This window comes from Cavia porcellus, unplaced genomic scaffold (genome assembly GCF_034190915.1).
Source record: "Cavia porcellus strain 051 isolate PalLab524CR breed Dunkin Hartley unplaced genomic scaffold, mCavPor4.1 scaffold_7, whole genome shotgun sequence".
In the NCBI taxonomy this organism is placed as follows: Eukaryota; Metazoa; Chordata; class Mammalia; order Rodentia; family Caviidae; genus Cavia; species Cavia porcellus.
This window is the reverse complement of record NW_026947490.1, coordinates 39451378-39594806: the sequence shown is the minus strand read 5'-3', so window position 1 is coordinate 39594806 and position 143429 is coordinate 39451378. Positions and strand designations below refer to the sequence as shown.

The 143429-nt window shown below is 42.2% G+C and overlaps 4 protein-coding genes, 1 long non-coding RNA gene, 1 other non-coding gene and 3 pseudogenes across 15 annotated transcripts; 7 read left to right on the top strand and 2 right to left on the bottom strand.

The window, feature by feature from the left end:
* The first annotated feature begins 660 nt into the window (after window positions 1-660).
* Window positions 661-7702, top strand: LOC111755850 (small ribosomal subunit protein uS2-like; annotated as a pseudogene).
* Window positions 7703-26687: 18985 nt separating this feature from the next.
* On the top strand, window positions 26688-26871 carry LOC111755867 (U2 spliceosomal RNA). The gene has a single exon (XR_002790421.1). It is a non-coding gene; the product is annotated as a U2 spliceosomal RNA (small nuclear RNA).
* A 9138-nt stretch (window positions 26872-36009) lies between these two features.
* LOC134476723 (uncharacterized) lies at window positions 36010-41182 on the bottom strand. Its single transcript, XR_010048526.1, has 3 exons — window positions 40631-41182; window positions 39924-40030; window positions 36010-36588 (listed from the first exon to the last, which is right to left on the bottom strand). It is a non-coding gene; the product is annotated as an uncharacterized LOC134476723 (long non-coding RNA).
* Window positions 41183-42674: 1492 nt separating this feature from the next.
* On the top strand, window positions 42675-48336 carry Pdcd5 (programmed cell death 5). 2 transcript variants are annotated; one of them, XM_063253397.1, is made up of 6 exons: window positions 42675-43076; window positions 44063-44100; window positions 46113-46174; window positions 46936-47027; window positions 47834-47905; window positions 48162-48336. In XM_063253397.1, the coding sequence occupies exons 1-6, from the start codon at window positions 42690-42692 to the stop codon at window positions 48207-48209; spliced, it is 699 nt and encodes a 232-aa protein (XP_063109467.1). In that variant the 5' UTR covers window positions 42675-42689; the 3' UTR covers window positions 48210-48336. The 2 variants fall into 2 exon arrangements, with proteins under 2 accessions (XP_063109467.1, XP_003466746.1); XM_003466698.5 differs by having other exon boundaries at window positions 42774-42966.
* Window positions 48337-51529: 3193 nt separating this feature from the next.
* Window positions 51530-101979, bottom strand: Ankrd27 (ankyrin repeat domain 27). 8 transcript variants are annotated; one of them, XR_002790397.2, is made up of 29 exons: window positions 101836-101979; window positions 91675-91806; window positions 83731-83841; window positions 82213-82369; window positions 81280-81434; window positions 80794-80853; window positions 80654-80707; window positions 80510-80575; window positions 80342-80418; window positions 79643-79764; window positions 78540-78618; window positions 77822-77954; window positions 73295-73387; window positions 72452-72579; window positions 71853-71935; window positions 70685-70800; window positions 69489-69581; window positions 67957-68154; window positions 66172-66231; window positions 65941-66060; window positions 64656-64700; window positions 61798-61920; window positions 57536-57733; window positions 56691-56810; window positions 55766-55927; window positions 54775-54886; window positions 53940-54018; window positions 52511-52980; window positions 51530-52407 (listed from the first exon to the last, which is right to left on the bottom strand). XR_002790397.2 is itself a non-coding variant. In XM_063253396.1 (29 exons), the coding sequence occupies exons 2-29, from the start codon at window positions 91774-91776 to the stop codon at window positions 52734-52736; spliced, it is 3174 nt and encodes a 1057-aa protein (XP_063109466.1). In that variant the 5' UTR covers window positions 91777-91806; window positions 101836-101979; the 3' UTR covers window positions 51530-52733. The 8 variants fall into 8 exon arrangements, 7 of the variants coding, with proteins under 7 accessions (XP_063109466.1, XP_063109465.1, XP_023419467.2 ...); XM_063253396.1 differs by adding an exon at window positions 53592-53672 and having other exon boundaries at window positions 51530-52980; XM_063253395.1 differs by adding an exon at window positions 98412-98523 and having other exon boundaries at window positions 51530-52980; window positions 101836-101955.
* A 763-nt stretch (window positions 101980-102742) lies between these two features.
* Window positions 102743-109207, top strand: Rgs9bp (regulator of G protein signaling 9 binding protein). Its single transcript, XM_013149138.3, has one exon. The coding sequence runs from the start codon at window positions 103137-103139 to the stop codon at window positions 103842-103844; it is 708 nt and encodes a 235-aa protein (XP_013004592.1). The 5' UTR covers window positions 102743-103136; the 3' UTR covers window positions 103845-109207.
* A 149-nt stretch (window positions 109208-109356) lies between these two features.
* LOC134476933 (RING1 and YY1-binding protein-like) lies at window positions 109357-119568 on the top strand (annotated as a pseudogene).
* A 14304-nt stretch (window positions 119569-133872) lies between these two features.
* Nudt19 (nudix hydrolase 19) lies at window positions 133873-143095 on the top strand. Of its 2 annotated transcripts, XM_063253394.1 has the most exons (4): window positions 133873-134941; window positions 135618-135674; window positions 139907-140114; window positions 141140-143095. In XM_063253394.1, the coding sequence occupies exons 1-4, from the start codon at window positions 134216-134218 to the stop codon at window positions 141343-141345; spliced, it is 1197 nt and encodes a 398-aa protein (XP_063109464.1). In that variant the 5' UTR covers window positions 133873-134215; the 3' UTR covers window positions 141346-143095. The 2 variants fall into 2 exon arrangements, with proteins under 2 accessions (XP_063109464.1, XP_003466744.2); XM_003466696.5 differs by lacking the exon at window positions 135618-135674 and having other exon boundaries at window positions 133882-134941.
* LOC111755864 (small nucleolar RNA U13) lies at window positions 135397-135487 on the top strand (annotated as a pseudogene).
* Window positions 143096-143429: the final 334 nt, after the last annotated feature.

Below are 143429 nucleotides of genomic sequence, written 5' to 3'. Positions count from 1 at the left end.
TCATCCATAAAGTATGGATAATAATATTACCAATGTCATAAGGCCTAGCTTTCAACTCCAAAGTCCAAAAAACCTTTGCAGCAGTGCTTGGAGCTGCTCAAATACTGGGACCTCAAACACTGGCATCTTAGTAAAAATACTTAAGGATTTAACCATGTCAATTATGCAGATGAAATAAATTTAACCCTGGAACTTCTAACCTAGGACATCTGTCACTCACGGGTTTCTAAAGTAAAAAATACAAAATTTAGCCCCAGTCACTCTTTGTGAACCTGGGTGCATCAGCCAATAGCAAGACACTCCAGCGAACTCAGTATTTATATGATAAAAAATATTCTCCTGCAGGTAACGTAAATGCTATTTTGGATTGTGTCTTTTGAATTAGTCTCTGGACAGATGAGGGAAAGCAGTTAAAAGGGGAAAATGTAAATGTTGTTACCTTGAATATATAGAGACAGGGGCACATGTGATAGAAGCTGGGAAATTAGGCAGAAGGAGAGGGGAAGGAAGTTAGATCACGTACCTTGCTCCCCCTGATGACAACTGAAAATTGATGGAACAATTGAAGGAACAGATGTTTAAGTGAGCTACAGTTAATTCCATGAAGGTAACCAATATGGCCAGCAGCGAAATGAAACTAAGGAGAGGAAAGGAGTTGGGATGAGCATACTGAACCGCACCTGTCACGCAGAGGAGTCGGACTGTAACATCTCTGGAGTAGAAATGCAGTATATTAATCACGGTGAGGGGTGTGAACACTAGAAAAACTTAGTGCAAAATGGCACAACATGACTGAGAGTGGAAGATCAAGAGGCAGCCATTATAAGCAATTCTCATTTAGAGAGTTGCTAAATTTAATAATTTAAATTCTTTCTGATATATGCTATAGTTTGAACTTTTATGGTTCCCCAAAGGTCCAGATACTAAAGGTTTGGATTGCATGTTGGAGCTATTTGGAGGAGGTGGAAACTTTAGGAGGTAGAGTCCAGGGCAAGATGTTTAGGTCATTGGTGGGGATGTACTCAAGTGAGACTGTCACTTCCTATTTTCTGTCTGCTCCCTGGTTTATGAGGTAAGCAATCTTGCTACACCATGCATTCCCACCAAGGTGTGCCTCTCTACACCCAAAGCAAAGGGGCTGTTTCAGTCATAGAGTGGAACCTCCAAAACTGTAACCCAAAATAAACCATTTCCCTTTGTAAACTGATGATCTCAGGTACTTCGTTATAGGGTCAGAAAGCTAACAATACAACATTTAATCATCTCCCTGATAATCTGCAACAGATGGCTTTGCCACTTTAAGAAAGACTTGATCATCATCAGGAAAATGGGGGTGACATACAGACTGACAAACTGGACAACATCTCAGGCAGTAAATATGTTTTTGATCTTATCTAGAAACTAATCGTAACAGACAAATTAAAAAGTGCTTACAGATGAGATAGTTCAAATTAAAGAATTGTAGGGAGTTGGGAGGCTACTGGGGATTGAACTTGGGGCCTTCATGCTGAGCTACACCTGAGTCCTTTTTATATTTTGTTTTTTGAGCCAGAATCACTAAGTACCACAGGCTGAGTTTAAACTTGTGACCCTCCTCCTCCCTTAGGCTCCCAGAGCACTAGGATTACAAGACTTGCCACAATGTCCAACTTGCAGGAATATTATGGTTTAAATATGAAGTGGCTCCAAAGATTCATAAATTGAAGTTCTTGATCCCCAAAGCAGCACAATTGGTAGCTCAAATGTGGGCCATAGAGAGGTAGCTGGATTACGAGGGCACTAACCTCACTGATGGAGTAATCCATGAATGAGTTCTAGCTGAACGCTCTGTTAGGAGGTGGAGCCTAGTTGAAGAGGTCACTGGGGTTATGCCTTTGGGGGGTATATCTTGTCCCTGGCCTCTTCTTGTATCTCTGGCTCTCACCCTCTCTGCTTCCCAGCAGCCTTATGGTGAGCATCTCTGCTCTATCACATCCTCTCTGCCGTAGTGCTTTGTCTCATCTTGGCTCCTAATGATGGAGCCAGCCAACCATGAGCTGAAACAGAGAAACTGTAAACCAAAATAAGCCTTTCCTCCTTCATGTTGTTTATGTCAAGTATTTATCACATCAGTGGAAAGCTAATACAAGGGAGAAAGGGATGTGCAAGATAATGGTGCTTACTATTCCTTATTTTGTAGAAATATAAACAGTAATATTTACAGATGAGATGATGTGATGTCTGGGATTGCCTCTAAATCATTCATAGGGATGGGGTGTGGATGAAAGCTAGTTGGCAGGAGATGTGGGACTTAATCATACTATTTTCTCAACTCATGTGTATGTCTGAAATCTCCTGTATTAAAGCTAGACACAAACTAGGGTTATACATTAAATGGCAATAATATATATATTTTACATCTTATTTTTTAAATTAAGTAAATGTTGTTCTGTTTTAACTTTTAATTTGGGAATATTATCTTCTTCTAAGGGATCTCAACATAAATTTCTGACCTGAAGTGTTGGAATGTAGGCCCTGTGGGAGACGCCCTAACCGTTGAGTGATGTGCAACCCTTGAGAGAAGCTGGTCACACACACAGCAGAACTATTCATGGTTCCCCCCAAAATTCTGAGAACCTCCTGAACCATTGTCTACACCAAAAACTTGTCTACACTTAGCTTGCTTGCTTGTGATGCCAGGCCCAGATTCCAATTTGGCTTGGGAGGGGGCCAAGATTTAGGATTGAGAACCAGACTGCCATCTGGAACCATGCATACAGTGGACATTTAATAAATACTTAACTGGAAAGAGTGAATCAAATCACAGGAACTGAAAAAAAGATAGTAATTTTTTCCCAGGGATCAAGGAAGAAGTCTGTTGATAAAGGCCATATTTTTTTTTTAAAAAGTCTATATGATTTCTACTATGGTCTGAATATCTGTATCTCTCGCCAAATCTCGTCCAGGGAAATAGTATCAGGAAACAGGGGCCCTGGGACAGCGATCAGATCGTGACAGTGGAACATTCAGGATTGGAATTAGGAGACACACAGCCTCTTCCACCGTGGGAAGGCATAGCCGGAAGCATCAGCTGTGAGTAAGCAGACCTCAGTCACACACCAAACCTTCCTGCATCTCCATCTTGGACTTCTCAGCCTCCAGAACTGTAAAAAACTTTTCTGTCATTTATGCATGCCAATTCATGGTATTCAAAGTGCTATAGCACTTTGAACAGACTAGGATGAAGTCCAGCCAAAAGCCAAGAATTTCCTAGCAAGAATGAGTTGCCCACAATCCAAATCTTCCAGTGCTTCTTTAATGGTTATTTTTGCTAAAAAAAAAAAAATGCCCAAGGATTTTCATTAATTCTTCTCTAAACTCAAACATTTACCTTTTTAGAGTTCCATATTATTTTTCTACTATGATTTGTTGATTTGCCTAGTGTGGCCACCACAGCCTATCCAGTGTTAAATATGTACAAAAGGCCACCATTATGCCAAGTCAAAAGAATTTAAGAAACAAAACATGTTTCAAAAATGTGACTCAAATATAAGTGGAGAAGGCTTTGCAGACATGGCAAGATTCCATATAAATTGCTTCAGCTGAATTTAGACACTCAATTAGGCACTTAATTATCTTGAAGCCTTATTGATGCCCTATTAGAAGTGGTCCCACCCCTTCTAATCAGAGAGACAGGTCAGCTCCCTGGAGGAGGCTGAATCAGGTCGCACGCAGCGAGGGTTTGGTAGCATCAATCAACAGTTCCCAGGCCTCCTCCTCTCCTGTTGTCCTGGTCACGCCACTCATTGCACAAGCATTTCCCCTGAGAGCTTCTGAAATCTGAATTTTAAATGTGGATTTTCATTCAGGACTTCAAGCAGACAATCGCTCTGCGTGGCCTCACTACAAGAATGTTAACCTTTAGTGACAGCCAATCGCTCTCAGACCATCAAAGGTCATCATCGGAGCCTTTCTGGTAAGCTGCTGAAGTCGGGCTCTGACTGATGGAGTCTCTTAATGGCCCATGCCTTCCCCCAGTCCATTAATAACTCACCTCCATGGCAGCAGCTCTGGTCCCTGCCCCTAGTATCACATTATATGATAATTATACTCACATTAGTTTTTTATACCCTTTAGACAAAGACATGCTAATTTGGATTCTTAGACATTAAAATCTTATAAAGTTCTCTAGTGACTTTAGGTCCAGTTTCTTAATTTGGGTGCTTTATTGGAAAGAAAAGACATAGCTTCCAGCTTCCCACCAAGAACTGCATCCTCAGTAATAGGTAAGAGACTAACAAGAAGCTTCTGTGCAGATGAGCATTGTGTCATGCTGAATTGAACACCTTACTTTAAAATGTACATCAAAAAAGACAAATACAGTCGTTCCCCTTATTATCCACATGGGACATAGTCAGGATCCCCCAGTGCCTGCCCAAAACTTCATTTCAGCAAACTCTATACAGAAACACTTCAATACCACAATAGATCTGATAACCAAGAAGCCTATTACATGACTAACAGGCCCAATAGTAAATGACCTTGCTTATGTGAAGAATCTAAAAATATTAAACTCATAGAAATTGAAGAAAAGAGGCTGAAGAATCAGAGGAAATGAGCAGATATGAGTGAAAGGTTACAAAGTCATGTATAAAAGGAATACATTCTGGATATCTAGTCTACGGTATAGTGACCGTAATAGTATATGGTATAGTATAATAATAACTTACACTTAAAATTTGCTAAGAGAGTAATTCTTAAGTGTTCACACACAAAATTGATAGCTGGGTGAGATGATAGATATATTAACTATCTTACTTCTCATTATGGCTTATATCTAAATGTCCCCTAAAGCCTTATAAGCTCCTAGGTGAGGTTTCTGAAAGGTGACTGGATCATGGGCATATGATACTGGATTAGTCTACTGATGCATTTATGGCCAGGTGTTATGTTGTTGGGAAGTGAAGCCTGGTGGGAAAGGGTGGCTCAATGTGAGGGTGGCCTGAACAGGTATATATCTCTCCTCCTCCCTTGATCTCTGTGCTGCTTCCTGCATGCCATACCATGGACTGTTTCTCCTCTGTGACACCCCTCTGCCATGTCACCCCACGTTGGAGACAGCCAACTATGAACTGAAACCTCTACAGACTGTGAACCAAAATAAACCTTTCCTCCTTTAACTTGTGGATATTGGGTATCTTGTCCTAGCAACAAGAAAGTAACTAAGACACTTGTAATAATCATTTCACATTATGTATGATATCAGGTCATCATATTCTTCATCTTAAATTTACACAGTTTCTTTTGTCAGTTACACCCCAACAAATCCAGGTCAGAAGGAGGGCCCATAATTAAAGCACTGACCATCCTAGCACTGGCTCCATGGTTCATATCTTCCCAACCTTAAATGCCCACAATACAGGTAGCAGTTGGAACTGATGAGCCTGCAGGCACTGGGTGAATCCTTCACTCCTCACTCATCAGCGTCAGACACAACAGAACTCTCAAGGTCCCAAAAGGACCTTGTAAAACACCAGTCGCGGTTCCCTGTCCAGAATAGCTGCTCCCAGCTCAGGATTCCAATTACCAGCAGCTCCGTTTCTTTGACTCCACTTCCTCATGCAAAATGGTACTTTGTAGGATTAAAATAGTGTCCAAAAGGCACAAAGCATTTTCCATACTGCCTAGGGAGTGCTCTGTATCACATTGTTCTTGATTTCCATTGTAACTTAAAGGGAAATGTTCATAATTTCCAAAGTGCTTGATGTCCTGCAAATGAAAGAGGAGGATGTCAGAGACACCACACCTTCCCATGAAGCAAGCTCCACCATGCTGATGGATAAGAGCCTCTGCCAGAAGAAAAACTGCACCTTTCTGTGAGCCAGCGAGTGTGTGGGCTAAAAAACTAGGAGAGTGTATAAGCTCAAAAACCCCAAATGTGCTATACTTATTATAACTTGTTCTCTTCCTTGTAAACCTTGTGTAATTGTCCGTTAAGTTGCAACTTTATAACCATAACTCCAAAAGGTGCTGTAATTGTTACTCAGTGTGGCCTTATAACTGGTTTCCGTTCTGTAACACACTGCCATGTAACCCCCGCCCTATTTCCTTGGTTCCTGTAACTGCTGGTCCCATTCCCCGATGTCCGCGAGACTTACGTATTCCGAGCAAAATTCAACAAGTTACCTTTTAGGGAACCAACCTGATCCTCAGACCCTGAGGCATCCCCTTGTGGCTTGTTTTACAGCTCCCTGCAGCCACTCACTTGGTGCAACACTTCCCCGGCAGCTTTTTTGGGATACTGCTGCCGCTGAGCTCAGCTAATAAAGCACTTCTTTTTAATTTTTGGAGTCCATCATTTTTCTGCCCATATCAGAGAGAACCTCACCACACTGGTTTGGAGGACTCAGGGTAAGCTGATAGCAACTGAGGAGAAGGGAATAGCTTGATGCTTGTGTTGTTTGGTTGACTCTGCAGGCCTGGGGCTGGTGGTGTGGGCATCTACTTGGAGGATGGCAGTACAGTGTGCATTGTGTTATCTGTGGGGGATATCCTCGTGTCTTGTTTTTAAAATTCAGTGTTTTGTTCCATTTTACTGTTTTATTTTATTCCTATATATGGTAACCTGAGCAACTATTTTGAAGATAACAGTATGCAGTATTGTTCTCTCTGTTTGTTTTGTTCCAATTTATTGTTTTGTTTTATTCAATGTCATGTTTTAATTGGTATTATTCTGTTTTGATTCTGCTGTGCCTGATGGTATAGACAGCTATTGTGAAGACAACAAGATACATTAGGTTAGCCATTGTTGATCTCCTATTATCCTGTTTTGAAGTTCTATGCCACTTTCACTGCTTTGTTTTGAGTGGCTTTATTCTGTTTTGTTTGGTTGGGTTCTATTCTCTCTAAAATCAAATTTTAAAAAGAGGAGGATTTCCTACAATTCCTTGCAACAAGAACCTACTTAGTGTCACCAACCTAGATATCCAGATGGAAAAGTCTATCTACAAAAGGAAAAGTGATGTAATTTACATCATAAATCTGAAGAGGACCTGGAGAAACTCCGGCAGGCAGCTCGAGCCACAGTTGGTTTTGGAAACCATGCTAATGTCAGTGTTATATCCTCCATCCAGCAGTCTGTGCTGAAGTTTACCACCACCACTGGAGCCACTCCTATCACTGGCCACTTCACTTCTGGCACCTTCGCTGACCAGATGCAGGCAGCTTTCTGAGAGCCATATCTTGTAGTGGTTACTGACCCAGGCCTGACTGCCAGCTCCTCATAGAGTGTCTTCTGTCAACCCGCTGACTGCTCTGTGTCACAGAGATTCTCCTCTGTGCTCTGTGGACACTGTCATCCCATCAACAATCAGGGAGCTTACTCGGTGGGTCTGATGTGGTGTACGCTGGCCAGGAAATTATCCACATGTGCAGCACCATCTTCTGTGACTGCTCAGGGGAGGCTGAAACGAAGAGCAGGCTGCTGCTGAAGAGGCTGTGACAAGGAGGAATTTCAGAGTGAATGGACTTCACCAGCTCCTGAGTTCACTGCTGCCCAGCCTGAAGTTGCAGATTAGCCTGAAAGCATGCAGGTGCTTTCTGTGCCCACTCAGCAGTTCCCTAGCAAAGACTGGGCTGCTCTGGGCTGTGGGGAGCCACAGAAGATTGGTCTGCAGCCCCCACTGCCCAGGCTGCTGAATGGGTAGGAACCACCACTGAGTGATCTTGAGCTGTTCTGCGACACCTAAGCAAATGGAAATGAGGTTGATGGAAAATAAATCATCAGGTTCTAAAAAAAAAAAAAAAAGAAAAGAAAAAAGCCTAAACCCTGGATCACAGAGCGTCCAGCAAATATCTCCTAGGAAGATTCTAATATATGTATGTTTGTGTGTGTATGTGTGTAATATATATACATATATGTGTGTGTATATATATATGAGTGTGTATTTAAATTTTTAAAATTGTGTTACAAATTCCCTGTCTGAATTCCCACTGATCACTGAACTCCAGGGATCTCTGAAACTGATCACCCAGTGGTATGTTCATATAGTGGATTAGCATGCAGAAAAGGAAAATGAAAATGTTCTTGTTGTTGTCCGGATTTACAAAGGAACAGATTTAATACAGGACACAAAGTTTATAGGATTATTTTATAATATTCACCCAAAAAGTCAAATGCAGAGGAGTGCAGGAAATCTGTCTACATGCTAGAGACCCAAAGAATCCAGCAATGTCTCATGCAAGTCTCTATCAAGGATCTGCGTTGGACCACAGTTCTTTACACATTTATATGAAAAGATGCTAGAGACACTGTTCAGTGAAAAGCAAAGGGGCAGATATATGCATAGAGTATGCATTTTGTATAGCAAAGAAAGAAAACTATGGTATTTATTTCATATTTATTTGTGTATATATAAATAATCTAGAAGAACACATAAGAAACCAATGATAGACTGGTACGGGGTGCACACCTGTAAATCTGTAACAGAAAATGCCCCCTCCCCAGCCGGTATATTTCAGTTACTTAGTTACTGAGCTAATACTTTCGGTTCCAGTTCTGGTTACTTCTGTCTCTTAGAAACAGCTAGTCACTGTGATGCACTGTATAAGCCAATCCCCAAAGAGAACAAGAGACATATGGTAGCCACTGTTGACTTCCTGTTGTCTTGTTTTGAAATTCTGTGTTGCTTGTATTGTTTTGTTATGATCTGCTTTGTTCTGTTTTGTTTTGTTTGTTTAAACTAAATATTTTGTTTTATTTCTTTAAAATAAATAAATAAATAATAAACCAATCCCCACTGTCAAGCCATGCTACTTCTATGCTTCTTACTTGCTCATTCTATATAAGCCCCAGACCACCAGAGATCAGGGCCTGATATTTTGGGAGCAATCCCATTCAGTGTAAACCCTGCATGTTCTTTTGGTGTTTCTGCCTGCCATTGCAATTTCAGCCCTCAGAGAAGCTGGGACTGAAGGATCACAAATTCAAGTCCTGTCTGGGAAATTTAGGGACTTAGACCTTGTCTTAAAAAAGGGTGGGATATGGCTTAGTGTGAAAGAATTCAATAGGAAAGAAGAAGGGCGAGAGAGACAGACAGAGACAGAGAGACAGAGACACAGATGGAAACAGACAGAAAGAGATAGAGACAGAGAGAGGAAAAAGGAGAGATAAGGGGAAGAGAAAGAATGGGAAAGAGAGAAGGGAGGGAGAAAAGAGAAGGAAGAAAAGAAAGAAAGAAGAGAAAAGGGACAGAAAAAAGATAGAAAAATATGGAAACAGTATGCAAATGGAAAGGGGACCAAGAGTTAGAAGGAACAGGGAGGGGTGAGGGGGTAGGGGACAAGAGGAGAATTAGGCTGTGTTGTGGACTATAACGCCCCATGATAAATGTAATCATTATGCACTGCAAACATGCACTAATAAATTTTTTAAATTTTACTTTTTAACTAATAAACAGCCTGTGTTTAAATTTTTCCCAGTATGTCCTTTATGCTTGTTTGTTTTATTTTGTTTTTCTGGCCCGAAGTCTAGTCCACAATCACACAGGTACATTAGTTTTTAGGTCTCTTTCATCTCTTTTAACCCAGAGCAATAAAAAATAAAGTAGTCTTTCCTTTTCACCTGCCTCTCTGCCGTTTCTCTGCCCCCTCCTTATTTTCTTTTCTCCTTTATTTGAGTATCAAGTCCTTGACAAAAATGTCGGGAATTCTGAAAACTAGAAACTGTGACCCCCTCCAGTATTCAAGGGAGACAGCCTCTTCATTTGTTTCACAGGCAATTTTCTCAAATTGAAATAGATTATAATTGTGTTATTTGAGGGATTATTTATGAAAGAAAGAGTCTCACATAGTCAACTTCCAGTCAGATTTTCTAGGGCTGGGAAAGAAGAGGAAGACTTTCATGTAATACAAATATCTATTGAATTTTCACAGTCTGTATCTAATTGTTACTCATGACTATAGTAAAAATTAATTTTATTCACTGTAATTGTATAGTTTGAATATGTAATCAAAATGCAAAGCTTGATGATGACTTTGATTTTTAATTTCCATAACTAATGTTTCTTGGTTCACTTAGTTTAGTGATTTCTAGGCAGGAACAACTTTTTCTAATTAGTGACTAAAATATATGCAGTAAGTAGTTCAAGATCTCCTGATGGTTTAGACTACTCCAGATAATGCATTATTTTATATAATGATAGTACTTGACCCCACACCCCACGGGAATGGTTCTTGAATGCTTTTTCTATTTTAAAAACAATCTTCTCAATGATTTGCTGCATTCTGTTTGCAAGTATTCTATTGAGAATTTTTGCATTTATGTTCACTGGGGAGATTGGCTTATACTTCTGTTTTTGGTTGGAACTTTCTCTGATTTGGTGCCAGAGTAATACTTGTCTCTAGGAATGTGTTAGGGACAATTGATTCCTTTTCAATTTCATTACAAAGTTTGAGAAGTATTGGCATTAAATCTTCTCTAAATTTCTTATAGAATCTTGTGAATCCATCAGGACCTGAGCTTTTCTTTGTTTGTTTTTAATTATGTTTTCAACTTCAGTAACTGATAGTGTTATTTAAAATTTTTATATCTCCTTGATTCAGCTTTAATAATTCATGTGTTTCTAGGAATCTATTTCTTCTGTGTCTTCCAGCCTATGTGAGTAAAGATTTTCCAAGTAGGTATTCATGATCTTCTGAATTTCCAAAGAATATGTAATAATTTCACACTTCTCATTCCTCATTTCATGAATTTGAGTTTTTTCCTTCCTTTTCTTGCTAAAGTTGGCTGGGGTTTATCGATTTTATTTATTCTTTCAAAGAACTAATTCGTCAATTCTTTGTATTGTTTTCTTAGTCTCAATTGCATTAATTTCTGCTCTGTTCTTTTTAATTCCCTCCCTTCTATGGGCTTTGTCCTTGACTTGCTCTTCTTTTTCTAGAAGCTTGAGCTACAGCATTACGTTGTTTATTTGTGCTTGTTCTATTTTCCTGATGTGAGAATTCACTTCTATATATATTTCCTTCTTAGGACTTCTTTCATTGTGCTCCACAGAATCCAGTATGTTGTATTTGCATTTTTACTTAACTGTAGATATTGTTTAATTTCTTCTTTATCTGTGACTCATTGGTTGTTCAGGAAGGTGTTATTTAATTTCCATGTGTTTATGTAGTTTTTGCAATCCTTTTTGCCATTAATTTCCAATTTCAGTTCACTATGGTAAGACAATATAGTGGGATAATTTCAGTTCCTTTGCATTTACTTAAGCATATTCTATGAGCTAATATATGGTCTATTTTAAAGAACATTGTATGTGCACCCGAGAAGAAGGTGTTTTTATGCTGTTGGGTGGAACACTCTGTAAATGTCTATTAAGCACATTTGTTCATAGATTTGATTCACTTCTGTTATTTCTTTACTGACTTTTTGTCTAGTTGATCTGTCACTTTGTGACAATGGAGGATTAAGCTCCCCCATTACAATTGTGTTATTGCATATTTGAATTTTCATGTCTGTTAGTATTTGTCTTATATAGTTGGGTGCTCCTGTATTTTGTGCATGTATATTTGATTGTTATCTCTTCCTCTTGAATTTTCCCCCTAACAAGTATATAAAAACCTTCTTTATCTCTTTTGATCATTTTTGATTTGAAGTTCACATTGTCTGCAATCAGAACAGCTATCTCTGCTTTTTTCTGTGTCCCTGTTACATGGAATACTATTTTCTTGACTTTCAGTCTATGAGTTTCTTTTTGAGTTAAATGTGTTTCTTGTATACAATATATTGTTGGACGTTGTTTCTTAATCCATTCCACCAATCTATTTCTTTTAAGTGGTGAACTGAGGCCATTTAGATTGATGCTTATAACTGATATGCATTGGATTATCTTTGTCATCTTATTTACCTTTTGCCGGTTCCCTGCTTTTCCCCTTTGTTTAACTGCTTGCCCTGCCTGCTGGTTTCTTTCTGTCACTCTGGGAATTGTATATCTTTCTAGAATATCTTTCAGCACTCTTTCTAGTATTGGTTTGGTAGACATGAATTTCTTCAGTTTCTCTTTGTCATGGAAGTATCTTATTTCTCCACTAATTTTGAAAGATAGTTTTGCAGGATACATCAATTTGGATTGGAAGTCTTTTCTTTCAGGGCTTCAAATACTTCACTGCAAACTCTTCTTGACTTGAGGGTTTGTGTTGAGAAGTCAGCCATGATTCTGATAGGCTTTCCTTGATAGATGATCTGTTTCTTTTCTCTAACAGCTTTAATATTCTGTTTTTGTGCTGAATTTCTGGGATCTTAATTATTATATGTCTGGGTAAAGATTTATTTGATTATGGATGTTTGGAGTTCTATATGCCTCACTTGTCTGCATGTCAGATTTTTTCCCATGACCGGGAAATTTTCTGCTATTACTTCTGCAAATGGTTTTTAAATGTAATTAGTATTGAATTTCCCCCCTAACAGGTATATAAAAACCTTCTTTATCTCTTTTGATCATTTTTGGTTTGAAGTTCACATTGTCTGCAATCAGAACAGCTATCTCTGCTTTTTTCTTGTCCCTGTTACATGGACATGTGTCCCCATGTTTTCACTGATATTTATCAAATTTACATTGTTTTCCCTTGCATCATCTTCGAGCTGTTGAATTGTTATTTCATGGCTCCTTGTCGTTTTAAGAGTTCTTTCCTTTTGTGATCACTAGTTGAGATTCCGTCTTCAAGATCTGAAACTATATCTTCAGTTTTGTCCAGTTTTGCCAGCTATCAGTACAATTTTTAATTTCCTGGATAGCTCTTTAAATTTATTTCATGCATTCTATTTCTTTCCTATATTGTCATTCAAGGTCTCTATGATTTTCTCATGCTCCTGTACTTTTTTTTTATCTATGTCTTCTCTAGCTACGCTGAGCAATTTCTTCACTAAGATTGTCATTTCTTTTTTTACCTGAGAGATTATTTCTGATCTGATTTCCTCGATAGCCTCATGATTTTTTTGCTCTATTTCACTTGCTATCTTTTCTTGGTTCTTGAATTCTTAAGAGTCCTCAGATTCACATCACCCTAGCAAGCAGAAGGCTCAAGTTCACCTCTCAATTCTAAAATATTTTACAAAGATACTAATGCAAATTCAAGTTTGCAACAACTGGAGCTGTGTTCTAGTGTATTAGTGAAAAAGTTCTTCACTCATAAGCAGAAGAGACTCAGAACACCAGAGTAGCATTCTCTTAGCTTTTTAAGATATAGGACAAAATTGTCCTGTGAAATCCAAATTCTGGCTACTCGGGGCTGGGGGTTTAGCTCAGTGGCATAAGCACCTGCCTTGCAAGCAGGCAGTCGTGAGTTCGATCCCCGGTACCGATAAAAATGAAAAAGACAAAAAAAAAAAAAAAAAAAGAAAGGACCAAATTCTGGCTACCCTAAACACTTTTCTGTTCAGGCTCAGTCTTTGTCATGGTGTAAATGTATTCGAAGTCTATCCACAGCCACCAAAAGCTCAAAGCCAAAAAGTCTCAATCAAAATCATATGCCTTCTGGGCGCTGAGGATTTAGAGCAGCGGCATAGTACTAAGGGTCCTGAGTTTTGAATCCTGGTACAAAAAAAAAGCAAGTACCTTCTGGTTCTTTGGGAAACTGTTAGGCACTTCAATCTAGTGATGTTCAGTTTACATAGTAATAATGATAAAGATATCTGAAAAATCAAAAAATAGTATGTGGATTTAGTTATGTAAAACAAACTCAAGGAGTCTTGTGTGGCTAAATAGCACACTTCACACTTATGAAAATGATCTGTGTTTTTCTTTTTTTGGTAAATAATCTTTTGCTATTATCATGATCACAAGCAGGGAGATATTATCAGAAAAAAATGTTCATGACTTGGATTACTTCGAATTTCCTGACTAGTAACAATTTGGTTTATCTGCACTCTTTCTTGCCTTTGAATTTTTTTATAACTTCGTTAATTGTTGAAAGCTGGTAGTAATGCACATAATTATTTTCCATAGAACTGCAAATGAATTTGGTTTGGTGGGAGGTCATTGATTATTGCCCTGTGGACTCATCAATTTGCACTTATTTCAGCCTTCTTTGGAAGAGAAAAAGGCACTCACTGTGAGCACTGGAAGGGCATCCCTTTCCCTCAGGCCAAAGAGTAGCAATGGGGTTTCAAAAAGCTCTGCAAGTCCTAATCCCTAGCTCAGCCCAGAGGATTCCCCTCCTGAAGCCCACTCAGAGCTCTCTTCTGTATCACTGTCTTCAGTGAGAGCCTTTTAAGTTTCCTCATTTTTCCTTATGTTTTGCTATGCTGCTTTTGTCTCCCCAAGTCATCTATGAAAGTCATCCACCAACAAATAAGCTCTTCATACTGTCTTCAGTATTCCTAAGTCATGCTTTGAAAAGTGAACATTCTTCCTGTGATTGTTAAAAACAAAACTACAGAAAGCAGTTGAGTGTGAAGGCACACACTTTTAATCCCAGAATTTAGGAGAATGAGGCAGGAGGATCACCATGAGTTCAAGGCCAGCCTGGGCTGCACACTGAGACCCTGTCTCAAAAAAATCAACTGAAAATAGCAGTGTATGTTCCGGTTTTTCATATACCTCTCATGTCTTCCAGTTATTTTTCTCCCTCTGAGGTTTACTGTGCTCATTCTGTAAGACCATAATTTCTTGATTTATTTCAACTCCTCTTCATACACCCCACAAAATGACCTCTAGTCTGACTGCCAGTAAGATCCTGTAGCAAAGCACCTAAGCTGAACTCCAAGATGCTCCAAATCCAAAAATTTTTGAGTGCCAACATGATAGCAAAAGGTGGAAAATTCCACACCCAACTTCAGATGACACACCATCATCAAAATGCAAACACACTAAAAATGTATAAAATTACCTTCAAGCTACATGTATAAGGTATATGTAAGACATAAATTAACGTTGTGTCAAGACTTGAGTCCAGAAAAAGACCAAGAGATGGAAGGAAGTGAGAGAGAGGGAATGAAAAAAAGGGTGAAAAAAGGGATGAAGGTGCATTCCCCATGGTGGACGATGAAAACACAGACTCATAAACATAAAACTTAGCAAAGAAGATTTGGGTCCCCTTCCTAAGAAATCTCATTATGTACATTCAACTATTCCAAAATAAAAATAAATTTAAAAATCCAGAACACTTCTGGTCCCTAACATTTCAAATAAAAGATTTTCAATCTGAACACTGGAGAAGCAATAATAGGTGTTGATATAAAATATCTGAATAATAAAAGGTAACACAACCATTAATTTCTGTACATTTTAAACAGAACAAAACACAATCCTTTTCAATATCCATAGCATATTACAAGTAATCATCTACTAAGCTACAAAAATGATACATTGGTTTTCAAAATAACAACTCATAACACTTAACAGCATGAAAAAAACAGTAAAATAATTCATTAAGTAAAAAAGACCCAGTGAGTCACAAACTGAGCATCCATAATTCACTAGCTACAAATAAATGACAGTATAGCAAAACTTGTCAGATGGGATCAAAGCTATATTTAGAAGAGTTATCTCTAATTAAAAAAACAAGGCCACACAATGTACTGTAGCTCTACCCATTAAAGAATACCTTGTTCCTCTGCCCTTGGACCTGAACTATCCCCTCACCAGTTTTGCCCAACAGAATGTGAGGGGAGACATTGCACAGGCTTCTGACCCCAACAGTTCATTTTGTGCCCAGCAGTTTGCTGTTGCTTGACTATTGTCCCTTGAAGCAGGACCAGCCCACGGAGGATAAGAGAATCCCACGAGGAGATTAAAAGGACCAATGCTAATGCTTGACATGCAAATGAGGTGTCTCATATCTTCTAGCCCAGGCCGATCTATCAACTGAGTCCAGTTCCTGACCCAAGAGAAATTAACAGAAGAACCAGACAGCCAACTTTCAAAATCGTCAGAAACAGGTGTGGTAGCACATGCTGCAATCCCCTCACTCTGGGAGACCAAGGCAGGAGGATCACAAATTCAATCCAGTCTTGGTATTTAGCAATTTGAAGAGAACTTGTCTGAAAGTTAAAAAGTAAAAGAGAGCTGGGGATGTAGCTCAGTATGAAGGCCCTGGGTTCAACCCAGCATTCATCGGATAGGCACACTCAAGTTGTTGGGTTCCCCACACCTGACCAGGGACCTGGGCTCCATTCCTCTTCCAGGGCTTGTCAAGGCCCTCAGGGTTTCAAAGACGTCACCCATGTGTGATGGGCAGAGTCATGGGGACACCGAGAGGACACCTTCCAAGCCGGTGCAGGACACAGTAACACTTAGGGATGCCCAGGGGTCCTTGTTACAAATATCCCCAGCTGGGTCCTCAGTCCGGCACACTCTGGGCAGGTTTCTCTCTCTCCACTACCCAGCAACATGGGCTAAGGATCTGAGATTCTTTGTGGCTCCCAGTTCTGTGCCTGAAGAGGACAGGAAGTGAAGGAGAACAAGAGAGGGTGTCTTCAGGCAGAGAGAAAGACTTGAAGACCTACACCTAGGGCCCTGAAGAAAACAGCATGGAGGACCCACATCAGAGGTGAGTGACTGTTAGACCAAGCACACAGGCACCCTGAGTAAGTCCCACTCCAAACCAATATACTTTGTTTTGTTTTTTGGTTTTGTGGCATTGAGGATCAAACCCAGGGCCTTGTGCCCAGAAGACAAGAGCTCTGTCTATGAGCCACATCCTCAGCAAAATTGATATACTTTGGACTTCAAATAAAAATTTTAAAATACAAAAATCATTCTATGCCTTTTTCCAAACTGCCTAACTCCTTCAAGGGGTCACTGTGGTGGTTAATATGTAGGTCATCGATTATTCATTCGATCCCAGTGAAGCAGGCTCAGGAGGCAGCAGAGCCCCAGCTGAGCTGTGACAGGCATGCCCCGGCTGCTCTGTGCAGAAGTGGCTGCACTGCGCTGCTCTCCCTGAATGTCAAGGACTCGCCTTAGATCAGCCCATGAACAGAGGGCTTTGGGTTTCTATTCCTGCCTCTGCCTACCTCTGCAGGGCAGAACTGTAAGGTAAGCACTTTCCTGAGGTAGTGACAGCCTCCCACTCCACTTCCAGACAGCTTATCCTGAGGTGACAGAACAGAGAGGCTCACAGACCAAACAAGATCCTGGAAGAGACAGTTTGGAAAACAGAGCAGACAGCAGGGAAAAGATGTATCAGGTCTGTCAGAGAAGGCAGGAGGTAGGAAAGGGATCAGGTTTCCTGAATCCCTGCATGTGCTGCACTGTTACGTCCTGTCTTAGGCTCAGGAACATCAACCTTCTGTGCTATTAGGGAGCAAAGTGACCATGAGCATGCAGGGAGGCAGCAGGTACTTGGAGATTGCCCACATCTGCTGGCAGAGAGCTTCAAGTCTGGTGATGCTTAGCCTGAAGCATGATTAGTCACCAATCTCCTGAGCAGCTCAGGTCATGAACAGAGGACTTGTATGGCCAGAATGAGACCCAAAGTAAGGGGTAAAAGTAGATGAGCCCAATTTTAGCAACACCACATTGCTAAATAAAGAACCATCCTTCAACACAAAACACAGAAGATCACTGTACACATGTTGACACAAAAGGGGAGCTTTGGCATGAAAATAAGACTAGAGTCAATGCAAAAGAGACACGATGTCTCAGACTACGTGGTCTCAAATCTGGAGATGACAACATGAATCTTGCTGTAGGATTGACTGGACCCAGGTTTTGGATATTATTTAAAGATGCCACTGCCCAGTTGTGAACTGTAATCATAATGATTTAGTGTTCCAGACAGTCTTAAACTTACCATGAAACTGTTAGAGGTCAGAAAAGTGAAGACTAGAGGTGGAATGGAATGGGGTTAATGTAATTATTGGAAATATTGATGCATAGAGCAAGAAAAACAAACCGCAGAGCAGGAGAAAAATCCATAAAATGTGTTAGGAGCAGAGGGCGAGTAGCACCTGTGAGAGATGTTAAAGGAATAAAGGAACCCAAATACAGAGAAAGAATGGGACAGATCATACCATTACTTCGCATAAAGAAGGAGGGAAGGCGTACACATAACCCCAGCATTCTCTGAGAATGGACAGGGAGATTGCAAATTCAGGCCTACTCTAGGCAACATAGAATTTGTCCCACAGCAAAAAAGAGAAAGGGCAGAGATGTGCATAGTTCAGTGAAAAGGTCCTGGGTTTAGTCGCCAGTACCACATAACAAAGTAAGGCATTAATCAATTCATGACCTAATTACTTCCCAAATGCCCCTCCTCCTGATACTTGAAGAATTGTTTTAAACCTTAGCTTTTAGAGAAAACAAACCATATTAAAGCTATAGCATTGACTCATTCACAATGCATAGATAAGTCTGCTCTACCTTGATGCCTGTTATTTTTACCTCATTCCCTCACTGGTGACAATTTTGGTTCCATGAGTTCCCCATGTGAACATACAGGTAAAAGTCACAGCTGCTCAGCAGAACACTTGTGAGCCAGAGTCATGGCCATGCCTCTATCTTCTCCAACTGAACAAGTCCATGCTGATCTTAGTCACCTCTCATTCACTGCCTTTCTATTTTCTCTTGTCTTTCATTGTATTTAAAAGGGTTCAATAAAATGGACCTATCAAGTTTCCCAATTTTGCCGTAGAGGCTTTAATCACCAGCAGGGTGTCCCAGCCAGTAGTGGAATGGGAGGCTACATTGGCACCAGGTAAATTTCCACCACTTCAGGAGCAAGGTGCATGTTGCCAGTTATGAGTAGAGTGTAGCACCTTGAGTTAAGAGGCCACCATGTTTCTGATGGATCTCAGTGATATCTATCTTAGCATCCCTTCTAATATCTCAGCTAGTCATAACCCAGCATGCCTTTCCCCAGCATCTTCCAGATAGGCTTGCTGAGATCATTGGCACAGCACCACCTGACGGAAACTGTACAAAGGGTAGGTGCATTTTGTGTCTCTAACATTAGCAGACCCAAACGCCTTGCAGGTAATGGCTGTGACACACCTGTCCCGGCAGATTTTACCAGATAGGGAGAATTCTGAAACAAGACGCTGAGCTTGTCAGAAAAATATGAGACAAAGACAGAAAAGTCTGCATATTCTCAGTCCTGGTTTATCTGAGACTACCCTGGTTTTTCATTATGCTGTTCATTTTGCCCAGAAACAAATAAAGAGACAAAAGAGTTGAAAGCTTGGTGTAGTGACACACGCCTGTAATCCCAGCACTCAGGGAAGCAGAGACGAGAGGATTGCAAGTTCAAGCCCAGTCTAGGCAACTTAGCCAGAACCCGTGTCAAAAAAGACAAGGAAAGAGAAAAAAATAAAGATAGACAGAGAGAGAGAGAGAGAAAGAGAGAGAGAGAGAGAGAGAGAGAGAGACAGAGAGAGACAGAGACAGAGAGAGACAGAGAGACAGAAAGACAGAAGTGCAAAGGCTCACAACAACAAAAAAGATTTCTTTCAAGAAAGAGTGGACTGAAAAGGGAGGAGAACCATTTTGCTGGAAAATCAGTTCTTACAAAAAATCTTTGAAACTCATGAAAAGCTTAGCAGAATGCTTTACAAACATTATTGCCATAGATGAAGATACTGTGCTAGTGATACTACATGAAGATGAATACTACTGTTTTCTTTCTATAGCCAATGTCTCATTCTAAAAACTAGCAATAAATAATTATAAAACAAATAACAAATACTTTTAAATAACATTTAAAGTATCAAAGAGATCCTATAAGGATAGAAACCAGACTTTAAAAAACATGAAATATTTGGGAACATATTTAATTAAATAAGTGCCAGACATCTATACTGAAAGCTACAACTTTACTGAGAGAAAATAAGGAAGTCAGTGGATGGAGAAATACACAATGTCAGCGGACTAAAACCTTCACCTTTGTCACAATGTCCATTCTGTCCAGATGAATGGTCAATACAAACTGCATCAAAGTATCATCAGGCATTTCTGTAGAAACTGCTGAGCAGATTCTAAAGTTTACTAGGAATTTCAAAAGATTTAGAATGGTCAAAATACTTTGGAAGGAAAACAATTGGAAGACTAACAATCCTGATTTGAAGATTTACTATGAGCTATAGTGTTGACATTAAGGCTGGTCTATAAATAGAACATAATAGAAACCCAGGAATAGACTTCCTCACATATGAGTCATTGATTTTTCTACAAAAGCACAAAAATAATTCAAAGAAAGAATAAATAATCTTTTCAACAAACGATGCTGGAACAACTGAATCTCTGTATGCAGAAAAATGTACCGCGATGCTTATCTCACACTGTACATACACAAAAATCAAACTGAAATGCAAAGACCTAAAAGTCAAAGATGAAACATAAAATTCCTAGAAGAAAATGTAGGCGAATTCTTCGTAAGCCTGGGGCAGGGGAAGAAGTTTTATTAAACTTTTTTAAAGCACTAAATATTTTTTAAAATTGACAGACTGGACTTCATCAAAATTAAATGTTTATCCTTTTCAAAAATCACTGACAAATTACTCATAACCAGAACACCTAAAGAATTTTCACAAATCAATAGTTAAAAAGTTCATACCCATTTTAACAGCTTTACTTAGATATAATTCTCATGCTATACAATCGGCCCACTTAAAATATTCATCATGATAAACTTCAGGACTTTTTATTACTCAAAAGAAACCCTGAATTCCCCTCTCCTCTGGCTATCACCCCTAGGCAATCATGAATCTATTTCCTGTATCTAAATATTTGCCTACCCTGGAACTTTTACATAAATGGAACCATAAATACAAGATCTTTTATGCCTACCTTCTTTCACTTAACAAAATATTTCCAAGCTTCACCCATTTTATAGCATGTTGTAGTATTTCATTCCTTTTACTCCAAGATAATATTCCATTGCATGGCTATCCCACAACTTGTTATCCATCTATCAGATGATATATATAGCATTTGGGTTGTTTGTAGAATCCCCTTTTGAAGAATGTACTAGACAGTTGGACAGACACTTCACAAACAAAATTCACAAGTGGCCACTATAGAGATCCCTTCCCAGATCTCATCACTATCTGGGAAGTTTATATTTGTAATCCCATGGAAAAGTTTTTGAAATTCCAATAAGTTAATTCCAATCTACCACTTCCAGTGCAACCCACAGTGAGAAGAAAGAGACTAAGACATATTTATAGTTGTAGCGATTGATTGATTGTGTTAATTTGAGACATTTAAAAGCTTAACTAAATGATCTTAGCAGCTCTACACCCTAGGGTATAGAAGAGCCACCCTAGAGTGGACAGTATAAAAGGGAAGGAAGAAGAATGAATGGATTCCATTCTTTGAAAGAGCGCCAGTCTTCGCCTTTGGTTTGGACATTGTCTCCTGGCTTCCAGTGTAGATTTTCTTAGCTTTTCAGCATAGACACTTCAGCCTTCCAGCAGAGACCTTTGACCTTCTGTCAGAGACCTATCAGCCTGGTGGTGTGGACTTGCATGAGACAGTGGGATGAACTCCAGACCTTGGGTTGACTCTTTGACCTCCCATGTACAGACACCCTCTGCATGTTTCCTCATCTGACTCTGTGGCCAACCATCATAAACCAATCTTGTAATTTCTTATACATTTGTATATCTCATGTTATATCTGTTTTCTCTAGTAAAAGCCTGATTAATACCAGTGGAGTTGGGTCCTTGCTGTGACTGTACCTGACCATGCGGTTCAAGAGCCTTTTGGAATGGCTTGTGGGAAGAGTTTGGAAATGTTTGAAGAAGTCACCTGAAATAGTGGTGCTGGAACAGCTTAGGCTGTTCTGCATGGGAAATTCTGGTCAGAGCTCAGAAGACCAAAAGGCTGATAGAAAGCCTGCCAATAAAGACCAGGTTTGAGAGGCTTCTGCTGGGCAGAAGGACAGCATTGGTTGTTGGACTCCACATGATGTGTGTTATGGCTTGGCAGAAGGGTTGTCTGCATTCTGTTTATCCCCAGAGACTTTGCCTGAGATGAAAATTAAAGGCAGTGGACTAATTAATCTGGCAAAAGAAATGTCAAGGCAATCAAATGTTGAGTGTGGCATGGCTATTGTTGGGGGTTTTTATCCAGGTTTATGTTGAGAATCAAGAACAAAGAGCCTAACAAGGTGATTTAAAACATAAGTTTGGCCAGAAAGCTGTGAATGTAAAGATAGAGTTGGGATCTCAATTGCTGAGAAAGAATAGGAAAATAAGATAGATAGTTGGGGTCATCCCAGGAGGCAGCTGGTCCCCCATACTTTGCAGCCTCAGAACTGCGAAAGTGAAAGGCTTTGCTTAGAGGAAAAAGCTACAGAGCCCCATGTTCCAGAGTGGTGATGGAGGCCACAAGACGTCTCAGAATGGCGGTGGCCAGACCAGGTTTTAGAATGGTGGTGACATAGAGAAGCTGTTCCTCACAAACAGGTTTAGAGTGCTCAGCAATCCAGGCACTTGGCCACTGCAGCCAAGAGAGAAGAAAGTCTGGCTCCTGCTCCAGTTGGTAGCAGATCTCGGCAGCATCCACATGGTAGTGGTTTTAGGTGTATAGAAAATGCACACATTCTAAGATTAAAAAGTCTTGCACCCTATTTCAGAAAAAGATCTGAGAGATCAGGCAGTGTGCCTCTGACAGGGCAGTGTGTAAAGCTGTGAGTGTGAAGCCCAACGTGCAAACTCAGAAGTCTGGAAAAGCCAGGAGCATGGATCATCTAAGGAAAGCTACAAAAATTGAGCAGAATGGACCTAAGAGAGATGCCTTGGGAGCTAAAAAACATTGGAAGTGCCATGATAGGGGAGTCATTTAAGTCTTTTGGAGCTCACAACCAGGTTGCTTCAAATGCTGAGTGTGGAACTCCAGAATTTAATGTTTGCCTTGCTGGATTTTGGACTTCCTTTGGCCCCATTCCTTTGTATCCCCATGTTTGTACCTCTTGGAATAGTAATATTCATCTTGTGACTAATTGCCATTCTACGTTGGAAGCAATTAACTTTGTCTTCACTTGTACAGGGGCTTGAAGCTAAGAGTTTGCCATAGATCTCAGAGGAGACATGGGACTTGGACTTTTCAGCAGTGCTGAAACTGTTAGGACTTTGGCAACTCTTGGAGATGCACTAACTGTCTTTTGCATAAAAGATGTACATGAGTCTTTGGGGGATCAGAGGTGGAATATTATGGCTTGTGTCTAGGTGACCCCCTCATGCAGTCATAGAGTTAGCCAAATCTAGCATTTGTGATTGTTTTGTTGTCCAGTGCTGAGATTGGCAGTGTCAGTGCTGCACCTGCCCAGGGACAGAGCCAGCATACAATTTAAGCTAGAGAAGAAGGCATGTTTTTCCTTCCTTTAGCCCTTTCGCTGTTGCCATTTGCAGCTGCCGTGAATGGTTGCCCCTCAGCCATGCAATCCTGCCTTGGAGAGAGCTGAATACAGACTGAGATACCCCCAAAACTGTAAGCTAAATAAACCTTCCCTTCCCTAATTTTGGGTGTCAGGTATTTTATCTCAACAAGAAAGAAGTAACCAAGACAATAGTTATGGGAAGCCAAGGGGTTCCTAAATCCAGCTAAGATGGTGGATCACTGGAACAAAGGCCTTGACCCAGGGCCCAACCCAGATTTTATTAATTCATGAAGTGAGAAGTAGCTTGAGGATGAATGACTGTGAGAATGGCAGGAAATATGTGAGTACTGTGAACTGGGCTAGGTAGGAGGCCTGAAAGCACCTCTGCAATATGCAGAGAGAAGAATATGCAGAAAGACCAACTTATATAACACAACTGATGGACTGTCTGTTTTGGGGTCGGTGCTTCATCTCTGATGTGTAAACTTTTCTGCCCTGCGAAGTCATAGCCCCAAGGATCAATCCCAGGTAACAGCATGCAGTGATGGTTCTTCAGCCCACATTTTCGGGGAGTCATAGGGTGACTAATTGCCTAGCTTTAAAGACTATGCAGCAGCACCTCAGATAGTCTTATTTACATAGCTTAAAGCCAATTGAAGGGTAAAGAAATGGCCTAGCCTACTCTGTACATATATCACTACATGGAACTAGGGCCAGGTTTAGCCAAAATTGAGATAATTTCTCTTTATTCAAGGAGTCATCTGGGTGGTCCCTCATAGTCCACAGCACATTAAAGGGGTTCAACTGTATTAATCATTAGGCTCTGTGATGAATGTGATCATTAAGTCTATCTAAAATGTACCAGTAAACTCTAATGTAAAAAATCTTTAAGGAAATGCACAATGAGATACATACAGGGTTAGAATTGTTTAAAGGTGGAAAATTGAAAGCCCTGATGAGGATATCAACCAACAAGAACTCTTAACTGCTGGTGGGAAATTTAATGAGTGGTGCAATCACTTGGGAAGATAAGTTAGTGATTTCTTAGAAAGTTAAAAATGGGGGCTGGGGATTTAGCTCAGCGGCATAAGCGCCTGCCTTGTAAGCAGGCAGTTGTGAGTTCAATCCCTGGTACCAATAAAAAGGAAAAAGACTCCCCTCCCAAAAAAAGAAAAAGAAAGTTTAAAATGTGCTTATAAAATGACCCACAATTTTATTTCTGAGTATTTAGCAAAGAGGCATAAAAACATATCTATACAAAAACTTGTCATAATTGGTTCATTACATCTTTGCCTGAAATAGCCAAGTCTGGAAATATTCCAGATACCCATCAACAGAAAAATAGATCAATATGCTTTGGCTATCCATACAATGGAATTCTTTACAGCAATAAAATAAAAAGATACTGATTAAAATTATGCAAAGCAAAATGATTCAATGATCAAAGAATTCATATTGTATGGTTCTATTTATATAAAGTTCAAGAACTGACAGTAGTCATCAGTAGTGATCAAAATCAGACCAGTGGTCATCTGGAGCTAGGCGAGGAGGCGAGGGGAGGGGAGATTGGAAAGGGGCCTAAACAGTGGCCCTGTAGCCAGTGCCAAAGGCTCAGGTGAGAGTTGAGAAATTTGGTAAGTCAGTTATTGAATATAAGCATTATTAAAAATTAAACTTAAGTCAACAGTATTAAAACAAACATAACAAAAACTTCAATATTCTCTTCCCAGTCATTTGGCTATGCTTTACTATTCCCTCTGCTCTTGAAGTTATTTACAGCCACTGTATCTGTATGGTGGACACACTATTCACTGTACACTATTCACTATGCACTTCTCTTTCCAACTCCATGTCAGGTTCAATCACATTATTTTTTTAAATTTTATTTTGAAAGTAGTAAAAATGCTACAGCACAAGGCAGAACAAAGCCAGTTGAGACAATGCAGTGAAATTGGCACAGGATTTCACAGTAGGATACTGGGTAATAAGTACTATGGTATATCTCCTTAATTTCACAATAGTTGTCCAGTCAATTAGGTATATCAAAATCAAACCAAAAATAGAACATTATAAAACCAATTGAGAATAATCAATAGAGCAAAAGAAACATAACAAAACAAGACAGTGAAAACAATCTTTGCCTTCAATCAGAAGATAGAAAGAAATCCCTCATATTTGCTATACTGCACACGGTCATCCTCCCAAGAGATGCTGAGACATCTATCCCCAGGAGCTATGGGGGGGGTGGTGCTTGATTTTCAGCCCATATGGCAGTAGGCTCACAGGTAATGGTTTGCTCCAGGCCCACTCCGCAGGTGCTTACCAAGAGGGCAGGTGAATAAGCTGCCTGTGTCCCACCATGGGCGGATCTCGGGAGTTCTAGGTTCAATCATATTATGTCTTGAAATTGTCCAGTGTAGGAGTAGCGGAAATTGGTAAATACTATAAGTCAGATCTTGATTTATTATTCTTTATTGTTCAGATCTAAAGTAGTTAAAAATGTTTATCATGCCCACTAAACTTAAACATGAGTAAATTTTATAGTTGTTAAATTGTGACTAACTAACCAAAAAAACCAATAAAATATTCTTGTGCTATTAAAAATCATTTCCTAATTCAGCAAATGACAATGCAATGTCATTGATAAGCAAGTGATGTTCCAACATGTCCTGTTGTTTTTTTTTTCTTACCCCATAAATGGAAATAGTAGTCAACGTATATGTCAGAACTTCACTTAATTGCAACCATTGGCTTCCTATAGATAAAAGACTGTGGCAAAAATCAATGGCTATGCAGAATTTACAATCAAGAATCCCATTTGTTTTATTGTTATTTATAAATTATGTAAATTTTGTAAATTATATTTATATATTTAAATTATATTTGTAAATTATATAAAAATATATAATTTATAAATTATGTAAAAATATATAATTTATAAATTATGTAAATTATGTAAATAGTAAAATTTTTACTATTTTAATATGAGAAGTCATTAATATGTTAAATATACAAATGGTAAATATACAATATTTTCCCTAAGAGCCTGCTAGTAAATATTCACTGGATACAAGAGACATTTTGGGTGATGACCATGATTTTTTTTTTTTTTTTTTTTGGTGGCACTGTGGATGAAACCACTGCCAGGAGAGGAAACCAAAAAACCAGGATAGGAGGAAACATTCACAAATCTCTATGGTCTGCCCTAGTGAAGCTTCATAGTCATTGTTTGGGAAGCAGCCAGGCCAAATTGTTTTGGTCCATTAAAACTTTTCGCCTCTTCATCCACACAGTTCACAATCCCATAATCCCCTATCACATATATAATATAAACAAGATTTTTATGAGAAATGAAAGATCTTGTTTTTATTATCATCTAAAATATACTTGCAATTACTTCGTGGCCTTTGGCTAAGATCAAGTGTGTTGTCTGTTCTTATCAGTTTAAAATATACTTGCACATTGAAGGCTTTTTTTCCCTCACTACTGGAGGTACTGAGGATTGAACTCAAGATCTATTCATTATATTTTTATTTTTATTTTGTAATGCAGTCTCACTAAATTGCTAAATTGCCTGTGCTGGGTTTGAATTTGTTACCTTTCTGCCTCAGCCTTCTAGAGTGCTAGGATTACAAGCATGTACCTGTTTGGTGGCATGCTTATATAGAAAAGTCACTGTATGTAATAATTAAACAATAAGCAATCATAATATAAGTAAAAGGTTAAATGATATGTGAAAAGACTTATGAGTAGAAATAAGTCTCTTAATTAGAAAATAAAGTAAAAATCATTACACATTAAGAAGTTTCTAATTTTGCAAACATTTTGATACAAATGTTTTTTAACTACTGTTTCATAAAGTTTTTATGGAAAATCCATGAGTTTAGAAACATGCCATTCAAGTGATCTTATGCAGATCACATTGGCTTGTTAACATAAATTGTAATCCCTACAAATCCAGTGGTACTGCCTCTTAAAATTTAAATGTATAGCCTTGGGGCTGGGGATTTAGCTCAGCGGCAAAAGCCCCTGCCTTGCAAGCAGGCAGTCGTGAGTTCGATCCCTGGTACCGATAAAAACGAAAAAGACCAAAAAAAAAAAAAATGTATAGCCTTATGATATTCAAATTCCACAACTTACATTTATTTTGATTTCTTTAGAAATAAGTTCTAAATTTAGAACTATATAAAATGTATTTAACAAAGGCTGGTATTGGTCTAAATTTCATTGTATAGATAAAAGAAAATTACAAATTGGCACAAGAACACTTTTCACAAGTTTTATCTGTGCCCTCATTCACAATTAACACAACTGTGTCACCTAAGAGTATGTGCTTATGAATGTGTATACACATGTAAAAGCTTCTATTTCAAGATAAATGCTTGTTGCAAAAGAAAAATTATTTTCACCTATTATTTTTGTGAGTTAAAATCATACTCCAAGTTTTGTCTTAAGCGCCCTAACCCAAATGACTTGGAGTTCAGTATTTTTTTTAGTTCACTACCAATGATCAATCAATAGACATTTATGGAATAGTGACCCCATATTCTTTTTTTTTGGTACTGGGGATCAAACTCACAACCATGCACTTACAAGGCAGGAGCATAAGCATATGCTGCTGAGCTAAATCCCCAGCCAGCGACCACATATTCACAGCACCTTCCTGCAAAGACTGCCATTCATTGCTTTGTGTTTCTTTACCCACTCTGGGTAATCCCATTTCAGTTTCCATTATATTCTTGCTGACCAGCAGAGGAAGAGTGACACTGTCACTCTATTGCTATTAATAGGGACTGGTCAGGACTGTTTCGTTTAACACTTCTGCATTACCACTTAACCTTGGATTTTCACCCTCAGATGACTTGACCACCCAGAAAGTCTTTAAATTAATAGATTAATAAATTTCTTATTAGTGATGAATTTGGATGATTCTACAATGCTAGCTAATAATTGGCAATGCATTATTATTTAAGGAATAGGGGACACATTTCTCACGAATCATAGTATCTCAACACAAGCTCTGGAGGAAATAGACCTGAGTAAGTTTCAGGGAAAGTCACTGAGCTTTAGAAGTTAGCCTGCTCAGCCCCATCACAAGGAGAGGAGAGGAGAGAAGCGGACTCTCCACCTGAGATTTTGCTCTCCTTGTTGTCTAAAACTAGCTCTGGGCTGGGTGTTGTGGTGCACGCCTGTTATCCCAACATCCTGGGAGGCTAAGTAGGAGGACTGCATGTTCAAACCCAGCCTACGCAACTCAGCAATTTAGCAAGAACTTGTCTGAATTTTTTTTTAAAAAAGAAATAGGGTTGGGTGTGTAGTTCAGTGAGAAGGCCCTGAGCTCAGTCCCAAGTACTGAAAAAAAACCTTAATTCATTAGTTAATTAAAAATAAATTCTTAAAAATCAAGCCACCTCTAGTCACATTGCCCCATATGCTTCCTGAGCCAAAGAAGTCAGTTGGGCACTTGAGGATATTGTAGCCCAAGAACCTAGCCCATGACCACTGCACACCACTGTGCACCAGGGGAGCCTGTCTAGAGAAAGTCAGGAGGATACCTAGTCAAGGCATGGAGATGATACTTTAGGGTTATCTGGGGTTTAAGGAGTAGCAATAGGGCCTCACAGTACAGCAGAACTGTTTTATGCTCACACACACCCACTGGAAGACTCCGATTGGTTCGTGTATTTACTCATAGCCCACTGTGTCTCACAGAACAGGGTTATTTACTCACCACGTTCACCACTTTTGTTCTATTACATACAATCTTCTTCCACAGAGAGGAGTTTTACCCTCGCTGTGTGCTGGAGCCAGCTCCCACGGGCTTGAAAACTCAAATGCTAAATCTCCTGAAAATGTGCAATTATTTTTGAAATGTAGTCATTATTTAAATTATGTGAGCTTGCAGTTAAATAAACTGTATTAAAATACAAAGGTATAAATATTCTGAATGTGATTGTCAATTATTTCACTTTTTTTTAATTGTCATGTTTTTCCTTGAAGTTATTTAGGTCCAACAGTGAGAATACAATATAGCAATGGATATAGATAACCCAATCTGAACTCATCTGCATCTTCAGTGGCCTCATATGGATAGCCTGAAGTTGGCCACAGCAGAAGTATTTATACTATAGGAAGTAGCAAACACAACAAACCAGAGGTTTTTTTGTTTTATCTTGTTTGTTTCAAGAGGCATTGTTATACTTTTATCAGCCCACTGCTGGATATAGGCATACCTCTTATGAGACTGGAATGAGTTGAATAGTAACAGGTTGGTAAATAGCTGAAGACACTCTCAGAAAAGTGGATAGACTGCATTGATATTTGGATGCCTATTAGTCAGCTTTCCATCACTATAATGAAATACCTGAGACAATTAATGTATAAAGAGAAAAGGTTTATTTTGCCTCTTGGTCCTGGAAGTTCTAAAATCAAATGGTTCCATACTTTGGGCCTCTGGAATTGCAGCACATCATAGCAAGTACATATGGTGGAGCAAACTGCTTACCCCATGTTATGGACTAAAAACTGGTAGTCAAGTTAACTCCAGCTAAACTAAATCAGCATAGTGCTGAGTGTAGATGGCCAACCTGAGGAAAGTTGCTGGCATAAAAGGAGACATGGAGCAAAAGAGTATGATGTTGTGGGTTCTCCTGTGTTGTTGTTATTTGAAGCCATTGGTTCTCCTGGAGGAGCTTGTCATGCTGGATTTCCTGATATAAATTTGGCCATTCTCATCAGAGAAGCTCAGGACCTTGTAGCTGAGAATGGCTGTGGTTCACTTTAGGGGACTTTTGGTCCTTATTTTGAGTATCACTTCCTGTCTCTGGAGGGGAAGATGTGTGCTATTTAATCTCCAGGAGAAGCTGTCACACTGGCTTCCTGATATGAACTCAACTGTTCTCATTGCCAGAGGAGCTCAGGACATTGTAGTCGCTGAGGATGGCTGTGGTACTTTTCAGAGGATTCCTGGTCCCGATTTTGAGCATTGTTTCTTGGCTCCAGTGTACAACCCTCAACCTACTGACACAAATCCTTCACTCCACTGGTATAGACATTCTAGTTTCCACAGCTAACCTCTGGGGCTTCCCAATGCAGATCCATGAAATATACTTGCATGAGTCAATGTCATGGGCTCTTGGCCTCCAGTTGGTCTTGTGGGAGGCATTGCCATGGGCTCTAGGTCTTCATCTGGACTCATGCAGGAGGACATTGCTGTGGGATCCAGGCCCTTGGCTGGACTTCCTAGGTTTTTAGTGTTATGAACAGATTTCCTGTACTTTCTTATATTTAACTCTGGGTGATCATCATAAAATAATATTGTGAACTCTGTGTCCAATATGTAATTGTTCTCCTTACAACCTCTGACTACAACACCCCATCAGCCATCAGTTTTCCTATCATCTCTCCCCTGATTCTACTTTTTCACTTCTTCATCAGATAGTTTTCCAGGTATCTGGATCCTTGGTCTCAGAGAGTCTGTATTTTGCTGTCCATCTTATTGCCATTTTTTTTTCTCAAACCTCCTCTCATCCAGGAAGCAAAGGAAGAGGAAGAAATTGTGGTCCCTTTGAAAGTATGTCCCTAGTGACCTAAGGACCTTCCAGAAGGTCTCATCTCCTGAAGGTCCACCGCATCTCCCAATAGCACTACCTGGGAACCACGCTTCATTTAACTCATGGAACTTAGGGGGCCAACAGCCATATTCAGACCACAGCAGAGGTAGAAAGAGATGGCACAAGGTGTGAGCCAGGCCACATCGAGACTTTTGGAGGACTCAAAGGATCAAAGATAATACAGACTGAAAATGATGACAAGAAGCTCTTTCTCCTCCCCATCCTACCCTAGAAACAACAAGTAGGAAATTCTTCAGAGAAAAAAATCACTGTGGCTGAGAAAAAAGTTGCCCCAATCCTATCCCTCACCCCCAGCAAAAGCCCCAACCTCTCTGGTCTGTCTTTACCTGGAGGAAGCACATTGAGAAGAAGTATGGGTGAGTAACGATAGGTGCTGAAGAGCAGAAGCCCCACCAGAGGAGGAAGGCCAGGCCCAGTGTCTTCTTCTGATTCCATCCTAGCCCCATCCCACCCCCATTCCATCTCCAGTCAGTGCTTTGAGAAAGGCCTGAGTGAGTTTTTACGGCCTCCTAGGACTACCATAATACTGTACCAGCCACTAAGGGTGGAGAGGCTTAAACCACAGACTTATTTTCTCCTGCTCTGGAAGTGGCAAGTCTGAAACTAAGGTGTTTGAAGAGTTGACTTCTTCTTAGCTTGAGATGGCAATCTCTCTCTCTCTCTGGTAGGACTAGGGATTAAACTCAGGGAGCACTGAGCAACAACCCTATCTCTTTTTATTAATTTAATTTATTTTGAAACACAGTCTCACTAAATTCTCTAAGCTGATCTTTAATTTCAGATTCTCCTGCCTCTGCTTACAGCATAACTGGGATTACAAGTATCTCAGTTACTTCCTTATTCTGGGACAAAATATACGATATCCACATGTTGAAGTAGAAAAGTTTTATTTTAGCTCACAGTATGTAGAAGTTTCAGTCTGTAGTCAGCTGGCTCCAAGGCACGATGACATGGCACAGGGTATGGCAGAGGAGAAACAGCCCATGGCAAGACGGGCAGGAAGCAGCAAGCAGGTAGCCTTCCTTTCCCTTTTATTCTAGCAAGGCTAAAAGTCTATTGGATGGTGCTATCCACACCCAGGGTGGGGCTTCCCATTATCCACTCCCAGAACTATGCTAAACCAATTAGTGGACTAATTTAGTTATCACACAGCCTTAATCTCTCTATTCGCACACCCTATATCCAGCTACCTCCTAAAGGCTATACCTATGAGCACATGATGCCCCACCTTTTTAATGCTATGAGCTCCTGACAGGGGTCATCTAGATTCAAGCCATATTAGTAGGCATGGATCACCATGCCATGTTCAATAAATTATTTCTTGAGTGAATTAGTGAGTGAACATTTTGCTAGAAAAAGAAAAAAGCATTTCTTCTTGGAGCTTTTTTAAAGGACAGATAACAGTCCTCCTGGTTTTATTTAAGGGCACTGGTTCTTTTAGTTGCTGATGAATATGGGCTAGGACCAAACTCCACCTTGGTCCCTACCATACAGGATCAACTTTCCCCAAATCAGAAGCTCTCCAAAGACCCAAGGAGGTACATGCAACCTGAAAAAAAGGGGCAAAGGGCACTAGAGCCGAACTATCGAGAAAAAATGCAAAGTCATTCTTCATTTTAAAATTCTATTTTTTCATATTTTCATTCTTTGGCTTATTGTGACCTTTACACTAAAATCTAATCACAAGAGGGAAAAGAGCTCTTCAGTGAACAGAGACATGTTCTTCAGGTCCAAATTGCAAATAGAAAGTTGTCCATATGATGTGATTTTAGAACTTGGAGAAAACCGTGAGTCCAGTTCTAAGGGTCCATCCCCAGAGACAGGGTGAGTGCCCGAAAATCCCAACACACTTCATCTTATCATGCTTCACAGATACTGTTGTGTTTCACAAATTGAGACCTTTTGTGTAACAGCCTTGTATCCAGAAAGACCACCATCGCTTTTCCCACAGTTTAGATGGCATTTTTTTTAGCAATATAGTATTTTAATTAAGTTATATATGCTGGTGTTTCTGACATAATGTTACTGAACCCTTAATATTGACTGCAGTATGGTCAAAACATAACTTTTTGTGCCTTAGAAATCAAACAATTTGTGAAATCAGTTCTATGGCCATATTTGCTTTCTTGCAGCAGTCAGCACCTCTAAGGCCACCTATAGATTTAATGAAACATAGGTCAGTGAGTATCCTAGCCTTTTGTCATCATTTATTATTTACTGACATATAATATCTGACGGGGAATAAGGTGCATTTGTGCATGTTCAACATTTATGTAGCAAACGCTATGAAAGCACAGTGGCCTGAGAAGGTTTTAGACTGGGTTCTGCTTGTTCATTTTCTCTCCACAAGAAGAGAGTCATGGCAGGTCACTTGTCACCCCTCTCCCTCCTCACCAAAATCTCTGCCCCCCCAGCAAATGGCCATGAAAGCTTGGACTCTGGTGCTTCTAAAGTCAAAGACGCTGTGGCTGGTTAAGAAGAGACATCTTTTCTGAATGTTTCCTGTTTGACCCCGTTGGTATGATTAGTGTCTAGATGCCACCCCTCCCAAGCCTCGTGTGGTCATAGGTGGGGCTTTTCAGAAGTATCTAGGTCTAGGGTGTGTGATTACTAAATTAACCCACTGATTGATGTTCTGGAGTAGATAACGGGAAGGTCCACCCTGGATGTGAGTGCTACCTGCCCTAAAGACACAAGCCTGGAAGGGGATGGAGGGAGGACTGCTGCAGTTCCTCTTCACTTGCTGCTTCTTCATTCCTTTGTTGCTTGTTCCTTCTGCCAGCCATGGCACCCTCCCTTGGAGCAGAAACTATGAACTATGAACTATGAACTATGAACTGAAATCTCTACAAACTGACCTAATTAAACATTTCCTCTTTTGACTTTGGTTGTCAGGCATTTTGACAGCAGGGAGGAAAGTAACCAAGATGCCCCTTTACTGCAAGGTATAGATAACAGCTTGTCTGGGGTCAGTATGAAGAGTGGGAAGGATTTTCTTGTACAAGTGTTTTAAAACTTGGCCAATTGCTTTGAGTTCAAATAAAGAATTGGGAGTGTTTTGGAGGAAGATAAACATTTTTTTCCAGCAAAAGAGCACAGGAAGGAATAATCATAGTATAACTTCACCATGATAATAACTCTGTACCCCGATGATTCCAACACCATGCCAAGCTTCAACAGTGAACCCCAAAAGAATGTTAAAGAAAACCATTCTATTTACTGCAATTGTGTGTAAAATAATACTGATTGGAGCAAAGGAGTATCAATATCTATTACTTAGAAACAGATGAGAAGTAGAATCAGAAGTTGCTTGAACACAATAAGACACAATCACATGCCATTGTTTTGTGTGTCCAGATGTTTTTTTAAAGTGGTCCAAACTCTCCTTTTGCTTCTTACATCTTGTCATTGTCATTGTCAATGAGGTCACTAGTGACTGTCCATGATATAACAACTGATCAGCTACAGGCCATGGCTAATAAATTGTTAGAAAACCACTGACTAAGATATAACCTTTAAGTATGTAAGGTGACAATGTGCAATTCAACATGTGGCACACACAGTGCTGAGCTCCTGCTCACCACCAAACTGGTTGTGGCTTTCTTGGAATGAATCTGGGCGTATGGTGGCATGATGCAGCATGAATTTCCAGCAACATAGATGCACAAGGGAGATTAAAGCTTCGTCAGTGGGGACATACTGCATGACAAAAAACAACAACTATGACATGTTCTGCTTTGTGTTATGAGAAAAGCAATCCCTTTGGTAGAGTGTGGGCTCCCTCTGCTGCTGGCAGGAGACTCCAGGCACTTGGCTTCTGTGGACTCTGGATTAGAGAAGAGGAACGTTTTGGGGAAGGGACAAGTGATGCTGACAGAAACAGAGGGACCAGCTTGTTCTGCAGGCACTGGCCCTGTGGGACTATTGGGCGAGAAGCAGCAAGAAGTGAAAGTAATGGAAAAGAATCCCGGAGGTGTAATGTGTGGACTGTAAGGCATCACGCAGGCCATGCTGAAAGGCAACCTGTCCAGAGCAGGCCTTCCTCGGCCCTGGTTTCAAAGAGTAGGGTAATGTTTGTCCTTTCTTTTCCTTCCCTCTTTCTTCCCTTTCCTCCCTTTCTTCTCCCTTTTCTTGTCTTTTATACAACCGCTGTGAAAGCTCCAGAACTGTGCAAACCATTTTGCTAGTTTTCTGGGTTCTGCCCTGACCAGAACTCCACCCCAAGTGGTGCCAAACAGGCTGCATCCCTCAGGAAGTCTCACCTTCCCTGTATCGGCAGACAACATCTCTCAATCAGTCTGTTCTCACCCACCCAGGTTCTCACCACCAGTTGACCTTGGACAGCTCTTTGCAACAAAAGGACATTTTGAGGTAGCTATTCCGAAAGCAAAAAAAGTTGATGCCACAATTCTGTTCTGCCCATTTGGCCAAACCAAAAAAAATCAATCCTTAATTCCAGTTGTTTCTATTCCCAAGATATAAGGGAGAAATAATCAACTCCATTCTCTAGAAATAGGCCATAGGAGTGCTGAGGGTCAGGGATGCAGATGAGACACCATACTTCCAAAATGGGACTGAACCCAGGGCTTTCACATGAGCTACATCCCAGCCCTTCTTCTATTTTTAATCTTGAAACAGGGTCCCTCTAAATCACTAAATTTTCCAGGCTAGGCTTGAACTTCTGATCCGTCCACCTCAGAGTCCCAGAGGGCCGAGATTATAAGCATGCGCTACTATGTCCCGTTCAGACACCACAGTCTTTGAAACTAGGATCACACTTGCTCCGGTTACAGAGAATCATCCTAAGTAAAACATCTATCGTTTTCTGTGATAAATCTGTTCTTTTCATGATCAGTAACTCAAACTCTCCGATTTCTCTTTTACATGCTAATGATCATAGTTTCAGTCAAACAACTGTGTGTGACTTCCTGGTGATGCCTGCACTATTTCACTGGGTGTTCTTTCTGATGCTGGGTGAGAAGAGAATCAAGTAATTGCCAGTCCTCTGGTTGGTAGACAAGTATGCTGGTATATTTCTGTGCAGGTTGCACAGAAAAATGTTTTATCACATTTCTCATGGTGGACTTTGCAATGCGTTTTTATTTTACTTTTACTCTCAACCCTCACAGCGTTTCTTCATTTGCTCATTCAACTAGGAACCCACCATGTTCATCAAGATGAGAGAGGAAAGTGGTGGGGCTAAATCAGGGGCTGGAGGAGGAGGTGAGGAGGGGACAGATTCTGGAGAGAGTTGGTGAGAGACTCAAGTGAGTTGTGAGCGGAGGCAAAAAGAACAGTCAAGGTGACTTCAGGATCTTTGGTGTGTGGCTACAGGATACCTATATTCTGACCTGGTTGCAAAGTGGTATCTTTTACTGAGATGGTGAACAACAGAGGGAAAGTTGTGGTCAAGACTGTGTGGGCATGTTGCGTTTCAGATGCCTGCTAGACCTCAAGGAGAGGCTGGGTAGACAGGGAGAGGTTGAGTTCCAAGGAAGAAAGGGGCTGGAGATTGGTCCTGAGATGCATCAGTGCATGGATGCACTGGGGGAAGTTGCTGGAGAGGAAGGGTAAAAAGCCTGGTGCAAAATCCTGGGGCCATCCCACCGATTGTGTCAGGCAGTACAGCCAGATGGATCCAAAAAAATAGAAGCTGCTTCTGTTAAAACAAAACAAAACAAAACAAAACAAAAAAACAGAAGATAAGTGACCAAGTGTTTTGAAGCAGAAAGGAAAGATCAAAAATCTCTGGTTACAGGTAAGAATGATCATTTATCTTAAAGCAGCTTTGGAAATCCAAAGTGAAGTACAGGAAACAACAAAAAATAGAAGTAAGAAGATGGAGACAATCTGTTTAACTAATCTTTTCAGTTTTACTAAAAAGGAGGGCAGAAAAACCAGGCAGTGATATGAGGGATTTATAGCATCAAGACATGTTCTCATTTTCGTGTGCATTAATGGAGCATATATTCTTAAACTTTTGTGAGTAGTATACTCTAAAATAACCACACGAGTATATCACAGTAAACACATAAAGCAATAGCATGGGTATCATCACTATCAAGGACTATACATTGCACAGAACTATATGTACTATAATATTATGCCATTTCCCAAACAATTTTGTTAATATCAAATATGTGAGTAGTGTGTGGCACTATGACATTACAACAGCTACGATGTCACTAGGCAATAGGAATCATGCAACTCCACAATAATCTTGAGGGACCACCACAATGTATGTGATCTGTTGTTGACCTATCATTGTAAAGGGTATGACCAGATTTTAAAGTATTATTTGCTCTGGCTACCATAACAAATTACCATACACTTGATGACTTAAATAATAGAATTTATTTTCTCATAATTCTAGAGGCTCAAAGTTCAAGAGCAAGGTATTTGTAGGTTTCTTCAGAAGCTCTGCCCTTGGCTTGTGGTTGGCTTTCTCATGAGGTCCTCTCTATGTGACTGGAAGTCTCTTCATCTCTTTGTGAATCCAAATCATGTTGGATTAGTGCCATAATCTTTTAAATATATCAAGCATTAACTGCATCTTTTCTTTTCTAGTACTGGGGATTGAAAGCCTTCTTTCTGAGGTATCTCCTCAGCTCAATTTTAGTTTTTACTTTGAAACAATTTTTCACTAAGTCTTCAAGATGCCCAGGCTGGGTTTGAATTCACAAACTTCGTGACTTGGCTTCCCAGAAGTACTGGGATTACAAGCTTGTGTTACCACACACAGCTTTACCTCTTTAAACCCGCTATCTCCAAATATAGTCATGTTAGAGATCAGAATTTCAATATACAATTTTTAGGGAGATGGTTCAGTCAAGGGTACTTAGCTCTTTTTTTTGTTTTGAGACAGAGTCTCATCATGTAGTCAGATTGGCCTACGTAACCCAGACTGGTCTTGAACTCATGGAAATCCCCCTCCCTCAGTCTCCTGAGTACTGGGATTACAGGCATGCACCACCATGCCCAGTTTAGTATCTCTTGTAAGTGGAATCATGTCATCTTTGTACTTCTGTGACTGGTTTGCTTCACTAAGTTTGTGTCTGAGTTTTACCCAAGTTACAACATATGTCAGAACCACATCCTTTTTAAGGTTAAATAGGTTCACTGTATATACATGCCACATTTTGTTTTCCAGGTTATTCACAAATGTTATTTCCTTCTTTTAGATATTGTCAATAATGCTATTACTAATATACAAGTGACTCTGCAAGACTACTTTCAGTCACTTGGGACTTGTATCACTAAGTGAAAGTACAGGGTCTATAGTGACCCTATCGGTTAGTGTGTGTCTTAGTTACTTTTCTCACTGCTGAGACAAAAATATCCAAAATACCCAAAGTTAAAGAAGGAAAGATTTACTTAGATCATAGTTTGTAGAGGTTTCACTCTGTAATCAGCTGGCTCCAAGGCAGGGTGGCATGGCAGGCAGGCATCACAGAGGAGAAACAGCTCCTGGTGGGCAGAAGGTACCAAAGCAAGCAAGGGGGGACCAGAGCTCTTTCTATCACTTATGTCTCATCCAGGCTACTTAGGGTGGGGAGCATTCACACCCCTAATGCTAGCGCCCTTGATCCTGGCATTGTACCATTAATCAATCCAGGGTCCCACACTCTAGATCCAGGCACTTTAAAATAGCCCCACCTGTAACTGCATGAGGCTTTGAGGGGACATCTGGACACAAACTTAAACAGTGCATTTTGATTTCTCTAATGCATCAGTACTATTTTTCAGAGCAGCTATGCCATGGTACCCTCCCAACAGTGGTGGGGTCCAGTTTGTCCATTCTCACCAATACTTTTTACTTTCTGCAGCTTTGTCAGATTTTGGTTTTTCTGATAGCAGCCATCCTAAAGGGTATGAGTTGATATTTCATTGTTGTTTTGATTGAACATTTCTCTAACGAGCAGCAGATATTAAGCATCTTTTCACGTGCTTGTTGGCTCTTTGTATATTTTAGAGAACTATATAGTCAAGTTCTTTGTCCAGTTTTGAATCAGATTTGTTCTTGTTGAATGGTAGAGGTTTGCATATATTGTAACTATCAGTCCCTTTTCAGATGTATTATTTCCAAATAAATTTTCCCTTGCCGCAGGTGGCCTTTTTATTCTGTTGATTGTGTCCTTTGATACACAGAAGTTTTTTAGTTTAATGAAGTCCAATTTATCTATTTTTGATGCTTGTGATGTCAGTGTTATATCTAGGAAATCCTTGCCAAGTCCATGTCATGAAACTTTTCCTCTAAGAGTTTTATAAATTTTTGCTCTTATATTTAGATCTGTTTTTCCCATTTTTTATTAGTACATGTTAGTAGGACATGTTTACATTCCTTGCGGGGAATTGGTACATGACTTATTGTGAGTTAATATTTATATATGGTATAATGTTAGAATGTTTTTTATTGGTACTTGGTTGCTGTTGTTAAAGAAATAGCAGATAGCAGAATATGGTGACACATGCCTAAAATTCTAGCACTGTGGGAAGCTGAGGCAAGAGGACACCAGTTCAAGCTCAGTCTGGGCAATTTAGCAATTTAACAAGACCCTGTTTCAAAAATACAAAAAGACTGGAGATGCAGCTCATTGCAAAGGCTTCAGATTCATTCCCCAATACAAAAAAAAGAAGGAGGGGAGAAGGATATTATAGCATATCATTGGGCTGATAGGATTAACCTAGCAGAGGAAAACGCTGACATGCAGACGGAGGGTAACTGTAGAGCAAAGCCCCTGAGTAAGTGAGAAAGCCTCCACCAAGCTTTAGGCAGGCTCTTCTGAGCATTCTTTCTGACTAGGTCTCAACCTTGATCCAGTCCTATCTTTGGCCTGCCCCGCACATTCTTAACAAGGAATCCGACTAAGTGGTTCTCTACTCTTGATATCCAATCAAGTGTTTCATCCCCATCCTTAATGGCTAAGCGTTTATCTTGCTAAAAATGTTGGAATTTTGTTAGGCCAGTTTATCAAGAATTGTCCTAGAAAATACCTTGCAGCAGAAAATGCCCTCCAGCAGTCTGTCAGTTGCCCAGGTGACAGTTTTTGTAGTTTCAATTGCTTCTGTCTTCTAGAAAAGGGTGGTCACTATGATGCACACTGTAGAAATCAATAAAAGACAGCCAAATACTCTGCCTCTGTGCTTTGTCTTTTAACCCCATAAAAATGTTCCTCCCTGAGCCTTATTTTGGAAATAATCCCAATCAGTGCCCATCAATGTAAATAAGTCTGCCTCCAAGTCCTGATGTCACTTTTGTGTGTCTGTTATTACAGTCTCTAAAGAAATAAAAATGAAAACGAAACATTCCAAAATGAATAGGACGCAGTGAAAGCAGTGCCAGGAGACGGTTAGAAGTGTAGATATTTATACTAAGAAAGAAAAAGATTTCAAACCAACAGCTTACCATAACACCTTTAAAAACCTGGGGGAAAAATTGGGCATGATGGTTACTTGCCCATAATCCCAGCATTCTGGGAGGCTGAGGCAGGAGGATTACAAATTCAAGTCCAGCCTGGGCAACTTAATGGTTTAGCAAGATTATCTTGAAAGAAAGAAAGAAAGAAAGAAAGTTGAGAAAAGGACAAAATAAATCCAAAACTAGAAGACAGGATTATAGCAAAGATAAAGTAGAAAAACAATTTTAAAGGTCAACAAAACAAATACTTTTTTTTTAAGGTCACAAAAAGTGACAAACTTACCCAGACTGACTGAAGCAGAGGCTTGGGTGTGCAGTTCAGTGGTAAAGTATTTGCATAGTATGTGTACAAATCCAAGGCACTGAAGAAGAGAGACACGGAGAGAAGCAAAGGGAGCACAAATAAAAACAAATGAAAAAGTAAGCATTATGACCAATTTTACAAAAATAAAGACTATAAGAGAGTTGTATGAACAACCGTGCACAACCAACTGAATAACTTAATGAATGGACAATCCCTAGAGACACACAAACTGCTAGGACTAACTCACGAAGAATGAGAAAAGCTGAACAGATTGATAACCAGTGAGGAAACTGGATCACTATTCAAAAAACTTCCAATAAAGAAAAGCCCAGGACAGATGGTTCACTGCTGAAAGCTATCAAACATGTAAAGAATGAACATTGATCCGTCTCAAACACTTTCCGTTTCATTCTATGAAGTCAGCACTCCCTCAATCCAAAAAAAGAAAAAAACAGACAAAACTACTCTCAGGGTTTGGATATGAAATGCCACCGGAAAGCTCATGTGTTGAGGGCACGGTCCCCAGTGCAGCAGTGTTCAGAGATGGGGATTTTGGCAGGTGATGGGATCATGAAGGATCTGACCTCATTAGAAGGATCTGTCTTCATCATATATTAAGGGGCTATTAAAAGATGACAGGAACTCAGGAGGTAGGTGCTAGCTGGAGGAAGTAGGTCACTGAGAGTATATCCTTGAAAGGTTCAAAACAAAACAAAAGAGGCTCCTTTGCTAGACATGATGGCACAGGCCTGTGATCTCAGCTACTCAAGAGACTAAGATAGTATTTACCAACAATATATAATATGAAAAGAAGATTAAGAAGTTAACTTTACTTGCCATAACATAAATAAGAATAAAATATTTAGGAATCAGCTTAACCAAAAAAGTGAATGACTCATACAATGAAAACCGTAATACACTGCTGAAAAACATTAACGAAGTCAATAAATAAATGGGAAGAAACCCCATGTTAATGTACTGAATATTAAGATGTTGATACTGCCCAAAGTGATCTATGGATTTAACGCAATCCTTATCAAAATTCCAATGATTTATTTAAAAAAATTTAAAAACTTATTTTCCAATTCGTATGCAATCTCAAGGGACCCTGAATAGCAAAAAATATTCTTGAAAAATAGCAACAAATTTGGAGGATTCACAATTCTGATTTCGAAAATTTACAACAAATCTAACAGTAATAAAAAGCTGCCAATGGACACTAAGTCTGCTTCATCTTTTGACTACTGTGAATAATGTTCATAGACAAAAGAATGGAATAGGATAGGATAGGATAGGATAGGATAGGATAGGATAGGATAGGATAGGATAGAAAGCCAGCAAATAAACTGTGATATATATAAACAAATTCTGACAAGGGTGTTGTAACCATTCAATGGGGGAAAATATACATCCTCTAAGGAGAAGGTGCCTGTACCTGCCTCGACCTCAAAGACTGTTTTAACTTGGCTATTTAACTCGCCAGGAACCTTCCCCGGGTCCCTTCAACTTTCCCCTCCCTTCACTCGCATTAATTTATTTGAATTATACAATTTATGACGTTGGTTTTTTGGGTCACAGCGGTCATGGAGGCTTATGCCTGTAATTCCAGCGTTCTGGGAAGCTGAGGCAGGAGGATTGTAAATCTGAGCCCACCCCTGGTGATTTAGGGACTTAAAGAGACTCTGTTTCAACGATTCTTAAAAATAATAATTTTAAAGGGATAGGAGTGGGGATGCATGTAGCTCCGTGAAAAGATGTGGGTTCAAGCCCCCATACTGCAATTAATCAGCATAATAAGAACGGAAAGGGTTGTGCAATCATCACCATAATCATCACTCAGGCTTTCTGGGTCCCTGGCCCTTGGTCTATAAATGGTTATACCATTTGCTTGGCATCAACAAACTACACCCAGAATCACTATCCTTGCTGATGTCACTTATCTAGATATTTATCTTTTCCAAGCAGCAGTCAGGTTCTGTCACAGCTGCCAAGTCAGGGGCCGACCCAACTGGAAGTGGATCCCTAAAGATAGCGTTCCATGTGTGTCCCAGCCCCGCCCCAGAGTGCGATCGGGGGATCGGGACTCTCCCCAGCTCCCTGGCAGTGGCAGGGGTCGCGGATCCGCGCTGGATTAGTGAGGCCTGAGTGCTGCGAGCGCCTGCGCAGTGAGCCGCCCAGTGGAGGCTGCGTGAGGTGGTTCCGTGTGGGCCGGGCGGTGGCCACGGCTGCTACCCCGCGACAGTCTCACTATGGCGGACGAGGAGTTGGAGGCGCTGAGGAAGCAGAGGCTGGCCGAACTGCAGGCGAAACACGGGGTGAGCTGGCGGTTGCCTCCTTCGCCCAGCCTGGAGGCCCTGGCCCCTGGCGGAGGCTCGCGGTGTCTGCTCCACACGCGAAGGACTTCTCCGCGGCCTCCTGGCCTGAGGTCCGAGCCTTTTGCTTCGCGTGCGGTTCGCGGGGGCGCCTGGCATTTACGGGGCCCACGCTGGGTCAGGGGTTCATCTGGCGGCTGGAGTGTAGAGTTAAGGGTTTCTGACCCCAGTAGGCAGCGTTCATTTTAGGGTCTGCTGACACGGTGGGTACCTGGGTACCTGCGCCCCGACGGAGTTTACAGTGGGAATTGGCGCGGGGCTGGGAGTGCGGGGTCCAGAATGTAAAAGCAGAGTGCGGGGGTAACGCCTGTAGGAGAGCGACGTGAGCAGCCCCGAAGGAATCGTCATTCGCAAATTGGGCGCGTTTTATTTTTCCAAAAGTTATTGTGGCCCATAAACACAGTTTCCGAGCACAGGCATTTTCCTTCCAGTGTTGTTTGCTTGCTTGCTTGCTTGCTTATTTGCTTGCTGTACAGGAATTGAACCCAGGGCCTTGAGCATGCTAAGCAAGTGCTCAACCACCAAACTACACCCTCAGCCCCCAACATTAGTTCATATTGCAAGACTTTCTAGGAGGTTGTGACTTTAGGAAATCACCAAAACATTTTACGTGTGGGTTAGGAGTGTGGCTGATAGAACGCTTGTCTAGAGTACAGGAGGCTCAAGGTTTGATCTCCAGCACCACCAAACAACAAGGGACAAATTAACAGCAGCTAGGCATGGTGGTACAGGCCTGTGATCCCAGCATTCTAGGAGGCTGAGGCAGGAGGATCTCAAAGTTGAACCCAGTGCCTGAGCGACTTAATAAGACGCTCTCTCAAAATTCAGAGGGCTAGGAATGTGGCTCAGTAGGAACACCTAGAGTTCAATGCCTAATACAAAAAAGAAGGAAAGGAAAACCATCTCACTGACCTTTGTGAACCGCAGGTTTTAATTAGTAGATAAGCCCTTTACCAATTTAAGAACATACTAGAAAATACAGTCCTGTTTTTTGTCCTTAGTTACACAGTATTTAATTTTTTTTTTTTTTTTTTTTCAGGATCCGAACGATGCAGCACAACAGGAAGCAAAGCACAGGTACGAGCCAGGAATCTGAATCTTTTGAAGGGCAGTTTCACCAATTGAATTTTTTTCTCTCTTTAGGACTGTTAATAGGTGTGTGAATCTTGAAGGTTTTCCTGGCATGGTGATCTTCCTTTGAATTGTCATCAGGGTATCTTTGGTTTTTTTGTTAATTAAATACATGTGTGGAGTCCCATTTACCTTCTTAAATTGCAATTATTAGTATTTGTTTCTGTCTGTAACTGATTGCCTTACCACTGTAAGAGTTACATGGGTGTGGTGCCTAACAGCAAGTGTCCAATAGATACTTACACTTTTTTTTCTTTTATCCCATAACATAAATGTAGAGACAGCCCACACCCAGTGGCAGGTTTACTAAATGAGTATTTGATTATTGTATCATACCATCTTTTTTTAAATTGTAGTAAAAAAAAATTCACTGTCACAGCTGGGTTTAACTGTATAGTTAGTTCTGTAGTGTGCTCTCTGTTCATGTCATAAGCTACATTTATTCACCAACTCTCCATTTCCCCTTCCCCTGTCTTTTAACGCCATTCATTCAGTTGAGTACCTGCACTGGGTGAGGTATTGTACTGGGTCTGCAGAGCAGGTGCAGGAGGAGAATGATGTGAGCCTCTGGAGTAGTGCTACAAAGACAGTAAAGCTACTAGAGTTTCATTGATTCTAAGAAGTGTGTTTTCTTACAATTTCAAGTCAGAAATCGGAATGCATTTATAATTGATTGGTCTTGTCCTGTATCTTTCCAGAGAAGGCTTGCTTTTGCCTGTGCCATCTCTTGAGCAAATTTTGAATCTGAAAGCTTTTAAAATTAAGTTCTTTGCTTGAGATTTTTTTCCTGCCTCCTCCCAGGTATTGTGAATTAAATCAGCAAGGCTACAAAACTAAATTAGCTTTAAGTCCAAAGTCTCAGAAACTTCTTTTTTTCTTCTAGACACAGGCATGCCTCCCAGCTGTTCTTTATTTCATTTCCCTTGTGCTGAGGATGTTTCTCTTTTGATATCCCAGCTTTGACTAGGGTCTCTTCATAGACCTCTCGTCTACAGGTGGTTTTTCTTCTTTTTCGTTCATTCTCAAGAGATACATAAAACTGTGGGGCATTTTAGATTTAGTTAAATATTTGCAAGTCTTGTGTGCATGCCTGTAATCCTAGCACTCGGGTGGCTGAGGCAGGAGGATCACTGTGACTTTGATGTCAGTCTGTCAGTGAGTTCAAGGCCAGTCTGAACTGCATGGTAAGACCTGGTCTTAAAAGAAGAAAAGAAATAAAGCAGCCATTCAGTAGATCATGACAGAGCCAAAATACTACGATTTTATGAGGAAATGGCCTTTAGTTCCATGTTTAATTCCATGAGCCCGAGCTCTTAAGCTTGGATGAATAATGGACATAACACACCTCTGTACTCCAGTTCAACTCAAGCATCTTTGCTGCTGCTTTGTGTTACTAGATTATTAACAAAAGGGCTTCATTTGAAAAAAATTAAAAATCTACTTTAAAAAAGTTTGAAACCACTACTGTGAACATGGACTAGTTTTCCACTTGCATAAGTAGGACAGATGCAGAATTAGACTTTAATTCTCCTTCCTCACCCAAAAAAGTTCAACTGAATCTGTAAAACATTGAATCTGGCTCTAGCAGGGCAACTGTCACCTTTGTCTGTTTAATGAACCCCCCTGAATCTTGGGTTCACCGCTAAGAAAATTACACAGATGAACTGAATTGCTTGGTCCTTCAGATTGCTTGAAGTCCCACTACAAATTTCTGGCATGTATCACACAAGGCACTTAATAAATGTTGGTAATGGTGGTTAAACTAAATCTCCAGTGTAATTATAGAATAAGAGGTTTCCTGCCAATCTGGTAGGTTTTCATCTATATAATATAAACCTAGCTCTTGGGAGGCAAAAGCATCTCTTAAGAAATATATTGAATGAGTTACATTTTTTATGTGTTCAGTAGACATTTGACAGTTTAGACCTAATTTTGCTCTGCCTATGTTTTTGTTGTAGGGAAGCAGAAATGAGAAACAGTATCTTAGCCCAAGTTCTGGATCAGTCAGCCCGGGCCAGGTGTAAGCATCTTTATATTCCTGTATTTCCATAAAACTAGCTTGTGCTGGTTGAATGGGGAAAGATATATGTAGTTATTGTTATCTCTAGATCAAGTATTTTTTTTAACCTAAAAACTCATGAGATACAAGTTATCTGTAAGAAATACAAAGTTTATAAACTTAGAGAAGTATGTTTAAAACATTGTTAAATTGCCAGCTTAGTTTTTTTTCTTATCAAGACATTATAGGGAACAGCTCCTAGAGTCACTGTTGCAGGCACTTGATGTGAGTGATGGGGAATAGGGGCAGTTTTAGTGTTATGTTTAGAATTTTCCATAAACAACAAAAAAAGAAAAATACTAAAATCAGCATGACCTATTTTGTTCCCATATAACTTGAAGTCCACTTGAGTTGTGAAGAGGCAGCTGTGGATAAAGTGCCTTTCAGAAGGCAGTCATACATAGGAAACGGAAGTATGGGGTTTAGAACCTGACGACCCAAGTTTAATCCCAGCTGTACACCACCTCTTGTGTGTCTGCCTGATACTGACATGGCTGCACTTTAGTTTTCTCAGTGGTAAGTCGGTGATAGCACCGTCTCCTCTGCCTGCTGTGCTGGTTGAGAGCCACAGACAAGCAAATGAGCTTGAGAAGTGCTTTGGAAATAGCAGTGCTTAATTTTAAGGGATAAGCAAATTTAGTTTTGATACCTTTTGCATATATATATATATATATATATATATATATATATATATATATTTTTTTTTTTTTTTTTTTTTTTAGTAAGTAACTTAGCACTTGTAAAGCCTGAAAAAACGAAAGCAGTAGAAAATTACCTTATACAGATGGCAAGATATGGACAGCTAAGTGGGAAGGTAAGCTTGGACTTCCTTGAGGGAACTCTACCTACTGTTATCTACTTTTTACCCAAAACATGACTTCACCAGGTCAGATTCATACGTGATTACAGAATGTTTGATTGTATGAAAAAAATTTTAAAGGCAAAAAAAGTCATATGTGCCATAAATTTTAAAAGATAATTGCCTTTCCCAAAATGCTCTGTTCTCTCCTGGCATTGCTGTGGAAACTTGTTGGTGTCTCTCTGACCCAGTGACTATTAGGGTTGGATGGCTTAAATTGTCCCTGCACTGGAAACAAAGATTGTCCTTAGTATCAAGTAAAATTCTACCAGTATAGTAGAAATTAGGCTCATTTTGCAAATGAGTGAATGCCATTGGGGTTGTAGCATTCTGGCAACCTCAACCTTCCTTCAACATCCACACAAGCCTCATCTGCCTCCGCCCCTGCTCCCCACTGAGCCCCTCACACTGAGAATCCTTGCACTGAGAGACACAGTGATCTTTTGAGGGTGCATCTCTGCTAAGGAAGCGTCTCATGGGCAGTAAGCGCCTATCTTTTAAAGTTACTGCTGTGGTTTGCGTTGTCTACCAGTGGTAATAAAGATGTTAGAAGCTATTTAATAGTTCCCCTTCCTCGGATGAGAAATAGCAAGGGCAAAAAAAAAGAGAAATAGCAAGGGCAATTTTATTTGGAACTTACATGAGTAGTTTGAACCTCCTCCCCTGCCCGTCTCCCTGATGACCTCTTCTCTCACATTCTGGAAAGACTGGAAAATGACTTACTTTGCTAAGAGACTGTTTGCTTTCTTCTGATATCCTAGGTCTCAGAACAAGGTTTAATAGAAATCCTTGAAAAAGTAAGCCAACAAACAGAAAAGAAAACAACAGTTAAAGTAAGTTTCCCCAAATGCACATGGCAAAAGAAAAGGTTGCTTGCTACTTTAAATATTAAGTGTTGACTGTACGTTTGCTGCTGTGTATTAGAGCACCTCTCAGCTCACAGTTATGGAAGTTTGGGAAGAAAGGCTAAATACATTGAGGGGGTCTAATAAGGTTTTTGCCCTCTGACTGTTTCCTGTTTTGCTAAGTTGTTCTAAAGACTTAGTCTTCATTAAACATGTTATGACACTCATTTAATTTCCCTTCTAGTTTAACAGAAGAAAAGTAATGGACTCTGACGAAGATGATGATTACTAAACTAAAAATGGTTAGAGACTGAAACCTAATGGAATACTTCTAGGACAAAAGTTAAAATCTGTTTAAATGTTTACTTTGTTTTTGTCTATATGCCTTTTAAAAAATAAACTTATTATGTAAAGTAAAACGCTTGGGTAAGTTGTTAAAACAACTAAAGTGTTAAAGCCAAGTGACTAGAAGATTGGCTTTTAAAATTATTTTCCTTTTCTACCAACAGCTTTTAAATATGTGGCAGACTCATGTGTATGTGCTTTGCAGGTGTGACATTTTATTAGGTAGAGGAAACATCACAAAGAAAAATAAAAGCTTGTGTATTTAATGGAAGAAAACACCTAGTTTGGTTTGTTCCATAATCTGTTTTTGAAAGGCACTGAGATTGCTGCCTAATAAGTTATGGCTTCCATCCATAATAACTAGTGTGATACTTCTATTGATAAAATGACAAGGACACAGCAGTAATACTCAGTGGTAAACATGTTTGTAAGGGAAATGTCTTGTAATTATAGAGAGCCCATTCCTGTCCTCATGGCCTAGGAAAGTTTATATTTGTAATAAATTTCAGTTTACCACTTCCAGTGCAACCCATAGTGAGAATAAAGACACCAAGGCATATTTATAATTATGGGGAGCCATGGGATCCTAAGTCCAGCAGGTTTATGGGAACAAAGGTCTTGACCCTGGGGCCTAGCATTCATTTTATTCGTGTAAAGAAAAGAGTGACTTGATGTGAAAATGGTGGAAAATACTTGAGTATTGTGAGTTGGGCTAGTTAGCAAGTCTAAAATCACCTCTTCAATATGCAGAGAGAAAGATAGGCAGAAAGACTGATCTGTATAACAATTAATGTAGCATTTAATGTTTTGGTGGCCAGTGCTTCAGCTCTGATGTGTAAATTTTTCTCCTCTGGGAAGTCATAGCCTTTTATCTCAAGGTTCAAATCCAGTTGACAACCATGGAGCCATTGCTCTTCATCCTGCCTGACCCAACCAGTTTTGGGAGTCATGGGGCAGGAAAACAGGGACTGTCACCTAGCTTGCATGAGCACCTCAGCTAGCCCTGTTTACACTGTTAAAGCAACTGAAAGAACAGAAAGGCATGTCCTAGCCAGCTTTGTATAAAAGTAAATGGAGACAGGGCCAGATTTAGCCAAATGGAGATAACTGCCCTTTAGTCAAGGAGTCTTATCTAGGTGATCCTCACCTCATGATTAAAATCCAGCTTGTAACAGTTCTACTGTTACATGATCTAGTCGGAATGTTCTGTATTCTTCAGTGATGAAGCTGCAGGTGACCTAAGGCAACTATCATCTCATACTGGGCTTCACTTCCACCAAGTTATAAAAACCTTTGATCATTTAAATCATAAACAACTACCAGCTGTTTGTTGTTACAAACTTTAAATGTTTTAGTCCTGTGAAACTCGGTCTAGGAGTAATTCTGTAACAGTAAGATGAAGAAGGTTAATAGCAGAAAAGTGTTGAGGGTGTGCTTTATGATTCCAATCTCTACTTTAGTCAGCAGACTGCTGACATTTGTTTATATTGTAGTCAGTAAAAGTTAGTGGAGGAGCATTCGGGAAGCTCTGGTTTGTCCCAACACCACATTGTCAGTGTTAGAAGAAGTGCCTTCACGGTCCCAGATGAGTGAGTGAGTTGAATATAGAATGATTAAGAACAGTAATTTCTTCTTTAAGAAACAAGATTGTCATAGAATTGTTCTAAATTTTGCTTTTGGCTTTATTTACATAAAAATGCTAGTATTTTAGAAAATTCTCAGCAGGTTTTGTTGTTTCCTTTCTCTTGGTAACTTAGCAAGACCCTGCCTCAAAAATTTTTAAAAAGGGCTGGAGTTGTAGCTTAGTTGTAGAGTGCTTGCCTAGCATATATGAGACCCTGAGTTCAAGCAGCGTACTGCAAAAAGGAAGAAGAAAAAGAAACTCTGCTGATGCCAGCTACTGACATGTTTCAGTGTCGTCAGACTTTTCTTAGACACCTGAAGATGAAAAGTGGTTGCATATACCAAGGCAAAAGTTTGTGAAGGCAGCAATGTTGCAGTGTATTTCAGTCTAGGGACTCTCCAGGATGTAATTCTCAACTTTCTAAATTTAAGTCAGTGGCTGGGAATACTGTGAATTCAAACCCATTTTTTAATTAAATTTCGGCATTACCAATTTTTGAATTAGCAAGTCAAGTTTGGTTTTTTTTTCAGGTAGAGAAAATAACTGAAAAACATAAAGTAGTTTAAAAAGTAATAGAGGTAGTCCCTTAACATGCCTGTCAGTACAGTAGCTCCAGGAGGACTCTTCCCCAAAAATAGGCAGTTCAAGTCATGACACTTGTGTGTCCGGGTGAGGGCACATGAGGTTTGAAAGTGCCAGTTCGGTGCCATTGCCAACCAGGCCTTGACGTTGTCTCCCAGGCAAATCAGTCCTTTAATTTTCAGAACTGTTTCCTCATTAGGTCGTTCTATCCAGTGTGGTAAGTGCACACTGAAAATAGCTTCAAAATTATATTGTCTCAACTAGATAACCAGATAACATCAAATGTTTGTATTTCCATCTTAAGACTGTCCTGACAAAGTGTATAGGACATAGTTCCTTAGGTGAGATGATACAAAACCACAGCAACTTAGGTCATTTTGTTTTAAAGCAGGAAAACAGCCCATGGTGGTGATCACACACCTGTAGCCCCAGCACTTGGAGGCTTGAGGTAGGAGGATCAAAAGTTGAAGCCCAACTTGTGCAACTTAATGACTTAAGACCTTGTGTTGAAATGTTTTTAAAGGGCTGGGGTTGTAGTTCAGTATGAAAGCCCTGGGTTCAATCTGCAATACTGTAAATTAATAAGGGAAGAAAAAGGAAGAATCAATTAGAACAAAGAAAAATAAGCAAAGCAACACTGCTTATTTTCTGTTTGTAGTAAAAAACTATATATAGTTATCCTTATAGTTTTAAAAGAAAGAAACTTCTCTGTGGATCTCTCAAAGTAGTTTGTCCCTTCAGCACTGTAAATAAAACCAAAAGCAAACTTTATCTGTACAAAATTCCTGAACAAATTTTATGACACTCTTGTTTCTTAAAATATTTTTAAATGTTCTTAGTGGTTATACTAATTCATTTGTTGACTCAACTATCATAATTCAGCCCTGGTTAGATAGGTGGAAAACGGTCTGCTCAGAGTGATGCTAAGTGTTTTCCGTATACCTGGAAAACGAAATAATGTGTCTGTCTATTTGGGACCATTTTCCTACACACAAAGCAGTTCATAGCAGACAGAAACCTGTCTCCATAAGAAAACATTTAAAAAGTACACCATGACACACTCAAGAATCATAAAGTTTACTATTTCTTTTCCATCGTTTGGCACATATCCAAGGCACATTAGAAAATTAGAAATCATAAATTACTTTGTAGAAAAATAACCAGTCCCTCCCTTCTATACATACACAAGTATTTCCAAGAATGTGCACAAAACCACTTTCCCATTACAAAGTTCCTTGAAAATTTTCTGAGGACAAACTCATGTTTGTAGCTTTAGGCCAGTAACATAAAAAAATAACAATATAATCTATAGAAATTTATAAAAAAAGTAATACGTGGCAATAAATTCTAACTTAAAATAACATTGACCTGGTTTGTGCTGTAAGTTTTGAAGCTGAATCAAAAGATTTAAGGAAAGATGTGCCAAATCTACTCTCTAGTAACCATCCATTAGATGTGGCCTTTAAGAGGTTCTTCTTAAAATTTTATTTCAGTTTTTTGGTGGTGCAGGGGATTGAAGCCAGGGCCTCACTCATACTAGGCAAGTGCTTTGCTGCTGAGCCCCATCCCCAGCCTTTAAGGAAGGCGGTTCGTAGCGGAATAGATGTTTCTGGGAACACTGCTACAGATGCATACATGCAGTGGCCAGATGTCTGTCAGAAGAAAAACTAGAGCCCACTTTCTCTGTATGCATGGTATAGAACAGCTCTTACGTGTGCTCACCAAGATGAACGTCAGAATGGCATTAGACATCTTTTTGTTCAGGTGTTGCTTCGCAAAGGAACATTTTTCAGGTTCCATTTATTTCTTTGTTTTGATGTGACGTTTCTGCTTGGCCTCCATAGTACCATGAAATGTAAGTTGCTTCTCCATGGCTTATCTCAGATGAGGGGATTTTCTTGGCGCAGGGTTTGCTAATTTATCACAGAGGTTTAGCACCCTGCAGTAGAAGGAGGTCAGAATCTGACAGTGAAACCTCTACCTGTAGCCAGTAAATTCTGATACTTGGAAACACACTTCAGATGAAGTAGCTGGACACTTACCAGAATTTTTGTCCATTCCATTTCAAGTGTATTTATTAGCTTTAAGGAGAGAGATGGTGAAAAGTTTTTGTTGCATTTATTATTTTAGCCACAGAAAAGCTTTCGGGAACCTTCTGAAGATGGTCTCAAGCCAATTATTTAAAAGTATACTTAAGTATAAGCTGTGTTCATGCTGAGTGTTATCATCTCGTGTGCTCACTTGTGGTAAATATGACCAATCCTGTTACTCTTGAGGCTGGGAGACACTAGCCTCCTGGGAGGTGGTTAGGCTGCCAGCAGTCTCTGGGTCCTTGGGTACTACCGCGACATCAACGGTGTGCCTGCGGACCATTCGCCGGTTCCCAGGAGCCGGAACCAACTGCTTCAGTCCGGGCCTCTCCTTGGGCAGGTCGTTGCTTCCTTCACCAGCTGTCTGCAGTCGGCTCTGCTCTGGCAGGTGACTGTTTTTGTGTAATTCTTTGCCTCTCTGGCTAAAGAGAAGGTATGGTTCAGTTTATGTCTGCGTTATATGCTGTAAAACACGATGTGTCAACAGCAGCCACCTTTGAGGGCTGCTGTGTCGGATCATACGCTCAGCACTCCAGGCATAATACACTGCAAGTGTAGACTTCATTGATCTGCTTAAAAATATATCTCCAAGTGGAGAAAGGAAAATGAGAGCAAAGTGGGAAGTATTGGGTAAACAGTGATCTCTAACTAGGTTGTCGGACTGTTTATCCAGATGGAATGTAGCCCTCTCCTTACTGCATTATTTAGTCAGTTACGAAAAGAAGGCCAATTCACAGTCAGGCTACTGTAGTCTCAGAAAAGCGACTTAGTGCCACTGAAAGAGAGAGAGCTTATTGGAACAAATATTGTACTTAATATTTTAAACTAAACATATTTTTTCAAAGAAAGTGATTTCTATGAAAGTGACTAATTTTACTATCATATTTAATGTCCAATGGTTTTGGTTGGAGACCTACTCCTTAGCAGGAAACCCCAGTAATGAAGAAGACTACCAAGAATAAATCGTGTACCATGGATTACATTTGAAAAAGGCAGGCTTTTTTAAAAAATAAGGTTTTAAGCTAGAATTTACTAACTTGCCTCATACAAAGAACCTTCTATAAAATTAGGGACTCTTCTATTTTTTGCTGTAATCTCCCTTGAAGTCCTTCCTCTAAAACCCAAAATAAACAGAGTATTAAGTAAGTATTTGGGGTATTTGAAACACTGTTTGGTCACAAGATGGCAGCACTGGGTGACATTTGTACTGCGGATTAAAAGCTGCATATACGTAGCTTCCACTCAAACTGCAGGGTCAAAAGCACAGAAATTGGACAGGGATATAGTTTAGCAGCATAGCATCTGCCTGGCAAGTGCAAGGTCCTGAGTTCAATTCTGGTACCAAAAAGACTACAGAAATTAATCTGAATTTTATACTCACTTAAACTGACCAACTGAGTGAACAAAATAAAACTGTCTTGTAAAAGGCTCATCTGGTAGATCATACATTTTTGAGTTCCCTGAAAAAGAAAGGATAAATGTTTGAAATCAAATGGTTCAAATGCCCCATTTTCTTTAGCTTAACAAAATACAGAAAATTAAGCGTCAGATTTGCTTAAACATATTAGATACCTATCATACGAACCTTGTAAAACAAAACTGTAAATCCTTAATACACTGACACTCAGCTGATTATGGTGCGGCCTCAGGATCACCAAAAACGTGAGTAGGTTATATGTGTCACTATGCTGTGAATGCATTATGTGATTTTAAAAGAGAGAACAAGGACCCTTTGTTTAACTTTCAGGAAAAAGGACTAGTCTTCAGCTATTTGGCTGCTACTGTTCTAATTACCATCAACCTATGTGCACCTGCTGTGATGGGTGATAGCCCATCACTTGTCTAGCTTGGAAACCAGACGGGCAAACAAAAAAATGTTCAAGGAATGTGCACAACATCTGGCTTTGGCATCTGAGGCGTGAGAGCGTTTACTGGAAGTCTCTCCTCACCATTTGTTAGTTGGGGGCCTAAACCTTTAGACAAGCCAAGAGTATCTACCTTATCTCCTCAGGAAATGTAACAATCAGCCAGGAAGCTAATTTAAAAACAAACTTTCCCTTGATCTGAAAAATCAGAATGTGACATACATTTCTGTGGTTCCTGTATCCCTGCCTGTCACATCTACAATTACATTTCACATTCACAGTTAAAACCTTTAGCAACCCATGATTTTCCGAATAAACGCCCGTGAAGAATTAAAGAGTGTAAGTCCTTACATTTTTTCCTGATCTTAACAGTCACACACTCCTTATGGTCTGTCTCAGCAACGTCATCTAATGAGGCAACGCAGCTTGGCACAACTTCAAGTAACTCCAGTATTTTTGAATTCTACAATTTAAAAGGGAAAATGTAACGTGATTTTTTATTTTTTCTTAGCAGGTTATTACTTGTTTTCTATGTAAGTGTTAGTATTGGTGTGGCTGAGTCAAATTAAAAAATAAAGCAACTACAAACAGAATATTTAGGTGATAAAGCCTAGTGGTAAAAGCAACCCTGTGTTTGCAACCTGGCTGTGTCCTCTGTAGGGTACTCAGGGCTGCGGCTGTCACTGCTCCACGTAGTTGGCCTGGCGATAATAGGACCACCACATAGTGAGTACTCAATAAAACAGTCATCACTCGAAAAAGTACTGAACTAAAGTGACCTGTTAAGACAGGTCACCGAAAGTTAAAAATCAAGAGGCCTATGGTTAAGCTGGATTTACAGTGACTTCAGCATCCCAGCTGGATCATTTAATAGCCTTCCTAGCTGTCCATTCTGAGTAGAAAACTAGATACTCATTTCAAAGGTAAGAAACGAGGGTGTATCACCTTTGTCCATGATAAATACCCACCACACTGGAAGGGGGTAAACTGCAATCACACTTCTCACAGAACTCTAGGAGTTTGAAATCCATGAATTCAACATGCTTTCTGCACTGAGCTACGGGCACTGGCAGAACCAGCGTGGTAGTATAACTTGCCACTCCCTTGGCACTGGCTGCACAGTGAGAGTGTCACGCGAGGGCACATACTGGGGTGCCCTTGGAAGACTACCCACAAAAGGATGGTTCCCAGCTCCCTGAGCTGCTGCCCTGACAGGTGACATGAGCAGGTGTCCGGTACACCAGTTCCAAAGGTCTCAGGACTGTGGCTGTTGAGAATCTTATTCCAACACTGTGAGCTGCAGGGGAGCTTGGGACCGCAGATCCCTGGTGTCCCCGCTCACCTGTTCTGCGCAGTCTATAGCTGTGCACTGCCGCTTGTTGAGGACATGCACCGATGCTCCATGAAGCAGAAGCAGCTCCACCACGAAGACGTGCTTGCCTATCACAGCCTCGTGCAGGGCCGTATTGCCCTTATTGTTAGAAGCATTGATGGAGGCCCCGTGCTAGAAAGAGAAAGAGCACAGTCAAAAGGGATGGGACAAAATGTAAATGTGGAACCTAGGTGGTGTATGGATATTTATGACAAGATTCTTTTAAACTTTACTGCATCTCTGAAATTCTGAAATCATAGTGGTAAAAGTAAACCAAGAAAAAAGATTAATGGGCAAAGATGCCCACTGTAGCATTTATCATAGCAGAAAAAACAAACCACTTAAATTTACAGATCAGTAATAGTTCAGAAAAGTGGCACACGCCTATAATCATAGCTACTGGGGAGGCTGAGGCAGGTGGATCACAAGGTCAAGTGTAGTTGAGACAATTTAGCAAGACTCTGTCTTGGGGAGTTTTAAAACGGGTATGGGGCATGTAGCTCAGTGGTAGAATGCCCCTGCGTTCAATCCCCAGGATCACAAAAATATTTTTAAAACTACTGTGGGACATCCAGACTTACCTGACCATTCAAAATCTAGGCTGTAATAAAAGTTTTCTACTGGAAAACAGTTTAGTAATCTAAATATCCACATTTTTAAAAGTTCACCAAAATGAGTTGCTTTGAGCAGGAAGGTTTGGACAAGCCCAATTTTCCCACTGCTTTAGACTCTGTTCTGCCATGCAATATCCAGCAAGAGGGAAATCAGACCAGGCCCAGACCTTCAGAAAAACAGCCGAAGTCCTCAGTGCTGCAGCCCTGACACAGCATGGTCGCTAGGATCCTCATTTGCCCGCCCTGCAGAATCATGGGGCATTGTGGGGAGGGGGGCTGACCTGTAACAGCAGCGCTGCAACTTCGTGATGGCCAGCAGAGCAGGCATAAATGAGGGGCGTGTTTCCACTTATGTCCTTCTTATTGGGTTTTGTATTAGAATCCAGTAGGTACTTCACCACCTAGGCCAGAGGAGAGAAAATTTCAGCCTTAATTAAAATTTGCAAGAAGAAATCCTCTAACTTGAAATTCTGACTCTTCCCTAAGCTTACTGAGGCTTTTCAGACATGCTGACCCCTCAGGAGAAAGGACAGCAGCAGAGAGGGAGGGACACTGTTTCTGAGGCAGTGTGCTGGGCACCAGTGTTTCCACTTCATCTTTATTTCTTCCCTATGGAGAGCTGGGATCACAACTCGCATCTGACAGATTAGGGGCTGGTGCCAAAAAGCACTCTGCTAGTTCAGGGGAGACACGGACTCAGGTCTATAAGCTTACAGTGGAACTGAGAGGAAACTGAAAAATATTCACATAGGTAATTTCCACCCACACCACAGGATTCATCAGTCCCAACTTCTCTGGAACCCCTCCTGTGAGGCTATGCCTTTAGGAAGTACTGAACTGTTTGGCACAGACACAAAAGTGGTAAGGTAACCCAACACCTGAGCAAAGGAGACTACCTAGAATGACACCCCTGGGTCCCCCAGATGTAAAGACAGTGGAGTGGGGCTGATTATCCAAGAGAGGACCAGAGTTGCATGCTCTGCTGCAGAGTGGTCCTGCCACACACATCGCAAATCAGGAAGGAGTTGTGCTGTGATCCTGAGCCCTGGCCCTCTATGCACAGGTCCCAAGTGGTGCTTTCACCCAGGAGTAAGCACCTTGTACGCACCTAAGAGACAGCCCATACCTGAAAGTGGCCCTTCTGGCAAGCCAGGTGGAGGGGCACAGCTTGGTTTGTGTTCCTGGCACTCGGGTTGGCACCGTGTTTCAATAGGAGGGGGATGAGGTCTGCCCGACCATGCAGAGCAGCAACGTGCAGTGGAGAGGAGCCGTCCTGGTTGGTCACATTCACCCCGAGCCCACTAGCAGGAATCTTGGCCAGCTTCTAGTACATTCAACAGTTGAAACAAAAATCTCATTAATGTCCAACAAGTCAAGCTGAAGGAATATAAGATAAGCCATTTGCCCTCCCCTGCCTTCTATGCAATATGCGGGATCCAGGATCACATGTCTCTAGGTGAATCCCTGCTACTTTAGAAAGGTGTGATACACCAGAAGATTAACTTCTAGTTTTAGTAAAGCAAGCCTGCTAGAAGGATGCCCTGTTATACCAGGCGCATCAAAAAGGACAGTCTGTGTCGTTGCTGAGGCAACTGAATGTCCACAGGGGAATGTGGCACATCAGCCCTTCCTCATTTCAAACAAATCAAAAGTCATCACAGACAGATACGTAAAAGCTACAACTACAAAGTGTGTTTATTTATTTAATTACATAGAAAGTATCGCTATATAGTTTAGGCTAGTTTAATATGTAGCCCAAATTTGCAATGACACTTTAATATGGCCTCAAACTTGTAATGATCCCCCTGCCTCAGCATCCTGCAATATAGGATAAAAAGCAGGTGCCAGCATGCCCAACTATAAACTATAAAGTCTCTTAGCCAGGTACGGTGGTACAAATCAGTAATATTAGTAACCTCAGGAGACTGAGGCAGGAGGATCACAAGTTCAAGGTCCACCTGAACTACATTGCAAGTTTAAGTCCAATCTGGACTACATATTGAGACTGCATGTCAAAAAAAAAAGAAAAAAGAAAAGAAAGCAATAATCTTTACTAGGGTAAAGATTCCTTAGAGAAGATGCAAAAACTAAAAGTTTGATAAACTGGACTTACTTTAAATGTTTGTTCTTTGAAAGACATGATTAAGAAGATAAAAGAGCAAGTTGCAGAACGGGAAAAGATGTCTACAATATCTGTATCTCAAAGTACTTGAACCAACCAGAATTTAATATTAAAAAAAACTGAAGAAGACAGTCCATCTTAAAAAATAAAGAAGCAGAAGATCTGAAGAGACCCTTTCACACAAAAGACGTAAGCGAATGCTCAGTCTTTGAGAACCTAAAAAGATGTTTCTCGGGAAAATGCAGACCAGGGTCAAGAACGACACACGGAGGGGTGAGGAGCAGAGCGGCGGTCTGCAGGGACGCGGAGGCGCGAAGCAGTCTTTGTAACTGCTCGTTACTTATTGCAGTTCCTCTCCTTCACTTTTAGCATAACCCCTTAGCATGCACAGTGGCTCCTCAATCAGCAACGCTGGGAAGGACGACAAGCAATAAAAAGGGCAACACTGCTCGCAAGCCGATTAACAAACACTGAGGCATACATTCAGTTAGCAGCTGAATTTTACTGTAAGTAAATTATACCTCAGAAATCGAGAGCAAATGAGGAAAACACACACACACAATATGAAATATCCCCTCATATTTCTAAAAAGGATCTAAGTGGAGATGCACCCCTCATTTCTACCCACTCCTGGCCATCATGAGCCACCAGCCATGCAAACTAACAGTTAGCGCCTGCACCACAATGGCTCCCAATAAAAAGTCAAACGCTGAGTGGTGAACCACACGTAGAGCAACTAAAACTCTCACACTCTGCTGTGTGGGTAGAAAACACAACAACCGCTTTGGGAAATTAGTGGTTTCTTTAGGGATGTTCACGGTCTCTGCAAATATTTCAAAATCTAACAAACTGAGACACTTCTGGTGCCAAGCAGAAGTGATACTCAGCATGTACTTTATGACTCCAATTCTACATAAAATTCTAGAAAATCCAAACTAAATCTCTGGAGATAGGTGCCTGCAGCAGGGGAGTAGGGAGAAAGGACTGACTGCAAAGCAGCAGGTAGGAGCCCTGGACGGACACACTCCCCACCTGGCCTGTGTGACTGCCTACACACCTCTAGCAGCTCACTGCGTGTGAACTTGGCATGCACACCCTCCACCGCATGTAAGTCACACCCCAGGAAAGGGTTTCTGTTACTTGTGGTTTTCTGGGACAGGGTCTCATTATGTTGCCGAGGTTGGCTTCAAACTTAATCCTCCTGCTTCAACCTCTCAAATGCTGGGTGAAGCACCACACTATTTTCAATGAAGAACTTTTTTTGTAAAATGAATTCTAAATACCCCAAAAGATATGCTAGAAGAAGATGATGGCGGGCTAGAAGAAGATGGTGGTTGGGGTGGGGATTGTAACAATTTCAGACATAAAGCAACAGTGTCATGTCTTTGAGAAATTACAAAATGGAAAAGAATTTGAAGGTTTTAAAAGAGCAGGGAGTGTAAGACTTTATCCAATCAATTCTACCAATACTTTAATGTAGAATTCCATTTCTTGCTTGCTTACAGTCTGTGAACTGTGAGGTGGGGAAGCACAGTGAGTAGGTAAATCACAGCAAGAACAGAAGCAAAGACACAGCGCTTGGGGGCTGCAGGCACGGGCACCGACTCGCTGCCCACCGTGCTCCTTAGGAGCGGCACCTGCCTTCCAGTTCCTGTTTGTCACAGCAGCCGCCTGAGAAAATCGGTCTGGGGACTGCACACGCCCCACAGCACGGGAAACAGAGAGCTGCACTCCTCAGTGGCCAGCTTAGCCTCAAGTGAAAGCTGTAGGTGAACGAAACCTGTTGTTTTCAGCATTCTTAGGTTAGGTAACCCCACAGCTGTCTTTTTTTTTTTTTTTTTTTTTTTTTTTTTAAGGCTGTAGTATTCTCTCAGAGCATAAAGGATAACACCACTGGTTTGTGAAGGCAAATTAATTTTCTTAGAAGGAGATGTACGCATTTCTAGTTAGCAGCCATACAAGTACATCTGATGAACATAACACCATTTACAACTGCTCAAAAGCAAACAGCTAACAAAAGGGAGAGTATATGTGCTACAAATCACAAAAGGTTGAAAGAAATCCAAGGCCATAGTACTTGGAGATGTGGCCATGTTCGCAGATGACTCCGCATCACAGAGACATTATTTTTTCCCCAATCTATAGATTTAATGTAATTCCTATCGAAATCCCAGAGATATTTTTTTTTTGTAACCATATGCAAGCTTACAAAATGTAGAAAGGCTCAGGCCCTAAAAGAGCTACAGCAGTCCCAGCAGAGACACATAGATTAGGAAGACTCGCTCTGCCCAGTATGAAGACTTACTATAGAGTCTCAGCAATGGAGACTGCATTAGTAGTGAGGGAGGCAGATCAGTGGGACGCAGCAGAGAACACAGAAACAGATGTGCACCACTGAGGTACAGAAGCCACTCTGCAGAGGTGTCGGAGCAAGTGGACAGCCAAAGGCAAATATAAAACCTTCAACACAAATCTCACACATTGTCTAAAATGAACTCAAGGTCCCGCACAGTGGTGAACATCTATATTCCCAGCACTCTCAGCACTGAGTAGCTGGCGGGACAGGCACATGCCAATCAGTGATTTCCAGGGCCAGGCCAAACGGCATGGGGCGGGAGACAGGGAGAGTGTTAGGTGCAGTTAGAAAAGGACACGAGTGATTCTTCTGTTGAGAAAACCCTTCTCAAATGTTACCGTGGATGTGCAAGCCTGTAGGTGTCCACAGGTGTGACAGAACTATATAGAATTAAACACATAGATGTGCACACGTAAAATCGAGAAAGTCTCAACTAAGATCAGTGGATTACATTTGCCTTCTAGTTAGGATTTTCTTACTATAGTTTTGCAAGACACCCTGGGGGAAACTAAGTTAAAAGTCCAAAGGATCTCTCTGTACTGGCACGGGGATCCCCAGGAAGGGTGAATGAAGCCACGGAGCAAAAGGAATTCCAGCACAGGGACAGCCCCCCCGGGCACATCCGCTTACAAACTCCTGCCTCGTTACTGGGCCCCAGAGCGCAGCTGAGACCTAAGCAGGGAGCGTGTGCCGGCCCACCCAGCTGCCATGGCAGGACGCAGACAGCCCAAGCCACATCCCGCCCTGGTGCTGGTTTCTTCCCAGCCCCAGCTAGTTAGTCCCCAGCACATCTCAGCAGACACTTACTCAGAGCTCCTCACTAATTACCTGGCTGAGGAACAGAGAACTTTCCTAGGGGAAGAAAGAAGAATTTGCCTTCCCGCCCCTAACAACAGAGGCAGAGCCATACCTTTTGAGCTGGAGCACATTTGGGACACTGGCACAGGGGGTGACAAAATTCAAGATCCACCGCACTGACAGCATCCTCCGCTTCGTCCAGGTCCTCCTCTGTCCACTCCAAAAGGTACCGCACCTAGTGTTGGAGAGGAAGGAGACGTGGGAGCCGAAAGTTACCCTCTGTGCCTTTACAGGCTACAGTGCCACCCCCACACACTGAACAGCTCCCATGTAGGGGCCTGCACTTTCTTCCTCAGCCACCACAGCAGTTTATAAATGGTTCCTGTAACCCACCGCATTCACCAGTGCACAGGCCTTTGTAAGTTCCGCGAATAAAAGTTAACTCCAAGTCAGACACAATGGTGCACATCCGTAGAAGATGGAGAGGGATTTACCTGTTATGTTTGCGGCTCCTGTTGATCCCTCCTCTGTCTTACAAAGTGGTGTGCTGATGCCACCAAGGGCAGGCATTCAGACCAGTCCTGGCGCCTGCAGTCTGTCCCCTTACGTTCCCTAGCTATATGCATCCCGTGCCCCAGAGGAAGCTCCAGAGCCTGCCCTCCTTACCTGACAGAACATGTGCCTTGGGCAGCCACCCCAGCCCAGTGCACAACCAGTTGGGCAGTGAGACCCACTCACAGGTGCCTGGGCTCCACCAGTGTGTTCTGCCACCACACTTTAGACCCCCAAACAGGGCCAATTTATGTGCCAAAAACACTGGTTTCTAGGATGGTAGATGCCTAGAGAATAAGCATATTAATGCATTTCTAGGCCTGGTTCTGAGTACGGCAAACCAGCACATTCCTGTGAGGAGGGACAGTTTGTTTTGGGAGGACCCCTGTCAGTTCCACCCCTTCGCATTCCAGGTCCCTTCCATGACCCTGATAATGAACACTGCCCACAGGACACACTCGAGGCTTTTATGCAGGCATCTACCAGCCTAGGTGACACATGCAGTTCCTCATGGAGAGAGAAAGGGAGAATAATCAGGGTAGGACCCTGCTGGGTGTTATACTAAGATGCTGAAAAATTAAAATAATTGATTAAAAGATAATTAACAAAAATAGTTATTTAAAAAGATAGCTATTAGCAATATTGTCATTCTGTACTGAGCTCATTACCCTAGTAACCAAGCACCAACCACATAGTTATAAATTAACTGACCGCATCATTCTGCTGTTCTATAATGCATCATCCCCACCACCTTAGTGACCTGTGTGCTATGTCAACTTTTGTTCCCCTTGTAAGAGACAAATGATGCTGTCTCAACCATTGTTCCCTTTATGAGAGACAAATGTTCCTGGAATTGGCAGACCAAGGGCTATGAATTGGCTAACCACCCACTGTGAAATGCCTCTTACCTCAAGCAAAGGGGAACAAAGACCCACCTTATTTCTGTTTCTCATCACTATGTACTTAATGATCAATGAGCTAATCATAAATGAACTATAAAAATCAGTCAAAACTCTAACTCAGTTGCACAGCTTTGCAAATTCCATCTGCACTGTGTCGCTGGGCCAGCTAAAATAAAAGCTTCTTCCTAAAAATGACGTCATTCCGCCCCATCTTTTCCATCTCAGGGGTTTTGCCCCATTTTTCATCTCAGGGGCTTTTTGGGGAAGTAAAACACTGGGCAGGTGACCTGGATAGGGGCTTGGACAACAATCAAATGTGAGATCAGTCTGAGGACAACTCGGGTCACGGGGCAGCTGTCTTGTCCATTACCTGCTGCCTCACAGAGCAGATCACCAGGACAAGGGACAGGCACCAGCGCTTCTCCACTCGGGCTATGCCTGGCTCACACCTTAGCATTCTCCTTTGGTTCCACAAAGGATGCGGGTGATCCTGGGCTGGTCTCAGCCTTGGCCACATGCTGACACTCATGCTCCCCAGAGACTCTATGTGTCACTCTCAGACCCACAGGGGCCTCTGGGTGAAGACCAGTACACCAATGACTATGTTTAGATCCTGCATCCAAGAGGTGGGAAGAATCGGACTCCAGCAATTTCTGTCCACCACCTCAGGCTACTCAGTGAAAAGCACTCTTGAAACACACATTGCTGTTCAGCTCTCACAGAGGATGATTTACTCAGAGCTTTAAATGGGTAAGCACCTCATTTACTACCCCATTAAAAGTGGCAGACAGAGGCTGGCCATGGCAGTGCATGCCTATCATCTTAGCATTTTTCCAGGTTAAAGCAGGAGAATCATAAAGACCAGCCCAGCCTGAGCAACTTAATGAGACTCTGTCTCAAAATATAAAAGGACTGGGGATGCAGGTCAGTGTGAAAGCCCTGTGTTCCATCCTCAGTACCACACACACGGCGTACTCCCTTCAGCAAACCAGGGGAAAGCTGGGGAAACTGCCCTTAGGAATCTCCCACAACCTCTCTCTGCTGTCCCCATCTCATCAGATATGCCCTGTCCTTTGCAGTGTTGGTAGGGCGGATCCCTTCCATCAGCAGCCAGTAACCACAGCAGCAACTCTCTGGCTTGTGACTGTCAGGGCCCCAGGCCTCAGACCACAGCCGCAGCCCAAGGGTCAGAGCCACCTCCCACTGCAGCCAGGCTGTGGGCTGGGCCTTGGTCTCTGTCATCTCCTCTCCCCATGACCCTGCACTCTCTAGGCCACCGAGCAAGGTCTGGTCTTCCCCACATCTCACCATCCCTGGAGCAGGCATGTCTTCATCCTGTGCTTCCTTACTCATTTAGAAAATACAGCATTGCTGCCACCAGCTACACAATGCATGCACCACCCTGTCTGATGCAGACCGAGCAAAGAACCCAAAGCTCGAGACTGGAGATGGAAACACAAGTGTAGCTGTTTTGGACCAAGCTCTAGCTTCTTAAAGTGCTTGTCAAAAGACTCACCATCTCCAGGTCTCCATCAGCAACTGCTCTTAAAAGTTTTTCTACCTTAGTGAAGGAAAAAAAGAGTGTTAGAAAAATTATCTTAATAATAAAATAACAAGAAATAATATACACGTTCTGAAAACATAGTAGCCTTTGTCTGTCTCTTGATGTGTTTAATATTGACTTATGTAATACCTTTTAAATATCTCCCTAAAATTGCTCCAAAAGAGCATCCTGAGAAAAACCATTGTCATTTAAGGCACATAGAAACATAACTACTAGCTACACATAATAGCAGATACCTGTAGTTTCAGCACTCAAGAGACTGAGGCAGGAGGAGCTTAAGTTTGAGGCCAGTGACTTCACAGTGAGGCTTGTCTCAGAATAGGAACAAATCAAACCAAACCATCAAAGCTCTTAGTTACTGGCCTGTAGAAAGGTGAAATGATGGTGACTGGTATACACTGCTTTTTAAGAAGCCAGGCACCCTATGATTCAGAACTACACATACTCTGCTCTCATTAAATACCAGCTGAGAGCACAGGAGGGTGGATACCCTCACTCAAGAAAGCTTTCAGGCCTCTGTCAGCCTGTGCACTGTGTGTCTCTTAGCTTTCTTTGTGGGTGCTCTGCACAGGCTAAATTTGTTGGGCCTCCAAGGACAGGTCACAGCTTGGGTCTTGGTGACACTAGGGTCTAGTCTCTAAGCAGCCAGGGGTGGCACGTTCAGCTCATTAGTCAGGGTGCTTATGGGTTGGGGATGGAGAGCAGAGAGCTTTTCAAAAGATCTCAAATCAGTGGACGGGCAGGTAGCTTTGCTTGTATTTTTCTTAGCATATCCTCTCTCTGCCCCTGTCTTTATCTCCTCATATACACAGTTCAGCAAGCTGCTAAGGGAAACCCTGGGAGGGCCCAGAAGTGAAAAGCAACATGAGGTGCAGTTGGACCATCACTATAGAAATGGCCTGTCCAGTAACAGGTCAGCAGGCTGGTGGGCAACTCTCATCAGTTTATGGCTTTTTGTTTTTGCAGTACTAGGGATTGAACCTAGAGCATCTGCCCATACATCCTTGGTGACCCCTGCCATTGTCCCCAACCCACATAATTTTTTGGCATGATCTCATTAAGACATTAAGTGGCACAAGCTGGACTCAAACTTGCAGTCCCCTGCCTCAGCCTCTCAGAGTGCCATGATTACAGGCATGCACCACCATGCCCAGTTCAGGCTATGGCACTTTAACTGGCCACCATGACCCGAGATCCACCAGGTCCGCTTTACCATTCTCCCAACAGGAAGGCTCACCTCTCTGTAGTCCTTCTTGGGCTCCTCTTGTTTAGAGCTCGATGACATGGAGGAGAAGCTAGAGGTGGAGGAGCCCTGGCTAATGGAATTCACAGAGTGTTGAGGGGACAGTGCAGGGACCTGTAGGAAATACACCCAGGAGAGAGAAGGGTCATGGGCATGGAGACACATGAGGGCCACAGATGGGCCTGGAGCTCTAATTTCCCCAGCTAGTGTAGCCCGCCAACTCACCTCAGAAGACTTCAGCCTCCTTTCAGAGGACAGACGATGGGCTTCCATTATAGACAGGATCTAAGAGGACACAGGGCACGAACAGCAGCATGAATGAGATGACCAGCAGCAAAGGATCATCACCTGTGGTCCCTCTGCCCACCTGTCCCACAGAATGCCAGCGCAGCAAGAATCTGAGGTCCTCCAGCCTAGCCATGGCCTGGGACATACAGCAAACTGAGGCCTGGTGCAGTGGGAACGCAGTCAGTATCACATCACACAGGCAGGGCTTCTTGCCCTTGTACTGCATTCCTCCATTCAAAGTTCCCTGACTGGCCCCAGCCTGCTGTCCACAGCATCCAGTGTGACTTTCCTACTGGGACCCATGACTCAAGCAGGGAAAGTCCAGAGTTGGCAAGAAGGCAGCCTGTTCTTTCCTCTGCACCTTTCCCTGCAGACAGGCCTCTGGGCAACCACAGGATAGAGACTCCCCTACTGCGGCGTCTCAGTGTGGACCCAGGGTAGCAGGGCCCACACTTCCCAACTGCTGCAACCAGGACCTTATGCATGTTCACAGCAGTGCAGCTGAGGGCCCTGGAGCCAGGAGCAAGGGTGCAACCCTTCCAAACCAGTGCTACTGTAGCCCTAACGCTAAGCATTCTTATCACACACAGAAACAGCAGCAATAAATAATGGGAGGGGGCTTGCTGGTGATGGCAATGTTTCCAGCAGAGACCGTGGGCGTGGCTGTACCTAACTTCAGATCCATCAAGTTGTCTCTCTGGAATATGCACAGCTTTTTCTATGCCAACCTCAATAAAGTGGTTTAAAAATAGATGAAAACTGTGCTACTCCCAGAATAAGATGTGAATAAGATAAAGAAACTCCCTGAATTGGAAATAATCAGAGCAAGCTAGTAAAACATCAAAAGGCAGAAAGTTGGACCCATGTGCAGGGGGACAATTGGAGCCTAGTTCTAAAACAGAATCACTTATATGAGCCACAGATACCTAGGGGAAACAGTAGCAATGGCTTCCACTGGAAAATCACCAACCCATTTCTCCCAGGGTGCTCCTTCCAGAAGGGTGGCATTGGGGTGTCAGAGGTAAGGAACTGGCCCCCATGAGTTGCTTTCTTCTCCACCCGCTAATAAGCAATGGCCACTTCCATGCCAAGTTGCCAAAACATGTTTCTAGAAATCACTAACAGAAAAAGGTGTGCAAGTTCACTATAAATCACTGATGGAAGAAACTATTCCCAATGATGTTCAACACTAGCCAAATGAAAATAAAGCTTCTAGCAAGACATGGTGGTACATGTCTGAAATCCCAGCACTTGGGAGGCTGAGGCAGGAGGATCACAGCAAGTTTGAGACCAGCATGGGCTACATAGTGAATTCAAGGCCAGCCTGAACTACATAGTGAGATCCTGTCTCAAAAAAAAAAGCTTCTAGAAACTGAAGTGATAGCAAACAGACTAGGGCATGTCCTGCTCTTATACCCCTTCCCTTGTCTCTGCTTCTGTCACCCTGAGTACCACTGTCACCTAGTCTCCTGCTGGGAAGAAGTCCACAGCATTCACATACTGGGCCAGCTCAGCCAGACCAGCGCTTAGCACGACAATGAGAAAAACCACTAGTAAAATTGAAAATAATCTAAATAAGTAAAACTCATTAACAACAATGTTCCAAATGTAGCAGAGAGGGTGCAGGCCAAGTCACACCCGTAGGCACATTTGCCCTTTGAAGCCAGTCTCTGGACACTGATTGTTTACAGTCACATGCTGCACGGACATGAAAAGAGCTACCTTTGGGTTCAATGCACACTTGAGCGCCGTCTCTTTCAGCCTGTTCTGGATCTCTGTGGGTGCCCCGTTCTGCAGCAGTGTCTCTATGATGCCTTGATAACCCCAGCGCGCAGCGATGTGAAGAGGCGTGTCCCCTTTGTCATTGCCGATATCTAGTCTGCAGGACTGCACATCATAGTAGACCAAAGCCTTCACACACTGCGAGGAAATGGGAAGGTGGCACTTTTTTAGTAACACACCAAGCCTCGGGTGGCATCCACATCCCCACAGCCTCAATCCATGTCCCACTTCAGCAGAGGCCCTATGCACCAAAACAAAGTAAAGCCACAGGATCCATGTCATCTGGGCAGGACACCATACTGTTTTCAAAAGAACAGAACTGCCAATCAGTGAGAAATAGCTGCCTGAAACTGTGAGGTCTCCATGTAGAGACCTGAGTCACCATGGCAGGCCTGAGACTGCTCTCCTTATTTAAAGGCCTGCCCACGAGACTGTCCCTCAGCCTGCAGTGTTCCTCAGGTCCTAGATGCAGGGAGAGATTCATGGTTCCTGAACTCATAAGGTGCAGGCTCAAGTGGCCTGCACTATTTTGAACAGCAAAGCAGTTTATGCTTCCCCCAGGAGCATGGAATTCTGGACCAGACAGAGGATACTCAGAGGACCGGGTGTGAATAAAAGTCTTGGGCACCAAGTCCCTAACAAGCTTCCCTAGTAGATGATACTTGGTGTGTGTCACCGCTGCAGGAATAAAGCACATCTTGTGTGACTCCCCAGAGAGAGGGCTGTTTACAGCTCTGCTCTGGTTCCTCCAGACTTCATTCCTGTGCTTTTTCCCTTGGAGGGTTTTGCTATGTCCTTTTGCTATAATAAACACAGCTGTAATTCGCACGACTATATTGTGAGTGTTCCTCGCAGTCGCTGAACCTGTTTGTGGGCTTGAAAAACCTCACACAGTACACATGGATCGCTGTGCTATCCAGGTGAGATCTATGCTGACCGACCCAGGGATTCTGATGACATGGTATTAAGGTGGAAAAGCCTAAAAATGCACAGGATATGATCTCATTTTTGTACATTAACCCCAAACCCAGACTGAACTTTACATGTGCATTTATCTATTTTCATATATTTGGGGAGAAAAAAGCGGGGGGGGGGGAGGAAGAGGAGAGTAAATAGCAAAAAATAACACAAGCATAGTAAAATGGTAAGCTGAAATGGAAACTATAAAATTCCTAGATATTACTAGTAAAATGGAAAATTTGAATATGCACCAAATTAAGAAGCAGATGGTAGTGGAAATGAGTGAAAATGATTTAATTTTAGGATAAGATAATGGGCAATTAAGTTTTAGTTTCTGTTACCTCAATAAAACATCTGTAATACATTAAATTTTTTTAATTAAAAATATTACACACTCCATGTTCCAATCATTATCAACACAAAATCCAACACTAAACTAGCTGGAAGTTCACATTTCTCCAGGAGTGACGAGGGTGAAAACAGCCGCTCCCATAACGGCAGGTGCCACTTACATCTTCGTGCCCGTAGGTGCAGGCCAGGTGCAGCGGGGTGTTACCATTGTTGTCCTGCACCTCAGCACTGGCCTTGTAGTGCAGCAGCAGCAGCTGGCAGAGGAGAGAAGACAACAGGTGAGCCCAGCAGGGCACCGGAAATACGGTCTTGTGTTACTCTCATGGGTGGAGGTCATGGTTCCTGTCTTAAATTCTATTTATTTGTATGGATTGGGCATTCCTAATCCAAAATCCCAAACCAGGATGCTCCACAATCTGAAACTTCTTTTACAGGGAGGAGAGGTGCTGGGACAATGGAACCCAGGGCGTTGTGCATGCTCGGCAAGTGCTCTGTCACTAAGCTACAGCCCCAGTTCCCAAAATCTGAGATTTCTGAGTACCAACACACCGGCACAAATGGGAAATTCTATGCCTGACCTCGTGTGGTGGGTAGAAGTCAAAATACAGATGCACTTAAAATGTTATACAAGATTGCCTTCTGGTAGGTATATAAGGTATTTAAGAGACATAAATGAAGCCTGGACACACCTGTAATTACTCTGGCAGGCTGAGGCAGGAGGACCACAAGTTCGAGACCAGCTACGTAACTTAGACTGTGTCTCAAAATCAAATATAAAAAAGGGCTGATGATGTAGCACAGTATAAATGCCCTGGGTTCAAACCCCAGGACTACAAGCAAACAAACAAACGTAAATGAGGGAGGAGCAAAAGAAGGGGAAAAGGTGGATCAAAATGGTCAAGATACATTATATATGTGCCAATTCCCTGGAACAAACCTAAGTGTCATATATTGTGAATACAAATAATGTTTTTAAAGGAAACATAAGTGAATTTTGTGTTTGTACTTAGGCTCCATTCCCCAAAATATCTCATTATGATGTATGTGCCAATATTCCAAAACCTAAAATAAAACTTAAACCCAATACTCTTCCAAGCATTAACCTGTGCCACATGCCACTGCCCTAACCCTGACAAAAAGTTCAGAGATTAAAGAAAAACACCTCCAGTCTCACCCTCTCTTCCCCAGGATGATCACAAGTTTCACATCCTGACCTGCGGCTTTGTTCCATGGACCCAGACAGGTGCCTCCAACTCCCACCTCCACTGCACTGCCTGTGTGGCCAGAGGAGGTGCAGCAGAGAAGCCACTGCACACGGGTAAGCCCCCAGCTCCCGAGCCCCGAGGTCCCCACTCACCGTCACACTCTGGTATCCCCTCTGACACGCCAGGTGGAGCGGAGTGGAGCCGTGATAGTCTGTGGCATTCACCACGGCACCCTTGGATACCAGGAGGTCAATGAGGGATGCCTGCCCTGCAGAGTGAAGAAGGAAGAAGAGCTGCCCACACCTGATGTGAAGCCACAGAGCACCTCTCCCATCTTATGCCCTGGCAGCAGACATGCCAAAATGTCTGTTTTCTGCTGGGGAGGAGCCAGAGCAAATGTCAAGTCAGGCTCTGCAGACTTAAGAGGCGGGACCCAGCCCACATCCATCTTTCAGTGATCAAAATTAATGGGAAAGCCACGGAACATGCCATGGTTCATCAGTTGATAGGGTGGAATACTATGCAGCCATTAAAATATCAACAAGGAGAAATGCTCTGATACATTGCCAAATGAGCAATAAGCCTTGCAACACAGATTTTTATGCACACATACACAAAAGAATACACAAATTCCAGAGGTTCAGAAATTAAAATTCTCTCAGAGATCAGAGGATGGTCAGTGACATTGGAGGAGTTTGGGTTTCCTACTACAAATGTGTACTGTAAAAATATTTTAAACCACACATGATGGCATGCACCTATAACCCCAGCAGTCAAGAGTCTGAGGCTGGTATGGACTATGAGTGTGTTTAAGGCCTGTCTGATGAGACCCTGACTAAAAACAACAAAAAAACACCCCCAAATACCCTCATTTTTAGGAGAATGGGGGATGGGAGCTCATTATTTTGCCTAGGCTGGCTTTGAATTTACGATCCTCCTGCCTCAGCCTCCTGAGTTGCTGGGATAGATGTACAGTACCATACTTCTTTTACGTTTTAAAGGCAGAGTTAGAAGAATCCCAAATTGATCATTCTGAGTCTATTGTCACAGCTGGGATTCTAGTCCCTTCTCCTTGGCCTCCAGCCCCATGGCCATGTCAGGCAGTCTCTGCTGGGTGAGAACCACATGGACATACTTTGGTGACCCAAGAAGCCACATGATGGCTATCAGGGTCCAAGGGACATTCACTGTTCTGCCCTTGCCAGCCCTGGAGGTGCACCAGGCAGCACCCTGTACTACTACCCCGTCAGCGAGGCCTGCACTGGGTCACCTTGCTTGGTGCCATCCCTTTGCCACAGGAGCCAGACTAAGGCCACGTACCACAGAGAGCAGCCACATGCAGAGGCGTATGCCCCCTGTCATCTCTAGAGAACGGAGTGACAATGGATGGATCATTCAACCTCCTAGGATGGAGAAGACACAGAAAAGCAACATCACTTGGGATGGCATGGTAAAGCCTCTCTCTGACCAGGCCATCACGCCAGCACTCTGGAACCAGAAGACAGACCACAGGATATCTCTTGGGCGCTGTCCCAGGGACCATCCTGCCCTCGGTCAGACTCCTGTAGGAGAGAAACTGAGCCCGAAGCTCTTGTATCCCTCCCCCTCCAGCCCATTACATCTCAGAACCTGGCAAAATAGCCTGTGGAGACCAAAAATGTTAGTGGAAAAAACTGACATTTCCCCACTAGAAAGCACCTTTGAAGGTGAGGCAGAGGCAGCTCCAACACCAGCCCAGTGGCATGCAGATATCTTTACAGTCTCTATTCTACCTGGTTCTCCCAAGGAGCAATGTCAGAGGTGACAGCAGAGGCAGCGGAGGTGCGGTGAGAAAAAGGCCCCTCTCATAAGTGAATGGAAGGTAAGGGGGAAGGTCCACCAGGACCCACATCTTCTCCCCACAACACAGTCCCTCTTACCCAGAGACCAGTTTTTCACAGTCGTCACAGAAGCACAGTGGGTGGCACATCTTTTGGACGGCATCTTTGTCTTCATCTTCTTGGCTCAGAAGTCTTTCCACTTCCTTCTGGTTACCTGATGCGATGTGCTATAAGGCAAGACCACGAACTCTATCAATGTTAGAGAGTCATTTGTTGCTGGAGGTGTGGATATTTTGAAAACCTTTTGCTCTCTTGGATTTCTTTCAAGATTATCTGGGCAGACGGGGAGACTGGGTGGGGTGGAGCTGAAATAAGACTGGGTGATGGCTACATGGCAACTTGTTTATTATTATACTACTCCCTTTATTTCTATAAATGTTAGAAGTTTTCCCTAATTAAAAAATTATAAAATTCCAAAGCAATCCAAAGAGGCACACACTAGATCTCTGAACCTCAGTGTGGCTTTTAATTCCTCACTAGGAAGAGTCTTGTTCCTCTTATGTTTGAATATGGCCTCCGTTTAGGGAAAGATAACAGGTACAATGAACAAGAGGCCTCACTGACAAACCAACCAAGGGCTCAGGCCTGAGACTGCTGGATGCACTCTCTGGGAGCATCAGCAGACTGCCCAGAAGGCCCCGTCTCCCCTAGCCCCCCATGATCTGAGCAGGGAGCTGCCTCCATGTGCCAATGATCAAAGCACCAAGGAATCAGACGCTGCACCAGTCCAGGGCATGCGCACCTATGCATATGTGAGCACAGCTCCCACAGCCAGGAGAGGTCGTAACTGCAGCAGCTACCAGGGGAGGCACTGCTGAGCAGTCCAGGACCAAGGTGGAAGACCCAGGCATGCCTGTCTACAAAGACATCTCAGTATCTTACCTTAAATAGGCAGTCAATGGGAGTTGAGGTCATCTGAGACAGTAGGCTCATCCGCTGCTTAAGAAACAGTCTGTCATCAAAGCCCTCCGACTCCTGCAGGCAAAAGCAAACAATCTGTCTTATCCCATGGACCCAGCCACATGGACGGCCCAGCTGTAATTCCTACCATTTATCAAGGAGCAGGATCAGGGCCACTTCTCCCATGCCTGGATCTGCTCACTGAGGCAGAGAGCAAGCTCAGCTGGACGTGGAGATTCTGACCATGGCTGCCTGCTTGGGACCGGGAGGCACTGGCTATGTAGTGTGGAATGTGCTATCTCTGCCTGTGGAATGTCACACACACACCGCCAGATGGACAACTGAATTACCCTGGCCTCCTCCCCTCTTACCCATCCCTGCCATGGTTACCAGAGGTCTAGACAGGAAGGCATCAGACAGGGTGGTCTCTACCTCTTCCACGTGCAAGCCAACAGAAGGGGTTCTGCTTTGTGAACTACTTATGAAGAGATGCCACACTCATGGGATCAAAGTCCAGGAAGATACTAGGAAGGATTCCTGACACAGACAGATCCTCTCATCTCCAGCCACTTTTCAGGTTTCAAGGACCTGCCCCAGTTAATAATAAATCCAGATCCTCATACTATAGGTATTGTCCACTTGGATATATAAATATAAAAAATTGTCCTTCCTTTATGAAATCACTTCTAGCAAGATAATTCAGAGGATGGTGAGGTGTGGGGAAGACCAGACCATGCCCAGAAGCCTAGACAGTACAGGTCACAGGGAGAGGAGATGACAGAGACCAAGGCTCAGCCCAGTGCCCCGACTGGGGCTGCAGTTGGAGGCGGCTCTGACTTTTGGCCTGGGACTGTGAACTGAGGCTTGGGGCTCTGACTGTCACAAGCAGGGTCCCCCTTACCAACCTCCAAGGAAGGTTATCCTGACAGACAAACACCAGCACCTTGGGAATGAGGCATTTCGGCCCCCAGCTGCTAGGTGCTATTTAAAGCTCACACAATCTACTTTGCACAGTGACTCACAGCTGAGCAGCTTAGGGCTGGAGAAACATCAAAGGCATGCAGCTCAGGTCAATCCTGGCCTCCTTCCTCAATTCAGGGAAGCTGTCTGAAGGGCAGTGATGAAGAAAGTAGGTCTTCTGGGACTGTGACCAGTAGAAGGGAGTGACCGATCCATCAGCAGAGGCTTATTTGGAGAACAGCTAAATAATATTTATCGGACACTCAAGCCAGTGAGGAAAAATGGAAGTATGCAGAACTGGAGCAGGCACTGAGGACGGAAGTGCAAACCTGTAATCCCAGAACTTGCGAGGCTGAGGCAGGAGGACATGAAGTTGAGGCCAGCCTGGGCTACACAGCAGTTCAAGACTAGCCTGGACTACATAGCAAGACCCTTCTCAAAAGAAAGAAGGAGGGCAAAAAAGGGGAAAGGAGAGAGGGAGGAAATAAAGAGAGAGAAAGAAAGACAGACAGAAAGAAAGAAAAAAAAACAAGAAAGAAAGGGGAAAAAAGAGAAACAGAAAGCAAGCAAGCAAGAAAACTGAACCAAGGAATAGTACAAATTGTTTCAAGGTTTTTCCCTTAGTTTTCTGATAGACAAAGGTAAAACTGGAGCCATTTCAGCAATATTTGTTCTCAGAAAACTAAAGTCTTCATTTGTGAATGTGTGTGGTCAGGCGCAGCACAGTGGGGCATACCAACAATCCCAGCGCTCAGGAAACTGAGGCAGGAAGATTGTGAAAAAAAAAGAATGTTTATGGTCATCTCAAGTGTGGTTATATCTTTGGGAGAAAGTTTCTGTGAAACCGTATTTCATGAAGAGTTGAAAGCAAAACTTTACTTAATTTACTAATATTTAGCCCTGGCTATTTTTCAGAAACCTTGCTTGTGGGGAGATACATGGGAGCTCTTCTCCCAGGAAGCAGCACCATGACATGGCACTGACTTCACATATTTCCTACAAGGAACTTCACTACCTATGAGAAGGGAGTCAGCAGCTAAGGCGGAGGCAATCAGTACAGACAGAACCCCAATGTCAGTGTCACAAAAGACAAGGAAGCCACAGTGCCTGCTTTGTCAATAACAGGCCACGCTCAGGTGGAGAGCATCTCTCAGGGCTGACTCATTCCACAACAGGGGACAGATCCCAGGCAGGTCAGGAGGATGATGCATCCTTGGTCCAACCTCCATGAGAATGACCACCCCGCATCCAGGAAGGCAGGATCAAGGCAGATTCTCCAGACAAGATAGGAGCTCTGGGTTCTGTCCTTCCCTTGCACACTGAAGCTAAACACCATGTTTGGGGATGACTTTACAGAATACACAGGAGAGAGCCTAGATATAGACACCCCAGATACAGGGATGTCAGGAGAGCAAGCAGGGGCACCAGAATACCTTGATGCTTCAAACGTTACCCTTTGCTAACATGATTGATTCTCACAGCAATCTATCACTGGGTGGAATATGCAGCACTGTCCTCAGCGGGAATGGGAAAATGGACAGAGTCTCAGAGTGACGAATACATTTGCCAAAGGTCAAAAAGAGATGCAGGACTCAAACTACCACCAGCACAAGAGGGACCACTTGCAACACTTTCTAGAATAAAAGCAGGGGAAGGAAGTTCCCTGGTTCTGGTCAGCTACCTCCTTCCAACCTGACTGAGGCCTTCAGGCATTAACTTTCCTAAGTGCCACAGAAAGGAAGAGATAGGATGGCCACATCATGAGACAGCAAAAGGACAGGAGCACCTTTAGGTGGTGGACCGCTCTCTCCTGAAGACAAAGGATGCTCCTGGCCCCATCATACAGTGTCAGGCTGATTCCCCCACATGATGGAAGAGCAGGAGAGAAAGGGGAAAGAACCACAAGGCAAGACCATCAGGGCAAACCACTCCAGATGCGATGAGAACAGGCTCCTAGAGCCTCACAGAAAACAAGTCCAAGGAATAACGCCTTACAACTACAGGAGTGAACAGCAATTCTGATTCTGCACACAGGAGTGCAAGCAGAGGCATATGGGCACACACATGCATTCCACAATGTAATTTCCCCCTAAATATGGAAACAAGATAAGGCAGAAGGGAACAACTTCAAAAGAGCCACAGCTAGCCACATCTGCAGTGACAAGGACAGCCCTTAATCTCACCAGCATCTGAGTGAGGGATCACATCATACCCCAGACAAGGGCAGAAACTAACTCTTCATTGCTAACTGTAACACATCAGATTACATGCAAACAAGTGAGCATAATCTCAATTTCCGATTCAAAATGTACCTATAGCTGCACAGAGAAACGGCATATGCCAAAATGTGAATAGCTGGTAAGTCTATGAAATTTTTTTATGTCTTCACTGTAATTTTATGTATTGCATATTTATAAGCTAGGATTGGTTTTCTGATCAGAAAAAAATTAAGGTCTTCTTTGAGGGGAAAATAGCATACAATATACTTAGGTAGGTAGCATGCATGGATAGGAAAAAGTCTGGAAAATATACCAACATGTTAGTGAGGAATAAATTTGGTGGAATTGCTGTCACCTGCAGGCACCTATCTGGTTTCCAGGTACTTTAACTTAATATTAACATCAGCAGAGAATCTGAATCAAATGATGGTCAGTTCTCACTATACGTGATTTGTAACGCAGAAATCTCTTCACTTTAATGACTTCAACTTTGAGAGGTCTCTGAGGACTATTGATTTTTACTGGTTGGTATGTAGCAGAATATGCCAGTGTCATGGTTTATATCTAGATGTCCCTCAAAGGTTTTGCAGGTACAGGCAGGGCTTTCACAAGGTGATTGGATTATGGGGGCTTTAGCTGACTTGCTGTCAGGAGGTGAGGTCTGCTTGGAAGAGGCGGGGCACTGGTGTATGTATCTCCTTCCTCAGCTCCTCTCTCATCTCTCTGTCCTCGGTGCCTAGAGGTGAGCAGCTGTCCTCTGTCCAGGTTCTCCCACTATGCCTTCCTGCCATGGAACCAGACAACCATGGACTGCTCTTTCCCTACCTGCAGGTGTCAGGTACTTTGTCCCAGTGATGGGGAGAGTGACTAAGACAGCCAGCAATGCAAATGAGGCCCAAGAGTCCCACAGTTCACACAGAAATGTAAGTACCTCCTTTATAGCCAAAGTTCACCAATCAACCAAGAAAACAATGATAAGGCCGCTGAGTTCCAAAACTGCACGCATTAATAATCATTTCTTGCCTATCATCATCAAGAAATCCAAATTCATCATCCCTGGCTTCCTTTTCTACATCTGTGCTTTTGAAGATGACAGGAGTTAATGAGGCAGGATACTCACAATGTGAACCCCAATGATAACTCATCAACTTTCACAAGCAATGAGGGGCTTAATGTTCAGTTTCTTGGGTGGATGTCAAGCATCACTGTCGTTGGACAGCTGAGGCCTCATTCTCTGGACACTGTCAGAATCCCCCCTCTACAACCAGTGCAGACCACTCTCAGAGGTGCCACGGTGCCAGCAAAGGCGAGGGCAAAGGTGTGATCTTACGGGTGGCTTAATGGAAAGGCTTCCTTGCCGAATATATTCGATCGCAGCCTCAATTGAGGTCAGGCAGTACCCCAGTTCATCTTTCGCTGAGCTGCTGAATCTGAAGTTCTTGATGTAACTCAAATTCGCCATCCTACCACAAAGCAGAAAAGAGTTTTGCCATTGAATACTCAGCTAACACTTCCACACAAGAAAAATATTGCCATTGGTTTGGGTAACTGATCGAATACCTACAGTAAGTCTAGTAAGGGAGATACAACCTGTCTCCACTGTGAGCTCTGCAGAGTATGTGCAGTTAGGATGAGGAAAACTACCTGCTGTTTCCCTGAAGCAGCCTGGCTTTCAGAAAGCTGATTATTATACAGTGAACTATGGGCTCCTATGGAAAGCAAGAACTGCAGTCAGCTTCCTGTTTAGGCACAGCCTTACTGCATGGTGAGCTGTGCAAAACATAAGCTCCCTGGGGCTCAGTTTCCCCATCTGTAAAGGGGAGGTGCTTCTGGAGGAAAGAGGAGAGGGCAAATATCCTGTTCAAATGATGTACAAATAGAAGTGGCTATCCTTGAGTTACACTGAAACTATAGAGTGTGTGGTGCTTTTTAAAAACATTTTAGGGCCGGGGATTTAGTTCAGTGGCCTAAGACCCTGCCTGGCAAGCTCGAGGTTGTAAGTTCGAACCCTGGTACAAAGAAAAAAAAAATTAACCAAAAAATGTTACCAATTAGGGATCTCTGTTTTCACCAGCAAATATAACAGGACTGAAAGAAGATCATCAGTACACATGGTCTCCAAGTTCACTGCAAGGGGAAAACATGCATTTGAAGTCATCAGGACAAGTGTACAAATTCCCTTTTGCCATCCAACCCACAAAACCACATTCTAGCAAGATAAGAAACAAAATTGCACAAGTGTCCTTACAACATCCTGAACAGCTGTCAGACTCAAGGGCAGTAACTCCAAGTGGATCAGGTCTTACCATCCTCTAAAAGGTTAAAGAGCCCAGGGAGACAGTGACAATAGACACACAGGAAGATATGCCCAGAGCCACCCCAAAAGCCTCTCTTCCTCAGGTCACCTCTGCTTTTTGCATGCAGAGTCTCATGTCCCTGTGTACCCTTGCTTGACCTTTTTCATTTTGTACTTGTAAGTAATCCACTCATAATTTAAAATTCTAGCCATACGGGAGTCAGGGCTATGGCTCAGGGGTAAAGCATTTGCCTAACATGAATGAGGGCCTACGTGTGATCCCCAGCACTGCAATAAACAAACAAACTCAGAGTGCAGAGACCAAGGGAAGAACGCTCCTCCTATCCGTGCCACTCAGCCTCTTCTCCCAGTCTCTGCTGCCATTTCCTTCCTGCCTTTGCAGAGCCAGCCTATGACTCTGCCTTCAAACGCATGGATGCAGAGCCATCCACACCTTCCCGGATGCTGCTGCAGCTGGACCACAGATGCTTTGTTTGCGTCACTCAGTGTGCTTAGAGACCATCCCCTATCTATATGCTTAGCCCTGTCTCCTCTTTTTAATTTTTTTTCTTAGCTTCTTTTGTTTTACTTCTACTTTTGTTTTCTTTTTAGTTTTTTTTATTTTTGTAGTGTTGGGGGTGTCAAACCCAGGGCCTTGCACATGCTAGGCAAGCCCCCTACCACGGAGTTACAGCCCCAGTAAAACCTCCCATTTTACTCTTTATACTGGGCAATTTCAAACATATACAGTACAAAATAAGAAGGAATAGCCTAAGAGTGAGTCCCACTGTACCCTTCACCAGCCTGGCTCATTTTTGAGCCCAGGCCTTCCCAGGCCCTTCCCCAAGCACCAACCTCGCTGGCTGGGAGACTGTGTAATAAGCTGAACCACCTTTCGCAAGCAGAGCAGCTTCTGCTGGGGCGAGCTGCATTTGTTCAGCTGAGCTAGCTCTCTCTTTGCACGAGGGATGTTGAAGCTGTAAAATAATTTGGAAATGTGACAACTTCAGATCCTAGCGGGGGCACCCTTTTTGCTCGTTCTGATAATATACCTCAGGTTATATTTTTCATACATCAAACCACAAGCAATGACAACAAAGACCGAGAAGTAATTTGACTCAGGTCACTGGCAGAACAGAATGGAGCTACACCAGAAGTTTGGAAATAAATAAAAATCCTGAGCCCTAGAGAAACGAGGAAAATAGCGCAACAGGGTGGGGGACTAAACATCAACACTGTACACATTTTTACAGCCCTGCGTGCTTCTATGGCAGGGTGTCCTCAGTGAGGCAGCTGAGGAGAGACTTTGTGCCAGCAGAGCCCATCTGGAGGCCAGGTGTATAAAATTCTGTGTCCTCTAGCTCCCAACCATCTGCCTTGCTGGCTGTAGGAAGGGACACCTACAAAACAGAGTCTGATCAATTTCAGCCCTTTTCACTCCTCAGCTCCTCAGGGGTAACGGTGTCAAGTGGCGGCCACCACTGCCACTGAGAGAGAGGCCAGCTTCTGAGGAGAAGATGGCGCCCCAACCTCCGAGGCAGCGCAAACCCTTACCTGAACTCAGGTTTCACACCAATGTCTTTCTGCTGGAGGTCTTGAAGGCTTCTTGTGATTTTGTTAAAGGCGGCATCCTAAAGATAGATTTTAACAAGACTTCAAGCTTCGTAAAAAGCACCAGAATAAGGCTTTTACCCTGCTTGATGGTGTTGACTGTGAACCTACCTCGCTTGCCTCCATGGTCCCCACATATTTAAAGATGAGATCATAGATATGGTGGTGGACGTACATCTGTGAAATGAAGGGACCCAGTTCAGACCTGTGTCCAGGAGGAGAACCACAGGGTGTGGCGTCCCTCTCCCTCCTTACCTCTACTGCCTGCTTCATCAGGGTCATCTGGGCCTCCTGCTTTGCAAGCACTTTCTAGAGGACAAGAAGAGTATGATTAAAGAGCCTGGACTCCCAGGCGAGCAAACTGCAGTCCCTCTTTTGGAAGCCCTGCTGCTTACCAGGTGAGAATCTCTCAAAAGCTGCTGGAGGCATTTGGTGTACAGGGCATTCACCGAGTCCTGTGCAACACAGAGCAGAAAGAGATCACTCTCACCATCGGAGGCGGCCAGAGACACAATGACCAGAATGTGCAACCTGTCCCAGAGCAAGGCAACCACGCCACAAACTGAACTGCAGGCGTCAGGGGGCAATGCAAACTTTATCAAATCATGATTCATGACTGATTCTTCAACCTTTTTAAAGGTGATTATGCATTAAAAGTAGGGAAAAAATTCTCAGGGGGTTAACGTAGGTGATAATGGTACTTTTTTTTTGGACTTTTCAGGATATTCAAGTTTTCCATTGTGGCTTATACTATTTTATAGTTAGAAACATTTAAACAAAACTTCCTATGGTGGAGATGTGCCTGGGAAAGTTGGAGAATGAACTGAGAGGGGCTGGAGGCTCTGAACGGCATGCCAGACGCAGCAAGACTCGGTACTGACTATGTGGTGACGGAGGCTCTTCCTTTCACATTCTCGGAATGTTCGGTGGAAAGAGGTGATGCTCCTGTCAAATTTCTCAGAGTGTCTTCCCAAAAATTCTCTCACATCTTCGATGGTTTTCAGGGAAAAGGGATCTGAGGGGGCTGAAGGTTCTTCTGAAAAAGACACAGAGGGTCAGGCCGGTTGAGGCCTTCACCGCCTCCCGAGAGGGGAAATGTTACATCCTTGGCCCTGCTCCCACAGGATCTAAGACCCCAGCCCGTGAGGAGGGTGGCAGGGGGCAACGAGGGGAGGGAAGCTCCTTTATTTCAAGATACTTCCCAAGAATAGCTCAAGTATAGGACAGTCTTGGATCCAAACAGCATGGTCTTCTCAAGGCCTTCTCTTGGGACAAAATCCACACTACTGGGGTTTTGTGGAATGAGTTGTGGGGCTCAGGTGAAGAAGCTCTGTTTCCTAACAATACAAGCTTCAGAGTTTATTTGACATTTTGGTGTCTCAATTTCCTGGGGCAATGGAAGAATTATTATTCTTTACAAATAGTGAGATCTCAAAGAGGCCCAATGGCCAGCCTAGGTGAGGAATAAAACTGAGCCCCTCAGACAAAGCCAGGGTCATTGCTCTGCACACTTGAGGAGAGGAGTGACGCTCATATCACACACTTACACAGGCACAGTAGGACGGTGCCTCCTGGAGCTGTGTCAATATCCAACCTGCACGACCACACACAGCAGCCCCAGTCCACACCCCTGAGTTGAGCGGATGCTCATTAGCTTCTGGGGGGATTCTAATAAATAGGTTTCTGAGGGGCTCTTCACCATTTTCTGTGACCTTTCATTTTTTTAACAGGCTACACTAGGAAGAAGTTCCCATGCATATGCACACACACACACTCCTCCACATCAGGAGAAAAGGGTTTTCTCCCCCAAATACCTGCACTTTCTCTCTTTTCCAAAGGATGGGCTATACACAAGATGCTGAAACTTTCTTCTTTCTCATTGTAGAAAGTTTCTTCAAAGAGGATGGGCACCGAGAGAAGACAGGCAAAACCAGCTCCTAGTTTAATCCTGTTTCCTTGTATTGACACATCCTGGAATGAGAAAGCTCTTACTGGACCAGCAGCTGGTGGCAACCACAGAGCCCCTTCTGAACTTGTCTCCAAGGATGGCATTCAACCAGACCCTGCCGCCTCACCCAGCATGGGTTTGCCAGAGCACTTAAACTACAGGTGAATGCAGCTGTGGGGAGCTGTGGCCAGCAGCTCTGCACGAAAACAGCATCAGCCTGCGCAGGCCGCCTGGTGACTCCATCCCTGCTCTCACCACCACAGCACCCACAAGCCTCTCAGGGTCACACCACCATGGCCCAGCCCCAGAAAGAAGGGTGGTGTGGCCTGGCTTCCCTGACGGTGTGCAGGTTGGCCAACAAAGCCGACCCTGACTGTGAGTGGAACTTCCCCTTCTCAGAACCTACCTTAGAACCTTCTATTTCTTCCATTCAATAAATTAAAAAACAAAACAAAACATATGATCCAAACTACTATCAACAGTGAGACAAACATGCCTCCTGACAGGATATACTCAGAAAGATAGAACACCCCTGCCACACCATCCCTACCAAAAAACGCCTGCCTGCTTGACCGTAATCTAATCATGAGGAAACATCAGACAAACCCACACTGAGGGGAAGTCTATAAAACAAAACAAAAATGTCAGTGTCAAGAGAGACAAAGAGATGCTGAGGAACTGCTTCAAATGAAAGTAAAAAGGATGTTAACAGCTAAATGCATTCCTTGATCCCAGATGTGAGGAGAAGACATTCCTTCGTGTTTTTTGGTATAAAGGGTATTATGATTAGCACAGTGTGTCTAAGGTCTGTGGGCTGGAGAACACCCACCCAGCACACAGGTCTGTGAAGGTAGAGGTCCCACAGTTAGGGAAGAGAATGGCTCCTCTCAGGAAACACACTCAACTGCTGCTTACTCTGGCCAGATTCAGGAAAACTCACAATAGATGCAGACAGCCAGCGAGATACGTCAAGTGTGGCAAAATCCAGGTGGCCAGTCTGCAGAAAGGGTTAGAGTTCCCTGTACTTTACTCAACCTTCTGTGGGTTCGAAATAATTTCAAAACAAAACGGTTTTAAAAAAACTCGCCCCTGGTGTCTAATTTTTGGCTGAGAAACCAAGGGGCTTTCCAGAGCAGGGAAGGAAGCTCTCACGCAGACACACACCTCACAGAGGGCAGGAGGGCGGTGAGGAGAGAGCCAGCCCTGCCTGGCCTCCAAGGCTACCCTGGGGGGGGGGTGTTATTTCCATCCCTCCTTCCTCCAGCCCTCCCACAGAGTTGCTGAATATCTCAACACTGTCATTTAATTCAGTGGAGGTAAAAGGCCAAGAAACAGGACTCTCTCCCCTGCCCCCAACACTGACCTAGTGACCCCAAGAAATTACCTTTCCATTTAAGGTCTGAAAATGTCCTTCCACGGGTATCAAAATGTAGGACTCGAACTGACAGGTAGATTGAACACTGCTGGACAGGCTTCCTTTGCAGGGCACTAAGATCTGGAAAAAACAAGGACAGGAAGAGCTCTGGAGAGAGGGGACACATATGGCTCCAGCACCAACGAGGTCTCCAAGCCACCCAGCTGGAAGCACAGCAGGACTGCAGGTAGAAATGGCCATGGCTGCTGCTAGCTAAATTCCTTCGCTGTGCTAGTAATGGAAGCAGACACCTCTCTCCCAGGAGAGAGAGCGTGCAGAGGGCAGAGGTCAGTTTCCATCTTTAGATTCAGAGACAGTGGGCTCTTACCACCCTCACTGAGTCCCTCCCCACAACTGACCCAGGGGCCCTCTGCTCCCCTTAGTCCACCTCCAAGACACAACAGGCTAGCGCAGAGAGGGACCTGTGGAATGGAGAGGATGGAATGTGAAATGAGGAAAGTCACACTGATCCCAACACCCGAAAGCTCAACCCTTCATGCTGAAGCCGGCTGCCGTGCAAGTTTGTAAGGGTGCATCAAGGGCCAGGCAGGCGATTTCCCATCATAGGCTGCTTCGTGAGCCATGTGTCTCAGAGTGCCACCCTCTTCCTCTGGCCACACACCTGTAATCCCAGTACTCGGTAGGCCTGAGGTAGGAGGACTGCCATCAGTTCAAAGCCAGCCTGCACTACAAAGTGAGTTCAAAGCCAGCCTGAACTGCATAGTGAGACCCTATTTCAAAAACAAAACATAACTCCCAGACTATAGGCACCACACTGATAAGATGTCACCTCAGCAGCACAATGCAGCAGTGGGAAGGGGCTCTCTTTCCTGGCCAGACCTGAGGTTAGCTTGGGAACTTATGTGTGGACAGAAATCTCTGACTCAAGTGTTCTGAAAAGGAAGATGGTCAAGCAGAAAAGCCACAGAGCCTAACTCCTACAGCAGCCCGGCAGAGAGACCAACAGGTGAACAGCCGGGTGCCACTCCTGTTCTATGCCTTCAGACCAGGACCCTGAGCACATGACCCATCCACGTTCCTCGGTGTCTGTGTGTGGCCAGAGGGGTTGGTGGGAGTGTAACGTGAGGCCACAGGGCACGTGCAGCCCAGTGGGGGCATCTCACCTGACCCTCAGCTGGTATTGCTCCTGTTATAATCCAAGCTTTTACAGTAGTGCACACATCCTGACGATCTAACTGATGCCTCTAAAGAATTGAGGGGCTGCAGAAGAAGAGGAATAAAAGCCACCAGCAATCAGTCCTGGCTAAGTTTGCTCCAACATGGCTGTCAGTTAAGGAGCTCAGGCAGAGAAATAAACCACCCTTGGACCACTTCCAAAGCTAACACTTACTGACCCAAGTATTAGAAAGTACTAAAAGTACTAAGTTTCAAGAGATGCTACAGAGCTGGGATATAGCTTGGCAGTACAAGCACCTGCCTGGCACACACAAAGTCCTAAGTTTGATTCCCAGTATGAAAAAGAGAGAGAGAGAGAGAGAAAGAGAGAGAGAGAGAGAGAGCGCAGATGCTATAGAAAATAGTGGAGTGTAAAAAAAAAAAAAAAACCTCCAGAGATCAGGCCTTCCTCTGAAACAATCATTGAGCTTGCACACTAAGGCATACAACAGTAAATAGAAATTCAACTCAAGAATAGAAAATTACAAGCTGTTAGAGGAAAGCCTATCAGAATCACAGCATATTTCTCAACACAAACCTTCAAGTCAAGAAGAGCTTGCAGCGAAGTATTTCAAGCCCTAAAAGAAAACAACTTCCAACCCAGATTGATGTACACCACAAAACTATCTCTCAAAATTGATGGAGAAATTAGAAACTTCCATGACAAAGAACACCTAAAGAAATCCATGAACATCAAACCAGCATTCCAAAATGTTTGAAGGACATTCTAGAAAGAGATAACAAGGACTAAAACTTCATGAATCCACCAGCCAAGACAAGCAATTAAAAAGAAGGGATAAAAAGGGAACCAACAAGAGGAAAATAACATCACAAGAGTAAGTTGATACATATCAGTTATTACCGTCAATGTTAACGATCTCAATTCATCAATCTAAAAAACCAGACTTGCCCGGTGTGGTGACACATGCCTGTAATCCCAGCACTCAGGAAGTGAAAGCAAAGTTCAAGGCCAGCCTGAGCTACTTGGCAAGACCCTGTCTCAATAAAAAAAAAAAAAAAAAAAAAAAAAACAATAAATAAGAAAAGAAAAGAAACAGGCTGGCAGAATGGATCCAGAAGCAAGGTCCAACCATATACTACATAAAAGAAACACATTTAATTCATTAAGTTTCAATAAAAACTCAGATTCAAAGACTTTGGAACTCCAGATTCTAACTTTACCCTTAGAGCAGGCCAAAAAGTGCCAAGTGAAGCAAGGTTGCTGATACCTGTCCTCAGCCCCTGCTGGGCCTCGAGGACAGCAGCCACACCCAGGAGGGGCAGTCTGGAACCAGGGCAGGCAGTTAAGGACCTTACCCTTCAAAATATCCCAAAAAGTAGAAACAGTACAGTACAATACAATACAGATACCTACAACCAAGCTTTAACAACTGTAAATGGTTTGCCGTAGTCCCACATTCTTTAAAGGTAAGGAGAGGTTTCCTTAGCAATGTCATCTAAACAGGCCTCTGTAATTTTGGGCTGAGGCTCCCATTTCCAGAGTGTCATGATATGCCAGGCATTGTACCGAATGGTGTATATGTTATGACTTCAATAAATGTATAGTTTCTATGTTATCCCCATTTTGTAGACAAGAAAAATGAGGCTCAAGAGTTAAGGTTTGTCTAGGGTCCCACAGTCAGGAAGTGTTAGAGCAGGATTCAAATTCCAGATGCCTTCTTGACTATTACCCTACCTGCTACTCACTTGGGGAGACTGGAAGCAAAACCCAGGACACCATTATTCCATTGAAGCCTTCAGAAATGCTGTCATCAGGTAGGGGACATTTTTTTTTAAGAAAAGGTCTTGCTAAGTTGCCCAGGCCAGGCTTGAACACATGCTTCTCCTGCTTCAGCCTCCTGAGCGCTGGGATTAGAGGCATGTGCCATCACACCCAGCTAGATAGGTAGGGGGACACATCAATCCCTGACAGCAAAATAAAAGCAAGCACTTGCTGAGAGGGAAGACAGGTTGGTTTGTGAAGTGGCCTTGCCCTCTCCTCAAAAAAATCAAAACTGAGTCAGATCAAGAACTGGACTTAATTACCAACTTCGGGAACATGGGGCCATGTCAAACACCATCATAGGGCTACAACTGGCAAAAGGTAGAAAGCCAGAAACTACAGCATAAATGACCTGGTTTCTCCTTAAATGAACTTCAAGAAAAGAAAGAAAAAAGAAGGAAGGGGAAGCTGTATCTAAAAGGGAAAAAGAAAGAAAGAAAAAAACCCAGCCTAGTTGGGCATTATGCTGGTGCCAGGCACCTGGCAAGTTGCTGGCAAGTTGTTTTTTTTTTGGTACTGAGAATTGAACTCAGGACCTTGCACTTGGGAGGCAGGCGCTGTGCCCCTGAGCTACGTCCCTGGTCCCCTAGGTGGGTATGTGGCTCATCTGTAACCCCAGCACTCTAGAAGGCTGAGGTACAAGGATCAAAAGTTCCTCCTGGGGAACTTGGTAACTTTGCAAGACCCTGTCTCAAAACAAAAAATACAAAGGATTGGGGATGTAGCTCAGTGCAGACCCCCTGGTCTCAATCCTCGGTACCACCAAAATAAATACAACCTCAAGACTACAGCCAGACTATATCGACAGCTTGACAAGTCTGTGAAGCATGTCAAGATTAATCAAATTTTACAGTGTGAACTTCATTTTAACATAAGAAAATGGTGATAAAATAGACTTAAAAGTCCTTTATATTTCTTTAATTGTGAATCTCCTCTAGGTCTTATTTGAACAAACCAACTATTAAACAAAAATAAGCTAGGAGATAATCTAGGAAATTTGAAATGACCAGATAGTTGACAATATTGAAGAATTACTGAGAAATTATTTCAGTTATGGTTATGGCATTATAGTTGTATGTTTTTAGAAGCCTTATCATTTAAAAATATCAGGGATAAGGCCAGGGATACAGCTCAGTGGCACAAGTGCCTGCCTGGCAAGCACAATGTGCCGAGTCAATTCCCAGTACCAAACAAACAAATAAACATATAACCCTAAAAATATTTACAGATGAAACCGTACATCTCCTTTACATAATTTTCTGGGATTTTCTTCCAAATAATCCAGGGGCTGATGCTGAATACAGATAAAACCTGCTTGGCCACTGCATTCCTTCTATTGAAGCTGATATGTGGAGCTCACTGTATTATTTTTCCTATTTTAACATATTAAAATATGTTTAAAATTAAACATGATAATCTGAAATTTTAGTAGAAAAATTAAAATAAACAGAGACTCCCAGTTATCTGCTTAGAAATAAGAAACAACCTCAAACAACCTCCAGGCTCTGAGGTAGCTTCAAAGTTACACAAAAAAATGCAGTTCACACGGAGCACAAAACAAAGAAGACCCAGGAGACAGGACAGTGGGGCCTAGCTAGGGACAGCACCCACGCCTCACTCAGAGGCTGAGAGATGACCCCATGCCAGCTGCCTGGAGGAAAGACCTGCACCATCCCACACCAGGGAGGGCCCCAATGGAAGCCTTCATCTGGCCTCCGCAAGACCAAGAACCTCCCAGATGCTCAGGGAACTCTGCCCCAGTTGCAGTTATAGCCTTGTTTAATAACGGCCACGCCTCTCCCACACCTTCCAACATCAACACAGCTTGTCCAGCCCCAGAGGCTTGTAGCCACGTACGCTGTGTGTCATGCGGTAGATGCCCATTCCATGTTTGGTGAGTGAATAGGGACCGTCCAATTTCAGGGACATCGCTCGCACCCCTCTCAACCCTCTCATCCCCACACCCAGTTTTCTAGCCAGGTGAAAAGCCGCTCAGTTTCTCCCATTCCAAGGGAGAGACCCCTGCTGGCCAGAGCGTCTCACTGCAAGCGTGGCCAATCACTTAGCCTCACCTCTGCTGTGAAGAAGCCCCCAGCAGCCAACTGCAGAGCCGCTATAGCTCTGGAGGTCCCTAGGGAGGTCAGGAGGCTCTCCTGGGAGGCAGCTGCAGAGCTTTCCTGGAAGTGTACAGTTACCATGCAGAGTGAGTGAGGGACCTGCTCATTTCGAAGCTTAACATAAATGTATTGTAGCCCCTTTATAGGGAACTGTTTAAATAACACTTGTTAAATGAAGTAAAGGAAAATAAAAAGAATGTGCACTAGTGATGCCTACCCTAGCATACTCTCCTAACTCCGTCCAGGCTGGGCCAAACACTCCAGAGCCGCCCATGATGACTTCTGTCCTATACTCATCCTTCCAGCCACATAGCCTGATTCTAGAATTCCCTGAAAGCCTCGCATGTTCTCCGTGCATGCATGTAAGCCTGAAACCCAAAGCAGAGTCTGAAACATGGCAAATGCTACGTTTTTTGGGTGACTCTATACTGAAAGAATCCTGAGACTTGGAACATGGGCCTTGGGACCCTGAGCTAGGGTGCAGCTTGAAAGTCAGTTCATATGCTGCAAGGTTCCCAGGCCAGCTCCCAAGCCCACTTAACCTATAACCAAAGGACGTCAATACAAAGATCAGACTTCATCTCTTTTTGTAAATTTATTTTTCTGTGTGTAAGTGGATCCTCCCCTGATATACCTGGGAAACCTAAAGGCCTTTCCCTTAGCAGCCCACAGGCAAGAGCCTCAGGGATGCAAGCCTGCCCCACTCACTGTGAGGAAGTGGCAGGTGCATAATTAGCCAGATGGTTATTAGAATAATGGAGGAGACAGAGGCCACTGCGATTAGAACCAGAAAAGCACAGAAGGGCTTTCACTGTGCAGTTAGAGACAGCAGGGGATGGCAGGAAGGTGACACTGCTCTCAAGGAAGAAATCCTGGGAGGAAGTCAACTGAGGAGCAGCTGGGGCAGAGTTGGGAAACATCAGGCTGCACCCTCAGCTGCCCCACACACGCAGCTGCAAATGAGCAGAAAACAGGGCGGCCCACCAGCACAGGGGCAGGGAGGGGAGTGGCACACTGATCCATCAGATGCACAGTGTTTTAGGACTCAGCAAGGACTCTGATCCCCAGGACAGAGTCTAAAGCGGACCTTCTTGTCCCATGGCCAACCTCCAAGGAAAGAAATGCCATCCTCACCTGCTGAGGCCACGCAGATCTTTATGCAGATCTTTCATGAAGTGAGAGGGGATCAGTGCCCTTCTGCAGATGATCAAAATGTTCTACTTTCTCAATCAGCCAGCAAACATAGCTGGAACACAACTGAGCGCTGGACAGGCAAGCACCAGCATCCCCATCACACAGATGGCAGGGTACAGGAGCAGGCTGTGGTCCTCTGACCACCCTCCCCATTAAAGGACTGCTTTGCATCTGGTAATCTTTCTCTGTGTCGCTACCACTGTCATTAGTATGTGTTTGCCCAAGAGGTGACTGTTTTATGCCCTAGGGTTTAAGCTCAAGGAAGGTAAAGATGAAAGTGTGAAGTGTGTTTCTATTTTTCTGCTCAACTCCCAGTAGCAAACATAGTGCCTTGCATATAGTGGCACCTAACACTCACTGTCAAATGAATACATGACCGTCAGTGTCTCTGGTGAGCTACGTGAGACTTTTATTTTCTTCTCAGGACACAGGTATATTTTTTAGTTGTTTTGTTCATTTATTTTTTGAGACAAGGTCTTCCTATTTGGTAGTTTAGGCTGGCCTTGAATTTACTATGTAGCCCAGGCTAGGCCTCAAACTCTTAGAAATCCTTCTGCCTCAGCCTCACAAATGCTGGAATTATTATAGACATGTGCCTATAATAATACCTGACTATCTTATTTATTTTTTTAACGAACTTTTTTTTTTTGTCTTTTTCCTTTTTATCGGTACCAGGGATCGAACTCACGACTGCCTGCATGCAAGGCAGGCGCTTATGCCGCTGAGCTAAATCCCCAACCCCACGAACTTTTTGAAACTTCTAAAATCCAAAGTAAAAAATTCTAGTAAAAGCGTATGAATCACAAAACTAAACATAAAAACCAGAAGTGACTTCAAGACACCAGGCTTCTGAGGGCAGAAGTAAGGGGAAAGTTGGTTCCGGTTTTCTAGAATCAGCCAAGAACCTGAGGCCAACTGGAGTGCAGCTAAATTCTCCCCAGACTCAAAACCCCAGACGGACACATACCTGAGCAGAGTCGTGCCACAGGCTAGAAGTGAACCACACTGTGGAATGATAAGGCACAACACAAAGAGGACAGACAGCATCTCAAGAGGAGGTCATAATGAAAAACACCCGGCTCTGTGTCCTAAAATTCCACCTACAGTTACTGTCACCAACTAAGGACCAGAAAGACTCACAACATGGGCCTGCCATTCCTCATAGAGCAGAGGCCTCGCTGACTAGTTTCTCCCACCTGCTTCTCCCACTCCTGCTGTCTCACTGGCCCAGAGGCGTTTAGGTTGTGGGCCATGTTAGAGAAGTTCTTGCCCTTTAGGAAACATCCTTCAAAACTATGCACAAATTCAAAGTTCCCTCCTTCTGCAGGAGTGGATGCCCAGCACACAAGTGAGGACGTGTGAGGCCCTGGAATAGTCTTCCTGGTCAAGAGAGAGCTATGAGGCAGAGATAAGCACAGGAGATTGCAATGCCATCTGGGGTACAACATACAGAGGACAGATGAGGGCTGAGAGTTCAAAGTTGGAAGCAGGTCAGGCAGTCTCCCAGGGCTCATTCATACATGGGTATGGGCGGGAGTCAAACCAAGCAGGCCGGCAACTGACTTCCTCTAAATGTCTTCTCAACGTCCCACATTTCTGATGTTAGCCACACCGAGCAACAACCCTCAGGATCAGTGTACTCACAATGCCGTGGATTTGGGCCACCTTGTTGCACAAGTCTGGACGCCACTTCTGCAGGGCCAGATAGAAAGGATTTTTCAGGAGATCTTCATCATACAGAGCCATATGGACTTCAAAGGGATGAGAGGGAGTTTCCTGGGACAAGGGAGGAAAAAAGCAATGAATGCCCACCTTCTGGTCATTTCTAACAAGCAATCTTGACACATACTATTTCATACAGTTAACGCTTCATCAGGAAAATTCATATTGTAATCTATAAATTCCCAGATGGCCTATTTATTGTTTAAATGTATAAACTATGGCCACATTTGTAATCCTAGCACCCTGGGTACCTGAGGCAGGAGGATCACAAATTCCAGCCTAGCTGAGCAACTTAGAGACTTAAAAAGACCCTCTCTTATGGTTTATATGTAGATATTCCCTAAAGCCTCAAGAGCTCTTAGGTGGGACCTTTGGAAATTGAATGGATTACAGGGACTATCACCAAACTGCTGTCAGGGGGTGGGGCCTGATCAGAAGAAGTGGGTGGCTGTGGACGTGATGGGAAAGATTATAGCTCTCTCCCTAATCCCTTCTTTGACTTCCTCTACTTCCTCAATGCAGAGGTGAATAGCTTGCCTCCACCCAGATCCTTCTTGCCTTGAAGCCAGTCAACTATGAACTAAAACTGTGAGCCAAAAATAAACATCTCCTCCTTTATGTTGTGGGTGTCGGGTATTACGTCCCAGTGACAAGGAAAAGTAACTAACTAGTTTCAATTTTCCATAAAAATGTACAAATTTGTATATGTATAAAATTTTTTTTAAATGTATAAATTGTATCCCAACAATCTTGCTAAATTCCAACTTGTGACAAAGCATAAATGGCTACTTTTTGCACATCTTTCATGACCATAATTATGACTTTATAAAGATACATATGCACACTTTTTTTTTAGTACCAGAAACTCAAGACCTCGTGCTTGCCAGGCAGGCACTGTGCCACTGAGCTACATCCCTGGCTCCGAGCTTTTTTTTTTTAAATGGGCTTTTGCTATTTTTGTCCAGGCTGGTCTGCAACTCCTGGGCTCAAGAGAATCTATGGCCAGAGTGGACAGGTACCTTCTATCCCATTCTCTTCTCCCCTTTCACAGGCAACCATTATCATAAAGCTGAGCTGTGTCTTCCTTCCCCGTTTTTCTATGCCTCTAACACTTATATATCCCAGAACAAAAAAAACTGTTTTTCTTGGGTTTCAACATTTACGTAAGTGGTTTACACTATTACTATCCTGGAACATACCCTTTGCAATCCACATTAAGTTTTTTTCCAGTTCTACTCACGCTAAGCCATAAAGCTCACAGTCAGGCACTGACTTGTGTTATACAATATTCTTGAAAGCAAATGTGTCGCAATTTATCTCATATCCTGTATTTAAGTTACTTCTACCCTTTCGTGTATTACACATAATGGTGCAATGAATACCTGTGCGGCCTTGTATTGGAACACACACGACAGACACCAAGGAGGGATTCACCTGTGACTGCAGCCATGGAACTGGAAGAGCATTCCCCTTCCTCAGGTTAAGGTCAGATCATAACCAACAACATGTCATCAAATCTGGATTGGTCTGTTTGCTTCCTCCTGCTGGGGAAGGAACCCAAGGCCTCACACCTGCTAGGCAAATCATCTACCACTGACTGACCTATTGCTGCACCCCCAGCCCTCTATCAGACTTTGTCAGTCAGTACCATGGTCTGAATGTTCATGCTTCCTCAAGTTTCATGTTAAAATCCAAAACAATTCTGCTTTCTAAAGGTGGTGATAGTGGAAGGTAGAATCTAGGGGTGTGACTGAGTTACTAGAGCTCAGTCCTCATGAATGGGGCAGTGCCCTTATAAAGAAGGCCTTAGCGAGCTCCTTGCTCTTTCTGCCAGAGAAGTTACAGAAAGAAAGGTACATAAAAAGAACTAAGATGTGTTACATACATGTATCAGCTGCCCATGATGAACATGGTCATTCTATACTGCAAGCATGTACACATAAACATAAAAAATGTTTAAATGTAAAAATTTCTCAACAGGAGTTACAAAGACAGTCATCGATGAAGTAATCAGCTGTACCTTGACCTCGTACTTTCCAACCTCCAGAATTATGAGAAATAAATTCATAAACAACAAGATGGAATTATGTTACAGCAGCCTGTAACTATAAAGCAACACTATTCTCCTCTAAAGTAATCAGAGAAAAGAAAATTAAAGTTAAACATCATTTCTTTATGTTGTATAAATTGCTTTTTGTCTTTTGCCTACTTTTCCCTTTAGCTGAACTTTTTCTTGTGATTCACAGTTTTCTAGAGTTTTTGTTATTATTGTTGCTGTTGTGTTTGCTTGTTTTTTGTGGTATTAGTGCTCCAACTATAAAAGAAGCTAATTCCTTAGCTTTTAAAAACAAACAAACAAGGTCTCCCTAGGCAGCTCAGACTCGCCTGAAACTCATGGTGATCCTCCTACCTCAGCCTCCCAAATTCTGGGATTACAGGTATACACTACCATGCCAGCTCCTATCTGGTTTTTGTTTTGTTTTTAAATATTGAGATTAAATCCTGAACAGGAATTGAACTTGCAAGCCTCTGGTCAGCTTCCTTCAGTGCTGTATTTATAAACATGCACCATATAGTTTTTTATATTTTTGATTACTAAACTATGTTACAAATATCTTCTCCTGGTCTATAACTTGTCTTTTCATTTCTACAATGAGTGTTTTCAGAAATACAATTTAAAAATTTTTTTAATGTAGCTGTGTTTTTTCAGCCTTTGCCTTTATGATCAGGGCTCTGGGGCTCTTAGGAAATGTATGCCTATCCTCTGACATGCTGCTTTGCAGAGTGATTTCATTATTTTCCCTACCTTTTGAGTCTGAGCCAGCACTGTGACCTCCTTTAGCCCACAGATAGAAAATGACACCCTGTGATAGTTCTGAGTGTCAGCCTCATAGATCTATTCTCATTATCTCCACACCCCAAAAGCAGCATGTGAAGAACAAAGTCATGTGATAAAAGACGGGGTGTGGGGTGTTAGATGGTCCAGGAACACAGTGAGCCTGCCAGCAGAAGGTACTCACATGAGTGAGTCCAGAAGACAGCAGAAGAGCCACCCAGCCAACCTACCCAACAGTGGAAAGTAATGAAACTGTGGCAGGTTTAAAGTACTAGCCTGAGCTGGTTTGTTATGCAGCAAGGCTATCTGAAACCATACCCAACTCCAAAGCCATAAATATATTTTATAAAAATAAAGCTCTAGCCAAGCATGGTGGTACATGCCTGTAATCCCAGCACTCAGGAGGCTAAGGCAGGAGGATCACTGAAAGTTCAAGACTAGCCGGGGCTACCAAGTGCCAGCCTGAACTGCATAGTGAGAGCCTCTCTCAAAAAGACAAAAAATTTAAAAAAAATAAAGCTCTAGACTGGGAATGTAGCTCAGAGGCACAGACCCTGCCTGGCAAGTGCAAGGTCCTGAGTTCAAATCCCGGTACCAAAATAAATAAATAAATAAATAAAGCTCTATAGTGTACAGGGGTCTTAAAAAATTTTTCATGGTTCAGCCTTCAATTTATCTGGACTATAACTTTGTATATGCTTTAATTGGGCATTTAATTTTATTTTTCAGTAAGGTAAACCAATTGTCCACCATCGTCATTTGAATGGTCCCGCCCTTCTGATAATGCTATCTTTGTCACATTCCCAGTTCCCAGATGTGTGGCCTGTTTCTGGGCTCACATCTGTTTCAATGGTCTAGCTCAGCACTGTCCAATGGAAGCAGGCGGCAAGTATATCTACATCACATGTAATTACATACATCTGTATATTGTATTTATTTTGCTTTGTCTTATCTTTGTTGTTTTTTGAGAATAGGATCTCACTCTGTTGCTAGGTTGGTCTGAAATTCCTAAGGTTAAAGGATTCACCTACCTCAGTCTCCCAAGTAGCTGGGATTACAGACAGACCCAAACCACTGTGCCTGGCACACACATGATCTCAAATTTCCCAACAGTTACATTAGAAACAAGTGAAATTAAATGTAATAACATATTTTATGTATCTTAATCTATCCAAAATATATTTTCAATGTGTAACCATTATTTTTTACATGACAGACGACATATTTTACATGCTACTTTATTACTACTAAGTCTTCAAAATCTGGTATATACAGTATTTTGCTTTTATAGCACTTCTCAACTTAGCTAAGCACATTTCAAGTGTTCAGTAGCCTCACATGAGTAGAGGCTACTGCATAGACAGAGCAGGGCCAGCCCACGTTTTATAGAGCTACACCTTTGCTATGCCATAGAGACTACTAACACCCGCCTGGAGGATTCTCACAAGGACATTCACATGCCACCCTCACTATATTTGACACACTGCAAATCAGTGTATTCCTAGTTACTGCTGGCTCACCTGGTGACCTTGTGAGAATTAGAAAAAGCACCTCATCTTCCCCGTGAATGCAGTCCTGTGCCAGGGCACATGGTACAGTAAGGAGCCCCAGAGAAATGAATAACCTCACAATTCCATGTAATGGTTTTGTTGTTAGCATTCTGACATTTTCCCTTAAACTTCCTTAGGACTTTAAACCTTAGAAACCTTAGGACTTTAAACAGAAAAACAGTATATTTTCCATAAAGAGAAGATCATCTTAAAATTACAAAAGCAACTGAGGTTATACACTTGCCTGTTGAAGGTTCTGAGCCTCAGCTTGAGCCTTTCTCTCCGTTAAATACAGAAAATTAGCAACTATCAAATAGCACTGGGCCAGGGATGTAACTTAGTGGCACAGCACCTGCCTGGCAATTGCAAGGTCCTGAGTTCGATTCCTGGCACCAAAATAAATAAATAAATAAATAAATAAACAGCACTACGCAAATTTACCTTTGATACAATCAGCTGAATGAAAAACTGAATTACTTTCTCACTATGTAACAATATACTCAGAATGCCTCCTTTGGTAAACACTAGGAAGTATGCATAAGTATATAATGAATTCTAAGTTTTACGGCTAATGATAAAAACAGCCAGTATTGAGGAACATCCTTGTTTTAGGCACTGTGGTAATGTCTATAAATCTCATTCCATTTTAATGCTCACAATAATGCCAAATATGCACCACTGGTCTCAAGTCACAGATGAAGAAACTGAGGTTCAGCTGGCTGACTCAAGGTTATAGGATGTCAAAATTTATTCTAAAACTCATCCCTTTAACCACTATGCTCACTATGTACAAAACAAACATCCCTGGAAAACGGTTACTTCTTGAGCCACAGGTGGACATCCATACTTTATGGCCCTGGATGGAAAATTCTACATGGTACACAGTCCCCATACCAAATTCCCTTTGTCCAGCCAGAACAGTCTCTACTGAGGATCTCTGGGTTCTGTCTGAAGGAGACCACTGAGTTCCCTGCAAATCCACTTAGGAAGAAGAGTCTAGCATAAAAATGGTTGCAAATAATCCCTGTCTAGGCCCAGGAAGCATTAGCTTTGCAACAGTTGAGGTATTTAAATTGCAAGATTCACCTATTACTATAGCCTAGATAATCTGTTTATGAGTCCCCCAAAGAGCCACAGATAATGCATTTTTGTCAGCATAGATTCACAAGAAAACATTGTTAATGGCATGTAGCAAAGTGCAACACTCAAGATGTTTTGGACTACAACCACATGAGAAATAAGAGGCACAATATGGTTAGATTAAAGCTGGGAAAGAACACTCCTGCTCCTCAGACACGACGCTGGCAGAGCTCCAAAGACTTCACTCCCATGACAGAGGTAACAAGGGCAGGTTTCCCAGATGGGAGAAAGCACCCAAGAGAGAGGGAAACAGCAGAGAAGGGGGAGGGACGGTGTGATGGAGGCCTGCCAGGCAGGGACAAGAGCAGGACCAAAGGGTCAGGAGGCAGGCTCCCTGCAGGCTCAGAAGAACCAAGTGGATTTTTTTAAAAAATTACAATCCAAGTAGAACCAGGCATGGTGGCACACATCTATACTCTCAGCACTCTTGCAGGCTGAGTTAGGAGAGTCACAAGTTGAAGCCAGCCTGGACAAATCCCTGTGTCTAATTTTAATAAAAATTGCTAGGTATAGCTCTGTGCAAAGGCCCTGGGTTCGATTCCCAGTAACACACACAAACATACACACACAGACATCTGAGCAGAGGACTAGAGGTATAGCTCAGAGACAGAATGTATGCTTTGCATACAAGAGGCCTTGGGTTCATTCCCCAGCAATACACACACACGCACACACGCACACACATGCACGCACACACATACGCACATGCACACGCACACATGAACCCAAGTTCAGCAAGGCAGAGAGGGGTACAGTAGCAAGGAAAGGCCTGAATACCACAATGCAACATTCCAGTCACATGCACAAAATGTGTAAACACACAATGTTCTTAGCAAGTACTGCTGCTGCTGAGACTCTTATGACCTGCTTTCTCTTGGTTGTCCCCATGATTGTCAATAACTAAACCCAGGAGCAGGAATTCAGAGAGCACTGCCCAGCACTATGCTCAACTCTTCTGTCCTAGAATGAACAATATGTAATAATATCATATAACCTGGTGCTTAACGTCACAGGTTAATTCATATGGATGGATAAGTGCTTAAAATAATTTAACACCCTGACAAGTTTGCTTGGATGAATTAGTTTTATATTTCAAAACAACATGCAAAGAAACTGCCTGTGGTGGTACATACCTATAATCCCAACACTCAGGAGGCTGAAGCAGGAAGAGCTTGAGTTTAAAACCAACCCAGGCTACCTGATGAATTCAAAGCCGGCTCAGACTACAAAGTAAGATCACACCTGCTGGGGACCACAAATTCACAATGGTTAATTTTGCACACTTCCTAAGGGAAACTGGAGGCTTTGGATTTTAAATATCACCCTTTTGAGATTTTCTATTATCCCTTTAGGGGTGGGTCATCCTCTCCCACATACTAAGACTAAAACCATTAGGACTAAAAACACTCTAGCAGGATCTTTCTTAGCACAAAACCACCTTGGCCCTCTGCAGTCATCCAGTAATCCCTTCCTCAAATTTCCTGCTCAATCAATAAATGCAAATTCTGGCTGCCCCATGGCCTTTTGTCTTGAGGGACAACTTGTCATCCTGGAGCCCGGCTGTACTGCCATTTTTCTCTTGCTCTTTCTTTCTGCAGTGTGCTATAACACTTGGCAAGAAATTGGAAGCTCACTGCAGGGGTCCCTGATACCCACTTCAATCAATTTTTAAAAGTTTTTTAAACTGATTTTTTCTTATAAAACTAGAAAATGAATTATCTTATAAAAACTCTTCTATGAACTCGGGGCTCAGTTGTAGAATGCTTGCCTAGCATGCAAGAGCCCCTGAGTTTCATCACTAGTACCACCATGTCAATCAATCACCTACAAGAGAAAGAAAAAAATAAAGAATCCCTCTGCCTGAGCTCAAATGATGGGATTACGTACAAAAAGTCCAGTGATTTAGTCAAAGATACCAAACACCCCTGCACAGTTATCTGAGGTTACTCTAGGAACAAGGGAGCTGTGTAATGCCTCCAATTAGGATGGCGTTTCAGGAGGCAGTGTGCTCACTCCTGGTTTGTGGTCTTCAACCGTCTGGCCACCCCGGAGAACTATGGGTAGTCAGGAGTCATCTGGTGACAGCATGCAGCCAGCTCAGCAGAAAGCAGCACAAGGAAGTCTGTGGCTCCCAGAGACGCACTCCTTGCCAAACTGTCTCCATTGTGGTTGCTTCTATCCTTTCAGAGCCTAACCAAAGACCTGAACCAGGCACACTTTTCAACTGATAAGCACTATTTTTCTGTTGGTTTGCAACTCAAAAAGAAATAGGAAAATGTTCTGTTCATCTAACTTTAATGCCAATGGAAGCAATATATGCTGTCATAGTCATTTGTGTCCTTCTGGTCTGTAACCTTTAGCCTGTCCATATTTATCTTAAAGCCTCTCAGTAAAGCATCGGCCCTGTATCTGGCTCACCATAGGCAAGCACTGTCATCCACTTGCACAAAATAATAGTACGGTTTTAAGAGGAAGCTCAACCTCCCAGGAGAGATTATCTCTCACAGGATCTGGAAATACATGTCTGGGTAGGTGAAGCATCAGACACAAAGGCAAACAGCCCAAAATAATAAGGGCACTCAGAGCTGGCTAAACACAATGACAGATGGAATGTGCAAGGTTAGAAAGGGAGAAAAGGCCCCAAGCCTGGAAGCAGCAGCGTGGGACCACAGAGGGAGCAGGGCAGTTTGGAGCAGCAAAAGCATCCCGCAGATTGCCACCCCACCACCTCGCTCCTTGGAGTTGTGGGTGGGACCACCATGTATCCATCTCTCTGCTAGTATCTTAGGCAGAAGGGCAGGAACTACAAGAGTCACTTGTTAATATCTCTCAGTTGTATATTCAATGGGACAAATCACGTCCAGATTCTTCTGAACTGAATTCTTTACAGGTCTAATGTCTATCACCACGTAGTCACATTCCTGTGTCTATGAGAGGACAATCCTTGGATACCAGCCTAATGCTGGCAACTGATAAACAGGGAGAGCCTCATCAGAGAAGATACCACAGAAACACTGAACAGAACACAGACTTAGCCGCTGCCCAGATGAGGACAACACAACCCAACAGTCACACAAAAGCAGCCAAGACCTTAACCCCAGACACTACTGCCTGCTCTGCCAGTAATATTTCCTGGCAGAATGCTTTCAGGTGACAAGTCAAAGCTGGGAGGGCACACCCTAAATACAAGTTAAGAATATAAATCTGTCCAATTTTAGGACTCCAACTACTTTCTTGTCACTAGGACTGATGAAAAGAATCTATTCCCGTCATACCCCATCACTCCTCCAAGGTCTAAGTACTCTACCTCCAGGATCTTACTCCCACCTGTCCTTCCAGATCAAAGTGATCCTTCCCACAGAGGGTCTCCTTGGCTCCTTAACTCTCAACTTCTACTTGGTGTTGAGGGCCTCTCACCTGTGATTTCTGTCTACTTTTGTAGTTTCCTCATCCCCAGCTGCCTCCAAAAGAATGAGTTCTGCTTCCTTTCATTCATTTTGTCCTGAAAAACCACTACTTCCCATGAAGTGGACTGCAGGTGGCTAAGACCTTCCTCTTCAGAGAAAGGCCAAGACCCAGACAGCCCAAGCTCCGCCTACAAATGGTCAGTTAAACTGGTTAAAGGACAGACCCCTAATGACAGTGAGTCCCAGGACCCAGCGCTGCAGACTTTCTTGGCCGCTTCAGTGCCAGGCCCCTCGTGAAGGATCTCAAAATGCTCATATTCTCTAGGGCCAGTCGGGTCCACTGCTTAATTATAACAGGACCTTCTCTCTGTGAAACCCATAAACTTAGAAAACTGCAGCTCACGTGCACCCTAATATTCCCTCTAGTCTTGCCACACCTCGTTCTCTGAATGTCCTAAACCCTTAGTGAAGCTGCCCCCAGCTTTGCTCTCACCGCCTAGCATAGTCTGAGGGTACCACGGTTCCCTGCTGCGCAAGAAGCAGCCAGAGGAGTACGCCCCTGCCCGTGCACAGTCCCTTTTTAACGAAGAAACTTAACAGGTTCAGAATCCCAAGCATCCCTTGGTGCTCAAGAGTTTTCAAGAAGTAGTCTTTACACCAGAGACAAGGAGACCCCGCCCGACAGAAGGCAGCCAAGGTGGGTTAGACAGGCATCCCCTGTCTGCCGCATCCTCTCGGAGGACCTCTGATCTGCATGCACAGCCAGGATCCCGCCACTGCAGGAGCCGGGAATCCGCGCTGGGGACTCCGCGCCGGAGGAATGGCTCCCTGCACACACACAAACACACATACTGCCCCCAAGACGGAGCTCCCTGACCCTTGACCCGTGGACTTGTCATGGAGTCGCCCGGGTCAAAGGGAGCATTCTTTCCGAGTCCCTCTGGACCCGAAGGCTCAGGAGTCACAGCGCGCTCAGCTGCGCAGAGTCCACCGGGCCAGCAAGGGGCCAGGGCCCAAGCAGCCCAGCCCCAGGCGCTGGTTCCAAGAGAAAGGCGCTCCTCCCCCGCCCGCTCCGGGGCTCCGTCCGGCCTCCGGGCCCAGACGTCCCGAGAAAAGGGAGGCGCGGGAGGAGACAGGCCGCAGCACTTACTTAAGAGCTACATACTTCCACTCCCCATCTCTGGGCTGCGGCAGCACCTCAAGAGCCCTCCACCCGGACCTCGGTGCCCACCGCACCAGCACCGTCGCTCAGCATTGCGGCCCACCCCTTTACCGTTGGGCGGAGCCGAGCTCGGGCCAGTCCAATAAGCGACTGCTCTTATCCAGAGTGACGTGCACACAGAGAAATCATAGAGTCGGCCCAACCGAGGGTGGGGCTCAGGCGACTCACTTCGCTTCCTACTCAAACTAGACCCGCCCAAAGCCACCGACTGCGCGTGCCCAGAATGGGAGGGGGCGGGGCCGAGGGCTGATCTGACACTAGGGGTGGGTTCCGAGCTCCCTGGCTGAAAGGGAGCTGGACAGCGGAGGGGAAGGAGAGCCCCAACCGGAAACTGCTGCTCCGCGGATCCCTCTTCCCCGCACTCTTTACTGGACCGAAGTGCTTGGCCCAATGAGACGCGCCACTCTGTTGCTACCATTTTTCCTAGGTTCTAGTCCTGTCTCACTTCCATGTACTCTAAGCGAGCTAAAACCTCTTTAGATACCAGGGTCTCAGTTTTCTTATTCGCGAAATAGGGAAAGGTTGTCGGGTGTATGGCACACACCAGTGATCACAGCACTAAGGGAGGCTGAGACAGGCGGATCACAAATTCCAGTCCTGCCTGGGCAATTCAACTACACCCTGTCTCAAGATAAAGAGGGCTGGGGATATAAAGCCCCGATATCCGCCCTCTCCCCAAAAAGGATAACTTGGCATCTGCTGAGTGCTAACGTTCCAAAACTATATGGAGTGCAGAGAAGGGAATAATAGCCTCACACGTGACCAAGCAGGGCCACGCCCACTCCAGGTCCCGGGGCATGTGAGCACCCAGCCAGACTGGCAGGGGTGGGCGGGTCCTTAGAAACCCGCCCCGGCTGCCCTTGTCAGCGGCTAAAGCAAGGAGCACGGCTGCTGGTTCTGGGGTTAGCACCACAGAAGGATGGGGCCCGCAGCCTGGGCTCAGCAGGGAGACACAGAGAAGGTTAGGGTCGCGCGGAGAGGTGGCGTGTGACCAAAGAGTGTCTGGAAAAATGGGCGAGCAGGTGAGCGGCAGCTAGAGCGACTCCCTCCCCGAGCCGGTCTTCCGTGGCGCACGTCGCGAATCCTTGGCTGGCTCGGTCGACGGCAGCTGCAACACTGAGTGAGTCGCCAGCCATGCAGAGCGTTGGGGACGCGCAAACCAACGCTGGCCTCAGCACCGGCAGTGTCCTGCCTCGCTGAGGTCGGAGGGGGCGCGGGAGCGCACTGCCATGGCCAGGGAGGAGAGCAAGGCGCTGCTGGACGCGCTCAACAAGACGACCGCGTGCTACCACCACTTGGTGCTGACGGTGGGCGGATCGGCGGACTCGCAAAACCTTCGGGGGGAACTGCAGAAGACGCGCCAAAAGGCACTGGAGCTGGCTGTGGCCGCCGGCGGCCGGCTGACGGTCGCGCTGCGCGACAAGGGTCTGGCCAGCGAGGAGCGCGCAGAGTTCGAGCGCCTTTGGGTGGCCTTTTCCGGCTGCCTGGACCTGCTGGAAGCCGACATGCAGCGCGCGTTGGCGCTGGGCGCCGCGTTCCCTCTGCACGCGCCCCGCCGGCCGCTGGTGCGCACGGGTGTGGCGGGCAGCTCCTCTGGGATAGCGGCTCGCGCCCTGAGCGCCCGCAGCCTGAGGCACGAGGCAGAAGGCGACTTCGACGTCGCAGATCTGCAGGAGTTGGAGCGAGAAGTCCTTCAGGTGGGCAAGATGATCAACGAAATGGAAATGAAAGTCAACGTGCCCCGCTGGACAGTGCAGGCCCGGCAGACGGCTGGCGCCGAACTCCTGTCCAGTGCCTGCGCCAGCGCCGTCTCGGCCGTGTCGCTATCTGAACGCGCGGGGCCCTGTGACCTGAGAAAGGCCCTGGCTGCAACGGTGTTCAGCGCGGTGCTGCTGGCGGCTGTGGCTCTAGCCTTGTGTGTAGCAAAGCTAAGCTGACCCACACCTGCTGGTCTTCATCACCGCCTCTCCCTCCGCGGAAACAAGACTCCGGATGGGCTTGAGTTCCAGGTTGTTAGAGGAGCGGCACTAAAACACTGTGTGTGTCGTGGGTACCCGCACATTTCATGCACACTCCCGCATACATAACACATGGCTTTTCTGTTGTTGGTCTGGGAGGAGTTAAATTTTCCCGGGCGGACAGAGCATTACAGCTAATGTTTGCAGGAGCTTTATTCTCTATTCATGGCAGATGGCCCACAATAACCCCAGATTTCGCTGTGTTACTGGGGCACCGTTACACGTAATCCTAATTTGTTGCCCCCAACCCTGCCAATGTCCTCCATTGTCTACATGTAACAGTTTGGGAAAGTGGGTGAGGTGGGAGGAAACCTGGAGGGCGCAGTGGTTTTGCTCTGTGTAGGTAGTTGTTCTGTTTCTTAGACAAGAAACAAATTGCAATAAGACATGAACAGTTTTTATTACCTTAATCCTGTGGGGCCTATGCTTAGAAGAGTGTGCAGCTAGAAGTTCATATAAAGTGCTTTCTGTGTGGTGCATTATTGTACTTCTTGGCAGAGTTTATCCACTAGTCACCAAAAGCAGCTACAGAGAGCTTTGAAGTTGGGAGATCTCCTATCACCATGTAGGGTCTGACCTTATTTAGGAAACCAAAGAAGACGGTTTAACGCTGTAGCAGGATTGTATCGGCTTCACACCCTTGGCCTGCAGAAAAGAGCCCTTCTTAGCCAGCCCAGGATGGGGGAAAGGAGTCAGGATGCTTTAGAGAGAACCACAAATAGGAATGGACGCTTTCTCCTTCACAGGGGCTTATTTTCATTCCACAACTAAACCAAAGTGTTTGATCCTCCTTTGAGGCAGGGCTGGAGAATCCTCTTTGGAGTATTTAATCCTGTCTATCCCCAGAATTTGCTTACTGGCCAATAGGAGAGATAGCTTTGAAGGGAGCTGTGTAGCTCCCTGACCCCTACTGTTCCCAAAGAGGGTAATGTGGCATTACTGGCCTACAGAGGTTTTGGCCAATCAGCTCTGAGACTGGGTTAGAATTTGTAACAGCTTTAACTTGGAATGTAAGAAGCTTTTTTTAGAAATCGGTAATCACCTGGAAGGAAAAAAAAATCACATCATGCACTGTCAAAGCCATTTTTTTTAAAATAAAGGACATTGGGCCACAAATTCATACGTGCCAATGAGTAAAACACAGAACTTAGGTTACTGAATATTCATCTGCATCTATTAAAATCTATATTCTTAAATATAGATTGAATATTGAGGTTGTAGCATAAACTGCTGGTGTGGATGACGGAAGTAAGTGGCCCTGACCAGTACATAAGGAAATGTGGAGAACACTTTTGGTCCCATTTGCCTGAGCAATGCTGCCCCCTTTTACTTGGAGTCCAGAGAGGGCTCTACCACATTCCTGAGGGAAGTGAGGCTGAGAAAATCGATGTACAAAACTTTCTAAAGATAATTCAGAACAAAAGAGACCTTAATTTGGCTGAAATTTGATGAAGGGCCTTTTTTCCTTTTGTACCCCAGAAGTGGGGAAGGGACCAGGTGGAGGGAACTGGCAGTTTTTCACAAGGGCATCTTGGAAAGCCAAGGGCCAGAATTAAATATTGTAGGGTTGCTGTCTGGGCACCCAGTCTTAAAGACCACTTTCTTTGCCCATTCCCTCTCTCCTTCAGCCTATAGATTCCTATTTGCATGTGTAAGGATCATGCTTTTTTAAAGGGGGTTTGGGTGTGGCTCACTGGTAAAATGCTTGCCTATTCTACAGAAGGCCCTCTTTTTGTAAAAAGGTAAATCAGATCTACAAGACTTTTGAAGCTGATCGGAGATTGTCTCAATACCAAAGGGATGGAGATGTAGCTCTGAGGGTTCAATTCCCTGAGCCACAAAAAAAGAAAGAAAGAGAGAGAGAAGGAAGGAAGGAAAGAAAGAAAGAAAGAAAAAGAAAGAAAGAAAGAAAGAAAAAGAAAAAACTTTGTTACAACATTTACTAATAAGGCGAGCTTCTTCTGCCTCACTATCTGGGTGAGTCTACATAAGGGCCACACTTGGTTTTCTTGCACTGCCTGCCCAGGATGTCTTTGGAGACAACACAGAAATACTTTAAACTTCACCTCCCACTCATGACGTGGAGTCTCTGATACCTTCTCCAAAGTCTCCTCTCTCATGCAAGAGAAAATGGGGCATTTATAACCCTGTGTTGAAAAATATCCCAAAAACCAAATCCCAGATATACTTCTAAAATTACAGTTTCTAGGATTTCAATCTTCTGTTCTTTTCAGGGTATTCTATTTATGAAAGAGTGATGTTCAGAACGGCCTATTTTTAAAAAACTCTCAGAAGGTAATCCACTGAGAACAAATGGGATAAATACATTTTCTTCTCGCTCTTTCCAGCTACTTGGCAGTTCCTAGAGTTTTAAATTTTACATGCAATCACATGTGTATCTGATTCTGAGGATTCTCTACCCAAGGAAATTAGTAAAAAAAATGTTGCAAAAAGAAAACGCTAATCACAGTAAACATACTCACTTGTGGACCTGTTACCCTACAAAAGTCTGAGTTTGAATATTTTAAGCATTAGGAATATTTGATATCCTTTGGAGTTATTATATCAACTGATAAAACTTCTATATGACACAAGCAAAATCACTTTCTGCCTTGTGCCATAAGCGGCTCTCTACCTAATATCCTTGCTTTCATTTCTATATATAATGCAAGAGATTGCTTTCTGATAGAAGCCTAATTCAATTTAGATGTTTGGTAGGGAAGTGATTGATTTTCCATGAATATTTGATATGGTCTTATACTGTGATATGGGCAATAGTAGAATATTTTAAATGCATTAGTTGACATTAAAAAGAAGTTGGCATGGCCAGGGACTTATTATAATATTTATAGCAGAAAAATACCTGGCTATTTTTTATATATTCTAAAAACCTATGTTTTTAAATGACACAAGGGAAAAACATTTTTGCTAAGTAAAAGATAAGAGCGTAAATGTCATGATTTGCCTACAGTTATACAGTATGTATAAAAGATGTGTGATATTTAATGACTAAAAAGGATGTGTGATGCTCTGATGAAAGAGACCAGTTTGCATGAGAACCCTGGTAATGCTGCTGCTCTTCTCCAGTGTTCACATTGATCCATTTTTAGCTACTTGGTCCTTTCTGAGATTGTGCTTCTGTGTTCTGTAGTGAATGCTTTGTAAGGGCGCAAGCCCCAGAGTGTGAGCCTGTGTGTCAGCCTGAGAAAAGAAGTGTTGTAGACTTCATCTCCAGTTCGTCTGAGGTATGCCTCTTTCCTCAGGGCTTAGCCAGCTGTGATGGGCAGGGAACTCTGCCTCTCTCCAGGTACCTCAACAAGACATTGACCTCCCTGTGCCTCAAATCCTTCATTTGTGAGTTGGGGTTCACAAATGACTGATTCACTCAAACATCCCTTTAGAGCTTAAAATGTTTAACGGAATGCAGTAAAGAAAGGATTATATGATTGATTGTTTGGCTTGGGGTTTGTTGCCTGTTAGCGTGGGTCCATACAGGAATGAAGTCTTACAGCTTAGTGATTATTGTCTAAAATTAATTTTTAAAGCATAACATTAAATTCTATATTAATTTTAAGAGAACTAACAAGTCTCACTTTGATTTTTTTTTTTTTTTGCACATCGGAATTAGTAAATGGACTTTAAAAAGCAAATGTGGGCTAGATGTAGTAGAACATTTCCATAATCTCAAAACTCAGGAGGCTGAGGCAGGAGGATCCTGAGTTCAAGCCCAATCTAATCTATCTCAAAAACCAATCACAACAACAAAAGCAAACGTGGGACTGGGGTTATAGCTTGTTGGTAGAGAACTAGCCTACCATGCTTAAGGGGCTGGCACCACAAAGAAAAAAATAGTAAATGTGTATATATGCTATTTATTTATAGTATTTAAATTAGATAAATAATTTAAATTCAGACTCTGAGTCCAAGTTATGTAAGTGGCCTGTGATGTGTGGTAATCAGGCTTCCTAAATGGATTCTGGGAAATTGTAGATAAAAATCCCCGTCACTTGTCACAAAGGCTGGAAGAATAATAGTATTCTGTAAGTTGGCTACCTCAAAACTGTAACTGCATTAGCTGCAGCAGTGGTTGCTTCTGTATGTGACATCAGAAATACAGTGGGATAAAAGGTTTCATGTCTACTCTTTGACATCTTATATTGACAGGTTATAGAATTTTTATTAACAAGTGAAAATTTGAAGATAATATGCAACATGTGTGACTTAGTGGGAAAAGGCACTCTCAAATGATTCAGTTATCAACTTGTAATGTTAAAATATTATCCTTAACTTTCCTCACATCTATTTGAATGAGTGAACATCCTGATCAACATATTTGTCCTTTATAGATTATATAACATGAAGAGATGTCCACAAAAACTCCCAGATCATAAAGCTCCAGGTCTGTTTCTACAATTTGATTACACTCAGCTTTTAATGCAGGAAGGAATCTAGGAGAAGTAGATCTCTGGTTGCAGTCATGACAAGCCAAAGTCATATTTCAAATACTATTTCTTCTGACTTTCAGAAACTGGCCAGGTGGAGAAGCTGTGGTCCTTTGTCTGTGAGGACAAAATACATTTCTCGTTTCTTTATTTTTCGTCTCATCCCATAGAGCAGTGGTGGCGAACCAAGGTACCCATGCCACAGCAAGCAAGCAGAGGCTGCTCTGTGATGACATCACAAGTTGAATGAGTTAGTTTTTTCCTAAATGAAAACCTCAGTATTCAAGTTTAATAGCAATGCTGGCACTTTGCAATAAATAAGTGGATTTGGGGTTGCAGCTTGGACACTTGCTCTCTACTAAAAGGTTCGCCATCACTGCCATAGAGGTCCCTGGTGTTTTCAGTTCAGTACTATGAAACGTTGGACATCCTCATTGTTTGGTGTTTTTGTTGAGAATTTGTAAATCATAGGACTGCGGACATATTATGTGATAGAATTCTGAATGGTAGAACTCTTGACTAGCATGCATGAATCCCTAGGTTTACTCCCCAGCACAGCAAAATGAAAACTTTAACACTTACATCACCAGTATATAAATAAACTAAGAGTGCTTCTGTTGTCAAATGTGTTTTTTTAAAGAGTCATTTTAATATTCTGGTGCTGGAAAGCAAAGTTGAGTGTCCCCTGCTTATATGTATGTGTTAGGTATGTGGAGAAGATTTATAAAGAAATATAGAGAAATGAAAATATTTGTTAAAGTGGTGGGATTATGAATGGTGTCTTTCAATATTTTAATTTCATGTTATATTGTTTTTACAATAAAATTTTGAATTATTTTATCATCTAGAAAATATTATTTAGTTATTAAAATTAAGGCAGGGGATGGTAGCAAATATATAATGCCAGTACTCTGGAATGCTGAAGCACAAGGATCACAATTTCAAACTCATCCTGGGAAATTTAGGAATTTAGTGAGGCCCTGTCTCAAACTGAAAAATAAAATTAAAAAAAAGTTCTAGAGATGCTAGAGATGTAACTCAGTGCGAAGGCACTAGGTTCAATCCCCAGTAGCACAAAAGTATATTTTATTTTATTTTTTTAAAGAATTATATTTTAGCAGTTTGAGTATCAAGTATAATTCCAGAACCTTCTCCCAAAAAGCAAAGCAAAATTCTTTAAAATATTACTCAAGAAATGAGAAGCATGTTTGACAATGTGCTACCACTGTTATTATTATTTAACATACTACATTAAAGGTCCTAAAAATTGAATGATAATGATGCAATTCATGACATAGTCAAGGACCACCATAGGGATAGGGAAACAGGCAGAATCCTGGGTCCTGATCTGCTGCTAATTAATAGCCTGATTTGCATTTTCTTCTTGGATGCTCAGGACTTAAATGCCATTTTTACAATGAACTGAGACAATAGCTAAGTTTCTCAACAAAGGCAGCATCTCCAAAATTGAGTCAAGAAGTCTAAAGTGAAGTCTAAAGTAAATTCTGCTAGATCACCAGTCTCCAGAGATCTTATAAAAACATCTGTCAGGTATCCTGCACAGTCATGGAACTCCTAGAACATGATCAGACAGGTTATTGACTCAAGGGCACATGAACCATTAACAGGAATGACATAAATACTGTATAGATTAGACCCCGACAAGTATGTAGTCTCCTATAGGGTAGAGATCATGTTGCAGACACAATGGCCCAACTTCCCTTGTAAACCCCTTAAAAACTCATAGCAAAAAAGCCTTCAGGACTCTCTCCCTGCTAGCAGGAATTCTACTTCCTTATCTTTATATCTTTTAAATAAATCTATTTACACTATGCCTCCTCCATTCATGATTTCATTCTTTGGCACTATGAACATGGCTCTGACATTCTGATATCATGTTTACTTTCCTACACTCTTCCACCTTTTGGCTTTCTGCTCAAGACAATATCAGGACCCCACTGGCCAATTAAAAATAATTTAGTACACACCAATCTTTAAGACTTGGAGAATAGATTTCATTGATACAGACTATATCAAAATCAATGCTTACAAGAGAAACATTTAATACAAGGTTTACAAATATGTAAGAATTTACAAGATTAGCTTATAGTGGCCGCCTACAGAGTTGAATGTGGAAGAGCTCTAAAGGTGTCTCTACACATTGGAGATCTGAAGAATCCAATTGAAGGCCTGGAGCTCACTGCAGTGTCCCATGCAAGTCTACATCAGGAGACTGAAGGGTCTGTGATGGAAGGCTGAAGATGATGTGCAAGGCAAAGGTTGGAACTCTTCCAAAGAACAGTGGTGAGCTGTCCCTTGTTTCCCTTTTATACCATTCAACTGACAAGCCACCTATAGGGCGGGTCTTTGGTCTTTAGTGCATCTTCTCAGCCGCATTCAGAACATGCTAATCCAATTTAATTGGGTGTTTCTTACTCAAGTTGATACAATTAACTATCTCACGGGCTGAACTGATTGAACAAAAAGTATCAACCCAGACTCACCTTAGTTTTCCTTGTCAGTTGATCCTTCTGCTGATGAGGGAGCAGGTGGATTACCATGAGTTCAAGGCCAGCCTAAACAGCATAGTGAGTTCAAGCCCAGTTTAACTACATAGTAAGACCCTGTCTCAAAAACAAACAAACAAATAATATGTAGATTCTTTTTTACTCCCTCGCTCAGCTCATCAAGAAAAGCAGTCATAATAGAGAAAGGAAGGCTGTTTCCTGTAACATTTGTGGCAAGTTAAAGGCAAGATAAATCTAAGGACTGGTGGGTGTGGAGAGCCTAGAGCACCAAGGGCAGAGATTGCTCCCTCACCAGCAGAAGCATCAGATTGGAAAGAAAAATTGAGATGAATCTGAGTTGACAATTTTTTTCCTGCTATAGACCTCTGGACTTAAAGCAAAATGCTCTACAATAAGGAGTTAGGAAGGCAACAATTTATTACACTAATAGACTGATGGGAATCTGTTCCAAATCACCAGCCCCAAGTCAGTTTAGAATTTGGTTTAGATTCATTTGCAAACAGGAAGTACAAGGCTGATAGCAAGTTATTACGTGATTGGTGACATCAATTAAGTCATATGTTGTCAGGCAGGCTCATTCTAAATAGATTTGCTTAAAAAGAAATTGTTTGCCATAAAACAGGAACATCCTGGGAAAGAGGGAGAAGGTTTTGAGCAGAGAAGATAGAGTTAAATGCATCCTGCACTGGGCCAGTCTGTTACAGACATGAAATGTTTGAAACAAGTTGTAAAAACTACATATATTCTAGGTAGGAAAACACAGACATTATAGCTGGGTGAAATCAGGTTGAGTTAGCGCATTATGTAGGAGAAGCAGCTGGACACAGACAGTCAAGGCTAACCAGGCTTCGCAGGTTATGTGACAGGCAGCATGAGCATAGTCACAGACCACTAATTGATTTTTAACTCCTGCTATAAAATGTGTATAAGTTTGCTATTCTTTAACTTTGTCCTTACAATCCAATCACTTTCCAAAGGTCTCACCTATGATCTCATGGGACGCTTAGGGAAAAGACTCATGCACATCTTTTTATGCAAATTACATTTAGTTTATATCTAAGATTCAACAAAATCCTAATAGCCCCAGCATTGCTGAAAAGTCGAAGTTCACAGTCTTTTCTGAGATTTAGGGCTAAGTCTTAGCTGTGAGCCCCAGTAAAAATGCAAAAGAAGTTTAACACTGGCAGCGTACAATGGCAGAGGACAAACACGCTCATTTCAAAAGGTAGGAATAGGGAAATAGAAAGGAACACAACTAAAGTAAGACAAAAACGCAGAAGAAAGAACAGCAAAATAGCTCCATGTCCACCACTCAGGGCAGGTTGTGGCAAAATTTGAATTCCAAAGAGCTTGAGAACCTGACCCTATGGCATTGCCAGTGGTTGTAACCTTCATGGCTTCTATCTCAGGTGGATTTGCTCACTGCTTGCATATTTTCTCAGCTGTTCCACATTCCTGGCTTCTCTACCTTCCTTGGTTCACCACTGTACTTTCAAGTTCACTTCCTCAGTCCTTTTAGGGCCTACTTGCCTAGTCTCCAAGGCCTTCTTGAAATGTGGAGGGAAGCTTCCATCCCCCTGCATCTCTTGTGTTCTGCTTGCCTGTAAAACTGGCACCAGACAGATGATGTCAAAGCCTGCTGCCTGCTCAAATTGTAGCCTAGAATTTTGCATTATGGCCACAGATGCCTCTGCATGCCCAGGTTGCTGAGCACCATAAACAGAATTCCAGGAATACACATTTCTATGCTTGGCATAGTGCCAAGGAGTTCTCTATTAAAACAGTCTTTCACTTTTGCTTTAACAAGAAAGGGTGGGATGTGTCCTATCATCTTGTTGTAAAGAACCTAGCTTCTTTAATGCTAATCTTTTCAGCAACCAGACTCTCCCCTTATTCAACTTTATAGGCCTGAACCTTGCTGGAGTTTCCTTTCTGGTGGAACTCAAAACTTGAAATCACTCAGTTGTGCTGTTTGCTCTTGGTTCTCAATATAGAGCTAGGTTCTTTATTCTCATTGTAGAGCTGGCTAAAAGCCACCAACAGTACCCATACTACAGCCTGAATATTGTGTTGCCTTGAAATTTCCTCTGCCAGATTAATTATTCTGCCGCCTTTAATCTCACTTTCCCACAAAGTTTCTGAACCTGAGCAAACCATAGATAAATTTTCTGCCACAACATAACACACATGATCTGGAGTCCATCTACCAGAGGAATCCTTCTTCCTCTTCCCAAATGGAACCTCCTGAGCCTGGTCTTTTCCATTTGCTTTTTTAAAAAATGTCAGCATTCTGATCTTCTGAGCTCTGACTAGACTCTCCCCTATCAAGTTCACCTTGCAGCATTCTATGGCTGCTTTTCTAGGCAATATCTCCAAAACTTTCCAAACTCCTCCTGTGGACCAGTTCTAGGAGCTTTTGAACCACATTGTCAGATAGCATCACAGAAACAACCTCATTTCTATGGTACCAAAAATAGGTCTTAATTACATCTCTATTCCTGGGACAAAAACTTGACACCCAGAACTAATGAAGGAGAGATTTTTTTTTTGGTCCACATTTCAGTTCATAGTTGATTGCCTCCGATACAGGATGGTGTGGCAGACTGACATGACATAGGAGAGGTGTTCATAACACGGTGGACAGGAAGCAGAGCATAATAATAAGGGAGGTGGCAAGAAGGAAAGTTTAACCTTCTAGGTGACTCCCACAGTGACTTCCCTCTTCCAACCAGGCCCTACCTCCAACAGCTAGTCAGCTATAATGCTCCCATAATCCAATCACCTCCTCAAGGTCCTCAAGGTGATTGTGGGAGGTTTTAGTGGGACATCTGCATATAAACCATAACAGCAGCTTAAGCCAACTTAGCCGTGATAATTGTCTCCAAGCTGAGATCATCTCTTCATGGCTAGTAGCCCTGAAAACTACATTCTCTTCCTTTTTTAAATTGAAAAACCTGACAAATAATGAATGACAGCAGTGAGTTTTAACTTGTTGCATTTGAGATTGAAATAAAGTCCACATGGAGCTAGGCAATCAGCAAAGTGATCTGTTCACAAAGTTTACTTTTCCCCTGTTCAGCATTATGCATATTCTAATAAATCAAGTGAGATCATTTCTTATTATGAAGATAGCCAGGAAAGATCATTAAAATAGAAAAATAAAGAGTCAAGTGTTTTAAGCCATGAAGTTTTAAGCAATGGTAGAACAGTTATCCACTCTCTTGTGACTCAGTAGCACATGGTCATTAGTAGTGCTGATAAGGAATGCTGGTGCTGTGCCATCCCACTGGGCAAACAGGAAGAGGAACTCAGAAGATGCTGGTAGGTTTGAAGATCAACAAACACTTGCATATTTTATAACCTTAGTCACTATGAACTATCCTTTCCTTTCCTGTCTCTTGCTCGTTTTTCCACAAGCACAGTTTTTTCATTCTTCATATTTTTCTAAACTTTAAAACTCTGTGATAGACATTCTAGATAATCCTTCTAGTTTACCGTGTGTCTTAGATTTTTTTTGTCTTTTTCATTTTTATCGGTACCGTGGATCGAACTCACGACCGCCTGCTTCAAGGCAGGTGCTTACGCCGCTGAGCTAAATCCCCAGCCCCGTGTCTTAGATTTTTCTGTTAGTGTTTTTGTCATAATAGTTATGCCTATAGACAATCAAGTTGATTGATTTTCTTTTATTATATCTAGATTTTCAGACAAAGATCATAGAGGAACTTGTTTTCTTCTAACATTTGGATGTTTTCTTTTTTTTATGCAAACCTCCAAGATGACCCTCAGTCCTCCTACCCATTTGGATTTTCACCATTTCACATTGAATAGAGTCCATCCCTACCACAATAGTATACTGCAGAAATGAAGAGGTGCAACTTTTGAAGCTAGGTTTTAAAAGGAATAATGGCTTTTCCCTTCTTGTCTCATGGATTGCTCTATTTGAGGAAAGTTTGCTGTGTCCAGCACAGCTTTTGAAACTCCAGAGTGGGGACAGTGGAGGATGAAGATAAACAAGAGCCAAGATGCAGAAAGTTGAGCCTCCTTTCCTGGTGGAAGAGAAAGAACCAGCCAACAACTATAGCACGTGTTTTTATCCACTTGGGAGTTAAAACCCTTTGTCTAGCAACTTGTGTGTCTGGCTTGTCTCAGGTGCTTCACGTTCTCAGAGCTGGAACAGCTTGTCCTTGTGGCTCACCTCGGAAGCTCCAAGTTCTCAGGGCTGGCCTTGATTTAACCCCACACTTGTGATCAATTTCCAGCTTCAGCTACACCTCACAGAAGTTAACTACCAATTTCTGAAGACATTCAAAGAGCCTCATGAAAAGACCTTAGTGGAAGGAATTGAGGCCTTTTGCCAACAGGGCAACTGGTGGCACCCCCAGTAAAACACATGCCAACCACAGTCAGACTCCCAGCCAAGATGCTCTTAAGCCTCCAATAAACAGAAACTATGAGACAATTAATGTGTGTTGTTTTAAGCCACCAAGTTTTGGAGTAATTTGTTAAGAATAATAGGTAAGGTCAGTCACTTAGTAGGCAGCAGTGGCCAAGACCAGTGTCCTCTGGAGACTGGCAGCAGCAGTGGTGGCAGCAGCCAGAGCTCAAGCCTGAGCCCCAAGGGCTTAGGAAGGGTGAGAGCATGCAGGGCAGAGAGGGGGGCTGGTCCACGAAGAGTGTCCAATGGCATTTCTCCTCAGAGCTATGGAGCTGGGGTGAGGCTGCAGTGGGACTGGGTACAGCCCATCCATGACCATGAGTGACAAGAAGAGCCCAACCAGGCCAAAAAGACAAGCAAAACCTGCAGCAGATGAAGGCTTTTGAGATCGTACCTTCAGAAATAGTGCCAAAGCCTTCAAATGCAGCATCTGTAAGGTAAGGAAAGGCACCCCCACCAGAAAACCTCAGATCAATTCTCAGCTGGCGGCACAAGAAGTGGCACAGCAGTATGCCACTCCACCACCCCCAAGGGAGGAGAAAGTTGAAAATCAAGATAAAGAAAACTAGAAAAAGATGAGGAAATTAGTCCTAATGTTACCAAGAAAAATACCGACAAAAAAAAACAAAACCAAAGACAGATATTCTGGAAAATCCTCCTAATGAAGCTAACTGTGTATACTGTTTGCAAATGCTTCAACGAAGACCAGCCAGACGAGTCACACCTCAAGATCCCAGCTGAAAATGTGGACCGGAGCACCACACAGCAGTTGGCAGTAACTGTGGGCAATGTCGCTGTCATTATCACAGACTTTAAGGAAAAACTCACTCTTCCTCTGATGCGGAATTCATATCCAGACTAAATGGAGACATGGCACAAGTAAAAATTTAGAAGGCAGCTTTATTACACCAGTGGGCTGACGGGAATCTCAGTTCCAAATCATCAGCTCTGTTTGGAGTTTAGTTTCCAGATCTTCATGTTGGGGAACACAAATTCACAGTGACTGGTTTTGCATATTTCCCTGTGGGATGAAAAGAAGGATTGGGATTGTTGGTACCACCCATCTGGTAAGATTGACTCTTCTAAGATGGAATCATGTATGCTTTCCTGAGTCATCAATTCATTTTTCTTTCTTACAACCCTATGGTTTATTTTACTCAGCAGAGGTTATCAACTACACATCAGTCCCAACATGGGGTCCTTCAGTGTGTGGACATTTCCCAGTTCCCAGGGAAGGGACTCCAGTGGCAAATGGCCAAGTTTCAGGGAAAGCTCAGATGGCAAGAGCAAATACACGTGAACTTTGTTTACATTGACAGAGAGATGGCTCAGGTGAACTGTGTCTCCATTTTGTTTTCACTTTTTACTGCTTTGCCCCCCCCCCAGAAATCAAAGACCACTAATACACTTCTACCTGTCATTTGAAAAATGTTTTGCTTCACTTTTATTTGGATTTGGGAATCTGCCTTGTATTTGACTTCTTTCTTCATATCCACTGAGTGCAGTGCTTCAGAGTCATTTCAAACATAAGAACTTGATGTTAACCTTCCTTTGTTTGATCTTACTTTAAGGACTCATGAGAGGACGAATAAGGTTAAAGACTCACAAGAGGGAGAATAAGGTAGTGAAGCATCACATTTTGTTGTTAAGAAAGTGGTTTGCTGATGCCCATTCTGGTTTGACTATTTTCTTCTTTTGAAATCCTGTAATGTTTCCAATGTTTAAGTTTTATTGGTTTTGTTCTGTACTGTTTTGTTCAATTTTATTATACCTAATGATATAGGCATTCATTTTAAGGAAGCAAGAGGCATTATTGTAATCATTGTTGATAAGATTGTATTCTGTTTTTACATCAAGTGCTATGTCTATCCTTTGTTTTGATTGACTGCTTTGCTTTGTCATATTTGGTTTTATTCTCTTCCAAAAAAAAGTAATAAGAACTTAGGGAGTAATAAAACTCAAAATGTGTAAATTTTGTTGTAAAAAAGAGAGGGAAAAAAAGTGCTCTAAAGGATACAACTGCAAATGTGTTCAGGTGTGTTAAGATAGATGACCATACTACTGAGTTGTTGTTGGATCACTGAACACAACTGTTTGCAGTCTCACTGTTTGAATGTCCACTTTATAAGCTTTAATCCTGTAATTTGAACAAATATTTCTAAGATGACAATATGTAATCTATTAACTAGTGATTTCTTACTGTTGTTTTTTTTTTTTTTTTTTTTTTTTTTTGTAATTCTGTATTACTTGTACTCTTATACTTTTTGGGTTTTTCCCCTTTAAAGAAAAAAAAAGAAAGAAAGTGGTTTGCTTATTAATTGAATTAACTTCTGTCTGTGGAGGCAACAAGAAAAAAATTAACAGCTTAAACTGAGTAGCCAACAGTAAAGCTTCCTTTCACATTTACATTAAAACCATTCTGTTGTCTACTAATTACTGTAATTTAAATTCTGTTCTTAAAAGGTCTAGATTTTAAAGTAATGCCATTTGTTCTTGTGGTCCTAAACTCAAATGCATGAACAATGTTCCCCCTTTTAAAGCTGTGCTTAGCCTTTTAAACACCTTTTAAAAGCATATTAATGAACTGAAGGAAATTAGTTACTCTCTACAAGCATCAGGATATATACTACTTAGTGATTTGACTATGACTTTTAAATCCACATTTTGGTATTGGGGGATATTGTAAAGACATTCCTTCTAAAGTTTTAATACTGCTTTTATTAAGGACCTCAGAGAGGGTAAATTAGTCAGCCATATTTATTTTCAGGGGTATAAGGAATTGCGAAGTTTTTAATGAACTTTTTAAAAAACTTAAATGCCACCAAACTTATGGGTTACAATGTTTTTTGAACCAAAAATTATTGGTGTGCACTTTATCCAGAAACACTATGTACTCTTCAAAATCAGTTTCATGTAAAATAATTAGACCCCTAGAGTAGCGGAACAACTAACTAATCAGCTACTCATACGTTGCTAGTTAACTCATTGCAAATGTTTTGATTTTTCAGTTTCGCCTTCATGATAAATTAAAGAACGGGGAAAGGTGAAGGAAGAGAAGGTAGACTACTACTGAACGGATGGGATAAACTTGCTTTTTGATAGGGGCTATATCTAGCAGTTACCTATGCAATCTGTCCTTTAGCTGTATTTGTTCTGTTGGGGTAGCAAAGTGGTAGGTATTTTTAGACTTTTAAGTTCTGAAATTGTTGACGCCTCTTAGGCATATACTCTGGAAATGGAATTCCTCTTTCTGCCTTTGCAGTTTCCCCTACATTTAGAAGGCAGTGCATAAAAACACTAGTGTAGGTTATAAAGATATATATTAAAAGACTTGTTACTTGGTATTCAGTAGCACAGGAAGCAAGTTTTAAAAAAGCAGTGTTACACTTGGAAGTTTCCATTTGTATTAATATAACACTCACACTCATGAGTGCACAGGCACACACAAGAGCTTACTTGACTTGTTTTGCTTGCTTGAGTCGTGCAATTTTTTAAAAAGGTAAAGGCATCTTGACATACCTAGAAAATGTTTTAATCAAAACATTTTTATTTCAACCTGAATATTTAAGAAATTGGCCAAAGCTTCTGTGTTTCATTCCATTAAGATGTTTTACCTGCCTTATCAAGACCATTTCAGTCTACTTTTTAAAGCTACCATGTCTTAAATTATTGAAAATTTATTAATCTGAATATATAATAACCTTTGCTGGTATGTAACCAAAAATGGCTTAAGAGCCAACATTTAGAGTATGACAATAGAGCTCAACAGCTTTTAATGCCCAAGTAGTTCTGTTCTTGGATGTGACTTATAACCCTAATTTACTGTGTAAAGATGGTTACATTATTTCCTTAGCTTTATTTGTTGGCGACAAATAGAGAATGCTTGTTAAGTACGTCAAACCTAATGTTATCTTCTGAATTTTTGTTAAAATGTATTATACAAGCTATATTTCCATTTTCCCAGAAAGGGCTTGTATAATGCTTTTGGAAGTTTCTGGCTCTGTAACATCTTTAGAGCTGATGGTCTGTTACGTTTGTTTTCTCTCATGCTATAGTGTCAGTTGGTGGTTTTGTGAACTGGTCAGAAATTCAAGGTTTTAAATGTTTTAGGGAAATTTATTTTGTGCACTGCTGTTTATCTAAAAATTAAAAGATGTTAGTATATTCCTGTTACTGGCATGTGCATGACTATGTTATTAGAAGCCACTTTTGTCATTTTCCTGCTTTACATAGAAATGTCTATGAACTCTGCTTGTAGTTTTTTCACAAATAAAATAATAAAATTAGAAAAAAGAGTAATAGGTAAGCAGTACATCCATAATATGAACATGGTATTTGTATTTCTTTTGATGTTCTTAGACTGTTCTTTGCTTCTGTTCTGATTCTCAGATACAGCTCAGGTAACTGAGGGTTACATGGTTACACACATAAACTGGCGTTGCACATCACCAAAGCCTCCTCAGACGTGGCAGTGTGTGTTTGGGAAATGGTTCTGCATTGGTTAAGATTCAGTTTCTGTACCCTATGACTTAATCAGTTCAGACAACAGTGACTGAGCCCCTGGGGCTTGATGTGGTGGCACAAGAGGCTGAGGCAGGAGGATTGCCATGAGTTCAAGGGTAGCCTGAACTACATAGTGAGTTCAAGGCCTGCCTGAACTATATAGTGAGAGCCTGTCTATCAAAACAAATAAACAAAAAAAGAGTGACCAGTCTCTGGAAAAGTTAGATTTTCTTTGTACAATTGGGTACAGGTGTAGGGGCTTATAGACAGGGTGCAGGAAAGCAGATAGGGAAGATTGAGGCTGAACTGATCTCTGGGAGCACAAAGAAAAACAGCAAGCTGTGCTACTTCAGGAACATGCAGGTATGGTGGCATGTTGTAGATTCTAAGGACGAGTCAATGGAGCTGATATCTGGTTGTTTACCTGGGCATACACTATAGATAAGAGGGGCAAATGAATCTTCTTCTACCTTAATTGCTTGTTTCCAAGTCCGAGACAATAAAAGCAAGGTGAGTCAAATGATCAGGACTCCTTGTCAAACAGAGGCAAGAGCCCCCTGGTGCTTCTTTTTAAATTAATTCTGTGTCTCTTTGTTTTTAATTCTTGTTCATCCTCTGATTAGCAACAACCTTGTAGGTATTCCAAGCAGGCATGATTTCTTACAAGTGGTACCTGAACATGGACCAGACAAGGGGAAGTCTGCCTGGGGGAAAGTTGTAGTAAGTCAGTGGTGGGGAGTTCCACAGCAAAGAGGAGCTGGCCAAAAGGGAAACAGGCAAATGAGAAAAGAAAAAGGAACATGAGAGGTCAAAGAAAACCTTTTCAGGCAGGGTAATGAGGCAGAATCCATTGATTAATTGTGTTGTGTCTAGCACTCAAATCAGTACCCAGCTGCTTCTGCAGATGTTACAAGATATTGTCAAACATAATTCTTGATTTACTCACTGGAACATTTGTTATAGAAAGTTGAGAATGAGTGAGAGACGGTTAAGAGCATGTTCTTACCCAGGGCTCTGTTATGGCCCCTGAAACTTTCTCCACTTGGAGCTTGGTCCATGCAGTGCTTTGTCTTTTAACTGGGGCAAAGTATTCCACACCTAGTGCACCCATGAGAGAAGATAAAAAATGAGAATTAAGAGTCCTGGTCCCCTTCTCTTCCTCCTCCTCTTCTTCCTTTGCTTCCATCTGTGGTACAGAAGTAGTATCTCCTTATCAAAGATTGGTTGGACAGGGAACTTAATGGAGAGCCCTTTGGAATGTGCTGAAAGAATCAGAATCCACTGTCATGAATAATGGGTCTCACGGACCATTCATGGTGTCCTTGTTGGAGTCTGTCTTAGAAGCTTTGTGCTTATCTCTAGACGTTAAACATTTGGCTGAGTCTAGCCTTTCTGCAGGGCAATGATTCAATTTGTATGTTAATCTCCAAAAATTAACAGCTGAACAAGCACAACAGAAGTGAGTGAGGACATCCTGAGATTACTGAGGAAATTCTGATAGGAACAGGTCCATACTCAGACCTACTCTCACAGCCCTTCCAGACCAGGTTTATAAACAAGTGGCTCTCATGATGAAACAAGTCTAGGTAACTATTTCTGAGGAAGGTGTTCCAAATCAGTCCCTTTCACACATTCTTCAGGGCTCATGGGAGCCGTATGCCCAATTATCAGCCAGGTTTCAGGAAACTGTCTGATGACGAAAGACATGCCAAAGCAGCGAAGATTACTGTGCTGCAGCTGGCTTCTGAGAGTGCTAATAAGGACAAATGTTAGGGGCTGTCTGAGCAAGTAAGAATTTTGGAAACTATTTGAAAGTATGATAAGATATGGGGACCAACGGCCATAAGTCCTCCATGTTTGCTCAACCTGTATGTGGCTTAATTATACAAAATCAGTCTTCTTTAAAATACAATGTTCTAAATGTGATGAACAGGGCTTATTTTGCAAACAGTGAACTCAACCACAGGCAAGAAAGGGTGTAGTTATCCCTTTCCAGGGAGGAAAAAGCAATAAGCATTTCTCTTATGTGTTGGAAAAAATTGAGCTAATCAGTGTTGCTCTGAATATCAAGATGGAACTCTTCTGGTGGTAAATGTGATGCAGGACTGGCCCAAAGCCCAACAAACAATAACATCATTCCTAGTACAGGCTTATAGCCCCATTCCTCAGTGTGTTTCTGGAGAACCATTGAGTCCCTTACCACCAGAACCCCAGGAAACACAGGATTAAATCTTCCCATTGCTGGATAGGTGACTTTGATGGGTAGAGATAAACCTGTTAAAATCCCCATGTGAATCTGGGGACCTCTTCCCTTAGAGACTGTTATGGTTAATGTCTAGATGTGCCCCCAAAACCTCATGCAGTCATAGGGTTTTTTGGGGGAGGTGGTTGAATCTAGATTGATTGATTTGTATTGTAATTCTGGGATTAAGGTGCTGGGATTAAAGGTGGTTGGTACTGAATGATCAATCTGATTGGATTGGCACACCCTCATCCTGGTAGACAGGATACAATAAAAGGGACAGAAAGATGCTTGTCTCACTCTCTCCTCTTGTTGTTTTTATTGTCTTTTGCTACCATGAATGGTTGCCCTTCTGCTGTGTGCCACTTTGCCTTGAAACCAGCTGATTATGGACTAAAATCTCTACAAACTTTGAACTAAATAAATCTTTCCTCCTTTAATTTTGAGTGTGGGGTATTTTGTCTCAGAAATAAGAAAATCAACTACAACAGGTACTATGGTACAGGAACAGGTACTAGTCCTAGGAAAAAATAGATCAAACCTACAGGGACTTGAAGTATTCTCTGGGATAACTGACTCAGATTATTTGGGGGGAAATTCAGGTTATGATTCAGTTGCATGATATGTGGATTTTTTTAACCAGAGATCAAACTTGCAATCTCATGCTTGCCAGGCAGGTGCTTATGCCACTAAGCTAAATCCTCACCACTGATATTTGGATTTTTGAACAAGGAGATTCTATTGCTCAACTTCTTCTACCAACTGTGTAAACCACAGCTATTAGCGAAGAAGCTAAAGGATTTAACAGTAACTCTCATAAGGAGGTGTTCTTCACTCAAGATATCACAGACCACTAGCCAATGTATATGCTTAAGATTAAAAGAAAATATTTCCAAGGGCTCGTGAATACAGATGCAGATGGGTCAGTGATGGCTTCATCCCAATGGCCACCTGACTGGCCCACTCAAGCAGTAGCCACCTCCTTGGTAGTGCTTGGGTCACCCAGACAGAGTGCTTATGTAGACCCTGACAGCTTCATGGAAGTCTTTATCCCATTTATTGCAGGGATTCCAGTCAATTAGTGGGGCAAGGATCTGCTGAAAGAATGGCAAACTTAAATTACTAATGAGGCAATCCCATCTCTTGACAGAAAGATACTCAAACTCACAGAAGTCTATTAGAGAGATGAAAGGGCAGATTCAGACTATGGGGAAATGTTTAATGGCAGTCACTGTGGCTTCTCCTCATCCAAACATTGCTCTCTTATTAAAAGTAAAAACTGATGTTCCTTTTTGGATGGATCAGTGGCCCCTACTAAAGGAGAAGCTCATTGGCTTACAGGTGTTAATAGAAGAGCAGTTGATGGTGAGACATATTAAGCCTTCTGCTAGCCCTTGGAATATTCCTGTTTTTGTTATACCAAAGATATCAGGAAAATGGTGGCTGCTTCAGTATTTAAGCATTATCAATGCATGCATTTGCCCCATGGGTACTCTGCAGCCAGGATTTCCTTCTCCCACTCAAGTGCCACAAGATTGGCCTATGATTGATTTTTTTTTTTTTGGTACTGGGAATTGAACTCAGGACCTTGTGCTTGCCAGGTAGGTACTTGTGCTGCTGAGCTATATCCCCAACTCTGATAGTTATTGATATTAAGGATTGCTTTTTTTACAATCCCTTTAAGTCTGCAGGATCAAACTCATTTTGCCTTTTCTGTTCCTGCCACTAACTTTGCTGAGTCTATGCATGATATCAATAGACAGTTTTGCCACAGGAAATGATGAACAGTCCTACCCTGTGTCAGTATCTTATTGGACAAGCTTTAGGTCCCTGTTAGAAAAAAAAAATTCCTTCAAGTCTATATAATACAATATATAGATGATATATTACTTGCTGTTGATTCATAGCAAGGATTTACACTTTTTTGTAGAAATTAAACAGGCTTTGAGACAACAATAGATCATGCATAGACCCAGAGAAAATTCATACTATCTCTCCCTATTGTTACTTGGAAACTGTGGTAATAGTTAAAGTCCAAAAATTAACATTAAGAAGAGACTCATTACAAATGCTGAATGATTTACAAAACTTACTGTGGAACATTAATTGAATTTGCCAAAAATTAGGCTTAGTCATATATCAGGTAACTAATGTATACGAAACATTACAAGAAGATTCAGATTTGAAATTTCCCCATACCCTCAGACTTGAAGCACTTAAATAACTTCAGATCATACAAGCTGCTTTGGCCAATAGACAGGTGTTTAGAATTAGTCTGACTGTGCCTCTTATGCTGATTATATTGGCCACTCCTCACTCTCCCACTGGACTTTTTGGTCAAGTAGTGAACAATAAATATCAAAACCTATTGAATGGCTTTACCTCCCTAACCAGCTTAGAAAAGTCTTCAGATGTATACAGATCAAATGGCTAAGCTAATTCAGCAAGCATATCACTTCAGTATAGAGCTTTTAGGACTTGATCCTAATCATATCATGCTCCCTATTATTATTAACCTTGCAAGGTCTACTCATTTTTTTTTATTTTTGTCTTTTTCGTTTTTTGTCGGTACCAGGGATCGAACTCGCGACTGCCTGCTTGCAAGGCAGGCACTTATGCCGCTCAGCTAAATCACCAGCCCCAAGGCCTACTCATTTATTATAGACTTCATTAGTTTGGCAGATAGCTTTTGCAGATTATATCTGATTAGTTGATAATCATTATCCTTCCAATAAGTTTGTACAGCTATATTGTTCTTATCCACTTATCTTACCTAGGGATACTCAGACAATCCCTCTTACAAATGCCTTAATTTATTTTAGAGATATATCTTCTCATGGTTTTGCTGATACAGGGCTATGAAAAATCACTGGAAAATTGCTACTATTGGACTTTTGGCTCACTGATCAGAATTAGTTGCTGTAATTACCATATTGGAATATACTCTGGCAGAACCCATTAACATCTCGTATGATTCCACCTAAGTGGTTAATGTCACTAATCTTGGACAGCCGGTATAAAAACCACCCTAGATTATCCTCTGTTCAATTTGTTTTTATTATTGCAGGAAGCCAATAGGAAAAAGAAGGCCTCTTTTTACATAGATCAGGTACACTCACTCTCAAGTCTTTTAGGACCACTGATAGAAGGAAATCATCATGCTACTCTTCACCTTAATTTTTCAGCCAGTGAGTCTTTTCCATTCTTATTTCCATCAGAACACTTGAACCCTTACTTCTGGCTTTAAACATTCTAGATCACAGGCACACCATATTGTACAATCTTGTCTGGCATGCAAAACTTCCATCAGTGCCATCAAAAGACTGTAATCTCCAAGGCCTCCCAGAAAATGAGTTATGGCAAATGGATGTAAAACATATATATCCATTTGGGCAGACCTCAATGTATGCATAGTAGCATAGATACATATTTTCATTTTATGCATGCTACCTGCCATGCAGACTATGCTTTGGGGTGTATACTGCAATATTGTCTCTCTATGTTTACAAGATTGGAGTTCCTAAGAAAATAAAAACAGATAACGGTCTTGCCTATACAAGTGAGAGATTTCAATGATTTTTGCAGTCATGGAATGTTAATCATTTTACTGGAATTTCTTGTAAGCCACAGGGCAAGATATTGTTGAGCATGCACATTTGACATTAAAATAGCAATTACAAAAACAAAAAGTAGGGGCAACCCATTTGGGGCTCTGCCTATTTCTCAAGTGCTATTCCTTCTCCTCATTCCTTTTCTCCAATATATTTTCCTACTCTTAACCTCCATTGTTCCTGAGAATTTATTCTTTGACTTCAGGGAACATTAACTCAGCATATCTAACATCTAACATTTCCCTAAATCATGTTAGAGGCCCCACTAAGATCTTCAGAAGGAGGCATGAGTTTGTGTTTGTTTCATGACACCCCTAAAATATTTCACCTGGATTTTGGATTGCGGCTCACTTAGCTAATCAAAAATAATCATTCTTGAATTTTATGCATTGTCTTTTTCAATTCCTTGTGCCTTGTCCCTTTTATGCATTGCCTTTTGTTCACAGTTATAAAAAGGTTCTTTTTTATTCTTTCTGATTATTATTACGAGATCTCTGTAAATTAACCTACAAAAACGTTCAGACTAGTCTACTTATAGTTACAAATTTAAAAACTGTTAAAGAGTTATTGTAATTTAACTTGCCCACATACTTTTGAATGTATTCTGGTCTATTAATAATTGTTTTATGTGTGCCTGTTTGTCTGTTTAGTTTGACTGCTTACAACATCTACAGCTGTTTTGTTCAAGGTTGATAAACTTTTCTTCTCATTGCTTCTTTGGATTTTTAAAATATTTATGTCTATAACATAAGTGGGCTGATGATAAGTGTCGTTAGGGTTAAGGACATGCTTCTACCCAGGTAGCCAGCTGATCAAAATGATGTCAAGACTGGTTTTACAAATGCAACACATATTGTTGTCTATGTACAACAACTTTAGAGTCTTTTATTGGTCAAAAATAATGTGCAGTTATGTCCTGGTTCTTGTGAGTCATTCAAAAAATTTGTCAACATGATTAAATAGAAACCCCTTAGGTTTGGAGAAAACTGCAGGATAGAACTCCCTTTAGCAAACAGCAGCTGCCTGGAAACATTTATTTCAGTCTCTGTTTACAAAAGGGACTCCAATTGTCTTTTTAAAGACACACACCAAGAAATATTGTTAAACACATTATTATGTGTTTACATTGGTTCTCATAAAAAACTAAGTTTTCTATGAGTAAAACAACAAGGTTTTTAAAAAAGTTGCTCTTGAATTTAAGATAGTTATACTAATGATTTCTATAAGTTTACTAAAGAGAAAGATTTGTGCTGGTATTGTTCAGAGGATTGAATGCAGATGTCTTGTGCGCTGGGTGAATGATTTGGGGATGACAATGTGCAATGTATGTAGCATTGTTTCCCCCTTGGAAAAAAAGTTGCTCTTGATACAAAACTAAGTTAACATACAAAGATTTTCATACATCTGAGACACTCATTATTGTTAATTTCATGGTGTACTAAATGTATTCATGCCTTTCAAGTATATAGATCTTCTAAAATATAAAACCAGGATCATTTATGGTGATAATCTTTTCTTTTAGGCTCAGATATCTGCCTTTCTTTTGTGCCCCAGATACTTGTGATAAGAGATACATGTCAAAGCAGCATGAGATCACCAGTCAAATGATAGGTTTTTTAATTTATGTGATATATGTCACTACATTTAGAGATGTTCAGGCACCGAACAATCTCACAGTGTCACACACTGAAAATCAAAGGCTAGATATTATGAACCTCTAAGGTATGTTTATAGACAGGGTCCTTCTCCTGGGATGTCATCCTATTGAAGGATAATAAATTAGGTGAGTTTCTTTGTGTCATTTAATGTCTGTCTTGTGATCAGATGAAGACATTTGACTAAAAAGGTATACTAGGATGGAAGTTTAAGGGTGTTACAATGTCACCATGATTGTCATGTTAAAAATACCATATGTGACCTTTGACCTGAATTTTTCTCTGTAAAATGATGTAACTGTTGTCTATTAGCACTCCTCGGGGATTCAACTACTAAAACAACCAAGGTTGATAAGAAATAAAAGTCCTCTGGTTATACTTTAAAGTGCTTGATATTCAGATGAAACTGCAATAGTTAAACTCACTGCTCCCTTTGCAATACTGATGAAACTGATCATCTCTTTTGGGTGTTCAACAACTGAAATTTTGGTGACTAAAATAAGAAAAGTAACTGGGCTAAGAAGACATCTAGGCAATATTTTGTCCTTGACCCTCCACAATCAATGAGGACCCATAGGACCTGAGGGAACCTCTTCTACAGGATTCTACAACCTCCTAAGAAGAGAGATTGCTGAACCCCACAGGACCGGAATCAACAGATTTAGTGTGCCAAAAGAGGGTCATCAAAGAGGGAAAAGTTTCCCTTGTTTTCACAGATAGCAACATGGTCAAGCAAGACCACGACCCATCCTGGAGGCTGACACTGACAGATGAGCTGAGAGGCTCTGTACATGGTTCCAAAAGTAATGCCTGAGGAAACCTAACCAAGCTCGATAGGTAGCAGAAGGTTATTTTTGATTAACACAGGTCTCATTTAACTTGATCTTAAATACCCAGCAGAGAAGTATAACTAAAACATGTATAAAAATTATACAATTATAATAAAATGTATAGTTATGTAGTATAATAGTATAGTATACAATTGTAATAAAAAGGGCTCCAACCACTGACCCCTTCTGGAAGTTTCTAGCTAAACCAGCAGCTGGCCACAGTTATGGTATATTAAGGAAAAAAGTATAGTGGAATCTAAAAAAATTCAGCAAGAATCTTTAAATTCCTTAGTTAACTAGTCTTTTGAAACCATTGAACTCTCCATCTTCTTACAGCTAAAACTAGAAGGACTTATGACAAGAAGCATTGGATTTACAGCTAATATCCGTTAATAGTAGGGTTTAAGAGACAACTAGTTACAATTGCTATTCCAATCTTCTCAGAGCAGTTTATGGATCTGGCTCCTTCCCCAACCTGCCTTTCCATTCCAGTTCTCATGCTTTGATTGTTCATACTTTAATTTCTTGGAAAATTTATTTATGCTTGCTTAGAGGCTGCCAAACTCCAAGTAATCATGTAGATCAACATTGGAACCAATGTCACTGGAACCAATGTCATTGGAACCAATGGCAAATGTGCCAGACTCCTTTTGCCAGGGTCCACTAGATTGACCTTGTAAAGGCAGTTCATAACTGTTAAACTTCAACAGGACTTCTAGCCAAAGCCCATTAGATTAATCCTCTAGAGAAGGACTCTCATTGTGGTTTCCCCTACACTGACCCTTCTCAGCTTGAACCATGCCCCTTCTCTCCTAACCACAGTTAGGGATACCTCTTCAGAGAGGGGAACATTATAGATAGCTAAGTTAGGGGGAAATATTGTAGGCAGTCAGACAGTTCCAGGCCCTGAAAGGAGTCAGTACAGAGAATGGGAATGCTTCAAGACTGTGGCTGGAGGCACATTTGAAAAAGATAAAGTCTCAGCAACTAGATTTGTATACTTCCCTAAGGGATAAACAGAAGCTTGAGATTATTGGTATCATCCCTTTGAGATTTATCATTATCTCATTAGGGGTAGGCTATCCTCTTCCATTCATTAAGACCACTAAGACTAATACTAAAGACAAAACTATAGATTATGAAGCAACATTAATGATGTCACCCATATGCCCTTGCTGCCATTGGAGTCAATACTACTTAAGTGACTACACTTATAATCTTATTGGTTGATCATAATTTTGACCCATATTTTACCCACCTCAGTGATTTTGCTCTATAATGAGAAGTTTGCTCATTAGCAGTCCAGATCATTTGGGACCTCTGCTGTCTGTCAGAAGCTATTCCTATTCCCCATTCCTTTTCTCCAATATATTTTCCTGCTATGCTTTTTTTTTTTGTACCAGTGATCAAACTCATGATCTTGTGCTTGCCAAGCAGGTACTTTGCAATTGATCTGTACACCCAGCCCAAATTTTCCTATTCTTAAAAGTGTGTGTGTGTAGGTGGGTGGGTGGGTACAGATAGTAAGTCATAATAAACCATAGGCTTGCCTTGATTTGCAACATTTACACTTAATTTTTTGAATCCTGTTGGTGATATAGGTAGCACCCTGGTGGAATTACATTTGTCAAAAGTACAAGAGCATAGGGAAAGAGAGAAAGCACAATTGTTTTGTGTCTCTTAGAGACAGGAAATTGGGAGGGACTGATTACATTGTTGGCATGAGTGTGGGGGTTTGATTGTGTCATTGCAGGAAATGGACAGTGTGAGTGTCCTCTAGGAGCTTGAAACCATACAAAAGTCCTCCCCATGACACACTCATGGTGGAACCTTATTCTGCTCTCCTCACCAATGAAAGATGTCTCCCAGATGATTACTGAAGAAAACCACTCAGGAAGCACAAAGACATGCCCATCGTTAACACCTGCCTGAAACAAGAACACCAAATTCTTTTAAATAGACCACTGTGGAGAATTTCTGATTGCTGATCACAACTTTGCCCCTCTTCAGTCAGAAGTATCCAGAACAGTCTTCATCCTTTGTCCCCTTAGTGGTACTTCTCCATAGAAGTTACAGTTAAGATAGTTATATTACAGGTAGTCAGACAATGCTAGGCAGTCAGACAGGGATCCTTGGAAGGATCCAGTACTGACAGATTGCAGCTGTGAAGGGAGGCATAGTCATTAAACACTAGATCTCAGGATAGAAGAATGACTATATCTACATACTTCCCCCAGGGATGAACAGCAGAATTGCTATTCTGTTGCTGCTATTGCAGAAAGGGGGAGATATAGGAGATCAGTTAGTGAGGACAAAGGCCTATTGATATCTGTCAGCACAAAACCGAGAAAAATAGCAAGCTGTGCTCCTTCAGGAACAGGAAGGCATGCTGGCACATTACAGGTTCTAAGGAAGAGTCAACATAGCTAAGATCTGGACAAGTTCCAGAGAAGAAAGGTTCCCCAAACCTGATATAAGAAGCTGGAGACAAAGGACCCAGGGGAAATCCATCTAGACCCCCTGCTTCCTTTTCAGGACAATTTTCTGTTTTCTGCCTTTTTCCTCCTTACAAAAAAGTTTCTTTCTTTCTTTAACTCTATCCCATTAATTCTTTACTGGTGCCAAGTTCACAATCCTGGTTAGCTATTCCTCTCAGTGGAGCAGTGCTGCTCACCCAGACGTGACACAGGGATTGAATCTAGGATCTTCACACTGAGCCACATCATCAGCCCAATTTTTATTTTTTATTTTTGAGACAGGGTCTCCCTAATTTGTTAAGTTGCCCAGGCTAGACTTAAACTTTTGATTCTCCTTCTTCAACCTACCAGAGTCCTTAGCACCACAGGCCTATACCACCAGGCCTAGTTTAAATGTTTTAAAAGCAACTTGCAGCCAGGCTTGGTGTGCCATAGCCCTGTAACCTCAGCACTCTGGGAGACTGAGGCAGAGGATCAGAAGTTCGAGCCCAACCAATGCAGCTTAGTGATTCAGTGAGATCTTGCCTCAAAAATGGGGAAAAAAAGGTGGTGTTATAACTCAGCATGAAGGCCCCAGATTCAATCCCCATTACTAAAAAAACCAAAAGAAATTTAAAAATAAAGTAAAACAAGTATGTATATCCACAAAATCACAGTGCTATTTTATAGTGAAAAGTGTGTCCCTTCTAGCTATTTATACACAGCTAGTCTTCTATAAAGTGATGATAATAGTCTACCTTTTGGGGTTTTGTAAGTGCTAGAAAATGAATACTTACAAAGCTCCCGTGCCTTACACACAGTAAGTACTTGGTAAATTTTACTCCTAGGACTATTATTATTCCACAATTGAAAGAATGTTAGTATAGTCTCCCAATATAGAACCCTAACTCCTTCCTTTCCTCTGCTCTGCATATTTAACCAAGTATTTACTTTTAAAAAAAATTTTATTTAAAGAAAGACTAAATAAAACAGAAAATGGGTAGAAATAATACATACATTCAGAGAAAAAATAAACAGTAAGAAATCACTAGTTAATGTTTACATACTGTCCTTTTACAAATAGTTGTTCACGAGACAAAAGTGGAACATAGAAAGTCGGAATTCAAACAGACTGCAAACAGTTCTGTTCAACTATCCAACAAAAGCTTAGTAATATGGTTGTCAATGCTATACACTTAGACATACATACAGTTATCCATATCTTCATTTATTTAACCAAGTATTTAGCATTGCAACAATTCAACTTTCTGACTACTCTGTAAATCATTTCACCTGAGATGACTCAGCAGCCCATCAATAATTCCTGTCAATCTTAAACTAGAAACCCAATGAGGAGTCCTGTGGGCAGGCCTGAACATCCTGAAAGTCTGCTGTATCAGTGCGCTGTCACCCTGAAACTTTTTCTGTTAGTGCTACATTTTTGTCTGCACAGACCTCCTTGAGAATATCTTGCAGTGATCTTTTGTAAGTGCAGGTGGGTATCTTTACTACTGGAGATACACTTTGCAATTGCTCATCATACACAATGGTGTGGCATTCTGTTAAATCCACCCCACTGTAACTGAGGGATCTGCATGGACCCTGTCTAATGAAAACATCAACTACTTTTCTTGAGTTCCTCTAGGTCCTAGTACCTGAATCATTCAGAAGGTAGGGCACTCCCCAGCTAGGCATTTTGGCTTACACCTATAATCCTAGTACCATGGGAGGATGAGACAGGAGGATTGCAAATTCAAGTTCACCTGTATAATTTAGCAAGATCCTATCTCAAAATTAAATAAATAAATGACTGGTGATGTGGTGAAGTGGTACAGCAACCCAAGTGTGATCTTCAGTATCAATAAATAAATAAATAAATAAATAAATGTTCCCTAGTACTATCCTGGACTCTATAGTAGACTCAGAAATGATTATTTCAGTTAAGAGAGTTCTGTTTCAGAGCTGAGAGCAACAGATCAGGCAGGGTTCTTATCTTGGTCACTTTTCTAATTGCTGAGATGCAATGCCCAATACCCACATCTTAAAGAAAGAAATGTTTATTTTAGCTCACAGTTTGTAGAGGTTTTAGTCCATAGTTGACTGGCTCCACGACAGAATGCCATGGCAGAAGGCATGGCAGAGGAGAAGTTGCATACAGCATGGTGGTGGTGGTGAGCAGAGAGAATGAAAGAAGTAGGGAAGGGAGACAAATCCTTTGAGGGCTGCTTACTAGGCCTCACCTCCTAATAGTAAATCAGCTATAAGCCACCATAATCCAATCACCTTCCAAAAGCCCCAACTATGAGCACATGAGGTTCTTGGGGCGTAACTAAAGATAAATCACAACGTATCTCCAACTTGTATTCTGTGACCTTCTTAGAAAACTTCTCTGGTTCCTTCCATAAAGGTGGATGTTTTTCAGTTCAGTATCATTAAGCCAGAGAGTGAAACAGAAGGTGCTAATCAAAGCACAAGTTTATGTACTCCAGAGACTGGAGAAGCAAGAGTCTATGGTTGAAATCAACTTCTCAACCCATTGGGAATGGGGCAGTCACACATACATGATACAAGAAATGAAGGGGAGGACCTGGCTAATAAAGAAATAGCTTTCTGGTCATGGTCACAGGAATTGTCAACTATTAGGATGCTAAGGCTTCAGTTACTTAGCATGCAAGTGGGATTATAATGGGGTTTGAGGACTGTTAGAAGTTTAGGCGGTCATCTTGGCTCTAGCTGGTGTCAACTAATCTGGTCAGCACAGAAATACTCTGTTCTCAAAGATAAGCTCAGTTAGAGGTTGGCAAAAACGTTTAGCCAAATTATTATTGTGGGCATCAAATTGAATGGAACCTAGCAGATCTCTGTAGAAAATATGTCCGTTCTTGACTACTACCTGTGCTTTTCTCAACAAATGGCTCCATTTTCTGCTTAGGGGAACTCAGTGAGTACACAAGTATTTGCATCTTTCGAAACAATAGTAACAAGTAGCAATTTAAATAGTGACAGTACTGTCTGTGGATTCTCCTGAGGGGGAAAAAGCTCAGCAGGAGTATAGCCTAACTCACCCAAAAGCATAAGGAAGTACAATCGATAGTTATAGGAATTGTGGGAGGTGCTGTTGGTGACTCAAAAAGGAACTGTAAAAGAAAACACTCAAATTTAAACAGGCTTTTTTTCAAAAGATAGTTCTAGTCTTGGAGGTGGGGGCTCTTCTGGCCACTAAACAAGCTGAAAAGACATTCCTGTTTCTGGGTCAGGATTGAATGTCTCCCAAAACATTTTACAAGTCCCTTAGGTATTCGGCTCGCAGTGGAAGCTTCTTGAGTAGGGATGACATTGTCCCCCTTTCAGGCAGCGGTGAATGACCATCACCGCGGGAGTCTCGCACAGTTCAGTGCCTTGGACCTGTGAGCGCACTCCAGGGTGTGGCCGCTCTCGGATGTCACGCCCCTCCTACAAGAAAGCCACGGTATAAATGAAGACCGCTGGGCTCGCCCTCAAGTCCCGGAAGTGGTTGGGTCGCTGTAACCTTAGACAATCTGTCTGGGTGCTTTTGGCGTGCCCGAAAGCTGCGCTCTGCCGGTCGTCATGAGCGGTTCCCTGAGGACGGATCCGAAGATCTGGCGGCAGGCGGCCACCTTAGTGTTGGCGGCGGGATGGACGCGCCTGGGCGCCGCCGCGTCGTCCCTGCCGCCCGCGGAGGGCTTCCGAGTTCTGCTTTTGCAGCGCTCCGCGCGCCAGTCCTTCATGCCAGGCGCGCACGTCTTCCCGGGTGGCGTCCTGGAGGCGGCCGACCGCTCGGCCGACTGGCTGCACCTCTTTGCGCCGCACCACGGGCCTCCCCGCTTTGGCCTGGGCCCAGCGCGGCCCCAGCGAACAACCTTCCCGGAACTACCCTTCTTGCGGCCCGATGCCGCCGACGGCCGTGCCGCGGCGCTGCCTGATGACGTAGCCCTGCGCATCTGCGCCATCAGGGAGGCTTTCGAGGAGTCGGGCGTGCTGCTGTTGCGGCCCAGGGGCGCCCGGCAGAGTCCCGAGTCTCAAGGTTCTGCTTCTGAACCCGACTGTGCCCTCGAACTTCCGCTGGACGTGTCTACCTGGCGCACCCGCGTCCGTGGCGACGCGCGCCATTTCTTAGACTTGTGTGTGCACCTGGACTGCACGCCCAACATCTGGGCGCTGCATGACTGGAGCGGGTGGGTCACGCCTTTTATGAGTGAGACACGCCACCGCTTCGATGTGAATTTCTTCCTGTGTTGCTTGCGTGAACCGCCTCCCATCCAAACTGATCTGGTCGAGGTGGTGAGCTACCAGGTGAGGCGTCCTCATGATAGGGCGCAGACACCACGGATAGGCTGAGCCCGGGGAGGGAAGTGCAGTAGTACAAGTAGTACAGCTAGGAAATAACTGAGCAAGTTTGGGATCCCAGCCGCCCAGCCCTCACCACAGCAGACTAGGTCCGTGTACGTGGCTTCTTGGTTATCTGGCTTCACAGTTCCAAGGCCTCGGCTTTACCCCTGCGGGACACTGTCTCCATTTTATCGCTCATTGCATCCCCACTTATTTTGTCTTAGGTATGTGCAAAAGTTGGTTCTACCAAGTAATAGGACCAAGGCATTCTACTGGCCATCTTCCTCAAAATAGAGTTAGGAAAATTAGATATTTACGCATTTCTTGACATCAGAATTTAAGTTTTCACAGATTTCAGTTTGAAGGCCATATGTGTGAATCAAATATGCATCGCATTAAGGCAGTAAAAGTGAGCTGAGAGTCTTTGGTTCATGAGCGTGATGACTGTGCGTGCTGCATGCATGAGATGTGCCTCTCTCAAACCTTGTTAAGACGTCAGCTCAACTGACAGGAGAAAAAAAATGAGCTGGAAGCAGCCACAGGATTCGGAACAATTAAACGTTGTATTTGCTAAAATTAGTCATAGTGTGAATGGCAAATATTGTGGAAATCTCAATAGGTGTTTTTTTTTTTTTAGTAGCAAACCCAGCATCTGGACATGATTCTAACTATTGTCTACAAAGATGATGTCAAAAAGGTGGGCAAACAGTCCTACTGAAGCTTTGCTGAGGGTACACCTCTGCTTCACCTTTCTTGGGTTTTTGCTTTAATCAGTAATCAGCCTTGGTGGTCTTGATTGCATTTTCTGCCAGCATGGAACAGTGCAGTTTCACTGGCAGAAGGCAGAGTCCTTGGCGATGTCCGTGTTTTTGATGATCCAGGTTTCCTCCACTGTCTTCTCTTTCACCCATCCCATGGCTAATGTGCTAGAGGCAATTGCAGAACCACAGCCAGATGTATTAAAACTGACATCTACAATCTTTCTCTTTTTATTCACTTAAATCTATAATTCCATGATATTGCCCCATGCTGGAGCACTCACTAATCCAGTTCCAACATTTACAAGCTCTTTTCTAGGGTCCCCAAATTTCTATGATTTCCGTAATGATCCACAACCTTGTAATAAAGCTGGGCTGGACCTGCCAGCTGCCAGCTGCCAGGAAGGCAGATGTGGGCTCCAGAACTCCACCTCAGATGCTTTGCTGCTTTTATCTTGCTGGCTTGAACCTGCCTCTTTTTAAAATTTCTTGAGATTCACTTTATGCTATGCATATGGTAGGTCCTGGTGAATACTCCTTTTGCATTTGGAAAGAATATGTGTGTATATTGTTTGATGGGGTGTTTGTAAAAATTCTTGGCCTTTGGTGAGCTCTGAAAATTTAGCTTTAAAGCTCCTGGCTAATTCTTCCCTGAAAAGTTGTCTTTTCCAGTCATATGTGGTTTTACTTTATGCATGCATGTAAAAATATTTAGCAAAGATTCAAGAGTATTCTATACAGATTTGTGGAGCTATATTCTGGTAGATCTTCCTCTCAGGCACACTGCTTTCCAAGTGCTAACCTGAATGGGCTTCCTAAATTCTGATTTCTATCTCCTCAGATCAGTAAGAATCCTAGTCTCCAGTTAGGTCCTCCCTTCTGGTGCTGCAGTCTGAGAATTACTTTTAGGCAGAAATTGTAGATAATAGTTAGAATTACCTTACTCATTTTTCTTTCCTCAGCTTATAATTCTATATTTTTCAATGTCTGGAAATAGTTGTCTCATGAGTTCTGTCTGGATTTCTTACATGGGAAATGGAGGTAATTTGAACTCCCATGGATGAAAGGGAAGTTCAGATAAACATTGCTTTAAAATTTTTTTATTAGTACCTATGGATAGTACATAATTTTCACATTCCTTGTAGAGAGTTGCTACATATACATAACAATTTAATTCCTTTTTATCTTACTTCCATTTCCCTTCCTCCATCCCTTGATCTCCTTCCTAGTTGGGAAACATCTAGTGTCTCTCTACTTGGTATTATCTCTTTTGTTTAGTTCTTTATTTATATTTTGGGTTTCTTGTAAGAAACCATATATTTAAGTTTATGTGTCTAATTCATTTCACTTAACATTATGGTCTCAAGATACATCCATATTCCTACTAATGACTCATTTATCTTTATGGCAGAGTAATACTCCATAGCAGGTAAAAACTATTCTTTCTTTATCCATTCATCTGTTGATGGACATGTAGGTCACATCCAAGATTTAGCTATTACGAATTGTGCTATTATAAGCTGGGTTATGCATGTATCACTGTAATATGATGTCTTAAAACTCTTTTGGGAAAATACCTAGAAGGTGAATAGCTGGGTCAAGCGGAATTTCTAGTTTTAGTTTTCTGAGAAACCTCCAAAATGATTTCCGTAGTGGTTGCACTAATTGATATTGCCAACAATGTAGGAGAGTTCCTTTTCGCCCTTTAGTCTCTCTAGCATTTGTTATTAAACAATAAACAGTTCTTAATCTGTATTAGATCAGTGGTTCTCAATGGCATGATATGGTAATCTTATCCTGAGTGCATTTATTAATGTCTGGAGGTTTCTTTTTCTTTTCTTTTCTTTCTTTCTTTTTCTTTTTCTTTTTCTTTTTTCTTTTTTTTTGAGACAGTCTTACTATTTAGTTCCAGCTGACCTTGAACTTACTATGTATCCCAGACTGGCCTTGCCTTAGCCTCCCAAGTGCTGGGATTATAGATTTATGCTACCATGCCCAATTTCTTTTGGTTTTTGTAGACAGGGTCTCACTGTGTAGGCTTGTCTTGAACTCATTAAATAGCCCAGACCAGCCTCAAACTTGAAGCATTAAGCAATCATCCTTGCTTCCGCCTCTGAAAACTTTTTAAAAGGATTTCTTTTTTAAAGACAGGGTCTTGTTCTGTATTTCAGGCTGGCCTTGAACTTACTTCTTGTAGCTTTGGTTGGTCTCAAACTCAAGGCAGTCCTGTCTCAGACTCCTGAGTGCTGGGATTGTACATGTGTGCCATCACACCCAGTTCTGAAATGGACTTTTTGCTTTTGTTTCTCACTAGCTAAGAGCAGTAAATAGTAACTGTGCCATAGGTTGAATATTGACCTGCCTTGAAAAATTTCCTCCACCAGATTAGCTGGTCCACTGCCCTTAATCACAATGTGTTACAAAGTCTGAAAATATGAAAAAAATGTAGACAAATATTTTGCTAGAGTGTCATACACATGGTCTCTAACCTTAATGCCAATGGAGTCTTTGTTCTCAACTGAAATCTCCTAAACCTGGTCTTTCTCATCTACATTCCTATAAGCATTTTGATCTTCCAAGATTAAGTGCAGTTTATAGCATTCTAGTACTCTTTCTCCAGCTGACATTGCTAAATATTTCCAGACTCCTCCAGCAAACCAGTTTCACAGTTTCTCTGAACTACACTGTCCGGTAGTCAAAACAATGACCCCACTCCTGGTAGGAAATATGTCTTAGAAACTTTTTCCTTACTGAAACATAATATCTAACATCTGCAGTTTAAGGGAGATTTATTTTGGCTCATATTTCAGCCCATAGTCAACAGGCTTCAAGGTGGGATGGCTTGGCAGAGGAATGTGGTACACAGGAAGTGGAGAGAAAGTGGAGGGGCTGTGGAAGGAGGTAAATCTTCTAGGCCACATCCCTAGAAACCCACCTCTTTGGACTGGACCCTCCCTCCTAACAGCAAGTCAGCTATAAGGCCCTAAAATCTAATCACCTTCCAAAAGCTCCACCTGTGGTCACCTAAGGTTCTTGGGGGAACATCTAGCTATAAACTGTAATGCATGTCTTGGGCAGCAGCAGGACAAGAAGATGCCTATACCCCAAGACAAGAGGAAGGGCTTATGTGTTAAGCTAGACAAAAGTGGGCTGTGGCCAGCATCAATTACAAAATAGTCCATGTGTCAGTAGCTAGCATAAAACCCTAGGCTGACTGTCTCAATTTTATCCTGTAGGGTTGAGAGTGTGTGCCAGGGTCACCTGGCAGGTACAGTGGTAGATAGCACCACAATAGCTGTAGTCACATCAGATTGGATCCCTACAGGGTGGGAAACAGTTTCACGTAATGTAAGTGGATGTATTTAGAAGACCAATTAAAGAAGGACCTTTTGGATTATTCCATATACATTGAATCAGCTCTTTTTGTGTGAGTGTCTATGGAAGGAGTGCTGGGCACAGGGAGCAGGCTGCAGCAGTGTGGCCACTTAAATTTAGTGGAAAGCACTGTCTAGTTGGAATCCTGAAAAGTTATCCCCCCCCCCCCACTAGGCTGAGTCAGGCCTCTTGGCCTTGTTCTTACTGCTCCTGATTCTTCACTCCCATGGTAATAGTGTCACACAAAATGATACATTTTGGTAACTGAGAGCCCCAAAGGGCTAAATCCTTTGTTGTGTCTGCCATCATAACCTCAGTGGCTAACCAAGGCAAGAACAGGAGAAATGAATAGACACCCTATTCTCAATCTACTCTCAAGTTCATGCTTAAGAGTCTTTCTTTGTGAGTGGCCAGAACCACTCTGCACTCTCATTGTTCCCTCCCTTTTATGCTGAATAACTCTTCAGATCATACCTTGGTGATCTGTTCTAGTTTGTGTACTAGTTCTCAGGATTGATGCTCCAGTAATCAAGCTCTTCAAAGGATCAGTCTATTTTTCTTCTCTAGTCTACCTTTCCTCCTTTCCCTTCCCCTTCCCTTCCGTACCCCTCCTTTTCTTTTCCTTCTTCATAGACCAAGTTTTCTTACGTTGCTCTGACTGGCCTGAACTCAGGGGTTCAAACAATCCTTAACAAATTAATTTCACATCTTCAGGTAGATTTTAAGTAGTGATTTAACAATTTCATGTCCTGTTAATGTAATAAACCTTAGGAACTCCTACCTTTGTTTTTCACAGTGGTCATCTCCATCAGAGGCAACTGCAAGTTTCCTTTCAAAAGAAATTTGGCTGGCACCCCCACAGTTCTATGAAATAAGAAGACTTGAAAACTTTGCCTCGCTTTCTAACTTGCACAAATTTTGTTTGGAGCATGCATCAGAAAGAGCACAAAGATGGCTGCCTATCATCTGTATAACTGCTGATGGGATGATCCAGCTTTTTCCAGGTATAACAGTGGAGCATCAATGCTGTTGTTAGTATTAGCACAGTGCACTGGGCTGTCTGACAATATTATTCAACAGAGACATGAGTTAGAGTCAGTATTTTATAGCCTACAGGATATTAGTTAAATACCATCAAAGTCTATAACATATCCGTAGTATTTATTGTTACCAGAAATTCTGAATATTGTGCAAACACATACACATTTTTGTAAAAAATACAGTGTTACTTTGGTTCATGAGTGGCTTTGTTTGTGAACAGTTTGATTTACAAGTATTTGGAAAAATTTTGTTTTTTTTACAAACTCTGCATCAGGTGATGAACATGACTGCAGTCATCTTTGCCACATGACCACGAACATGGTCATCTTTTCCACAATTATAGAATGAATTAAGTAAACTGAGGTATCACTGTATTTCCTAGACATTGACAGTTTCTTCTCATAATTATCTCACTTTTTCACATTTTAATGTTGAACTGTAAGAACTTGTAAACTGCCAGCTTAGTTGAATTAGGAACTTTGTTAATGGCCAATTGTATTGGGGCAAGCGTAGGTTAGAGTTTTGTGTCAAGAACTTTGTGACCTTCATGATACTTTGTGATACTTCATGTCTGATACTCAGTTCCTGAAAACAATGGTATAATTTGTTAGTATGGTGGGAAGGATTGGCAGTTTTTATGCAAATGGTGATTAACTTTCAGATTATCAAAACAGCACACAAGGAAACACCAGAAGTATGGATCTCAAGGCCAATATATATGTCAATATTGAATAGACTAAAGAAAGTTAGGAAATACTATAAAAGTATAGCTCACAGTGAAGACTTACTTGTCAGCCAAGAAAACTATTCATTGGGAATAGAGATATTAAAAATAAAAGAAGGATACTGAGATATACTTGTAAAGTTATTTAACAGCTAACTAAGTTCCAAGTGCATGACATAGATAAAAGTATTTTATGTCACCAATAAACATATTGGAATGATGCATAAAAAATACTTTATGGAATAAAATTTTGTTATTTTGCAGGAGATGAGCTGTACTTAGAAGATCCAGAGTATTTAGAAAAGGTTTTGTCTACTGAAAAAAAGACTGAAGAAATCATGAAGGAAGGCAAGAAACTTCACCGATTAGTCCGACACCACAGCCATTATTACAGTCTTCATGTGACTGTTCAGTCAAAGGGTAAACACATTTACCCTAAGAACTATGTGGTAAATAAGAGCCATTTGTAGGGTACAACTTGTCTGTAAGCCAGCCTCTCTAAACTACGGCTGATGATTAATGATGGCCAACTGTATTGCTTAAAACTTAACTCTGTGCCTATAGAAGTTATAATACAGTATTTCTTATTTCAAGTGGATGCCTTTTGTTTTATTACATAAACCGTCTGCCACAATATAAAATTTATTCATGATTTTGTTACTAAAGTAATTTTTAAAAATTCAAGATGTTTCTCACTTCTGTATTGTTGTTAGCTCTTCTGTCATTATTCCAACTGTTTCATGTATGAACACTTTTTCTGATATGCTTTGGAGGTTAATCCATGAATTTTTTTTTTAACTTATACTGGAATTTATGAGCACATGATTAGTAAATAGTAAACTAAGGAATCTTTTAGTGATAAAATTTAAAATCAAATGGTATTAGGTACTATGTTTCCCAAATTGGAAATTATTTTATTTTCTATTTTAAAGAAATATGATATGATGCAAAAATCAACCTTTATTCTCTTAAGTTCTAGTTAGTAAATAGAGAGGTTAGGGATACAGTGTTAAATTAGTGAGATTTACATTCAATGTGCTTAATATGAGTAACTTTTTATCCTCTGAAGAGGAATAGTGAGTTGATTAAAGGTAGGAAATGATAGTTAAGACAGCCCTTAACTGTTTAAGGCTTTGATTATAGACTTTTTCATGAATTTTTTTAGTTTTCTACCCAAAATGAAGAAAACGAGAAATAAAGTTTATGTCTGTCTTTAATACTGCATTAGTTCTCAACTGGGCATTTGCCCTTGGGAGTTTTTTGCTGTGTTTAGAAACATTTTCATGGGTCACAGTTGAAGAGGACTGCCATCTAGTGGGCAGATGCCAGCAGTGCAGTTAAATCACCACACAAGGGGAGCACCCAAAAACATCTAGCCAATGGAAAGAAATCCTTATCTAGAGTAAACAGGTTTTTTGTTCTGTTTTGTTTTTAGTAAATGGTCCCAACATATAAATTTTGAGAAACAAAGTTATTCAATTACTATTATCATCTTATCAGGCCTCTAAGTCTATTAAAAATCTTTGTTAACTTCAGACCTTGAATATGTACTGTGTACTTCGATTCTCACAGCATACTAGAATGCCACAGCTAGAAGGGATCTGAAAAACCACCATGATTTTGCCAGTGAGAAAACGGGGTTTATGCTGGTAGGTGGTTCCACAGCCAAGAGGAGAGCTTTATCTCCCACACCCTCTTCACTGGAGTCTATGTAATATGACTAGTTTTTCACCATAAAAAAGATACAATTTATTTTTTTTTCACTTCAGTTAGACTTTATTGGTACATTTCAGATATACGTAATGATCACATTCATCATAGGGAATTTGTACATGTACATGATATAACTTGGTGTTTCTTCCCCCATTCCCTTATCCTTCCTTCAACTGCTCTTCCCCTCTCCATCTATGGAGCTTTGTTTCCATGGAAAAGATACAGTTTAACTTGATACTATTTTTTGCGGTTGTTTGGTTAGGTTTGGTTTCTTTGGAATTGGACTCATTGTGTTGTACAGGCTACCCCTGAACTTGTAATCTAAATCTGAATGAATCTTATCTTCTTGGAAAAATTACTTTTGGGAGCTATCACATGATTTTCTACCAGCACTGATACCCTGTCCAATAGTCCAAAATAAGGCTATTTTCATATACTGAAAATTTATGTTGTTTCAGAATTCAGCTCATGTTTGTGGCATTAACAAAATAAAACATTATTATTATATATATGGTCTTTCTTACCTAATAGCTACCTAGACCTCAGATACAGAAGCAGAAAGCTAACTACAGTGCTTATTCCTATTCCTCCTTGCAACCTTTGAACTGTCTTAATCACTTGCCTGTTGCTGGGACAAAATACCCAATACCTATAACTTAAAACAAGAAAGGTTTATTTTGGCTCATGGTTTCAGTCTATGGTTGGCTGACTCCAAGACAGAAATAACACAGCAGAGGAAAGCTGTTCAATTCGTGGAAGCCAGGAAGCAGGGAGAGAAGGGTGGACCTGGAGACAATTATATGTACATTTCTAGGATATGCCTCTAGTGACCCACCACCAA

What these genes read in the sequence shown, in the direction of transcription:
- Pdcd5 (XM_063253397.1), top strand. Translation starts at nt 42,690, where the DNA reads ATGTGTGTCCCAGCCCCGCCCCAGAGTGCGATCGGGGGATCGGGACTC. An exon ending in CCGCGGCCTCCTGGCCTGAG is followed by an intron (nt 43,077 to 44,062) that starts GTCCGAGCCTTT and finishes TTTTTTTTTCAG; the next exon opens with GATCCGAACGATGCAGCACA. An exon ending in CAACAGGAAGCAAAGCACAG is followed by an intron (nt 44,101 to 46,112) that starts GTACGAGCCAGG and finishes TTTTTGTTGTAG; the next exon opens with GGAAGCAGAAATGAGAAACA.
- Ankrd27 (XM_063253396.1), bottom strand. Translation starts at nt 91,776, where the DNA reads ATGGCTCTGTATGATGAAGATCTCCTGAAAAATCCTTTCTATCTGGCC. An exon ending in GCATGTGGCTGCTCTCTGTG is followed by an intron (nt 70,801 to 71,852) that starts GTACGTGGCCTT and finishes TTCACTCTGCAG; the next exon opens with GGCAGGCATCCCTCATTGAC. An exon ending in TGTTAAGATCAGGAAAAAAT is followed by an intron (nt 54,019 to 54,774) that starts GTAAGGACTTAC and finishes TTTCTTTTTCAG; the next exon opens with GGAACTCAAAAATGTATGAT.
- Rgs9bp (XM_013149138.3), top strand. Translation starts at nt 103,137, where the DNA reads ATGGCCAGGGAGGAGAGCAAGGCGCTGCTGGACGCGCTCAACAAGACG.
- Nudt19 (XM_063253394.1), top strand. Translation starts at nt 134,216, where the DNA reads ATGAGCGGTTCCCTGAGGACGGATCCGAAGATCTGGCGGCAGGCGGCC. An exon ending in TCGAGGTGGTGAGCTACCAG is followed by an intron (nt 134,942 to 135,617) that starts GTGAGGCGTCCT and finishes TTTTTTTAGTAG; the next exon opens with CAAACCCAGCATCTGGACAT. An exon ending in ACAAAGATGATGTCAAAAAG is followed by an intron (nt 135,675 to 139,906) that starts GTGGGCAAACAG and finishes TGTTTTTCACAG; the next exon opens with TGGTCATCTCCATCAGAGGC.